Source organism: Heloderma suspectum, chromosome 3, assembly GCF_057233095.1.
Source record: "Heloderma suspectum isolate Gila_16-S chromosome 3, 16-S_ref, whole genome shotgun sequence".
NCBI lineage: Eukaryota > Metazoa > Chordata > Lepidosauria > Squamata > Helodermatidae > Heloderma > Heloderma suspectum.
Genome location: NC_139460.1, coordinates 282131304 through 282253199, shown reverse-complemented (window position 1 = coordinate 282253199; position 121896 = coordinate 282131304). Strand labels below are relative to the sequence as shown.

Genomic DNA, 121896 nt, shown 5'->3' with positions numbered 1-121896 from the left:
ACACCAGTAGAAACAGTGCTACAAGAAATAATACCCCATTTTCCCCATTCTAAAAAACACAGGAAATTGTTCTAAAAAAACAGATGTGAAACTGGAGGATTATATTGTCATCTAAAGCAGGGGTCCCCAACCCCCGGGCCGCCGACCGGTACTGGTCCATGGCCTGTTAGCAACCGGGCTGCAGGGGTATGCAAAACCCCCTCACCTTGGGTCCGCGGGGGGGCGAGGCGATCCGTCCCTCCCCGCCCCCAGAATCCTCACTGGCCCTGGTGAGCTCCGCTCTGCAGCAAGTCCGCGGAGCTGCCGGCCAGCTCCGGCTGCTGGTGGACTTCCAGCTGCTGGGATGCAACTGGAAGTCCACCAGTTTGTGTCCCAGCGGCCGGAAGTCCGCCAGCAAAAAAAAAACACAACCCGGTCCGTGGAAAAACTGTCCTCCACGAGCCTGGTCCTTGGCGCCAAAAAGATTGGGGATCGCTGATCTAAAGAACCTGTAAACAACCGTAAGGAATCACAAATGCATAATAAATGCCTTGTGTAGAAAAGCTCTGACTTTACAGTAACACTACTCTGGAGTGAGAGGTGTGAATACTGTTAGAAGAATCTTGCTACTACAGTTAAAGGATATGTAGTAGAAGCCCAAAATAGTTGCTCTACTTTCACGTGGGCTGCAAACTTCCTGTGTCATTTAGGTAGATCTTTGATAAGAGCCCAGAATTTATGAATAGTTAAGTCTACTGTCAGCTTGTAACGTTTATTATTCACAAAATGTCCTTTTTTATTATAGTGACAGTCCCATTTGTGTGACCTGTACTTAGCCTCTTGCAGTGAAGAGATTGCCTGGAGCAGCATCCTCATTTCTCAAGCATGCATTCTGGCAGATTGAAAATAAATTAAAAAAAAAAAAAGCCAAAGCTTAGAACGTGTTTCTCTGAAGAAGGAGAACACCCATTGGTGTATGATTCAGTGTGCCAGAACTGGTCACTGAAAAAGTTAATGCTGTTGAATGCAGTGTTTCTCAGACTGTGGGCAGGGGACTACCAGTGGGCCTCAATCCACTTCCAGGTGGGCCTCAGCATTGCAGCCCACCCAGCATTTTCTTGCTCACCCACCCCGCAGCCTTTGGGTTGGACTGATGCCAGCAGCAGCAGCTTCCTGCTTGCACCATGCATACGGCACGTGTGGGAGGGAGGGAGAGCCGGTTAGAGAGCAAAGCTGTAGCATGCAAAATTGGAGGGGAGGAAGGAAAGAAAGGGACATAAACAGAGGAAACGGACAACAGACAGAGTGGCCAAGGGGAGGAAAAGAAAGAAGGGAGGTGAAAAGGACAGGTGGACTGACAGGGCAGTAAACGAGAAGCGCCAAGGGCTGTTGCTGTGCCTTCTGGCTGTCCCCACAACCACCTCCTCTGCCTCAGAAGAAAAAGCTGGCATTGAGCAGTGGCACCAGGACCTGGAGAACCTGTGGGGAGAGGCGGAAAGAAACGTGAAGCGAGTTAAGGGGGCCTATAGATAATGTTCAGTGGCAAGCGGGGAGGAAGGGTCTCTCTCTTCTGAGGGAAAAGGGACAGAGACGCTTTAGGGAAAAAAATTAGGAAGAGAAAAAAGATTCATTCTGTACCGTGACATGGGCATTGATGGCACTATATAAATAAATAATATTTTAACAAGAACAAGTGGGAATCGAGGGGAACGTGATAAGAGAGGAAAGCTTTTATAGACGGAAATGAATGTAAAAGCAGAAGGAGGGAGAGATGAAAGAAACTGGCAGTTTGCAGGGACAGGGTACAAGTTAAGTGTGAAAAGAGAATGGAAGAAGAAATGGCAAGAGATGAGTAAAAAAAAAACCCCTGAGAGGCATGTGTATGAGGGAAAAATATAAAATAAAAACCTTCTGCGCTTAGAGCTTCTGGATCAGCAAATTCTGCCTTTAAATGGGGCGCCTGTGTCCTGACACCTCCAGAGCCAATGTCTGGACTTAACTTGAGGAAAGTTAAACTATGGAACTCCCTGCCAGAGGGAAATCACTGTAGCAAAGAATTTAGCAATTTCCAAAGAAGAATTCAATATCATTAGAAAATGGTATCAACAATTGTCAGCTGATCATGTTAAACTCTGCCTCTCCATCTGCCGCTATTTTCTGACTAGCACTGCCATTTTGTTGCTTGTGGGCCTCAGTAATTTTCAGTTCTCTCAACTGGGCCCTAGTGGTAGAAAATCTGAGAGCCCCAGTTTAATGTAAAGAAAGGGCAGTACCCACCTGATTGTGTAAGGCTGACCCTCACACTCTGGTTCCTTGAAGACCTTGTATTCACAGCCATGTTTGAGGATAGCTCAACCAACTTGGGGCACAATCCTATGCCTATTTAGACAGAAAAAAGTCCTACAACTCCCAGAATCTCCCAGCCAGCCATGCTGGCTGGGGAATTCTGGAAGTTGTAGGACTTTTCTATCTAAACATGCATAGAATTGCACCCTAAGATATTATACTGACAGTGTGAATATTATACTGTCCAGGTGCATTTATGTGAACAAGCACCCCAATTTTTCTTAGCCGTATTCATGACACAGCATTTGTAGGTGATATTTGCCACACTGGAAGTAAAATATTTCTTAGCATAGCTGGAATCAGAAAATAACTCTTTTGTATAATGTGAAACATCCAATAAAGGAAAACATTTCCAGTGTTATTTCCCCAATTTCAGCGACACTTAGGAAATAAATGGTTTGAAGAATAAGAACCAGGATCCAAAGAACACTTAAAGTAGTCTGTAAGCCCAAGTGAGCCACGCAACACAATTCTATGCACGTCTGTTCGGAAGTCCCATTGTGTTCAGCAAGGCTTACTCCCAAGAAAGTGTGTATAGCAGGAGTAGGCAACTTGTGGCCCTCCAGATGCTTTGGCCTAGAACTCCCATCATCCCTCACCACTGGCTATGATGGGGCTGAGAGTTGTAGTTCAAAACATCTGGAGGGCCACAAGTTGCCCACCCCTGATGTATAGGCTTGGAGCCCAAGATTAGACTTTTCTCTAATAGCAGCCACCTTCAAAAGCAGTTGGTGATAATGGCATTGAGTATGGAAGGTCTGTTCAGGAAAAATAAAAATCTCAAGTACTTTCTATCAGTGCAAGTAAGTCTTTGGCCAAGTAAGCCTGGCCAAGGTGTTCAGTTCACCTAGATTTCCTTTTATATTTAGCTGCCACACAGCTGCCTCCATGCACATGCTAATTTATTTCTGCATCTACAAATGTATAGTTGCTGATTGACATGCACTACTGCTAATCTTAACAACAAAAAGGCTTATCTGGGAAGAAGGGAGAACTTATATGGGAAGGAAATGCTTTGCTTTGTTTAAAAGTGCCCTTACTAAACTCTTGCTGGGTGACTGGAGACTAATTTTTGTCCGGGTCATGTATACCCATCCAAGACAGGTCCCACAAAGGGTTTGTCTCCTAACATCTCCCATTAATTGGCACAGTGATACACTACAATGATATCCAGAGAGGTGGCCATGATAGTCTGTTGAAGCAAGAACAAAGAGTCTTGCAGCACCTTCAAGACTAACACATTTATTATGACATAAGCACTCATGGACTACAGTCCACTGTGGATGTAGGACTGAAATGGGTGCATATTCCTGCATAAACAGAATTTGGTGCCAAGGGCTCTTTTATATATTTTTGGTCTCTTTTATCCATTGTTTTATACTATGCTAGTTTTGAAATTAATTTTGGTAAAACTGCCTTAAACACTTTAACAGAAAAGCAGGGTATACATAATCTCAAATAAATAAAATTAACTTTCCTAGGAATCCTGGTTGGAGAAAATTTGTTTTCAATGTGGTTACACAACCTGGCTGAACTGTAACAGATAAGGCCTTGGCCTTGTGAGTCTTGAGTTCAGATACCTGTTGAAGCATGAAGCACTCTGAATGGCCCTTTGATTACTCTCTACGTTGTAGCTTTACCTACCTCTCAGGATTGTTTTGAGGATAACATTCAAGGAACAGGGGGACACAGATGTGATGAATAATAACTGGCACAGAAGATTGACACTCATACTGCAATTTTAGCCGAGACTCCCTAGCACACTTACCATTGTTTTCATATATGCATATGTCTAAGATAGATTTAGGGGCCGCGGTGGCTTAGTGGTTAAGACGCTGAACTGCAGACCAGAAGGTCAGCAGCAGTTTGAGACCCGAGTGCCGCGTGATGGAGTGCGCTCCCGTCTTCAGTCCCAGCTCCTGCCAACCTAGCAGTTCGAAAGCAAGAAATTGCAAGTAGATAAATAGGCACCGCTTTGGCGGGAAAGGTAACAGTGTTCCGTGCACCTCGGTGTTCAGTCATGCCGGCCACATGACCACGGAAGCGTCTTCGGACAGCGCTGGCTCTCGGCTTAGAAACGGGGATGAGCACCGCACCCTGGAGTCGGACACGACTGGTTGGGGACACCTTTACCTTTTTAAGACAGATTTGGGAGTTTTTGTTCTCTCTAATGTGGCCTAATTCAACTCATATGACCAGTTCATCCTAATTTCAGTCTACACTGAAAATCATCAAGTTCACCACGGGCATAACCAAGGTGTGAACTGGCTCTCATTATCTAAGGATAGCACAGCAGCGCACCCATGTGTGCTGCGCAACGCCTGACTGTCTGAGGGGGAGGCAACCTGGTGCCCTCCAGGTATTTTGCGCTTCATCTCCCATAAGCCCCAGCCAACACAGCCAATCCTCAGGGATTAGGTGAGTCGGTTGTCACACTGGAGGACGCCAAGACGCCCCCGGGAACCAAGGTCGCCCCTGGTCAATACGTCCATGAAGGCAGCTGCTGCGCCGTGACTCAGTTTCCCGTCCGGTGTGCCATTTTTATTCCCGCCCAGCTGATTTGATATCAACCGACACAAACAACGAGCAACGCTACGCGCGAATCAGCCCCGCCTCCTCTTTCTGCCCTTCTACCACGTGACAACGCAATCCTCCTCCCCCGCGCCGTCGTCCACCAATCACCCGCCCCGTTCGCTCATTGCCGACCCCCCCACCCCGCTTCCGCCTAGAGTCAGACGGGAAGAAAGAAAACCATCCCTCCCTCTTGGCCGCCCCTTCTATTATCGCGGGAGCCGTTTGGAAATCTCGCGAGAATTGCCGGACACCCCCCTCCCGTTCCGCTCCGCTCCCCCCTCCTCCCCGCCGGCTGCGCTCCTCCCCTTTCCTCCTCCCTCCCCCTCTCTTGCGCCGCCGCCCCCGCCGGATCTGTCTGTGTCTCTGGGTGAGGGGAGGGGGGCCTGCTCGGCCCTGCGCACTGAGTGATGTTTGGCCGCCATCGCGGCGGAGGAAGAGGAGGCGCAGGAGGCTGAGGGAGCCGCCGCCGAGACTAGACAGCCGCCTGGGCCTGCCTCGGCTCGGCTCTTCGCCCGCCCGCCCTCGGGAGTGAAGGTCGCCGCCGCCGCCGGCCGCTTGAGGGGGATTCTCCCCGACCCCTTTCCCTCTCCCCCCCCGCCCCTCAGGAACGGGGCTCCGCTCCCGCCGGGCACGAAGATGTCGAACCTGAGCAAGGGGACAGGCAGTCGGAAGGACACCAAGATGCGGATCCGAGCCTTCCCGGTGAGTGAGTGGGGAGTAGTCGCGGCGCCGGGCCGGGCCTGGCTTGGCCTGGCCTGGCGGCGAGACGAGACGAGACGCCGGCCTCGGCCTGGCCTGGAAGCCCTGCCTCACTCACTCTCTCTCGGCTCCGACGCGTCCTGTCACAGGAGCTCGGAGGCAGCGGGCGAAGGGGACGTGGGCGCTGAGGGGCGGCCCGCTCGGGAACCCCTCAAGGGAGGCTGTCACCGCTGGGAAGGGGGTGGGGAGCGCGAGTTCCCGGCCCAGGAAGCGGAGAGGGAGGTTGGAGGGCCCGCCATCTGCCCCCGGCGAAGGAGATCCAGCTTCTCCCAGGCCGCTCGCAATGGCCTGGCTGCTACTGCTGCTGTTGATTTTTAAAAACAACAGCAGGGACAATTCTGTGAACATCTTCCTTAAAAACAACAACAACAACAACACGCAAAAGGCCTAGCGTCGTGCTTGTTCCACTTCGGTCAACCACTCGACCCAACTGGGAATGTTTCAACGTCCACCTTTGCAAACTTGTTTTTGCTTTCCCCAGTATCATTACATTAAACTGCATATTGTAGGGCTTTTGAGGGCAAAACATCCGATATTGAAGTCAGAGCAGACATTTTTTCCCAGCCTCAATTGTAAGGTTTCTCTGTGGGGATATTTGTCATTTGGGAGGCATTTTTGTGGTGATTTATACCTTAAATTGTCTCACATATTTCCTGACTGCCTGACAGTTGTTTCAGCTGGTGGTTGAAAACAAATAGACACACGCTCTTCACCCTGGGATTTTTGTAATATGTAAAGGTTTGTGGGGTGGTTTCCCCCACACCTTTTTAAAAGATATTTTAATTATCCTGCCAAATGCCGGAATATTTATGTATACATGTATGTATACACTTAAAGGAGATGCTTGGTTGCACTTGATTTTTTTTCAAGGTCTGACCAGAAGTTTTTGTTATGTTTGATTTAGGAAACTAGTGGCAAATAATTGTAGCCTTCACAAAGAAACTGGCTATACCTGTTTATGTGATGAACTAACAACTATCACTGTCAGCATTTGATCAACCTGCAGTCACATCCTTAAAATTAACTGGAGTGGGGGACGGGGGTTCAAAAGGTAAAGGTCTTGCTGCTGAATCCTGTTTACTCAAAAGCCCAATTGAAACCAATAGTACTTACTTTCTAGTAAGCATCATTAAGGTTAGGCAATTCAATGCAGTTTAAAAAACAAACAAAACCTAATTATTATATTTATACTCTCCTTTTCAGCCAACATTTGTTTTCAGAATTGCATTTTAAAGCACGCTACACTCATAAGAGATCTGTGTTTTTAAATAAAATGATGAGTTCTTGGGAGCCTTCGAAGTTGTTTAGAATTTTAAATGTGCCATTTCAGTTAATTTTGAAATGTTTTTAAGTTAAAGTGTTGGCTGCCTAAACAATGGAATGCTATCATGAAAATCAGCAATAACAAAAATACTTACAGTATATTAACAATACAGTACCTTAACAATATTTCATAAGGAAAATGTTCTACAAGAATTTCTAGTGGTCTTTTAAATTTTGTTAATGAGATCCATGCATCAAACACTTAATTGTATGCAAGGGTTAAACTAAATGAGAGACAAAACTTTGTAGTCAGGATACATATTTTTCGTTATGCTTTCTTTCTTGCAGATGAGCCTATAAAATGTTTGTGGGTGAAGAATGTTCATGCAGCCTTCTCACACAAAACAGAGCATTATTGTTTCCCCCATGAAACTGGTTCTTGTTAGCAATGCCATAATAATTTTTTCCCTTTTTACATTGCTTAAAATAACTAGATTAGAATTTTTCTCAGACATACTTTGTGGGGAGGTTACATAGACAGCATAACCTGGGAATCACTATGATAGCTATTGACTTTGTATGCTAAGTTACCAGTTGTTTTTTGTATTGAAGCTGACAGTCCTTACTATCTTGAAGAATTGGGGTTTTAATTCTGCATGCATTTATATATGTCCATGGAGTCATTTCATATTTATGTCATAGACATAACTGACAAGCCACATCTGAACCTGCCATGATTCATTACAGCCAGTGCCGAGGGAGCAGTATTTGGGAGCCACTGATCTGGCAAGCACCCCTGTGCAACCCTTTCTTTCCTTTTGTGCTTGAGGACAAAAGTACCATCAGCCTGAATGGGAGAGGGGTCTTCCTAGCCCAGGTGCTTAGAATTTCATGGGGAGGGGTTGTTTCTAAGTGACATGACTGATGAAGTCTAGGCACTAGGCTGAAGAAGTTACCTAATCATTCGGCTACATATTCAAGTAAATTTCTGTATGTATGTGATCAAATGAACCATGGGCACTATATATGGTGCCCCCAGATGTTTTGGATCACAACTCCCAGAATTTCTGGCCATTAGCCATGTTGTTTGGGGCTGATGAGAGTTGAAGTTAAAAACAACTATCAGGCACCAGGTTGGGGAAGGCCTTTCTAGATACTCATTATTCAACAATCAGCTATGAATATAATTAACCAGTAATTAACATGGACTGTGACATAAAGTACGTACAAGTCAGTACTGATCATAGCAAACCTTATTAATTCCACATATTGAACCTGCGTTGTATTGATAAAAGTTTTGGTTTTGTGCTAGTGGGTTGTAGAATATGAGACACACAATGAAGTTGGAAGACTAAAACTTACTGGCTTCTAAAATGCTTTCTAACTGACATCATCATTAGTAGGGGTCAGGGCTTGTTGGTAGAAAGCATATTAACAATTGATATCTTGAGCTAAGGGATCTGCTGACCCAGGTTCAGTAAGGTAAAGGAGATGGACAATCTTAAAACAGGTTTTCCCATATTATTTATGGAGATTTTTGAAGTGTTTCTTGGGTAATTGTCCTTGTATAATGCTGTAACTTTGCACAATTTGAGTATAAGAACAGTGTTTTGCTATGTGCCAAACTGACACAGCCTTATCTTATGCAAAGTTAGGTGCTTCTAAGGCTTAGAATCTACATCCACTTATTTCAGTGGGCTTATAAAGACCCAACTGTGCATAGAATTGGGTTGTAAGTCATTCTGTTAATCACTTACATGTATGTAGCTGGTATTAGCCCAATATATTAGCTCATTGCATGATCTTAATGCCTCCCAAATGTTGAAAGAAGCCCTTAACATGATGTTTTGGAGAAATGAACTTTGTGCTGCTCTGGTAGAAACTTGGGCAGATGCTGAAAGACTCTCCCTTCTTCATACCTAAGCCACTACAGCCTCAGAAAGGTTAGCAATGGTTGGGGCAGAATCAAGATCCAACTTTGTTCCTACCAAGAGTGATTCTGAATGTCTGCAGGTGCCCCAGCCACTGGTTAAAAATAGCCATATTTGTTTCTCTGTCCTTGCCTGCCTCTGTGTTGGGCCAAGTGCAAACAGAAGAGGAGCCTATACCTGGCTGTGTTGTGCAATGTCCTGGTTGGACTGTGAGTTTTCCTCTACCTCCCTTCCCTGTCCATTCCACAGTGAAAGACTTCAGTGGCAAGGGTTGCCTTTCTCTGTGGGGAATGCCCAAGCCAGGCAACCATGAAAGGATGCACTACGACTTCTCCACCATATTGAAAACATTCTGGCTCCAGTGGACATGTGTAGTATAATTTTATTGTGAGCAAGTGTGGAAATACCACACTGCCTTTATATGTGATTGGAAAATAGATAAGCTCTTTGAGCATATGCTCTCACATACCCTGGGTTGTATCCAGTGTTAGTCTTACTTAGAGGAGACCCAGTGAAATTATTTGGACTTAAGTTAGACTAACATTGGAAACAACCCATTGTGATAAGTTCTCAGCTTTTTTTTTTTAATCTTAAGCCAATATGGAAAATTCTGTATGTATGTATGTATTTATTTTATTAATTGCCCATCTGGCTGGTCACGCAGCCACTCTGGGCGATGTACAACAATAAAAACAGTTCAAAACAATAAAATTCAACATTAAAAACATCACATTTCTAAAATTACCCTAACCCACCCCAAATGCCTGCCTGTAGCTTGGCTTTCCTTAGAGTTATAACTTCTGATTTAATATTATGTTAGAACATGGAATCAGACTACAATTGGCCATGTAGTTTCTGTAGATCAAAAGGTCAAAATGTTCAGGCTAGTTCATATGTTTGAACAACCTACCTGCACCCCCCAAAACCCCTCATAGAAATGTGACGGAGTGAGATAGAGGGCAGATGATGGGTGAGAATCACTTTCTAGGTATAATACAATAGATATTCACAGTGATCTTGCAATCTAGATTGTTAATGTTATCACAAAAAAGTTAGTCTCTTTTTACTGGTTGACTTTTCCAGTTCTTGTCATCAGAACTATTCCAGATATTTTGTTTATGATCACCAGTGCAGCATTCTATCACTGTTTAAGTCTGAGGTTGCCTGTGTCTTATTTAAATATTTTATAAACAAGAAAACCACAGTCTTGTAGGCTGGCATAAAATATGTTATACAGGGGCCCTACTGATAGGTGACATTTTTGTTTTTGTCTGTGACATATCAGTTCAGTGCCAAATACCCTTCAGCCTCTTTCTTTTGTGTCGTCTCTAGCATCCAACTGCAGGAGTTGGTCTTTTTGGCATGTTCAGTTTGACTAACTGCATTCCGTATAATGTAGTGTTAGTCAAACTGAACATGCCAAAAAGAGCAAGTATATTGGAGAACTCCTCCAGTTGGATGCTGGAGGCCACACAAAATAAGAGGCTAATGCTAGTCTAGTTAATGCCTAAATAAAATTATAACATATTGAGTTTCCCAGCTGATAAAAAGTCAAGCTGTCTAGTCCTATGCCTGCTTACTAGATAAGTATGCATAGCTTTGCAGTTCTAGTCACAGATTAATCACAATTCTTGTCTGTCAATTGGATGATATCGTAGGCAGGGGTAGGACTTCAGTATGTTTCAGGAAGTCAGTATGTTGCAGGAAAGTAGACTGCAATCTGAAGCATATTGTAACCACAACTTACAGTGTTATACTAAAACTAGAGTTTTGTTCATTTCGTTTCATTTGATGGTTTAAAATTTCTGGTCTAATATATCCTTAAAAACTGTATTTGTTTCAAACAAACCAGCCAGAATGTAACAGCCAGTCAAAATGTAACTTCCTGATCTTCACATTTATACTAAGGAAATTATATATAAATTTCCTATGTGGGTAAATTATCCTTTATCCCTTACCAAAATGAATCTGAAGTACTTGTAAAATTGTTTTCATTATCCCCTTTCTCTCTTCCTCTCACCCTTCTCTCTGTTTCTCTTCCCTCCCTGTAGTCTCAGTTTTAGATTGTAAGATCTTTGAAGTGACAACCTGTGTTTCACTTATGAAGTTATGCAAAGTGTGAGGTATATTGATAATGCTATATAAATAATACACCAGTAATGAAGCTACTTAAAAAAAACCACTGTATTAAAATAAAAACCAGTCATTATTTTGTTTCAGATTTGTCCATTTCTCAAGATTCAAAACTATTTTTGGTTTTTTAACACTGAGATTGCAAAGTACATTTATTAGTAGCTTACTATACATGGTGAAGCAGCCGTTTGCTCACATGTTGCAGAAAGCAGTGGTTGAGGAGGTCTTTTTCACACCAAAAGGGACATGTGGGTGATAAGAGTCTCACTCCTGAGTGTCATCCTCATGCATTCTGCTGCATTTTGTCCCCAACCTGGATCACTTCTGGTATTGGCTGCAGGCTTAGAGAAAGGAATCTGAAGTAATGAAGTGTGGAGAGGTAATGTATAGGAGAAAGAAGGGTTCAGCTCCCCTCACCACACACACCTTTTTGCTTTAATGTTGATGCTTACCACCACTGGGAAAGATGTGAAGAAAAAACTTGGCTGTCTTGCCATGTCTAAGCCCCAGCCTGCCTCTTGAGTTTGGAGTTGGGGAAGTAAGTTGGCGATTGTCCTCACATTTTGCATAGTGGTTCAGAGGGCCTCAAGTATACCACAATATGGAGATGATCCCTATAGCCTTCCCAAGCTCAAGAGAAAGGATTGGGCTTGTGTGTGTTGCCTTGTACGTCCAAGATTCACAGAGCACCTAAGAAGCACAGCACAACTGTGGGGATAATATCCTGCTTGCTCCCTAGCTACAAGGTCTGAATAATGGCTGGACCTTGCCACAAGAGTAGGTGGGTTGGACATTCACCATGGCAAGTAGAATTGTGGACCCTCAGCCTTTAGCAAGCCCCTTGTAGGCCCCTTCCAACCCTACCATTCTATGAAATATAAATATAGTTGTCATCACCATTATTTATTCCATTATCCATAATCCTAAAACATTTGGCAAAGATTAGTAAAATTTGAATTGTGCTTTTTGGAGTGAAAGTGGTCTGTTACTAACCTTACGATATGTAACACACATAGTATGTACATCCAAAGATCTGTACTAAAACTAATTTTTCCTGACTCCTGCTATGGAAGTACATAAGCTTTTTTATTATTACTCTATTCCTAATATTTGGTTTATGTGTTTAAAGGTCTCTTGTGGGAAGCAAAAAAAAAGCTTTACACGTGTTTCTTATAATCAGAAAAGCCAATAGTAGTTTACCCGCAAATCCAGAATGCTGATTTGCTGACTTGAAGTATTTCTTGTTGCTCTGGATTGATCACTTCGGAGGTTCCATTTGGGAGTACAAAACTAGGTTCAGTCTAATGTCATCAAAGTCTTCACAAACTTGTTTTAAGGATTATAGAGAAGACCTGAATAACTTGTCAGTTTTGTGTTTGCTATCTCTGCTTTTAGCCATCTTAGGGATTTTGTTTTCTTGAGTGTGAGTGTATGTGTAAATGGGGAGACATGTGTCAGAGAAAATCTGAGTCCAGATTAGTGAAGAATAGCAGAAGGTAGAAGAATGCAAAAGGTAGAAGGACATCTTGAAAAACTCGTAATTCTAATAATCTGGCATTCTAGTGGTGAAGGCAGATGTAACATTTTAAGTATGTTGGCAGTAGTTGGAATATACATGAATCGTCCTGAAAAGAAACATGTTTTTAGGGAACAAAATGTAATATTTCAATCATGTTGGAAATAGTTTGAACACACATCTGTCTTCACCTTAAGAAAAGAGAATAGTGCAATACAATGTTAAAGTTTAGGATAATGTATTAATGTATTAAAAGTTATTAAGCACTTGGAAAGAAGGGTTGTTTTCTTTTTAAAAGTCACGCTGGAAATACAATTGCAAACCATGCCCATGTACAAGAATGGGAAGTAACACAGTCCAAATGGCTAAAAATGATAAATTAATCCAGGAATGAAATAGAATGTGGATTACCAAAGAGACGTATATTGATTTTACCAGAAGTATATTGACACAGGAGAATAAGAATGTGTGTTCTACATGTTATCTTTATCAACTGAGACAGGTTTTTTGTCCCCACGCTGCAACATGTAGCATTATTATTTTTTCACATTTAAATAAGAGTTTCTATGGTAGTCCCACCTGTTTCTGACAATAGTAGTTGGTGGCGGCACTGTAGAAATTCTTCATACCAGATGGAAGAACGATGTAATCAGTAATGCTACACATTACAGCCTCAGCATGGAAAACCTATCCCATGGAGGTCATTTCCAGCTACCCTCTGCATGAAAAACTTAGGTGGACTGGCCCAGGATGTAATGCATAAGTAATGAAAAGCCACAGTAAGATTTTTCAAGTAAATTAGAAGAAACTGAAAACATTTATTTTGTAATTCACCTCAACAGAAACAATACAGAGTTTAAGAAGTCTGAGGCACTTGTTGTTTTTTTTTACAGAGAATGCAGGCTTACTTGGATATAGAACACTGATTGAAGGAAGGCGAAAGGAGCATGTCTAAGAATACTTGGGCAATTTAAAAACATTCAAGTTAGTGCAGTCTGATCACAGTAAGAGTTAACTAGTTAATCAATAGCGTATTTGAGAATTCATGGAATGTTAGGGAATCTTAGGAGACTGAAGAGCAAATGTAAAACGGAAGGCTTGGGTACCTTAGTTTCGCTAAGTGTGAAAATGTATTGGAGCAGATAAATCAGTTCCCACAGGGAAATTGAACTATTACTAGCAGTCAGTATGGCTTCATTTATGAAAAATTATCATAACCTGATTTCCAGCTGTAATGAAGGTTTAATAGACTACAGCAGCCTTTCCCAACCCAGTGCCCTCTAGTTCTGTTGGACTAGAACTCCCATCACCTCAGCCACCGTGGCCCTTAGTTGAGGTGATGGGAGTTGAGTCCAACATATTTGGAAGGCACTAGATGGAGAAGGTTGAACTAGAGGAATCCACTTGATGTGCTGAGATTATAGCACGGTTTAGGATGTGGTCTTGTGACACTCCTCAATGTTTCTCAAATTATCTTAAAGCAAGTACACAATGTATCAAAAATACACTCTAAGAGTACTAGTTTAATGGATCGACATCAGATTGGAAATGGCAGGTGTTGGTTCTTCTTAGTCCTCTGCAGTTCAGCATTTTCTTAATTTCAGAATTATCTAAACTTGGAGATGAGACTGAGCTTTAAGCAACAGAATGGAATTTATTAAGGGCAGATGTATCAAGCAGTATTCATAGGAATGAAAAATCAAGTACATAAGATGGAATAATCAGATGAGCATTACTACCTAAATAATTAATTCTTCGTATTAGTAAGAGTTCATGTAGAGCAGCCTTTCCCAACCTGATGTTCTCTAAGTGTTTGGACTTCAACTCCCATCAGCCCCAGTTAGCATGGCTAATGGTCAGGAGTGCTAAGAGTTGTAGCCCAAAACATCTGGAGGACACCAGGCTGGGAAGGGCTGATTTAGACTAATGTTTCATTTGTAAGGCCAAACCAATGTTATCAAACCAAAATGATAGAACAGCAAGGATGGTATAAAGTATTTATTTTAAATTGTATAGAGAAAAGCTGAAGTTTGGTTTATCTGTTGAAAGGATTTGGAAAGGAGAATATTCCTAGTTTTTAGTAAAATAAATTTAAGACCCCAAGGGGGGTAGTTCATACTGACCACTGTGGATAGTAGAAGAAAGAATGGATTTAAGCTATATAGGGGAAAATAGATTAGGAAAGATATTGTAACCATAAGAGGAGTTCATCAGTTTTTTTCTAAAGTTTTTCTATTTCTGCAAGCCTTGGGGTTCCCCCAAATTTCTTGTGCTTAGATAGGGCAATTTTGGCTTCACGAGCATAGGCATTCAGAGAATGCATTCAGAGCATAGGCATTCAGAGAGCCAGTGTGGTGTAGTGGCAAGAGTGTTGGACTAGGAGCTGGGAGATCCGGGTTCTAGTCCCCACTCAGCCATGGAAGCTCACTGGGTGACTTTGGGCCAGCCACAGACTCTCAGCCCAACCCACCTCACAGGGTTGTTGTTGTGAGGATAAAATGGAGAGGAGGAGGATAATGTAAGCCGCCTTGGGTTCCTTGCAAGAGGAAAAAAGGCGGAGTATAAATGCAATAAATATATAAATAAATAAATAAATTTGCTATTCATATAGATGAATAATGATGGGCAGGAATCTCCTGGGAATGTTGTGAATTATATATTCAAATGTTTGAACAAATTTCCTTAGAGCAGTTCTGGAAGGAAAGACTGTCACTTGTGTAATGACAGTTGGCACGTGTGCCTAAACTATAGTCTGAAATTGATAAACTCATGACAACTTGTATCAGTTGGGTACAGTGAAGAATCTCATCCTGTGGTTTAACAGGTGCCATCAGCTGTTTGATTCTATTTGCATGTCTGGGAGTTTAGTCCCAAGTGATTTTGTGCAGCAAAAATACAACTGAGTCGATAAGAACATATAGCTTTACTGGTTCAGGCCTGTGGACCATCTGCTCCAGTTGCTCTGTCACCAGTAGCAACTAGCCAAATGTCCCTGAGAAGCCAATTTGCAAGACATGATTAATTTAAACTTTCCTTGTTTGTCCCAAATATTTGGTACTCAGGAATATATTGTTTCTTAATACAATGGCTCTGTTTTTAGCTACCAGAGCTAATGTCTGTTGATAGCTGTATCCTCTGTGAGTCCATCTAGCTAGCGGTCATCACCACATTTTGTGGTAATGACTTCTGTTACTGGACAATATTTTAACAGGTAGGACCTGCAACAAAATGCTGTGGTGTGGCCTGCTTGTGCCCTCTTCTGGGATTTCATTCTATTCCATTTCATTCTCTTCATCCTCCCACCTGGTTTTTCGTCCCCCTTCCCCACAACAATTAGCCAGCATTCTGTGCAACTGAGCATGCTCAGCCCTAATTGGCCTGAGGTGGGGATTATTCCCTTTAACTGAGGTTTTTTTCCTGAAGTGTATTGTACTTCTGCAAATGTTAGGGGTTCCCCTATCTGCCAATACCGCCCCATTGTGCATGGGTGGTGTTATTTTGGCTACATAAAGACTGGTAATAGATTAATTGAGTTTGCTATTAATATATATATGATAAAGTATTATTACTGGCAATGATTAGCTTTGGCAATAAATGGGAAAACAGGGTTGTATCCAGTGGTGTCCTTCCGCCAGCAGAATGGACACCACTGTCAGATCAGATTCCCCCCCAGCAAACCCCCTCCATGCCCCCCAATCTGCTCTGGAGGATTGGGAGGCTCTCCAGACCAGATGAGGGGGCACAGCAGGGGGAGGAGGGGAAAGGAAACTCCAGTTGCGCAAGTGGAAGTCTGCTTGTGTAATATTGGTTTAGCTCTTAGTCTTTGCTTTTGATCAGAAACACGGCCTGCTAGTTGTTGAATCGGTAGAAGGCAAAATTTCTTGACCAAGTTTGAATTTGTAGAAATGTATATGCTGCTTCCGAGACATCACCTTGCTGACAAAGGTTCGTATAATCAAAGCTATGGTTTTCCCAGTAGTAACGTATGGCTGTGAGAGCTGGACTATAAGGAAGGCTGAGCGCCAAAGAATTGATGCTTTCGAACTGTGGTGCTGGAGGAGACTCTTACGAGTCCCCTGGACTGCAAGGAGGTCAAATCAGTCAATCCTAAAGGACATCAACCCTGAGTGCTCATTGGAAGGACAGATAGTGAAGCTGAAGCTCCAATATTTTGGCCACCTAATGCGAAGAGAAAACTCTCTGGAAAAGACCCTGATGCTGGGAAAGACTGAAGGCAAAAGGAGAAGGGGACGGCAGAGGATGAGATGGCTAGATAGCATCACTGATGCAATGAATATGAACTTGAGCACACTCCGGGAGAGAGCGCAGGACAGGAAGGCCTGGTGTGCTATGGTCCATGGGGTCACGAAGACTCAGACATGACTTAACGACTGAACAACAATATGCTGCTTCCAATGGAAGTCATGGTAGTCTTTATCTTTAACGCAGCCTTGCAGATGATAAGTATAAAAAAAGTAACACAAAGTAACAGGTTAGCATAAATACTGAGTTGTCCAAAAAAATTTCCCACAAGGATTTTTTTCTTGTCCTTGCCAAGTGGCCAACTGCAAGATGACTGTGGAGTGCTTTAACTGTTGCACTAGTAACAGTGTCACAAGCTTTCAACTCGAACAGGAAAATTGAGTATTACATTGCATGGAGCGTAGCAGGCTGTGATGTGACTACTTTGTATTTGAGTCAGCCTCAGAGCAGTAAAACATATGGTGAAGTTCATTCTTACATGTTTGGGGCTACTTGCAAGTGAGAGACTTTTCTTCAGATATTTCAGTTCAAATAATTTTGGTATGTTGGGACAAAACAATTAACGGGTTATTTTTTAGGCTTTGTTTACTAAATACAAGTAGTAAAATTAACATGCTAAATTACAAGACTCTCGAGGACATCAGACAGTTTTCAATGGAAGCTGAGAATTTTCCACTAAAAATTATCCTGTGCAAATTTGCTTATGAAAATTTGCCAAAAAAACCTGACATCTCCAAGTGTCATGCAAATAAATGCATATGAATGATGTTTGAAAGTGAACAGTTCTTGACTTTTGTCCCCAAAAGTACATATTCCAAAGTATTTTCTATAAAACATAGTTTTATGTAATATTCCCAAGTTATTACTTAAAGTCAGTTGCCTAAGGATCGAGACAATTCCGAACAACAGCTGGATTTTAAAAAAGGGTGATCACCCACTGCTTGTTTCATCATCCAAGCACAATAAAAGACATATAGAGATAGTTCAAACTAGTTTTGAGTTAGAGTTTTAGATAAAATAAAACAACTATAAAACCAAAAACAGAATCTTATGCACCTTAAAGACAAACGGGCATATTGATGAGGTTCTCATGATCACCACATCCCACCATGGCTTATTTAAGCTACACTGTGTTGTGGTGTGTGCCAGCAGCCATTTTGAATATTCAAGCTGCAGCAAGCAGTTGCCATCGATTATTGTGTCATGCGAACCCAGAGAGGGTGCATTATGTGAGGGTTAAACAAACCTCTCATAACCCATGAGCTGTTTTAGGGTTGAGAAAGCATTGTTTAATCCTCCCCAGGTTTGCCTGTCATGATAAGTCATGACAACCACCCACCATGGCTTGAATATCCAAAAGGGCAGGTGGCATGCGCCACAACCCACTGTGATTTAAATAAGCCACAGTGGGCTCCAGTAATCATGCAAAGCATCCTGTTGTGGCATAAACTTTCATGGATGTATCCAATAGTGGGCTCTAGTCCACAAAAACATATACAACGATAAATGCGTTTGTCTTTAAGGTGGGATAAAAATGTTCTGTTATGTGTTGCTGGAAAAGACCAATGTTGCTACCCCCTGGAATAAAAGACAAAATTATTTTTTATGTTCAGCTCACAGCTGGAGTTGCTTGGCCCTAAATGAAGTAAGTATGTGTGTGTATGCAGACTAAGGCTGGGAAGCAAGGCTTTCATGGGAGCCATTGATATCATATGATATAATAAAATTAAAAAGACAGTCATCCAACAACAGAAGGGTATTCTTGGCTTCATTAAATATTTGACAATATTTTACTTCTGTCAGTATAAATTGTGTTCCAACCCTAGACTGGCCTATTTTGGTCTATTACCTGAATCAACCCTCAAGACATTTGTGGTATCTCTCCCCCAAAGAAGCAAGCAGATCTTTGTCTCTCTTGCATTCCGATTAGGGAGTTCTTAAATCAACATCACTGAATTTAGATGTGAACTTGCCTGCTCTGGCATGTTGTGATATGGCAGCATGGCCAAAGCTAGCATTGGGTTGGCATGCTGTAGCCTTTGCATAGGACTTCCTAACTACTCCTTCCCTTTAATCAGTTCAGTTTCCTTTGAAATCAGCAGTAGTGTTTTTATAAAACACACAAAATATATTATGATAGCTTTCTGTCTTGCTGGGTAAAATTAATTTTTCATCCAGTGAACTTATTTTTTCCTTCTCAGAATTGTATACAATATGTAAGCTATGACATAGCTTTTATATCCTTTGTGAAAGTTTATACAGCCTTCACACCATCAATGGGCACCAGGGACTGACTGTGTTCCTCTTTTCTATTATTCGAGAATTAAACTTTCTAGCTGCACTCCCACTGTTAAAACCAGTTCATTATCCTGTTTGAATGTATTATACCTGATAGCTTAGCCAAGCAATTCCATCAAGCAAGGGCTGCTGCTCCCAGGCCTTGGAACTCCCTGCCAAGAGGGGCTATGATGTCCTTCTGCTGGCAGGCAAAGGTGTTTTTTATTCAAGCAGGCCTTTGACATGCAAGCTAGTCTATTGGGTTGGGTGCTGTTTTTATTATTGTTGTGTTTTTAAATTGTGATTCTATTTGTTCTATGTTTGTTTTAATAATGTTTTTGTTTGAAATGCTGTCTTTTATTGTGCTTAGCCACACTGAGTGCCATTTCCCTGTAGAAAGGAAGGTTATAAATCTAATAAATATATAAATATCACCAACAGAGTCTAACAGTAAAAATTTAGCCCAAATTATATTGTCAAACAAAACCACCAATTATGCCAAAAACCTCCTCTTGGATCATTTAACCTCCTAAATCTTAATGTAAGCATTATTCAAACAGAGTTTGAATAACTCCATAATCTTTCATAATATTAATTGATGGTGACATATGTTTTAACATCTTGATTTTTTAAAATTTTACACAGGCTCACCACAATTTCACTTGTTACTCTTGCCATGGTGAATGTGCCACCGCCGTCTGGTGCATGAGATGAGTGACCAGCCTTTTTCCCAATCTGGGGTCTTAAGAGGTGGACAAGAATCATCCTGGCAGTTGCAAAGTGATCCCCACCCCTTCCCCAGTTTGAAAGGAGGACTGGGGTTCATTGGTTGCTTTGTTACGAAGATTCCAAGATCTTAGGCTATGGATTGACCAAACCAACAAGAGCCCTGCGCCTTTCCTGTAGTGAAGACTAGCTGGGTACCAAATACTGATAACCACAAGTTTTGGTTTGGCTAGCCAGTCAAGCCAGCCAAAAATTGTGAACCCTTGTTCTTACCTCAGGACAGACATCCTGTTCCCTACTTGAGTCATATTAGTAGTAGTGCAAGTGAATTGGAGAGAAGAGATAAATGATTTGTATGGATATGGTGGTGATTAGGATATGGTTAGTTGATACATTGCATTTCTTATTTGAAATCCATGTTAGAGTAATACCTTTATTAGGCCAACTCAGGGTCACAAAAATGTGCAAACCTTCAAGCTCCCCAGATCTCCTCATCAGGCAAGATGTTCTCAAAATGTCGGGGGGGGGGGGGATGCTCATGTGACGTTAAATTCATTGAGGCCTGCATGGCCAGAGGCTTGAGATGAAATGTGGGAGGAGGCTGCAGACATTCAAATTAGGCTGTACCAGGTGATGAGATGGTTTCAGGGGGACTGCCTCTAGGTCTGCTTGGATGAAGAAACAAGCAGTGGGTGATCACCCATTTTTTTAAATCCAGCTGTTGTTCTGAATTGTCTCGATCCTTAGGCAACTGACTTTAAGTAATAACTTGGGAATATTACATAAAACTATGTTTTATAGAAAATACTTTGGAATATGTTGGCTTGACCCTTCCAGGAAATGTGTTCTTCAGACTTTTAACGATTAAAAAGAATGTTGAGTAACAATTACAAAATCAATCTATCAGATAAGATTGATAAGAACAATCAATATTAACTGACTATGAGGATAGTGATTGAGATCCCTGGTCCTGCTGACCCCCAGCCTAATACGTTCACATGAAGCTGCCTTATGTTGGACTGTTTATCAGTCTAGCCCAGTATTACCTGTTCTGATTGATACTGGCTCTTCAGGATCCCAGGCAAAGTTCTCTTTCATCACCTGGTACCTGGTACTTCTAACTGGGGACACCAGGGATTGAACCTGGTACCTTTGTATGCAAAGCATGTGCTATACTACTGAGCTGTGGTCTTCCCTGAGTTTACCTTCTTGGAATTGAAATTCCTTATTTTCTTACATGCCACAAAAGGCCCTCACATACAAGATTAGCTAAAAAGATGAGCAAAACATTTGAATAATGGCAATGCTTTTCTAGTTTGATTGTTGAAAAAGTAGTGTATCCTCGCTTCAAGATTTATTAAACGCTTGCTCAAATACAACAGTTGAAATCTCCGTATGTTTAAGATAGCTGCCCCAATGTAAGTGGGTTTTGGAGTAGAGTCTTCTATGTGCTTCCCTCCTTTTTCTGATTTGCCTGTTGTTGAAGTGTATCATTCGCAGACTGATTTTTAAAATATCAGAATGGTCTTTTGGTGGTATCGAGTTTTTTTGTGTACTAGCGTACACTTCTATTAACTACCAGTAGTGATTATTAAGTATTGCTAACTATTGATTCAGAGTAATAGTTTATCATAGGATAAGTTAAAAAAGTATACAAGGGATTGAGATTAAATGTTGCTTAAAAGTGGTAAAAGGAATATTTAGGCTTCAATCCTATACCTACTTAACCTGGGAGTAAACCAGGCCCCTTCCAACCCTACTATTCTATGATTCTATGAACTTAATTAGACTTATTTCTGAGTAGACATGTATAAGAATGGAGTGTTAAAGCAACTTGGATAATGTTGAAAGGGGTAAAATGAGTTGGATACAAGGATGCTTAATTCTGATTGAAATAAACATTTAATTTGTACTCTTCCATTTTATGATAGGAAACTGAATTTATCCCAGATAAAAATGATATAACACACTTGCATTTCTAATGTAAATTTAAGCCTCCTTTAAACACATATAAAAGTGATTGTAGATAATAAGATGAATCAAGCTCCTTCCCAAAATCTTAAGTACCCAGTTCTACATTAGCTGACAAGGCTGCATCTGATTTCCAGTTGAGACCACACCCAGCTCTATATGTATAACTCTCCCTTGCATACTTCTGTTTGTGCTGTATAGGGAAAACTTTCCTACCTGTTCTGCAGCAACTTCACATAACTGGGGCAGGTTGCACACTCAGCTTATAAAACAGAATGTGTTGGAGTTTAACCAGTTTTAAAATCCAGTTCATCGGTCTGGCTTGGCAAGCTAATGTTCACAGTTTGAATCGTCGGGATTAAATGAGGAAACTGAAAATGCTCATAAGTATAGCTATGGACACTAGGTGTATCGGTCATAGTAAAACTGTAAATACTCCATAAACTATACAGATTATATCACATTCTAAGAAGTCATGATACTGTAACTAGTAGCATCTGGAATCTAGTTGCCCTCCTCTTCATGTGAAGTCCTTCTTTTTATCACAGTGGCATAGCTGGACAAAAAAACAGACTGGAGATATATATAGTTCTGGATCCCTGTAATGCATAGAGCAAAGATGGCATTTTTGCATAATCATCTATTTAACTGCCACTTCATACACTTTATTTTCTACTCTGAGCATAATAAGATTTGTAAGTGCTGTGTGTCAAACTTGGCTCTGGCTCTGTGGACACTATGAAGGGAAGGACATTATGCTGGACATTTTTATTCCTTATCTTGCCTTTGTTATTGGCTCCCTGATTCATATGGTATCAGGTTCTCAAAAATGACATTACATTTTCTAATAGAAATGTTTCATCAAAGCTTTGCAACAATTGACAAAGTTCAAAAAATTGCTTTGAAGTCTGATTCCCCCCGCCCAAATACAGGACAACTAATTGTTAACTTGTTCAAAACTAAACTCATTAGAAAGTATATATCCTGATTGAGTCCACGTTCAGGTATCTACTTGGTGTTCTTCTATGATTTGCATGGGCTCTTTTAAAGCAAGATACAAAAGTGGAAATAAGGATACATTTTAGTCAATTTTTGTAATACAGTCAAATGCTGTCCTGTTGATAACCTTCTTGATTTGTGATTGATCTAAGCAAACATGTGTCAGCCTATCAAAAATTGCAAGATTTACTTAACTAAATGTTAGAACAATGGTATAGGGACTAAAATTGACACCAGAACACTGGGCTGTGACAGTCTCTTTGAATTCTCTATATTTAAGACTTTAACTTAATTTTTTTTAAGTGTATTGTTAGTCTCAAGATTTTAACAAAAACAATAAATATTGTGCCTGTCACATAATAGGCCTTCTAACGTCAGCTGTTGCCAGTCGTAACCAAGGCATTCCAGTTACTTTAGACTCTCAGAGGCCAAGGAAGCCCTCCAGCAACTTTCTCTGCAGGAAAGGGTGACAGGGTGCTTGCCAGTTCAACTGCTGTTGAGACTGAGGTGCTCTAGGCATCCCAGCAATGAAGCAGCAAGCAACCTCCAGTTTTCCTCCCAACCTTGCAGCTGGGTAGCGGACAGGGATTGCTGCATAACCACCAGGACAATCTCCGTTCACCTTTGCAGCTTCAGGGTTGGGAGGGAAGGATGGCCATTTGCCCGCACACTCACTGTGGCTAGTGAAAATACGAAAGCTTTTCATTGCAAGTGATTGCAAGCATGTCACACTGAAATCAGTAAGAATTGCTTCCCTGTAAACAAGGTTAGGATCAGGATGTAAGGATTATAAGTGTGCTTCTATCTATGGAAAATATTATACTTATTTTGCAGTTTAAAATTTGGTAATGCAGATGTTAGCTGGAAGATAAGAATCACATCCTGATGATTGATGTGATAACTCTATGAAATGTAAAGAACAGCCTTTGACATGACACTTGTATGATATAAGTTGTTTCTTTTCTGTTAGAAAAATCTGTTTGTGTTCAGATCCCAGCACAATTTCTCCATCAGTAACATTAAAATTTATATTTCTATTGTGCAAATTAAAGGTATTAATTTTGGCAAAGTAGTTAGCAAACATTACAGGTAAAGTAGAAGAATAAATATGAATTTCCTAATTACATTTTTCAAGACCCATCTAAAGTTTTAAAAAACATGAAAAAATGTGTTATCTTTTTGATTACCAAAACAATGTCACATAAGTAGCAACCTTTTATTGAGACATTATTGGCCCCGTCTTAAGCATTGCTGCCTATTTTGATTGGCATTGTCTGCTGAACAACTCAACTGCATTTTTTCCTTGCCTTTCTGCTTGAGATCTTTAACTTGAAATGCCAGGAATTGAACCAGGGACATCCTCAGATGTGCAAAGCAAACATTCTACCACTAAGCTATAGGCCCCTTTACATATAATGGCAGTGATAGTGACATATTCTTTTTACATTTTTGTCTTTAGAAGTTTGCATTCACTTTATATTAGCTATTGAGTGGCTAAGTCTTATATACAAGCACCTTCTAGTATTACATGTCATCTGGTGTCAAAATCATTCCCTAGCTAGTAAGAATAGAGATTTTATTGCTTCTGTTAATAATTTATATAGAACTTTACAGAAGCACTGAACAGCAGTTACTTTTTCAAGGCTGCTTGGTGTGCTTTGTGGCTGAGTTGCATACCAGGATATTCCACATCTAATACTAAACACATTATCGTCCATATTATTCTGAAATGTTGGAGGTTTAACAAAGCGACATGGTTGAATCTGGTTGTGACAAACAGCCATGTATAATCTTTGAATTTCTTTAAGAGGTGCTGCAACATTCTAATGACATCACAGACTATTCTTGTGCCCCTTGGTAACCATATTAGAACTTTGAGCTTGTATATGGGTGGTGAATACATGTTTAATGAAGGCAGTTTTTGTAAAACTATCTAAAATACTTGAAAATAATCCTTTCAAAGGATTCATAGAAAAGCTTTGTAAAGAAAACACTTCAGATGTAACGGTTTATTGCAAATCTTTGACTTGAGAAAGAAGTCTGTAAACAATAGGAGGTATTTCATATTGTGTACAAAGCTAAACAAAAGTTCAGAGAAGTCTCCCTTGACCTGTTCACTGGAATGATGTGTACTCATTTTACTGCTGGGCCTTAAGCTTCCTGTTGCTCACATCATTTCATAAGCTTGCTAAGGTGGAGTTCCAACTGATTCAGAGGCCTTTGAACTTTGTTTTTGTGGTGGTATTGTTTTCCCCAAGTCCCCTTCATCTCATTCAACACTGCTGGTAGGACCTTCTCTATGTAACTGCTGGGCTGCTGAAGGTAATGGGCAGAATTTGACTTAAAGCTCATGTGTGCCGGGGCTTGATAAACCTGCTGTTTGGCTACATATATGCTGGGCCATGGTGTTAGTAAGGTTTCATCAGAGTAATGACATACCTTTGACATACATTGCTTCTGCTACTACTAGGCATCAGTAGTAAGACTGTGGCTTATTCTTTTATACATTTCTGTGAAATAAGTACCTACCATAGGGACCTTTGACAGTTTTGAACAACCTGGGTACATAAACCTATGTTTTGGACACCTGTCTCCTAATTTATTGAGATAATTCAAGTTGCATACTTTAAGTTATTATTTAATCCCAGATTTAGTAGTAAACACCCGTTTTGTTCACAAATTAGGTGCGTAGCTCATGTGAATGGGGTTAAACTATCTAAAAGGAGACAACATTACTGTGAGAAACCGTAGACTTACTTCATATAATGTTACCCATTCTCTTCACTTTGCTCAGTGAGTGCAAGTCCTAATTTTATGGCAGCAAATAATCTGGGCAACACTTGTTCCCTAGCATATACACAGCTTGATTCATACCAATCTTTGGTTAAATAGCCTGTTTGTTTAGTCTATTTTATGTAGTAATTTCAGACATTTGCCATAATCCATCTTCTTACAAACTATGTGCTGATAACAGTAAAGATGCTTGAGTCTGATGATTCAAATATCCATTGGCTTCATTCAGTTAGTACACTAAACAATAGTTCAGCACCACATGCAGGAGCCTGCTCTTCTCTTCCTCCTGCCCCCCTGCCCCTGCCCCACTTCCTCTTTTGATATGACCATAAAGAGGAGGTCAGAAGCATTTGCTTCCATTTTCGCATGGTTTGTCATTGCATCCGAACAGGGAACTATAGTTAGTTTTGGCTATAGTTATGCCAGCCTTCCCAACCGTATGCTCTCCAGGTGTTTTGGACTTCATTTCCCATGGGCCCCAGCCAGCATAACCAGTGGTCAGGAATTCTGGGAATTGTACTCCAAAACATTTAGAAGGCAGCAGGTTAGGGAAGACTGCTTTATGTGAACAGGTCTGGATTGTAAACCATGGTTTGCAGTTTTTTGTTTGGACAAACCATAGATAAAACTAATGACAGTTTGTCTCAGTTTGAATGTAATGCCATACTGCGGTTAGTTGAAAATGAGGGGAAATGCTTCCAGTCTCCTCATGGCAGCACCAGAGGAGGAGAAGCGCTGGGAGCATGCAAGCCCAAGATTTGCCCTGGCTTATACCCATAACACTGAACTGTGGTTTAACATTGTGTCAGAGCTCAGCCATTGTGTGTGTATATTTTTCTTTTAAAATGAGTGGTGTTCTCCCATTGTTTAGTAACACCAAGAGCATTTGATTCCTTGATTTTGACAAATGGCAAATATATGTAGCAGTAGCATCACAGGTGTGCTTGTGCATTAATGAAATGAATCATGGGATTTCCTTTTTCACATAAAACCAAAAAATATAAAAATAAACATAAGCAAAATATAGCAAGTGTAGGTTTAGTCATGGTATAAGTGTGTGGATGTCAAACTGATTTCTAGGTCCATTTGTTAGTGGGCTAAGCCTCTGCATTTCTTTCCTCATCCCTAATTCATCCACCATAATATTGGTAGCCAGGGAATTCTTCCCCGGAAGTTCTAGCATACCTGCTGAAATCCTCTTTGTGGACAGATATCTACATCTTTAGTCTTCAGAGCATTTGTTTTGTAAAGGGAATGATGGTTCCTGGAAGAAATAGTTTCATGTCACTTAAGCTTTTCCTATCTTAAGATTTTAAAGGTAGGTAGCTTATTGCCATGAGGTTTCAGTCCCAGTTAGCACAAGCACTTCTCCCTTGGTCTACTGTATCATATTGTCTTATTCAAAATAGAGATCTACAAATGAATATTGACGGTAACTTAAGCATTTGATCAATCAAAATGGTCTTTCAGTTGGCTAGTTGGAACAAAGCTCCTTACCTTCAAATTTCTGAAAGGCATGCATGCTGCTGAATTCTGAAATACCTGAAATTTGTGATCAAGGACTGGAAAATTAGGGCTCAAATGCAGTCCAGAGAAATTTGAGAAGTAAAATGCCCAGTCCTAGATCTACTACGTGACTTCTTGCCTTCATGAGGTGGAATTCCCATCAAATTGGGGTTTCATCATTCTGCTCTAGGTCTTTTGGCAGAAGAGGCAACAAAGTGTAGTTGCAGTCAACAAGACAAGCAAAGTAAGGTAATGAGAACCTTGAACCCAAGGGGAATTTAGTAGGGTAATGTCTACCCAACTTCCTGAGCCGGAACCCAGGTGTAAGCATAAAGTAGATCTCCAGATATGTTGGACTTCAACTCCCAGCATTCCTGATCATTGGCCATGCTGGCAGGAGCTTCTGGGAGTTGAAATCCCAAACATCTGGAGATCTACCTTCTGCTCACCCTGGCCCTAAGGAATTCCTTCTGACTGAGTGCTTTCTGGCCTGTTGAGATCAGCCAGGGTGATCCTGCTGGATTCCATATTCTCCAGAGTTAAATCCAGCTATGTTAAATCTGTGTATAGTACAGAACAAGGCCTCTTCTATCATGGCATTATAGCCAACTTGCTCCCTACAGAGACTCATCATGTATACTTTTAGGAAGTCAGGGAAAATATTTTTTTTTATTCCAACAGCATTTGTAAACTCGTATGATGGGTTGCTTTGGGGGGTTTTGGCATGCATTTCACTATAGGATTTTGATTTTGTCTGTATAATTTTATCTTGGATGGCAAATTTCCTTTAATAGGAGGGTATTTAGAGAATACATTAATTCATGCAAATGAATAAGTAATTCTGTGGCCAGCCTGGATGCAGGTCCTTCACTCCTGCCTTTGTGGCACTCCTGAATGCAGGGCAGAAGTCTCTAACTGCAGTGAAGAAGTCTCTTAACTACAGTTTGCCATTTTGTCCTAATTGGGAACCAGTGGTTACTAACTTCAAACTGCGGTTTAGGATCCTGCATTTTTTCAAAACTGGTAACTATAGTTTCCTGGTTCAGATGAAACAGGAAACTCTGGTTAATTAGATTTCCTCTTTTAATCACAGTTTCTTCAAAGTGAGAGGTGAAGAGGCTCTCTGTGTGGGCAAAAGGCTTAGTCATATCTTGGCTTAATAAGCCAAGATATGATTGAACACAGCTTATATCTAGATAAGATTGCTTGAAAGATTATAATTATAGCCTATGTGGTGCATGTTTGTGGAAAAACTGCTAACCTCTTTGCAGTTCTAATACTTAACTGTAAGAGCCTTTCTGAGGTTAACAGTAATATTGCAAAATTATCAGGGATGTGGAAAAGGCTCATATTGGAGATTACTCTAACAAGCAACTTCTTTGTATAGAGATGCAGCAACCATTTGGATATTGTTTTGGAGAGTCATGTTATGAGCAAATGATCTATTAATATTCTTCATAACGCAAAGTAATACGCTTTAGTGAAATTAACTAGAAATATGCTTTAAAACAGCAATGAAGGAAGTAGATCTCTCAAAACGCATTGTAGGTATGAGTGGTTATGTTGACCAGTAATGTATTTATGTATTACAAGAGCATGAAGGATGGCTGTATTAACTGGGATAGTTGTGGATTGCCAACTCAATCTTAGGGTTATAGTTACATGGAGAAATTGATTGCATGGATAGGATAAATAAACATTTCCTCTGTTGAATTCACTTACTAAAGTATCCATACAGGGTTAGATTATTTATTTCCCCAGGGTTGCACCTTTCTGTGCAAACATCTGGTTTACTGTTAGTTTTGCATGGTGCAAGTTATCTAACATGTCGTGCTTTTCTTACTTGTTGGGTTTGCTTGTTTTAGTTCATTTTTATTCTGCTTTTCAGCCAAGGTTGGCTCCAGGTGAACAGGGTTGTTGATAATGTGAAATTATAAGAGTTTTTAGTATCACTTTAAGTGTATTTGAGACATTTCTATGGCCATAGGCATATTTCAGTCAGCTAAAAACAAATGATTCACTCATGACTCAGATCAGCACTTTTTGTTATACATTGGCCTAGTACAGCAATCAGTTAGCTGAGCACTTGATAATACCATGAGACTTATGTTGCTATTGCTATGTATGATAGTGTGGGGAAAGGAAAATTAGAGTGGTACATCAACATTTTGGTGACTTCAACAAAAATCTAAGAACTGAGATTATATGTAGTGAAACTGAGCTGGCTTATGAAAGTGTGTCACTTGCTTTTGCATCTGCGGTGTAATACCTGTGACAACCCATTTATATGTGCAAATCACCACTTGAAGCTGCAGTCATCAAGTGGTAACTACGTGCATGTGAATCAGTATTATATTTTGAAAAGAAGAAATCCCTGGCACGTTACGGATATTTCTTTGCAATAAGAAGAGCTGTTAGTACAAACTTCTTGATAATTAGTCATGTAACTGATATCATGCGTGCTTTACCTGTCAGTCTAGAACTTCTGATAATTAGGTAAATTTGGGTTATGAGTGATACAGCAGTTTTGAAGGAAAAATTATGAAAGCTTCCTCAAACCAATGATGTCTGAATTCATTTTTTTTCTCCTTTGTGTTTACAGATGACCATGGATGAAAAATATGTAAACAGCATTTGGGATCTTCTGAAAAATGCAATCCAAGAGATTCAGCGTAAAAACAACAGTGGTCTCAGCTTTGAGGAACTGTATAGGAATGCATATACTATGGTATTACATAAACATGGAGAGAAACTATACACTGGACTACGAGAAGTGGTTACTGAGCATCTCATAAACAAGGTATCTGAGTGCAGTCAACATCATATGCAAGTTGAAAGCATATATAGAAGAAATTGGTATCTACTTAAAGCATATGGATGCTGTTAGGGAAACATATGCAAAGTCCTGGTTAATGTGAATTATGATTGCTTTCCATCATGTTTGCAAACAGAAAAATTAAAAACAAAACAGAATTCAGCACTGCTCTCTAGGACCTTTCTCTTCATACATGGTGAAACTGTTAGTAGTACAGACTATTTAAAAAGCACCTCTAATTTGCAGAGTGTTTTACAGTCTTTGTAGTGTTTACATTTGGAATTTTGTTACCTATGTAACTAATGTTCCACTTTAACAGGTGAAACGGAGGCTGAGATATTAGTAGCTGCATTCAGGTGGAACACCAAATCATAGTTTGGCATTACAAGCACAAGCAGATCTAACCTCAGACTCACTTGCTTCTCCCTCTGTGTGCAGGAGTGATTAGACAATGATAGTTTGCAATTCATACACACACACACCCCTCCATGGTTTGTGGGCAAATGGTTTGCCAAGTTTGTATAAAATGGCGAATGGTGGTTTGCCAGAAACCAAAAATGACTGCTTCCAATTTTCTCTTGCATATGGAGAAATGGGGAAGGGAAGGAGGGAGCGCATGAGCCTGAGTCAACTTTTGTTCATAAGACTAAACCATGGAATGGTAAAATGTTCAAATGCAGCCATTTCCCTGGTTCAGGTGCCACAGCAAACCACGATTTGTCATCATGAGGATAGGCCAGTACAGTCCTTTGGCCCTCACCTTCCTTTGTCATTTGCATGTGAAAGCTTCCAGTCACTGTTTTGAACAAACCAGAGCTTCCCATTATGTTCAGATATGAGAAACTGTTTAGTTGACTGATAATGTGAATGGGTATGAGAGGACAGAGCCAGGTGTCATCCTCCCAATGAGAAGAGAGAGGTCAAATATGGCACCTCCCTCTGTGTGTGCATATGTATGGAGAATAGGCTTGTGGAAAGGGTTGTACTGAAGCGGGTGCAAGGGGATTGGAGGTGAGCAGGAATGGTTTTGATGGGAGTCTCAGGGAGACAAATGTTGGGAGTAAAAGATTTCAGGAAAGGGCTGAGCTTTCACCTAACCTTAAATCTGTCCGAAGGTTACATACTTCTTTTGTTAGAAGGTGGAGAGGAGGAGTGAGCCACAGTGAATAGGAATCAAAAGGCTATGAAAGTTTCTGGAATCCTCAGCGGGGTGCCCATGTGCCTGCAGAACCTCCATTGGCACTTGCCAGGTTCTCTGCCCCTCATTGTTTTTATTTGTTTAGATATTTTTAATTTTTTAAAAAAGTTATAACTAGGAGGCAAAGTTCCAGCTCCAGGGCCATCTTTATTTCCAAGAATGCCTGTGAGGCCCAGACGCATACTCAGAAAATAAAGAATGCCCAGAACTTCATTTTGAAGTGTTCCCAGCTATCCCCCCCCCAAAAAAAAGGTACACTGGGGGTTGTGATGCTAAGTGGTGTCATGGGAGGCTAGAAGGGTTGGAGGAGAGTGATGGGACATGTTCTGCCTGTGCTGTGTGTGGTTTGCCTTTTGTGTGTGTGCGTGTGACTTTGTTTTAGTGTAACGTGCCTGTGTGTATGTGCGCACACGCACGTGTGGTATGTTTTGTCTAGGCTTGGAGGTAGGGTTGGTGTGGTGTGGGTTTTGTGTGTGTGCGTGAGTGCGTGTGCTTTTCTGTGATGTGGCTATGTGGTATGGTATGTCTTACCTTTGCGTGAGAGCTTACATCCCACTTCTGCCGTGTACTTAAGTTCATGGGCAAGTTAATTTTAGCCTCACCAATTTGTCCTGTGGGAAATGGGTGCTTTGTGACTGGCCATGTCCACCATGGCAGCCATTTTGTGAATGGGTAGGCCTCCCCCATACCTATGGCTGCTATTTTGTGAGAGTTTCCATGACATACTCAGAATTCAAAGGTGCCCAATGTCCCAAAATTTTTGAGGGGCCCTAATGGAACTAATGTGTCAGTGTGTGTGCGTGGACTCAGTTAGGACATGGGCAGGGGCATGGTACACCTCATGGTTGGTGATGAAATGACAAACTGACTCTATGTGACTACTGACCTCACATGTATCATTAAAAACTGGCTGGATGGTGCAGCTGGGACAGTGACTACATTGCTCAGGTGATGTTCTGCAGCATTAGCCAATGGTGGGTGTTGACTGGTGGTTAACTGTGAAGACACTTTCATAGTAGAAGGTATCAATGCATAATTATCTGATGTGGATTTTTTGTGCCTTGAATAGACTGTTGATTCTGTTACCGTGTTAAGTTGGGAGGTTCTGTTGAGGTATACAGGCTTACTGGGACTTCAGAATACATGAGTCAGACTGGTCTGAGCTAACTAGGGGCTTGATGATTTTGAAATAGCTAGCAGGATACACTTGGAGTCCCCCCCCCACACACACTTTTTTTGGCATTTTCCTGAAGTTTGATTATTGAGAGCTTGGAAATTATTTTGTTGTCACCTGGTTCGCAAAACATGACAGGCCACTGTGGTTTAATTTACCTGTGGGGGCTGTTGTGTCATGCCAGGTGCCTGCAAGCACCATTTTTGCATGGTGCCCATGGGTGCCCAACTTGCCCATGCTTGTTGTCTCATATGAACCCAGGCAGTAGGGGTTGTTTGACGGTTTAACAACCCTAAAATAACCCGTTGTTTGTTTTAGGGTTATTTGAGGGTTATCTAACCTTCAAGCACTCCCTACCGCCTGTGTTCATATGACATGGCAAGCTGGGCACCCACAGGTGTTGTGCAAAAAATGGCACCCATGGGCGCCCAGCATGATGTGACAGTTCCCGCAGGGAAATTAAGCCATGGTGGGCTGTCGTGGTGTGTGAACCAGGTTGCAGACTGTTTGCACGAATATTCTCCTTATGATAATGGGTCAATTAGGTTGGTTCTTCTGCTAGAGATACTCACATTGACCGTGCAACTTTCATTATTGTTGACCTTGTTAAGTAGTTGTTACATAGGTTGATTAGAGCCATCAAAACATTGGCTTCCATTGCTTTGTCATCTTAGCCTGTCTCAGTTTACAGAAAGTTTAAGTTGGGTAAACCTTTAGGAGAGACTGTTTTAGAGTCCAGGTGGCGGTTGATTTGCATAGAAACCAGATGACTTTAGCACAGATAATTTTAAAAGACTATGCCACAGAAGTGACAGTGGTGAAGAAGTGTATTCTTTTGCCATTGGGTCTGCAAAGTATCCCCTACAAAGCTAATTTGAGTGTTCAGTGGCCTGGTGAATCTGAGCTGCCTTTGCCTACTGTGATGAGTTTGGTATCCGTTAATATTGATTCACCATTGGGGCCACTGCTGATAGTGTGAACGTAGCATTCTGGGAGCATCCAGGGCACATAGCTATGGGAACCTCCAGGGCTACTGCTGGAATAGCATGGTTGACCCTGCTGCATGGCTGGATTTCATGCCACTATATCAGAGGTGGCAGGAAGCAATCACAAGGAATTGAGCTGACACAAGGACTTTCTATGCTAACGTTGCTGCCATTGGAAAACGATAAGCATACTGTGCTGGGAATATTTGGATGTCAGCCTTGGGTTGCTTAGGTTGGTTTCAGTCAGTTTCCAGCAGAAAACAGCATTTGCTTGAGGATATAAAGGCATATTTTGTAGTTTGATACAGATGGTTGTATGTAAAATGCGCACACCTATATCAGGTGAAAACAATTCACATGTATTTAGATTGCTGCTCTTGTCAGCAGAAATACACAGGAATGGCAACCCAGAAGCAAAAGCCTATCCATCTTTCAGAAGAATAAAACTAGTCTTGTTTAGGCTAACATTCAGAGGTCAGAACTAAGGTAGCAGAGAATTTGGTTGTTGTTTTAAAATTGTGTTTGAATTTTGTTTTGTTCCATTAATCACATTAGGATGAGTCAATCTATAAAAAAAAAAAAACTTCATGCATCTTTGTCATCAATACCAACCATTGCTAGAATAGAAGTATTGCATCTGTGCCACATAATTTGCTGGGAGGAACAGTAGTACATTGGGGGTTGAGGAGGGGACACCTTGTACAATGTCTCATGCACCACAAAACTAGCTACATTAATGCAACCATATGCACTTAATATTTCTTACTTAACTCTTTTTATTGGGATGGATATGTTTTAACACAGGGTAACCCTTTAGCTATGGGGCCGTGATGGCTTAGTGGTTAAGACGCTGAACTGCAGACTGGAAGGTCGGCAGGATAGCAGTTCGAGACCCGAGTGCTGCATGACGGAGTGAGCTCCCGTCTTCAGTCCCAGCTTCTGCCAACCTAGCAGTTCGAAAGCAAGAAATTGCAAGTAGATAAATAGGTACCGCTTTGGTGGGAAAGGTAACAGTGTTCCGTGCACCTCGGTGTTCAGTCATGCCAGCCACATGACCACGGAAGCGTCTTCGGACAGCGCTGGCTCTTCGGCTTAGAAATGGAGATGAGCACCACACCCTAGAGTCGGACACAACTGGTTGGGGACACCTTTATCTTTACCTTTAACCCTTTAGCTAGTTGTTGTAGCCATTCATACATATATCACTCACAGGGAATCATAACTATATTTGTACAAAGACACGATTCCTAAAGGTTTTCAAGTGTTCCAAATGTACTGGCAAAATACTGTAAGGCAAAAGTTCAATTAAGGGTCAGTTAAGGATAATAGTCTGGGAAGATTAGTAAACTGCTACACACTAATCTCTATATACAGTTTTAAATGGCAGCATTCATGTTTGGATTTAAAGTTGTTACTGCTTTACAGTGTTTTTTTTACACTTTGGCACAGATAGGAAGTATTGTTTTTCAATTATCCTTATTTAATTGTGGAATGATGTTTTCTCTCAGGAACCAGTCCTTTAAACAAAAATTATGCAACATAGTGAAAAAGCAAGCACGCTTGCCAAAAAGTTTTCCTTTTGCAAGCTGGTTAGCTGCTGTTAAAACCCATTCATCATTGTATCTGCCAGTTGTCACTGAAACTTGTCAGTGCCCTCGAAATTTAAATGAGCAAATAAGAGCATGCATGTTTTGGAGAAGTAGAAAGTACTAAAACACATTTTATAGTTCTTGAGTAGTTCAATTATATGTAGATAGAAGAGCTTCTAACTTATGAAGAGCAGCTTCTAACTTATGAATGGTATTGTGTCAATAAGGGTAATTTTTCTGTTTTAATACTTTGCCCTGCAATCTGTACGGTGTTGTGTTTTTGGTTTTCATGAAGCTTTTTTGCTTTGGAAGTTGAGGAGTGATGTATACGAAGTGGGTTAGTGAGCAGGGTGACCATTACATGTTCTCTAATTGTTCCTTCTCACATAGAGCATATTGCCAGCACAAGGACCTATACAGATCAGTTGCACAGTCATCAATAGAGATACATCAGGTCTCTGTGCTATGAGTGAAAACCTAGACTCTAGAGATGTAAGGGGGGGAAAGCATAAGGTCCCTCTGTTCACCACAGGGACTTTGACTATTTCCATAGTAGGTAACAGAGCCAAGAAGTAGTCTGGGATAATGGCACGTGACTTCACTACATTGTGAACCTCTTGGGGGAAAAGCAGTGTTGGATACTCGTGTTCTTAAAACATGTATAAATAGTACAGAGTTATCTCCTTTTATTTGCATGTGAATACTACCTGAGAATTTTCAACTTAAAAGGCTATAGGAATTTCATATATCTTTTATCTTCCATTGTTAATTTGTCTTTACATCATGTAAATCAACCTTGAGCCTGAGGCCTTATGAAATGTATATGTAGTGGCTAAGACTTTGAGCTATGAGTTAGCAAGGTTGAATTTTTTTATTGGGGGAAGGACTGAAAGGGCAACGTGCATTAAAATTCCATACCTTTTGGTCCATGGCTAGCAATGTTTTACTGTGTTACAAATGTAGAATAGACCAGAAAAGGTGAAGATTCAGAAGACGGTGTATTGAGCTAGGCTCCACAGTTGTCCAAAATTGAAAGCTTCCCCCACAAATAGGAAAGTAAATAGTTACATTTGTAACCTTTTATCTTACAAAACAATACTTCTCATTCCTCAAAGATCCTTTAAGTTAAAAGATTGTGGCTTCAAACCACTTCTCATGGCTGCTCCTAAACACAAAACCAAACCAGAATTAGTGTACCTTGAAACTCTCAGATCCTCTGTCATAGAAATCTAAGAAGTAGCAAGGTTTTAGCACAAAAAGCAATCCGCAGTAAGGATTTTAAAAATCTGAAAGTGACCAACTTTCAAAGATCTTGAGCCCCCAATATTGATTAGGAATAGGGCATGTTTTTGACACAGTTACTCCTGGAGTGTCCTGTGCATTGGTGAATCATTGTTGAAAACATGCCCCTGAGGAAGGATTTCCAAAATGTGTTGGGCCTACAAATAAATATTTTGTTATCTGGAGTTCCTCCCATGTTTTTCCTGTTTGTGGTGCCATCCCACTTTGTTGTTGTTGTTCATCCCCCAATAATGATTAGCCTCAGATTGAGGAGTCCTTCTCTGGGAATGACCTTACTTGCTTCTTGTCACTGGGACTTTGCTCAACACTAATGAAGAAGATAATGTTTTAAAGCATGTGCATAGTGCCATGCTTTTCCATTCAGTCCCTTGCACAACTGGCTATATCTTTTAAAGCTGCCAGTAACCTATTTTCACCCCATCTTAACTCAGGAAATTCTAGTCTCTCACCTATCTACCACCCAAAGAATCAGTGATTTTAGCTAACCCCCAAAATTGTATTAGTAAATTGAGTTAGGGCTCACTAGGGCTTAGCACCTGAACCTATTTTGAATGCTGTGCCTCAGTCACTTCTGAATATGAGCAAACTGCCTGGCTCTTACCATCAGAGTACCATAAACAAACCCCATAATTTGGTGATCAGGGAAAACAATGGGAGTGGGGCAGAGAGAGCAGAAACTGTGAGGCAATACAAATAAATTCATCCAATTATAATTTAAACACCACTAAGTACAAGCTCAACTGGGGAAGCCAGTACATAGGGATATAGGAAGCTGCCTTATATCAAGCCAGAGCATTGGTCCACCTAGCTCAGTATTGTTTATACTGGTTGGAAGCAGCTCTCTAGGTTTTTAGATGGGAGTCTTTCCCAGTCCTACCTGGAACCTTCTGTATGCAAAAAAAAAATGTGCTCTACCAGTGAGCTACGAACCTTCTCTTAAATACCAACAGAGGTAGGCACCCTCCAACACAAGCAGAAGACAAGGTCAGCAATGGGAACAGAAAAATGTAGGTGTTCCAGAAAGAGGAGAGAGAATTCAGGGCAGGGAGGCATCAAAAAACAAAGAGGAGGGCTTCAAGAGCCAGCCAACAAGTATGCTACTCAAGGAATTAATTCTTTATATGTCAAGGTAGCAAATAACTGTTGGCTTGGTCAATTACCTCTTGATAACTAAGCATGATTACTCAAGCTTTTGAACTCTAAAATATAACGTGCACACATTAAGAGGAAAGTCCAAGCAGCTCAGCCATGCAGATAATTGGCCAAGGCTGCTTCCTATCACCTGTTGGTGGCTGGGATGAACACAACTTGCTGTGAGGATCACAAAGGCAATTTGGTGAAGCTTTTAGGAGCCTTGGTGCTGAAAGTGAAATCATCCTGTAAAATTGCCTGTGAACATCTTGTAACATGATTCTCTCTGCAAACTCACCTCAGTCCTCCTTGCTCAAGTCGGAGTGAGGGACAATAGCAGGAAAAACAAAATGATAGATAGTTAATCTAGTGACTGTCACAGTCCTCTTGAATTGAATTGGTTTGTCAGGGGGAGCAGAGTCCTTCAGATCATGACAGAGGAGCTGCCCCACATCAGATAGCAAGATGAGTGAGGGCGATATAAGCCCAAGCCTCGCTGAAGCTCATCCTGATAATGCTAAACCATGGTTTAGCATTACCATGGTTTAGCATTATGTGCTAATCGTGGAAATAAAAGTTCTTCAGCACCTGTGTCGTACTGTGTGTAAAATCTATCTGTACCAATTACATTTGGACCAGCCTCAAATATTTGCATATTTAGAATCTTAAAAGTTGGTTCCAATCTAACTTAGGTTTTAAGGCAGCACTAGCTGAAAAATCAAATGAATGAACATTTCAGTGCTTTATTCACCAAGAACTGGGAGAAACTGGTCACAACCACATTGCATATGCAATTTGAACATATATCTATAGAGAGAGAGAGTGAGAAGCAGCACACATTGAGGTACCGGGTATACCAGTTCTGCATGTCAGCTTTATACTAGAATAGGGCTTGAAACCAGATCTGTTGACCCCCAAGTGCAATCAATATAACTTCTTTCTACAAGCCACTAGTCCAGGGGTGGGCAACTTTCAAGGCTTCATTGACCCCCACTTAAATCCTGTAGGGGGGCACAGTCCTCCCTTCCTGGAAGTCTCTGTCACTGGCAAAATTCCAGTGATTCAGCTGAGATATAAGGTGTGTGGGGAGGTGTTTGGTATGCTGTCAGGAGCCCTATTGTGCAAAGAAACAGGGTGCAGTGTTTCTGCTGGGAAATAGGCTGTGTGGGGTGCATACATCCTGTTTCTCTGCAGAGTCACACTTCTGACAGCCCATGAGACAGGTGTTTGGTGACCTGTTGTGAGCCCCATTCTGCTGGAAAACAAGGCAAGTGGTCCCTGCCTTGTTCCCCATCAGAATTACGGGGATTTTGAAGGTGGCAGTGGGGACTGGAGGACCTACACAAATTACCACGGCAGGCTGTATGAACCCCTCGGGCTGAGTGTTTCTCACCCATGCACTATGTTAAATAGCCCATATGGAGACTAGGGCTTGCCATTTGATCAATCAAAATCTAACTTGGGCAACTGAATTACAAAATATTGTCACAGTTACATATTTAAAGCATTTGTCTACATAATTGTAACAGGGTTTTATGTTAATTATACAAGAACAAGTTAGTTAATGGTTATAAAATAATGAAATTAATTCTTTGTTATTATTTGCCACCACTGAGGGGATTTGTGGCACAGCAGTTCTAAACCCAAAGAGATAAGCCAGTGGCTGTGTCTTCTCATCATTTAAGCCATGAATTATAACATAATCAGAACCTGAACAAGCAGCATGCTGGCACCCAGCCCATTCACTTCCTCTTTTCTCTTCTCTTTGTGTGAGTGGATAAACAAGCCAAGAAAAGGAGAGCTTTCCGTGATGCCCAAACCCAGGATTATGGTTTATTATCCCCCAGACAAGTCAGCATCATAAGCCAGCTTTGAACTAGGGTTTGTTTTACAAATCCTGGCATGTTTGGGTGTAATAAATCATAATCCTGTGTTCAGATATCATGCAAAGCTCTCCCCTTCCTAGTTTACCCACTCATGCAAAGGAAGAGAAGAAACAGGAGTATGCTGTTCATTTACATTCTGGTTTATTAATCATAATTCATGGCTTAGTGATGTGAATGCAACCACTGCCTCTTTAAGTTTAAAAAGTGGCTTTTTACATTCATAACACATTTTGGAACCTGTTTTCAATTATTTTCTGGAAAAAAATCAATATTTTAAACATGCCTGAAAAAATGAAAAGTTAACAAAAGTTTGCTATTTCATTTATATGCTCATGATTTAGACTTCATCTCCTTGATAACGCTGGCCAGTCTGTTTTTGCTTTTTAAATGTAATGAGCTCCTGAGCCTTTTGTAAATTTGAACTGTTAGTGTTTGTTCAGCAAGTGTGGTAATAGTCTTCTAAGATATTGTTGTAACAGTAGCATAGCGGTATGTATGTAGTAGAAACTTAAAAGGAGGTTGAACTTTCAGTAATCTGTATTAAAGAAGTGAGCTTGGTGATGTATTGAAACATTCTGTTCTGTTGCAGGTGCGAGAAGATGTGCTAAACTCATTAAATAACAACTTCCTCCAAACATTAAACCAAGCATGGAATGATCATCAGACAGCTATGGTGATGATTAGAGACATTCTGATGTATATGGTAGGTAACATTTGTTGTTCTTATTACTACATAGCTTGAAATAATCAGTCTTAAGAAAAACTGTATTTTTATAGTGATAGAAAAACTGAATATGATGTGTTGAAAGCGCTAATTTATATGAATGTGGAACGAACGCACGCAATACCGATATAGATTGATAAAGATAAATGTCTATCTGGCATCTAGTTTTCCTCCTGAACAGTTTCACTGGGAAAGGTTCCACTGGAAACTGAGATTGGAAGAAGCAGTATAGTGCATAATGGATATGAACAATGGATTCTTCGCTTCCTCAAAAGGAGTATTTTTTAATATATCAGGGAGCAATACTATGAGGATAGGCGGCCGCCTCTGAACTCAGAGGCAACCGCCTATCCAATGCAGGGCAGGAGAAGCATGGAGGGGATTGTTCCCTCCACGCTTCTCCTGCCCTGCATTTGTGGCTAGACAGCTGATTTCAGCTGTCTAGCCGCGGAGCGGGGGAGGAGCTGCCGGACGACACATAGGATGTGTTGTACCGGCATTTCCGCCTTCCCCACCCTGGAATGCCCCGTTTTGGCTGCTCTGCACTCCTTCTGAGCGGGGAATGCAGGACCATTCTGCGCTGCCTCACAGGCAGCACGGAAGGGGGGGAAGTCAGTTCTCCAGGAACTAACCTCGGAGCATGGGCTCCAAGGTTGGTATCTGGAAAACCACATATCCTATGGCCGTCTAGTTGCTGACTAGCGGCCATAGGATTGCTGCCTCAGTGTGTGTGTGTGTGTGTGTGTGTATGGCATCAGGTGGCACACTTATAAATAAGCAGTGTTGAATAAAGAATGATCAGACTGTAAAAGACAGTGACTCGGTTCGCACAGTCACTGTGGGTGAATTTCCTCGTGGGGCTTTTTGTTTCAGTGGTGGCCACAAATTTGAACACTTGAAGCGTGGCGTAGTTTGTCATAACGTGAACCTGGCAAGGGTGGCTTGTTGGGGTGGTTGACAAGACACTCAGAACCCATGGGCTATTTTAAGTTTGCAAGTGGCTTGATAATTACCCCAACTACCCACCCTCACCGGGTTTACACGTAACAACAAATTAGGTTGCGCCCCCGCCACTGCTCAAAGATTCAAAATGGCTGCCACTGCTGTGACGAGAAGCTCAATGGGGAAATTCACCCACAGTGGCTTCTTGTTACCTGTGAACCAGGCCTGAGTTTATGGGAGTAGGCCCCTCCATCTTTCTGTCCCAAGTTGCATGCTTCTTGTTAGCATGTGGCTGAGTTTGCACAACACAACAACCCACCCTATGAACTAACCTATGCCGTGTAGGTTTTTGTCGGAACAACCCACAGTGGGCCCGACAGATGATCAGGCTTACCATATCTTGTTCTTTCCCTCTGTCTTCAAGCTGGCTCCAGCACATATCCCAGGGGCCTTTGTGGCTGAACCCGTTGTGTCTGCCACCAAGTCATGTCCCCGGACATGTTTGGAGCTTTTATTTTTTACTTTTTTTGTGCCCTGATATTTGCACATAATGGGGCCAAAAAAATCATATTTTTTCGGCACTAGGAATGTGTGCAAAGGTCTGTGTAATCTTTTTGGGTGGGGGGATCAGTTTTTTGCAATTGTGAATGTGTCAAATAATATAGCCTTGCCTTGTCTATCGCCTTGTATGTTTCAGCTGCCAAAGGGAACAAAGTGTACTAGGAAACATGCAAGGTAATTGACAAGACAGGGCTGCATATATGCTAGTTTGACAGCTTTTGACAGCTGACCGGCCAGGGGGAGGGGACCAGATTGGTCCCTTACCAAATTGTCCTTAAGTTTTAAAGTGTAGGATTTACCCTTGGGGATCCCCCCTTCCATCCCCCCCCCTCAAGTCATTTTAAGGGTGATCTAGGGTCTACCCCATTTTTGTAGTTCCCCTTTTACTGCAAATGTGAACCAAGTCAATATGTTTTAAACTAAAAATGTTTGAGGAACCTCAAGTCCTTAATCAAGGACACATCTCAGGATGAGATGCAGATTCCATTAGTTGGTCCTGGTATTCCTTGGACCATATTTCATGAAAAGCAGGCAGTACAGATGTGTCCTAAATCACTGGCTGATGTGCCTCACATTATGAGGTATGTAGTGAGGGCCATTGTTGGGTAGAATGGTGGGGTACAAATCAAATAAATAAATAACAAATAAATGCAGTGGGTATAACTGGCACTAAATTCTACTGTAGTAGAAACTAGGGATGTCAGAGAATTCTGCCACGGATCTCGCTGAGGCCGAATGCCAGTGCATTCGCCCCCCGAACTCCGTGGCGGAACGGCCTGCCACCCCCCCGCCATCCCCACGGATCCCCCCCGGGATGAGACTCACCTGGGGTGGATCTTCCGGGCGGCTCCTGCGGTGGCGCCATTTCCAGGCTTGTGTAAAAAAAAAGATGTGATAGGCTACGTAAATCTTTACGTAGCCTATCATGGCTGGGTGGGTTTAAAAAACAAACAAACCCGCGTACGCAAATGGCGGCGGCTATGGCCGTCTTCATTTGCATTCCTTCTTTTTAATCTACGTAAATATTTACGTAGACTATGACGGCGAAAATAAAGGGGAACGCAAATAGCGTAGCGGGCACTATTTGCGTCCCCTTTTGATTCGCCGTTTTAGCCTACGTAAAGATTTATGTAGGCTAAAACGGTGAATCAAAAAGGGACGCAAATACCACCCGCTACGCTATTTGTGTTCCCTTTTATTTTCGCAGTCATAGTCTACGTAAATATTTACGTAGATTAAGACGGCCAAAAAGAAGGAACGCAAATGGCGGCGGCCATAGCCGCCGCCATTTGCATACACGGTTGTTGTTGTTGTTGTTTTTTACCCAGAGTCCTCCGCAGCCGGAAATCCGGCTGCGGATGGCTCTGGCCTGGCCGGGCCTGGCCGGCTGCTCCACAGAGCTGCTGCGGAGCACATCCGGCCGTTCGAGGATTCCGGGGGGAAGAACGGAGCGCCTCCCCCCCCCCGGCCAGGATTCTGGGGGGAGGGACGGAACGCCCTCCCCCCCACCATCAACATAATCCGCGAAAGATAAGTCACTTTCGTACATCCCTAATAGAAACACTTTTACCAAAGAAAAAATGCTGCTGTGGAAGTGCAGACAGTGAAATGGTAGGAGCACAAACACTGCCAATTGTACCATAGTAGCAGAGTTGTAATGTGAGTATACTTCTCTATGATTTACTGGACTACACTATAGTTGCATCATGGCAGCCTTGACTTTCTTTTTGGTAGATTGAGCATTACATCCTGAATCACTTGGGCTGTGGTATTGTGTTGTCTCTTGCTCCGTGTTGTCCATTGATATATACCAGGGCTGGGCAACCTGCAGCCCTCTGCCTAATTTGACAAGCCCTCTGCGTGCAATCAGTTCAGAGCTCTGGCAAGAGCCAGCTGTCCCTTCCCTGGCAGCCCACTGGGCAGGAAGGAAAAGGGAGAGACAGAAAAGGGCAGAAAGAAAAAGACAAAAGGGGGGATCCACCCACTTTGGGCTCTGGCCCTGCCTCCCAGTGGCATGCAGCCCCTGACAGATTACCCACAAGGGAATCTGGCCCTAGATAGAAAAAAGGCTGCCCACTCCTGTTATATACTTACATGTTTGCTATCCATAAATGTTTAAAAAGGTGTGAGTTTGCGTAATCTAGTGATTTGGGAATTAAGGAACATTTAACTATAATCCCAGCTGTGCCATTGATAAATTATATAAGTAGCATAATACTAGCACTTGTATTTACTATAATTCTACATAAATACCATTTGTGTCACTTTACCCCTGTGATTAATGAGCAAACATGTACCACCCACTTTAATTATTCATGTCTTTGAAGGTATAAAGTACTAGGTTATGCAAAGTATTGTTTACATTATTTATCTTCTAATAAATGGGATTGTTAAATGTGAATATAATTAGCATTACTTAATGGAAATGTTTCTTACATAGTTCCTTTTTCTCAGTGCAGGAAGTACCCAATATTCATGTATATATTGCATATTTACACCAACCCTTCTCTAAAGATCTTGTAATTGCATAGGTAGGGTTCCAAAATAGTTTTGTCATACCTATACTCACATAGGTAGTAACTACGGTCATTCCTGCTTAGCATCATACCATTTTCTAGTGCTTTTCCACTCAGTCCTAACTCAGGAGACAACTGGAATCTGAACTCCACTATGCTTACCAGTTTTAGTATCTTTCAAACAACAAGTTTATGGTAGATGTACCTAGATAGATGTAGAGGCATTCAAGGAGCTTGAATGATGGTGCATTATGAGTTTAGTACTTCAATTTTTTTTGCCTTGATAATGGTAAGACAGTTGTTACGTACAATGTAAATGATATCCATTAATGTAGTTATCAAGGTTAAATTTTGGTATTACTAATTTGGGCATTGGATGGTCTTCTGGGGGGGTGGGGATGGCTTTATCAAAAGCAGCTTTTGGGTGGGTGTTCATGCCCCTCTAAGCAGTCCCTCTAGATAAACTCTTGTACTGTATAGATGTATTGAATATAGACCTTGAATTTATTTTGAATTTATTTTTTAGGACCGTGTATATGTACAACAAAATAATGTGGAAAATGTCTACAATTTGGGATTAATCATCTTTCGAGATCAAGTTGTACGTTATGGGTGCATTAGGGATCATCTACGACAGACATTGTTGGACATGATTGCAAGGGAACGGAAAGGAGAAGTTGTAGACAGGTATGACTGCAAAAAAGAGCCACCTTTGAGATTGTTCTTGTGAAATCTGTATGCTTTTTGTTCCTGAATTCATTTTGCTGCTATTGTGCTCTGTGTGTGTGTGTGTGTGTGTGTGTGTGTGTGTTCAGTCTCATACTCCAGTATCCATTTCTGTTCTCCTCTGCTATTTCAATGGCTATTTGTCAATTTCTTTGTTCTTGACCATTTTCATGCCAAACTTAAACTTGAATGAATTTTGGCTACAGGTTGTCCTTAGTTGTTTATGAGTTATAAGACTGTGTGCCCCACCTACACATGTTCTCCTTTCTTGGAGCACTAGGTAGCTTTATCCTCAGCAGTTCTTTGCTTGTAAACAATTTGCCCTTATTGACACATAGCAGGGTGTAGCTATGTTTGAGTGCTATTAATGTTTTGTTACTAATTCTGAACTCAAAACAGTTTTTTAACTTACACAATTCCACATTGCTATATAAACTCAAAGGGCATGAGTGTAACTTATTTTATGTTTTATTTATGTTATACAAATACACATACATAGATATATACAAGCTGACACACACCCTTGATATCCACAGGTTTGTACAGGTAAGCTTTCTGTCGCGGATAAATTGTGAAATTAGTGGAGTGTGTGTGCGTGCACACAGACACTTGAGGACACGGAGCAAGATCAGTTATTTAAAGAAGTGTCCTGAACTTTCCAGGAGAAAAAGCCAGTAGTTATTGGACAGATCAGTGTTTCCCTTAGACAGAAAATAAATGTCTGTGCTGTTTGCCTGGTTAGGCAGTTGTTTGAAAAAATATTCATAATTGGAATTGAGCACAGTGTGAACCACAGGTAATTAGAGGGCATAAAATAGGATGCTGTTTTTGTGGTCAGTTATGGATTCATTTTTAAGAGATTCATAAATGTAGACATTGTGTTTTTAGTAAATTTGAATTTCATGTTAAATGAGGTTATTTTCTTAGAAAAAGACATACAGCTTTTAAAATCTGATCTAAAACTTTGGTTTTTAAACATTCATCTTACTCATACCAAAATTTGTTATTTTCACCCCACCTTTCTAACAAAAAAGGGCATTCAAGGTGCCCTACAGGCACAATTAAAGTTGAATAAAGCAATACATTAAAATACAATAAAAACATAACAGTTACAAATGGGGGGGGGATTAAAAAGAGCACCTAACCCAACAGACCCATTTATAGGCCAAAAGCTTTGAATAAAGCGGTCTTATCCTGGCAGAAGAACAACAGAGAGGGAGTGAACTAATCCCTTAAGAGGGAGTTCACAGCCTGGGAGCAGCTGCCAAAAAGGCCCTCTCTTGGGTCACCACCGAACACGCCTCTGAAGGCAGCGGTCTCAAAAGAAAAACCTCTCCAGAAGGAAGGCCTCTTTGTATTGCACTTTCTTGATTGTTCATAACACTTTGCATATACTCTCAGCATTCCTCTTAAACTCTGTAAGATAGGCCATTTTTTTTATCCCTGTGTTGCAAATGGAACTGAGGCTCAGAGACAGTGCTACCTCTAAAGCCATCTAGTGAGTTTGTGGCATCTGGAACAATTGAGCTGAGGACTTCCTGATTCAGAGTTCAGTCTCTTCAGTTACTGCATTGTACTAGCTCCATACATGGTGGCAGCTAGAAATTACAGCAGTCATCAGATCCAGCTCTAGTAGCCAGCATCATGTCAACCCTGTGCTCTATTAATCCTAATTAAAGATTTGCTTTATTACAGTCTCCAAAAGGCCCACCCAAAGAGGCATGCCTTAAATTGCCCCTTGAAGATTAGCAGTGATATATATTTCTCTCTACCAGCTTGGAGTATATTTTATAGATTCAGGGTAATAGTGAAGAATTCCGTTCTCTGTGCTGTTCCAGTTCTTGCTTCGTTTATTGGGGGGCTGCCATCAATGGTGGCACTCCTGTTGATGTTGAATACAGGGATGGAAATCCTGTAGGGATCGCTTCCTGAACAGTTTTGCAAATTCTGCTTCTGCTAAAGTCTAATCTGATCTGTAAATCTATATTAATATTTTGACAGAGGAGCAATAAGAAATGCCTGTCAGATGTTAATGATTCTAGGCCTTGAAGGAAGATCAGTCTATGAAGAAGACTTTGAAGCTCCATTTTTAGAGATGTCGGCCGAATTCTTTCAGGTATAATATAGCTTGGAAATGTATCTGGGATGTTACTACACTGGTGTTTGCTGTATCATCTGGTTAATGTATTTGTTTTTGAGAGCACTTGAAACTGTATATTTTGTAAAAACAAAAAACCACCTCTATGTAATCCTTTATTTTTCCTAAATATTGAACTTTATGTCACTTAAAGATTCATTATTCCAAAGGCCAGGCAAAAATTAAAGAAATTGTTTTTTCTGAAAATATGAGAACTCAATGAAAGCAGTGTTCTGCTCACACATGGTGTTTTCACTTCCCAGCCCTTACGGCAGCCTCCCCCTCTATCCCCCGCCTCCCCCGCAACATGCAATTTCAGGTAGACCTCTGGAGCAGAATTTCATAAAGAGCAAGGGGCTGTCATTGGAAGGAAATATCAGTGCACCCTGCCCCCTCAAATACACAGATGGTGGTTTGTTTGAATCCCAGACAATATATAAAATGCCATGATATTGGGTGCTAAATTAGCAAGGATCACTCAGGAAAGCTACAGGTGGTTGTTGAGAGCTGGTGTAGCATATTGGCTAAGAGCCTGAGCTACTAATTGGAAAGACCCGAGTTCATATCTTGCCTGTGCCATGAACATGAGGAAAACTACACTCTCGCAACCTCAGCCACGTCATTAATAAATGGATATTAATACAGGGTTGTTTTAAGGGTTAGAACAAGGCAATGGCTATGGTGATGGATTAGATTAAGAATTACTAGTAGGGCTGTGCACGGACCCCTTGCTTTGCTTTGAATGCCGCTTTGGACCCTCCAAATCAATCCCACTTCAACTCGGACCGATTTGGTCCGATTTGGACTCCCTCTGCTTCGACTCATTTCTGGATCCGAAGTGAGATTCGGATATCCAGATCACTCAGTTTGGGTGTTTTCCCATTGACTTGCATGGGAAAACACAAATGGCCATAACTTTTTCTGTTTTTATGATAAATACATGAAACTTGGGGGCCTCTCTGTAGACAGGGAGGGGATCCCACCTGCCAAATGTCAGGCATTTGCCCCAGTACTTTTTGTAGTGGGTGCAGCTGAAATTTGATTTTTTCCATAAAAACTCTCAAAGCAAAGAGCTATACCTCTCAGCCCTGTGCTACTGCCGCCTCCTGCCTGCTAAGCTGTCTATGGCTGTGTTTCCACAACAGCGGAAGGAGATGCTAATGAAGGAGTACTGGATTTTTTTTTTAAGGAATCAACTTTCCTGCAATATGGTCCATGCAGGGGTCCATGAGCAGGTTCTCCAGAGCAGTAAAAATCACTTCACAGAACATGCTTCCTGGTGGTGGGTAGGGGTTGGAGTGAACATCATCTGACTGGGAGGGGCTGCTGAACCAATAAGAGGCTTCCCTCCTTTCTCCTTTCCCCTGCAAGTCCAGATGTACCTGCTTGCGAGGAGGAGACAGCTAGCTAGCGGCGGGGCATGTGCCACACCTCCTCCGGCCTGGGCGATTCACAGTGCTTTTTGCATATAAGTCTATGTGCATGCATATACTCAAGAATCACCCATATACTCAAGATTCACAGCACTTTTTGCATTTAAGTCTGTGTGCACATAGACTTTCCAATTGCTATGTTTTTTTAAAAAAAACATGGCTATCACGGCAGAGGCAGAGGGACTGGTGAGCTGAGCAGGGGCTGGGGGGGCATCCAGAGAACCTGGATGGGGGTGGGTCTAGAATGATCTCTATCTCTGAAATGCAGCTGTTTTTCTCCAGTTATTCAATCTTCCTCCACCACTGTCACTGATTGGAGATTGCTGGGTTACATTCATCCCTGATTTGGCAACTAGAGTTTCCATTTGCCAAAGCTTACTCCCTCCCCCTCCTCAACCCCTCACTGAACTTAGTCAAATGTTGATACTTCTGGTGCCAGGCTGCCTAGGTTGCTCAGAACGAATCACCAAATAGGACAAGACACTTCATATACAAGCTGCTTCACTTTGGGGCTTCTCATTGCTATTCTGCTCCACCTCGTATCACGTGGAGGCACCTCCGAAGCAGCCTGCTTCAACTCGTTATTCGGGCTTCGGACTGAGGCGGTGCACAGCCGTATTTACTAGTGATGGGGAGAGAGTCTGCACTGTATTTTACTGTAGTGTCACATGTTTCTGTAGTATCACATGGTATGCCTCTTCTTCGTTCCATTACAGATGGAAAGCCAGAAATTTTTAGCAGAAAATAGTGCTTCAGTTTATATAAAGAAAGTAGAAGCTAGAATTAATGAAGAAATAGAACGTGTGATGCACTGCCTTGATAAATCAACCGAAGAGCCAATTGTAAAAGTTGTTGAGAGGGAGCTTATTTCCAAGCATATGAAGACTATAGTGGAAATGGAGAACTCTGGTCTAGTTCATATGCTGAAAAATGGAAAAACAGAAGGTAAGTCTGGATAATGGCAGCTGCAGTGCTATTGATGTTTCATATGAACACTGAAGGAGACTTTACTGTGGAGCATCGGTTGTGTTTAGAGTCTATAAGCATGATGCACTTGTTATTCCTGTTTACTCAGCAGCTTCATTCTGTCCAATGCCATAGAAAGAGTAATTATTGGTGATTAATTGAGCTATAGATATCTCCTGCACGACATCCAGAGCTTTCCTAATAAATGTCAGTTTATTTTAGAAAATTACAATATCTTCCCCTGATTAATATTTTCTAATGTAAACTTGTTATTTTAGAGGTTTCCATCAGCAAGTTGGGGTTTGTGTGTGTTATGTGTAGGGATGTGCAAATCAGCGAACATAAGCTCGCTGAAGTTCTCTGGATTCTATCTCGAAGCTCATTCTGACTCAATTCCATATCAGATTGCGAGCATTGTTTTTTTTCTTTTTGCATGAAATCTATGTGTATTTTCTTGCATATTTTTTCAAATATACACATCAGTTGTGTGCATCTTTGAAATGTACACATTCTTCTCCCATTCATTAGAATGTATTTGTGCACGTTTTTCAAAAATACACATTTTTATGCACATGTTTTAGATGTTGTCAAACACATTTTTTTGGTCTGCAAAAGTCATTGCAAGCACAGAAATGTACACATTTCAACTGCAGATTGTGTCCGAGTCCATGTTCAATCCAGAAGGTGTGAACTGGGTAAACTCTGATCAAAAATGAAAAACTACTTTCTCATACATCCCTAGTTCTGTGTGAATGTATCGCTTAAAGAATTGTGACGTTTGCTCCACAAGCTGTAGAAACCATCTTCCAATGTATTGTGTAGCTGCTGTTTCTATGAGATGACAAGAATTTGTATTCCCTTCATGAAAGACATGGTTCCTTAGATTCATTCTGTGAGTCGTTCAGCTTCACAGATGATGATGCAAACAATTCATGCATGAATGGAATTCTATACAAGACTGCTTTATGGGGCTACAGCCCACCTTTACAAGCTAATGTATGTTTGTGAGGGACTTTGAGTTCAAAGCTAAGTATTATTCTTTAGGACTTAATCTGCATGATAGCTTAGTTAAACTGAATTTCAACTTGGTTCATTGCCTGCAGCAACAACAAAAGGTATGGATCTTCCAAATCTATACAATAGAACAGAGGCCCCCAACCTTTTTGGCACCAGGGACTGGTTTCATGGAAGACAATTTTTCCACGGACCGGGAGGGAGGGGGAAGGTTTTGCTGGCGGACTTCTGGCCGCTGGGACGCAAATGGCATCCGCATAGTGGACGCCATTCGCGTCCCTGTTCTTTGCAGTAGTAGGCTACATAAAGATTTACGTAGCCTATTACTTGAAGAACAGGGACGCCATTTGCGTCCCAGCCGCTGGAAGTCCAGAGGCGGCCGGCAACTCCACAGACTCGCCGCAGAGCGGAGCTGGCTGGGGCCAGCAAGGATTCCAGGGGGGAGGGATGGATCGCCTCCCCCCCGCGGATCCCCACAGACCAAAGGTAAGGGGGTTTCGCACACCCCTACGGCCTGGTTCCTAACAGGCCATGGACCGGGACCGGTCCGCGGCCGGGGGTTGGGGACCCCTGCAGTAGAATATGCAATACTCAAACTCACTTTAGTCAACCAAATTCCAGCTAAACCAATTTCTCTTCCAATTTCAGATTGGCATAGCAGATATTTCATACTAAGAAACTACATTCTACTATAGAAAAATACCAGATCTTTTTTTTCTTTTTTTTTTTAAGGAAAAACTGACAAGGGTAATACTGTGTACATTTCATGTCTGCTGCCCCAAAACAGAAGGATGGAAAGCCTCACATTGATACTTCTCATTGAGATAGGGGAGAAAGATTTGACAAAAAACCTGAGCTTTTATTCTGCTTATCCGTTGTCTTATGACCAAAATAACATGTTGGTAGTAGTGGTGAGATACATACATATTTTTCTCCATTGTAGACCTTGCTTGCATGTACAAGTTGTTTAGCCGGGTGCCGAATGGTCTAAAGACAATGTGTGAGTGTATGAGCTCCTACCTGCGGGAGCAAGGTAAAGCTCTTGTATCTGAAGAAGGAGAAGGAAAGAACCCAGTTGACTATATTCAGGTAGCTAAAACCTTAAATCTACTCATTTTCCCCATGTCAACCCCACAGAAATTTCATTTTGAGAGCGGTTAAAATGCTGTTGTAAAAAATGTTCTGTACCAAAGGTGAACAAAGAGAAAGTGTTGAGAATTTTTTGTTCCAGAAATGTTTAAAAACTTCCTTCAAATTTACCAGTATGCCATTTAATGACTCATTTAAGCAAACTGAATTTCTCTTCTCCAGTGGAAGACAACTAGAATGGGGGGAAGGCTTCTTCTTTGGGTCTGGGAAAGCAAGTTCCTAATTATCAGTTTCTTTGTTAGCTTAACCTTTTGTCAAATAAAGTATTCTAAATTACAACAAACAAAATAACAAACAGTTAAGAGATCCTGGCTTACACAGCAAAAGATGGCCAGTCCTAGAACCTCAAGAAATAATGGATGTGATATTCATCTAGGTTATAGTAGAAATCTGAAAAAATGCTTTGTTTTTCTAAGGGTTTACTGGATTTGAAGAGTAGGTTTGACCGCTTCCTTCAAGAATCTTTTAATAATGACAGGCTCTTCAAACAAACTATTGCGGGTGACTTCGAGTACTTCCTCAACCTCAACTCTAGGTCTCCAGAGTATCTCTCATTATTTATTGATGACAAGCTAAAAAAAGGAGTCAAAGGAGTAAGTATACTTTCAGTTACAACTATGCTAATTTGTAGCAAAACAGCAAGTTAAACCTGTATTTCTTTGTGCTGTCTAACTTGTAAAATGCAATAAACAGTGCAGTTGAGTGAATAAATTCTATATTGTCAGAAAATTACTTTGCAACCTTATAAACAGTATGGTATAAATTAAAAAAGATTGAAAGAAGTCTGACAATGAGGACTTATTGCCTTTTATGGGAAGTAAAAGTCTTTCTTATATTTTAAACTTCAAGAAACAACAAATATGTAGACCTTATTGATTGGACTAGTTTTAGATGGTGAATATAAGTCTCCAAGCATGGAGGTTTTGGTCAGAATTTGGCTGTATAGAGGGGTGGGGAGCTAATAAAAGTTAATAGGGCCCAAACAGGTATAGGTACTAAACCAGGTCTGGGTAATATTTCCTAAGAATGGCTGTTGGCCCACAAGAAAAGTCAAGTGGTGGGGGGGATGCAGCCAATGGTGAGTGGAGCCAGAGCCAAAAGTGGGCCAAGTTTGCAGGATTGCATAGCTTACTCACTCTTCCTCTATGCCATACCATCTCTCCCCCCTCCCCCCGTGATCCCACATGAAACTAGGCTGAGGACTGCATGCAGCCCATGGGCCACAAGTACTAGAAGGGAATTAATAGGTTTGTCATGAAGATCTGTTTGTACCATATCTTTGTTGGTATCTTCTTTGAATATAGGTTGAGGTTATTTGAGGGAGTTATTAATGTTTGGGTTTTATGACTATATAATATTTGCCTATCTAAGATTAAAGTATAGAAACCAAAGGTATTTTCTGAATTGTTATGATGCAAAAGTTGCCCTCAGTCATTTACAGAATTTTTTTTTTGTAAAGTATGTTCAAAATGAAAATGCAGATGTTACCAGTAGTGGGTGATTTTGTTTTGTTTTTGCAAACCGCTATATAAAAATAATAGCACGATATTTGATGTGGACATTGAATGGTGCAAATCTTTGGCTTTGGCTAATAAATAAATTGCCCCAGAATTGATTTATTGTGCTGGCACAGCAGGTCAGCAAGAATGATATGGCTTCCTTCCCTTTGATCATCTGTCACCTACCCTCAGTGCAATATATGGCAAACTGAAGTAAGCTTATTTGAGAGGATGGTTAGCACCCTGACTGCAACATCAGTTATTTTTGTGGTGTTGTCATTGACAACTCAAGTCAAAACTCTTACCCGTTGATCCCTAGTATGCTTATTTCAAACTGGGTGGCATAGAATAATTTCATGGAAATAAGATATTCACTAGACATTTGAGCAGAACTGAATCATTATTGGTTGACTCAGTCCTGATTTTAATTTTTATTTTAGAATGAGATGCTGAGCATTCGTGACAATTTAAAATGTCCTAAGTGTTACTGGTGGCAGTGTTGAAAGTTGATCTGTTTATATTCTAATAATCTTCTGCAGTATGTCTTCATAATACAGTACAACAACTTGAAGTTCTTTGTAGAGTAGAATTCTGGTCCTGTAAGTTCAGACCAAAAATAAATAACCAAACCAAAAAAGTCACATTCAGTTTGTGATTTTTCTACCAACAAATTTTAACTATTGCATCAGAAACTTGATGTCTGGTGTGAGATGCCACAGAATGTTTACAAAAAATGCTTTCCAGGTGTCTAAAATTACATTAACTTATGGTCCTATACTCGCTGATGCAGTGATTTTAGTTGGAGATCTAAAAGTGTTAAGCATTTCCTGCTCTTGTATATGGCAGCTCTTCGCCTGTTCACTCCAGCTTTCTGCCCTTCATATGAAAGTGGTTCTCTGGTATTACTCAAAGCTAATCACACAGCTGAGCTACAAAGGTGGACAAATACTTTAGTTGCGTCAACCTTTTCTGCTCTTTGTTAATGACCCTAAATATTTTGCAAGGAAGAGAACCAGTTTTCTCATCTGCACTGGGTACCCAAAGATTGTATAGGCTACAGTATCATAAAAGAAACAGGTGATATGAAGCATTTAACTACAATTAGATATTTAGGGTGCAGTCCTCCTGGATTGTCACCTGCTAGACAGAAGCCTCCAATCTTGGAGGCTTCCAAGAATCCTTTGCCCTGCTGGGCTGTTGCCAGCAGAGCTGGGGGAGTGATGAAAGCAATCTTTGCCTCTCTGTCTTCAAAAAAGCAATTTTCTTCTAGATTGGCCTCTGAACCTGTCTAGCTGGGTCACACTGCCAGGGATGGGGACTGGGCTGAGAGGCCTTTGGAACTGGCCGATCCATGGCCTCTCCCCTCTCTGCCCACCAGCGTATCTCCTTTCCCCCTGTCCTTGTCTGAGGTTGCAACAACTACAGAGCTTTCCTCAGCAGCTGGGGATGGGAGCTGAGTGGGGATTCCTCCCCAAAGGTGATAGATCTGTCAACCACCTTGGAGGCAGCGTAAATCTGCCATATCCTATGGCTCCCCATGGGATTGCTCTCAAAGCCATGGTACTCCTGTCTAAGATTTAGACTCGGGTATTGCAAATGAGCCATTTAGTACCTCTGATTTGCTTCTCATTTGTCATCACACAGTCTTGACTTGTTAAGAACCAGTTTTTACACACCAGTTGTGTTTGAAGGTCCGTTGTCCATAATAACATGGAAAATACGGAACAGAGACTCCTTCAAACACTTGGAGACACATGGGATATATGAAATAAGGAGCTGTGATTGGCTGTGACCCCCTGCCATGTAACCATTGTATATTTGAGATATGCCTCCTTTTCACACTTAGTGTTTATTGCAGTAAATCCCTGTATAGTCACAAAAAATGTGATTACTGCATGAAGTGTGAAGCTGCCCTAAGTGGACTATGGCTGCACTTGTATGTGTACTACCTGGGAGTAAGCCCCATTGACCACAGTGGGATTCTGAGGAAACATTCACAGGATTGAGTTGTCAGTGTTGTTTCTTAATCATGAGATTTTGCAGGCAGAGTTTCTACCAATAGAGATTGGTAGCATTTACATGAAAAATAATGTTGTTTTTTGTCTTTAACAGCTAACTGAGCAAGAAGTAGAGACTATATTGGACAAAGCAATGGTTCTGTTTAGGTTTATGCAAGAGAAAGATGTATTTGAACGATACTATAAACAGCATTTGGCAAGGAGGCTTCTGACAAACAAAAGTGTTTCAGATGACTCTGAGAAAAATATGATATCTAAATTAAAGGTAAGGTCAGTCCACAGAAGTCATCTCATTGTTAGTGACAGTTACCCTTTGTTTCTGGTCTCAGACCAACATTCCATCAGTAAAATTACATCTACAGTGGTATAATTGCAATTTAATCTACTACTTGCCAGTGTGTTTCAATAATTCGTAAATTCTGAAAAATGCTAACCAGCTGTATTTCTAAATATCAATATTAGGGCATTAAATTTTTGTTCGTTGTCAACCAAGAATTAGTTTGGTAGTGAATCCGTACCATTTTTAAAACCTGGAACTGCAATACTTGGAACAATAGTTGGTTTCCAGCCAGCCTTATGACCCTGAAATTGTGCTGGAAAGCTTGGGAAAGAGATGTTAGTAATGCAGGCGATGTCATTCCACCATGCTTAGAGATTCCCAGGAACTCCTGGTGGATGGGGAAAGGTACATCCCTCTCCTCCAAGTTGTATTTTTCTCTCATCCTTATAGCATAAATAATTCTTTCTGTTCATTATTGAGAAAGATTGTGGATTGTAAGAAGTGGATGGATGTGTGTGGCTCAGTAGCCCAAAGGTTCCCCAGAAGATACCTTGTGGAGGGTAAAGCTCCCCATCCCATCTTTCCAAGCTTTAAGCTCTTCCTCCTCACCCACCTCTTCATAGTATGTACTTGTTTCGATAGTACATCTGGACCTGAAATACTGTGTTCTATGTGCTAATAAAGCTAGCTAAGAGAACATTATTTATTTTGTCTTGGAAGAGGCTTAACAAGAATATTGCCATTGACTTGATTCACATGTTTTTCAATTCCTGGGTTGTTTGATTCCCTCCCTCACCCATTCCCTCCCTATATTCCAAATGCAGCGCTGTATTACCAGCATGTAGAGCAGCTGGGGTGGGGTTGGGATTTACCACTCTTGCCCGATGCCTCTGTAGCCTGGCAAAACAACCCATGTTCTGGGTTCTCATGTAATGACAACACAGAGTTAAAACAACCCAGAGTTCACAACCCAACAACAAACCATGGCCTCTTTTCCTTGGTTGTTCAAGGTTAACAACCCAGAGTTAACCCAGAGTTCTGTGTTTGCACATAATGACAACCCAGAATTCAACAACCCGTACTCAGTGCATACTCAGGATTGTCATTATGTGCGAACCAGGTCATTCTCTACTTCCATGTGGTATTTTAAAATATTGGGATGGCAGATACTCCTCACTTCCAATACAAGATTTGATATTTTCCATGCGTCATTGATCAGATCTAGGAAAGTCATGGCCTACATTAGTATTATTAGCTTGGCATTTGGGGTGGTTGTTGCTGTTGTACTGATGTTTGGAATTGTGCAGAACATAATACCCTTTTCCATAACTTGGGATTATTTGTGGGAAACCACAAAAATATTCCCTCTGTTTTGTAATGTTCTGATTTTAAATATCTGGCCTGAAAATGTTGTGTATAATTTTAAAGTCATATGTCATAAATGATATTTCTTTTTGCAGACTGAATGTGGATGTCAATTTACATCAAAACTGGAAGGAATGTTCAGGGACATGAGCATCTCAAACACAACAATGGATGAATTTAGGCAACATCTACAGGCAACAGGGGTAAGAAGCAAACTTCTGGTTTGCCCTTTCACTGGTATCTGAACATTGATTTCTTGCAGGTTTTTTATTATATCTTTACTACGTTAATTTGAAAAAGTTTTTTAAGGTAAAGCTTAGGCATCTGAATAAAGGATTGCTATTTCTGTTAAGCAATTTAGGGCACAATCCTATCTAGATAGGTGGCCACCTCTGAACTCAGAGGCAACCAGCCTATCCAAAGCAGGGCAGGAGAGGCATGGAGAGGAGCATTCCCTCCGTTCTTCCCCTGCCCTGCTTTTTCTGCTAGACAGCTGATTGCAGCTGTCAAGCTGCAGGAGCATGGAGCGGGGAAGGAGGCTTCTGTACAACACATTGGATGTGTCATACAGGTAGCTACTGTCTCCCCACCCCAGAACGCCCCCAGCCATGCCCCTTTCCGGCCCCTCCACGCTTCTCTTGCGAGCACAGAGGATGGGGCTGTTATGCGCTGGCTCCGAGGCAGCACGGATGTTGGGGGAGGTCGGTTTTGAGGTCAGTTCCAGGAAAACAGCATATCCTATGGCCATCTAGCCAGTGTCTAGCAGCCATAGGATTGCTCCCTTAAGGCAGCTTAACGATAAAAAATATAAAACAATGAAACACAGTGTGCAACATTATAAAATACAAAGCAGCAGGATAAAAAAAAAACCTGACCAGCGTACTGAATAAAACACAGGGAGCAGTAATTAAATAACTGAGTAATTCATCCACCAGAAAATCAACTTCACAACCTCCCAAAATATCATAAGTAACCTCCAAAAGCCCAGAGAAATAAGACAGACTTTATCTGGTTCCTAAAAGATAATAATTTGGCTACTGGGCAGTATAGAAATGAAATAAATAACAGTTCCAGGCTGGTCTCTTTGGGGAGGGAGTTCCAAAATTGGGCTTCTGTTCTCCCTGGTGGACAGAAGTAAGTCTGTCTTATTTCTCTGGGCTTTTGGAGGTTACTTATGATATTTTGGGAGGTTGTGAAGTTGACCAGAAGAAAGTCCTCCCTGGTGGACAGCTGCCCAACGTCCATGGATGAGGACACCCACAGAAGGGCCTGTGATGGAGATCTCAGCTTCTGGCAAGGTTCAGAGGGCGGCATGTCACCCGTTGAGATACCTTCCAACCCTTCCAATTTGAATTGTGCCTGGGAACAGATGGAATTCCCTAGGAACTGATATAATATACTAACAATGTTCTGAAACAGTTGAAATTTCCAAAGACTTCTCAAAGGCAATCCCACATATAACACAGTATTCAATATAGTACTATTTTAAGATAGTAGATACAGTTATAATCTAGACAATAACTCAAAAATTGTATAATATGTCCAAGTTACCAGTCAGGATTCTCTCTACTGCCACTTCCCCAGGCAGGGAATTAATGCCTAGTGCCCATGCACATGCAGCACATAGGCGTGGGGGGAAATCTCACCTGCTAATGTACTTATAAAACTAATTACAAAATCAGTTGTATTACTACCAAGAAACCAAGTAAACCAGTTCATGAAAGTAATTTCATTGTTCTGTCTGAAACAGATTCAGTGTCAGTTTGTAAATTAATTCTTACTCTATTCAAATTATTGTTAAAGGTACTTTATTCTAGTACAGGCCCTCAAAAGAATCCAGTATTATTATGTCATCATTACCTCCTTGATTTGGTAGTCAATAATGTAGGGCACGTGCTGCTAGGATGGTAGCCATTTCTCAGGTTCTCTGTGTGGAATCAGAGACTCTTCAGGGGTCATCACAGTAGGCACAGAAAGTACCATTGAAAACTGGATGCCAGTTTAAAATAATACATTTATTTTTTGAGGCCCTGTAATTGGAGTACAGTGTAAACCCTTTAACAAAGAGTCAGATAGAATGATTTAGTACATTTGATAATTTTCCTGTGTAAGTACTCAACAACTGTTAAAATCTGGTATACTTTTGCATTTACAAACTGATACTGGATCAATTTCCAACAGCGCAATGAAATTATATGAACTGATTTTATCTTAATTTTTCCATTATCAACACTTAATTTTGTTAGCTTATTGGAACTAATTGCATGTATGTATGAGTTTGGACTGACCTTTTGTTTATTACATTCCATTTGGTTTATGCAACTACAGCCACTCTTCTCCCCTCCCCCCCTTCCTATGTAATCTTTGGGGTCATTGGTTTTTTTTCCTTCCAAATTATTTTCCACCAATTAAAAGTAACTTATTTCCATATTGACACTTGCTACCTAAGGGAAGTAGCAGTCAAGAGAGCTGTGATAGCCAGTACCATAACAGGCTACATATATAGCACTCTTCTCCTTTTGCATTAAGAACATGTATTTGTGTATTCGGGCTTTAAAAGTTTCATGTTCTGTGCCCAGGCAATTTAAATTCTGAAGCCTTCATAAATTATGTTGAGCAAATTTATGTAATTGGTCTTTGCGTCATTTATTTTGCAGTTTTTACCATTTTGCATTTTGAAAGGGGGGAGGAGAGGTATGGAGCTATATGAGGAACTGTTGCCCCTGAAAATCTCACTCTGTCCTCATTCTGTTCTAATGTTATAGCAAAGCAAAGATGAACAAAGATGTTCAAACATCTTTGCAGCCATAAGGGCTAGATATTTTGGCTTTAAAAATGATAATTATTTGAACATAAATGTCCATGACACGGTGTAACAAAGGCAAGTCTCTGCCCTAAACAGCTTACAATCTAAACTCAGTGGAGGAACAGGCAACACAGAGAGATGCTGGTGAGGGAGGGAGGGAGGGAGAGAGAGAGAGAGAGAAATAGAACAAGGATATGCAGTCAGTTTATTTATGCCAAGTTTCAGTAGGGATGAGGACTGAGACATGGAACTAAGGAGTGCATGGAAAATTAGGTTTTAAGAAGGGATTTGAAGGACAAGAAAGGTAACATCACAAAGGGCTTCTTGGAGGAAGTTCCAGCCAAAAGGGATAGCAAGAGAGAGCAAGAGATTGTTGGACAGCTGACAGTGGTGGAACTGGAGAAATGAAAATTGGAGAAGGAATATATCTGAATAGGAGAGAGGAAAGAAAAGGGGTGGATATAGAAAAGCCACTGAAGACTTCGAAGGTAAGGATAAGGGGTTTGTCATTATCCAGGATCAGAAAGGTAGCCAGTATAGGGATTTGGAGGGGCACTGTATGTGGTTTATACAACAAGAGCGATGCACGATTTGTTGAAAAGAGCTTTAGATTGAAATGAGAGGGCTGAGTGGGCTGAGTTGTGACAACAGAAGGCCAGTGAGAAGGCTTGTCATCGTCTATCTTGACTCCTGCTAAGTCTAAGCCAGAATTTTCACCAAGAGGGAAGAGAGGAAGATTTGTGTTGGAAAAAGAAGATCCATGTCTTGGTGACACATTGCTTATGCGGAACAAATGAGAGGAGAGAATCAAAGATAAACCAAGGCTTTGTGACTGATCTACAAGGTGGATGGTGATGTTGTCAACTGATATGGGGACAAGAGAACTTGGCAGGAAAAATAAGAAATTCAATCCTGGACATACTGAGCCTGAGATGGCAACTCCTATGAAGAGAGAAGGCCGAGGAAGGAAAGAGCAGAAGTGACAGAAGAGAAGTCACAGTATCGGTTGACTGCATGTCACAGGAAGGAACAAGAGGTAGAACATAGGGAAGGTGTATGAAGTGTATGAAATCATTGAAAAAAATGTTCCTAGTGAGGAAGTCCTACAAATCAGTGCTTGGTGATAGTAAAATCAAGGTAATGAGTGGGGGAAGTCAATCCAAATTTAAGATCAGAACAGAAGATTAGGTGGAAAGCAGCTGTCAGAGTGAAAGGAGGTGAGCCAAGCATGATCTGGAAAGTTGAGAGGGGAATCAGGCGCAGTATATGACAGCAACACAGATATGCAGAGAGGAATAGAATTGAACCGAATGAGCTTCAGACACTGAGGTGAGGGTGGGCAGGGGCTGCAACTGTAAGCATTTTAAATGGAAAAGTCCACCATCCCTACTGCAGCCTTCAGAGTAAAGGGTGTGGCAAAAGTTGAGAGCTGCAAAAGTAGCAGAATCAGACACAGGGGTGGCAGGTTTTGCGAAGGCAAGTAGCTGGAAGAATTTGGGGAGAAAAAGATCATAGAGGACGATTGCTTTCTGCGTACTGGAACAGCAGTTCTAGAGAGAGCAGAAGAAGGGAGGTAAGAGGCAGCAAATTTGGATATGATGGGGTGGGGGAATGTGGTTGGTGCCATGATGCTAGAGTCAATCACCAGAAGACTGAGGATAATTCTATACTGAAATATGAGGTTCTCGGGAAGCTGAATTCTGCGGCTCATACCATATTTTGGTTCCGACTGAATCATGGTACATCCACAGCTCTAAGACTTGCTAGATTTTTAATGCAAAATGAAAAGTAACACACACAGGACACAGGGCTTTGTCTCCCATCCCTGCTGGGGCCTGATAACCTTGGAACCTCAGCACGTTGAAAGGAAGGAGACACACAAACCCAGCAAGAGAAGCCATCTTCAAGCACTGCCCTGTGTTTTCACTGCCCAGTGCAAATGGTAGTTGCTGCTCTCAAAAGGTAACTTGTTCCTTCTGGGCTCCGCAAAACAAGTAAATACTTGTAGCATTGCACTATGTACACTGTAGTTCTGAGAGATTTGGTGGGGTGGAGGGGAGAAGGAGGGAGGTGTCCAGCATACTACTGGGGAAGAGCAGAGGGAATTTCCAAGTAGCGCCAGAAAGAGTGAAGCGGCTGGGCCAAAGCTGAAAGGACACTCAGCTGTGGATGTGTCTGGTGGTGAAAAGAAAGTCCGATGCTGTAAAGAACAATATTGTTTAGGAACCTGGAATGTAAAGTCAATGAATAAAGGTAAGCTGGAGGTGGTCAAACATGAGATGGCAAGATTGAACATCGACATCTTGGGAATCAGTGAACTAAAATGGACAAGCATGGGCAAATTTAATTCAGGTGACCATCATATCTACTACTGTGGGCAAGAATCCTTTAGAAGAAATGGAGTAGGACTCATAGTCAACAAAAGGGTGGGAAAAGCAGTACTGGGGTACAATCTCAAAAACGATAGAATGATCTCAGTACGAATCCAAGGCAAACCATTCAACATCACAGTAATTCAAGTCTATGCCCCAATCACTGAGGCCAAAGAAGCTGAGGTTGATCGGTTCTATGAAGACCTCCAACACCTTCTAGAACTAACACCAAAAAAAGATGTCCTCTTCATCATAGGGGATTGGAATGCTAAAGTAGGAAGTCAAGAAATCACCGGGATAACAGGCAAGCATGGCCTTGGTGTACAGAATGAAGCAGGACAAAGGCTAATAGAGTTTTGCCAAGAGAACACGCTGATCATAGCAAACACTCTTTTCCAACAGCACAAGAGGCGACTCTACACATGGACATCACCAGATGGTCAATATCGAAATCAGATTGATTATGTACTTTGCAGCCAAAGATGGAGAAGTCAGTAAAAACAAGACCTGGAGCTGACTGTGGCTCGGATCATGAGCTTCTTATTGCAAAATTTCGGCTTAAATTGAAGAACGTAGGGAAAACTACTAAACCATTCAGGTATGACCTCAATCATATCCCTTATGAATATACAGTGGAGGTGAGGAATAGATTTAAGGGATTAGACCTGATAGACAGAGTGAGGAACTATGGACGGAGGTCCGTAACATTGTTCAGGAGGCAGCAACGAAATCCATTCCAAAGAAAAAGAAATGCAAGAAAGCCAAGTGGCTGTCTGATGAGGCTTTACAAGTAGCTGAGGAAAGAAGGGAAGCGAAAAGCAAGGGAGAAAGGGGAAGATATATCCAACTGAATGCAGAGTTCCAGAGAATAGCAAGGAGAGACAAGAAGGCCTTCTTAAATGAACAATGCAAAGAAATTGAGGAAAACAATAGAATGGGAAAGACGAGAGATCTCTTCAAGATCACTTCCTGGCATATAGAAGGGCAAGAAATGGAAGCAGTGACAGATTTTATTTTCTTGGCTCCAAGATCACTGCAGACGGTGACTGTAGCCATGAAATTAAAAGACGCTTGCTCCTTGGGAGGAAAGCTATGGCAAACCTAGACAGCATAGTAAGCAGCAGAGGCATCACCTTGCCGACAAAGGTTTGTATAATCAAAGCTATGGTTTTCCCAGTAGCAACGTATGGCTGTGAGAGCTGGACTATAAGAAAGGCTGAGCGCCAAAGAATCGATGCTTTCGAACCGTGGTGCTGGAGAAGACTCTTACGAGTCCCCTGGACTGCAAGGAGGTCAAATCAGTCAATCCTAAAGGACATCAATCCTGAGTGCTCATTGGAAGGACAGATACTGAAGCTGAAGCTTAAATGTTTTGGCCAGGAGATGCGAGGAGAACACTACCTGGAAAAGACCCTGAAGCTGGGAAAGATTGAAGGCAAAAGGAGAAGGGGACGGCAGAGGATGAGGTGGCTAGATAGCATCACTGATGCAATGAATATGAACTTGAGCACACTCCGGGAGAGAGCGGAGGACAGGAAGGCCCGGCGTGCTATGGTCCATGGGGTCACAAAGGGTCGGACACAACTTAACGACTGAACAACAACAACAAGGGGAGAAGGAACTCAGACAAAGCAAGGGGTGGGTGGATACCCCTGGATATATTCAAAACTACATTAAGTCGTATAATATTTGAGGCAGAAAACTGGTGGCCAGTTAGGTCCTATCCTCATAGTATGTGTTACACTTAGTTTGAATAAGATTTAAAATTCTTCAGAATTGTAGCCCTATTAAGGTCCTATTACAGTTCAAATAATGAGCCCAGAGTGGAGTCGTGGTGAGTAGTTCTGCCCCCAATATTGCATACAAAAACTTTGGGGGGGGGGCGCTCTATGTGTACAGCTGTACAAGCAGAGGCCTATTCTCTGAAGACGTTTGTGTTGTACATGTAGACGTCAAAGGGAGGGGCTATTCTGTGTGATGTGTGTGTTTACTTTTAGCTATAAGTCAAATTCCTGAGTAGGGCTTAAATCTCCTAACTGAACCGCTTAACCAGCAGATGGCACACACCAACTTTCGTATGATAGGAAATAATTAAGCATCTGACAATATTTAAGAGAGTACTGTACTCCATTTAAAGCTTATCTGTGGCGCATACACAAAGACTGTAGGTCATCAGAGTTGCACTTTAGGATTCTTAACACCTTAGGTTATTCAGTCAAACTGACTTTTAGGCATCTGATACTTTACTTTAGGACCCATAGATAACAATAATTTGAGAGCTACCTAACTGAAGACCAAGGAACATGAGACCTATATAATGGGACAAATAGCAGAGGGGGGGGGGATGTTTACATTTAGGAGAAATGGTACAGGGGGAAGGAGCTGAACCTTCCTCCCCAAGCACCTTGGTCATGATGCAGTTCTCTACAAGTCTGGTTTTTAAAGAAATTTAAAGATAGGAAATGCAGTCAGACATCTCCATTTCATCTGCTTTGGCCCTGTTTCTTTTTCATATTGTTGCATGTTTCATAGCAAAACTTTAAAAATGTGATGCAATTTTTCTCTTCTTTGGTAACCCCATTAGTGAAAATTCTACATGGTATTGTTAATGGCAAATCAGTTACGTGTAGAACTAGAATTATGACAGAATGTTTACTGTAAAAGTTAAGCTGTTCACATTAACAAAAGTAAATAACATAAGAATGTAAAAAGTCCTGCTGGATCAAACCAAGGGCTCAACTGGTCTACCACCAAGGGCTCTGTTTCCAAAGAGGCACACAAGCAGGACATGAAGGTACTGGGTCTCCTTCGTTGTTTGTCCCCAATATCCAGAACTCAAAAGCATATAGTGCCTCTGAACCCGGAGGTTCAATTTAGCTATCATGGCTTATAGCTCTATCAAAAGCTATCCTTAGCACTATGAACTGAGCTGAGGTTTAGCCCATGGTGCTGTTGTCAGTATCGGTGGTCAATTCTGGAACTACATACATACAAAGCCAAGGTAAGAAAAGAGCAAGTAAATGCAAAATTGAAAAATTACCTTTTCAATGACTAACACAGTAGCATTACATATTTTATGATATGTGGTGTTATATGCAGAACTCTACAAAATTATGGAGTTCTTTCAAAATCAAATGGTGGCTTAAGAAAAGCCCTATGGAAAATAGGGGAAGGAGAACATAAAATGCACTGCCGTTTTTGAAAGAAAAACTTAATTGTTTTTAAATTGTTAAAATTGCTGCTGCATAATGCAAAGAAGTCCAGCAAAATAAAATAGCATGATATACCTGCCTGCCATCCCATGTTTAAGCTGTACACTGGTAGAAAAAAGTATACAATTCACAGAATATTTATAATCTCTCTCACCTTCATCAGTTTTTTTTCTATCCATTGCTAACGGTAGTAGAGCCACCACCGGAATTTTCCAAAGAGTTCGGAAGGTTATCATGGATTTTAGCTTGATTAAAGCTGGTGCCTTCATTTTATTCCATGTCATCTAATTATGTAGTTTGGGGGTGGATTCACATGACCTGATGTTTCCATCCAATTATCTTTTTCACCTGTACCACTTCATATGTTACGTTTTGGTTTAATGAAAATAAGGCAGCCATGTCTATCTTGAATAGTAAGCTATATATTTCCTGCTATATGGAAGACAGAAAAATGAAAAAGTCAGTAAGAGTTCATAATGTATTTTGTCTGTCTCTGCAGGTCTCATTAGGCGGTGTTGATCTGACAGTGCGGGTTCTGACAACAGGCTACTGGCCCACTCAGTCGGCCACACCAAAGTGCAACATTCCCCCAGCCCCCAGACATGCTTTTGAAATATTTAGGAGGTAAGGAATAGTTAAGATTTTTTTTCCTGAATAGTTAGTAGAATTTTTTTTTTAAGTCAATGGCCAGATTATTATGTGTTCAATGCTTCCACATGCACTCCCGAACATCTGTAACTTCCTCTTCCAACAGTAGCTAGTGATGATATATTGGATGCTACTTGGATCTTCTAAATTCTTGACAATGTTTTTTCTAGTGGTGCAGGGGACTGAGGTAGGACAGGAGGCCTCAGGAGCTGTGGTGCATGTGCAGAAGCCCCTGGCCAGCCCTTTGGATTCAGTCCACTTGTTTATGATGTATTGGAGCCCGTACTGGTACTAAACATTTAATGCTCAGATTGGTACTAAGCATTTATAGTGTTTGGGATAAACTGCTGAAATACGGTTTTGAAGGAAACTTTTTACCCCTAAAAAGTCTTTGATCCATAACATGACCTTGTTTATGATGAACGCTAACTTTATGTCTGCTTCTTAGAACTACTGATGCTTGCTTGCTTGCTTGCTGTGCTATCAGTCAAAAATAATAAACTTTTATATGGACACATAAAAGGTTTTTGTTTAAAACCTGGGTGGTCAAATGGCCATTCAACTTCTTGATTTTTGTAGATTTTATTTAGCCAAACATAGTGGACGACAACTGACACTCCAGCATCACATGGGCTCTGCAGATCTCAATGCCACTTTCTATGGTCCTGTTAAAAAAGTAAGTGCTGTGCCTATAAAGTGGGATGGGGGATAAATTTGTTTAGTTAACACTTTAGTGCAGACTTACCTAATTTCCTCTTCCCAAACCAATGCACGAACTGAAACACAGTTATCCTTTCGTATTCACACATCTCCAAATATTGTGACATAGTTCTCCAATAGAAATTGTACATGTTAGGGTAAAGTGCTCTCAAAAATGCATATATTAGGCAAAATTGTGTACAAAAATACGTACATTAGGAAAAATAATCAGGCTTGTGCAGCGATCTTTAAAAGAATCCACAAAGTGGTGCGTAAAGGGGACAAAGGATAGCTACCTTTAAAAAGATGAGGAACTGAGAGAAACATAACTTCTTCCATCCATATCTATACACATACTATGCCTTTGAATTGCATCTTCACTTATTGTTACCTTAAAAACAGAATTCATTTGTAAATACATTTCCATCTTTCATGTAACAAGCTGGTTTTAACAATACTTACCCCTGTTAATCTAAATTTAACAATTCAGAGAGTGGTATTCTGGGACATTTATTATGTTAAATACTATTGTAAATGTGTGTATGATGCACAATGATGTAATTACAGGGATCTCAAGCTATTTTGCTAAGTATTCCCCTCTTCCTAAGTTTCAGGGTCCATGTATATTTGTCATTTCCCTCTCCTAACTTCTCATTACCAGTAAGGATTGAAATTTTACCCTTTATTGTGTAATCCTTGATCTCTTCAGGACCTTTGATTTCTGTATCTGTGCTGCCTCAATTTGTCACACTTACACCATCAGCCAAAATTTGAAAGCCTGTTGAATAGATATGATGGTGATACATACTTCAGATAGCTAATTAAAAAGCAAATGGAGGCTTTATAAGCTGTTTTGCTTTTAAATGCAAAACTATTTAAACTCTGGGGAAAGAGAATGGAGATAAATATCTAAAAATGAACAACATTGTTTTGAATTTGTAAGTAGATGAATCAGACAACAACTTATACTTTATAGTAAGTTACATAGAACACTTAAGAAGCAAAACATAATGTTCCCAGAATGATTTTTGACTTTTTAAAATTTAAAACAGGAAGATGGCTCAGAAGTTGGTGTAGGAGGTGCCCAAGTAACTGGCTCTAACACACGGAAGCACATATTGCAAGTCTCCACTTTCCAGATGACGATACTAATGCTCTTTAACAACAGAGAAAAATACACTTTTGAGGTATGAGCTGTGGCTTTCTGTAAAATTGCAACTATCTTCTGAATATGCGCTTATCTTCCCGCACAGTATGAGGAAGGGGAATTATTCATCACTTTGAGCATTTGTACAGGAAGTTCCTGAACTTGGTATATAAGGCGAGTAATGCTTGCACTATCCATGGCTCCTATCAGCCCTAATTCAGAAATATTCTTCAATTGCTACTGAAAGTCAGAGTATTCGGCATTCATTGTATACTTGAATCTATCTTGGGTTCAGCTCTTAAGAATTTTTTATTGCTTCCAAATCCTTTTGATTCAAGGGCAATCTTAAAATCCCATTAAAACTATCTTAGGCAAAATTGAAGTGTGGCAAGCCCAAACAGATATTTTTATTTACAGTACTTACTGCTAGTGGCAACAGAACTCACTTTTACTTGCCATGTAATGATGCAGCAAATGTATACTTAGCTGTCTTCCTGACATGTGTGTGACACAGTAATAAAGTATAGGATATTGCCTTGAATGTCACTACAGAGGGTGAAATGGCATTGTAATTCAATGTGAAATTTTAAAAAACCAATCAAGCAGCTTGAAGAGGTAGCCTAGTTGATGTTTCCCCTAAAGGAAGTATATTTAAATCCGAGGAGTTCCAAGCAATTACAGTACTTTCCTACTTCAATATTTAATATATTTTGTGGAAAAATCTTGTTTTTATACACACCAGGAATTGGACACCTCTGACCCACAGAGGCTTTGGCTCTCTCTGTGGGTCTTCCCCAAGCCCCACCCTCTGGAGTCTTGCAGAGGGAAATTCTCATGTTATCTCCAATCAGTCATGAGGACAAGCAGTGCGCAGGGGCATCCCCACTGTTATCTGTGATTATTGATCAGAGATATCAGGGATTCCCCATATTCTTTGCTCACCCTCCCAATTGGGAGGACAATGGGTATGGGTGGGGGAGGGGGAGAGGAGTTCTTGCACCCTTTTTTCTGGGCTGATCTTTTCTAGTTCAGGATTTTTTGAGTTCTCTATACTTCTGTCTCTCACCTGGAGACTGATGCAGTATAGGTCAGAAAAGACTTCAACACTGCTGTGTTAAATGTATAGGTCATCTGATGCCTGTACAGATTTGTGAACAACATGCCCTGTGCTACAGTGTACCTTGTTATGTTAAGTAGTAAGATCAAGTGCTAATACACACTACTATCAACTTGTACAGTCAAGATCTGCTTTCATTTTTTGTAAATATGAATTGATAGTCTTGGACTAATTTGAGTAAAGGGGGAAGACCTCTTCAAACCTGTTCACAAGTTTGTTTTCTTGAGAACCTTCTTTGCCACATAAACATCCATTGTTCAATTTAATATAGGAAATACAACAGGAGACAGATATCCCCGAAAGAGAGCTTGTACGAGCGCTACAGTCCCTTGCATGTGGAAAGCCAACACAACGGGTTCTCACAAAAGAACCAAAATCAAAAGAAATAGAAAATGGACATATATTTACAGTGAATGATCAGTTCACATCCAAACTGCACAGAGTCAAGATTCAAACAGGTATGTTCAGTTTCATTCTCAGCTATCATTTATGGGCCCCATCCCCTCTTGACTCCTAGTTGCCATCTCCCCCGCAGTATTCCTTCCCATCCACCACATAATCAAATTCTGCCTTTCTGGCTCCTTCTCTACTGCTTTTAAATATGCAACTTCCAAACTCCTGGAGTATGCTGCTTACTCAACTGTTTCTCTTCTCAACTTTGCTTTTGAGCCCCTATCTGGTTTCTGTTCCCAGTAATCCACTGGAACAGCCCTCATAAAAATTACTGATGAACACCTCACTAAAGGTCTCTATTCAGTCCTTATCCTTGTTGATCTTTTTGCTGCCTTTGATGCAGTCCTGCTTGACTCTCTTTATACCCTGAGTCTCTGTGATTTGGTCCTCAGATATTTATCTTCCAGTCTAATGTTCTTTCAGTGTCTCCACAGGGTAAAGCTCTTCTTCTTTCCCTCTTTCTATTGGTGTCCCTGAAGGCTCTGTTCTTGGCCTTCTTCCCTTCTCTCTACATACTGTACTTGGATGACCCCATCAAATTTTGTGGCTTTCAGTAACACCTATACCCTGAGGACATCCAATTTTACCTTTCTATCTCAGGATGTTCTCCCTCCATCCAGTCAAACATCTCTAACTGCCCTTCTGATATTTCCACTTGAGGCTTCATTGTCATCTTAAGGGCAACATGTCCATGACCAAATTTCTCATCTCCCCCTGTTCCCAGCCCTCTTCTTTTTGTATGTTCTCCTTATTGATTGACAGTGTCAATAATCTGTCCTGCTGAACAGGCATGCAGCCTTGGCTATATCCATGACTCTTCTCTCTCTTTTGTTCCCCATATTCAGTTTGTTTCCAAGTTATGATACTTTACCCTTTACAACATAGCAAACTATGGCCTTTTCTTCTCTGTCTCCTTGGCTAGATCTCTCATCCATGCCCTGACTATCTGTTGCCTAGTCTACTGTAGTCCTCTTCTCTCTGGACTTACACTGTCTCATCATGTTCCTCCCTCCTATCCAGCACTTTGTTGCCAAAATCATTCACTTCGGTAAGCACTCTAATTGCATCGTGCCCTTTCTTAGATCCCTGCACTGGGTTCCTGTCTGCCCCCAGATCTAGCACAAACTTCTTGTTCTTAACTTCAAAGACTTCTAGGGCCTTGCCCTCCCCTATCTTTCTACTCTTATATCCCAATACATCCCTGCCCGTGATCTTCATTTTTCTAGCTCCACCATCCTCCGCTATTGCAAGGTCTCCTACTCACTCAGAAGATCCCGTTCTTTCTCTCATTTCCCCATATGCCTGGAACTGCATCCCAGTACGCTACTTGATGCCACCCCTTACTTCAAATCCTTTCTCAAAACTCATCTTTTCCAAAAAAAAAGAGAGAGAGAGAGAGAGAGAGAGACCTTTGGCACAACCCCCTTGTTTCCTTGCCCTACTGCAACTAAACCTAGGTACATGTAATTGTGCATTCTTCCTATTTTAATCCTGTACATTCTTCCTGAATTAATTCCTGCCTTCATGTCCCTCCCCTTCTTCCCCTTTCCGCTGTGTCGTATTTTAGATTGTGAACCCCTTGAGGCAGGGTTCTGTCCTTTATACTCTGTAAAGCTCCATGCGCACTGATGGTGCATGCTTGCATGATGATAGGTTACAATACTGGAATCATACTGACTAGTACAACAACCATCTTATTGACCTATTCATAGGGGTACCTGCAAAAAACTAACGTTTCCTTTCACCAGTACTGGCTTCGGTGTAGCTAGCTGGACTCCTATGGTTTTAATTTCCTTTTGTAATATGTACTGTGGACAATAAGAATATTCAAAAATGTATGCCATTATTACTGAAGCCTTGATTCACTTCAGCTTTGATAAGTAAATGGTTGAATTTGTTACCAGTGATGTACAAGATCTTTGTACAAAATAAAAAGGGAGGTGGATCAGATGACCTTACCTTGACTGGAAGGGGAAAAGGAAGGTAGGGAAAAGATCCACAAACAGCAGTTACAGACATAGAGACACGCATGTACGATAAACAGTTTATGACAGAAAATACTTTTCTTTTCAGTCTGTGTTTAGTAGCTGTGTAAGTTTGTTTGGGGGATTATAGAAAATAAGATCAACTATGTACACTGTTTCAGTAGGAGCCAGACTAGCCCCAAAAGTCGCATTATGACACTTCCCTTTATTTTCATCAGTCTGTGGCATGTCTGACTGTATATCAGCAGCCCTGGGTTATCCAGAACTGCGCTCTTACAAATGTGATCCTTTCCACCAAAGCAACATTAATCTATTTGACTGTACTCTAAATAGCAAGCCTTACAGCACAGGTGGGCAAGCGGCCCACAGAACTTGCGCGCTTCCTCTGCTGCTCAGCCATCAGCAGTGTGGTAGTGGATGGATGGCTGTTCTGGTGCTGCTGACAGCAGTGGAGAAACAGCTATCTTGATCAAGATTGCTGGGGATGGGGAGACTTTAACCTACACATGCGCGCGCGAACACACACACACACACACACACACACACTAGATGGTTGCGGGTGGAGGCTGTGTGTCAGTGTTTGTGCGTGGGGGGGGGGAGGGTGAATGGGTCTGTGTGTCCTGGCCCCACCCACCTATGTGTCCCCCAAAGACTTCCACAGCCACTTTTACCCCAAAATAGTTGCCAGCTCCTGTCTTACAAGAAGCATTAGTCTTGCTTTAAATGAATGAATGTGAAACATGTCTCTTTCTTATACTTTTTGGTGGGTTGCAGTTTTGCACGTTATTCGATTACAAATATGTATTGAAATCGCAGAAGAAAAATCTTTTGGCAGTATGTCCAAACAGCCAAAAAAGTTAACGTCTTTAGGATTTGATATTTAAAGTATTTCTATCTTTTGAAGTATTGCTCCTATTCTTTCAGTTGCTGCCAAACAAGGAGAATCGGACCCAGAAAGAAAAGAAACAAGACAGAAAGTAGATGATGACAGAAAACATGAGATAGAGGCTGCTATAGTGCGGATAATGAAATCTAGGAAGAAGATGCAACATAATGTGCTAGTAGCAGAGGTAATCTCACTCTGTTGATTGAATGGAGTTAGGGGAATAAATTATAGCACTGTGCCGAACCCTGCCCCCTACTTTCATGAAATCCTTCCCTCCCTGTGAACAAGGCATTTCTTTCTGCTTCTTTCACAGGGAGGGGGAGAATTTCAATGAAATTTCTCATTGGGAAGGGGTTCCATTTACCTTTTGATTGTAGGAGGTGGCAGACAGGACTTCTTTCTGGTTTTTGTCTTACTTCAAAAAAGCCCAGCCAACTATCGCAGCACCGCAGGACTCCTAGTAGAGAGGCTTTTAGCCAACAGTGCTTCCTGGAATGCCTAGGTCACCATGTGACGTTGTACAGTCTCCTGAGCATTCAGGAGCTGCTGTCTGGCTGAAAGCCTCTAGGCAAAGAGCCCCATGCTGCTATGAGCAAGAACGGAACTTTTATTAGAGCTTTAGCTATTTTTTGTTGCCCACTGCTAAAATGCAGATGCTAAAAGGTTTCAATTGAGGAAATGCAGACCTCAACCAAGAAAATATTACCCATCCCTGCTTCAACAGAATCCTTAGAACTCTCACTTGAATACAATTCCTAGGATTTTTTGGGAATAGCCATGACAGATAAGCTGATATAAAATTAATATACATTTTGGAGTATAGATATGCCCTAAGATCCTCAGAATATTCTTAATGTTAGATTGCAAATCCTGTCTTAGAGAGACCTTATATAGTGAAGGAGAAAACTGATAAAGCCCTACTGTGTTTCCTAAAATGTGTAATTCCTCTGTTGAAGGAATTAAATATTTGCTCATGAACTGAATGCTAAGTATTGTATGACTCGCAGTTTGCAATGAATACCAAAAACCATCTGTTCTCCTTTTGCATGTTGAGCTTTCAAATCTAGGTAGAACCCAGAAATATTACTCAACTCCCAAGACAAGCGCCCTTTGGTCCTTTGGCAGCTGCTTGACCCTTTTGTGTATCTTGGTCAATATGACTGATTTTTTTTAATTTTCTGTGAGAACTTCTCAGAATGTGTTACAGTTCTTCATGGAAACATCTTGCAGGACAGATTAGGCTAAGAAATGTTGCCCTGTCAATTGGATTCTTAGCTCAGTGGGTTTTATTAAAATTATTATTCTAGGTGTTTTACATATAAACTTGACATTCCCACTAGACCACATCTTGCCAGAATGTGAAAATCCTAGTATTAATATAAAAAAATTGTTACTGTTGCTAAGAACTTTGAGTATGAGATGGCATCCAACGTGGTGATGGCAATGCCCATCTCTGAACAAGACATCCTGTTAAGAGCCTTTTCACAACATAACCACTTGAATTTCAAAGAACCAGAGAAAAAACTTGATGAATCACAATGATTTTAGAACAATCTCAATTGTATAATGAAAATAAATTGCTGCTAAATTGTGAGGATGTTAGCTGTACCAGTTGGTATTGATGGTTGGTTGCTTTTTAGGATTTTCATTTAACTTCAGTGGCCTTTGTGAAAACATGGATCATTGAGGAGACACGTTACATTCTTTCTGGTTGCTTTAAAGCCAGAGTTCGCTTTAATATGTGCATTCTTGCTATGCTAGTATCACTACCGATGGTAAAATAATTTCCAGAGGGGATATTAGTCCGTTGCAGCAAAAACAACAGTGTTGTGACACATTAAAAACTAACACATTTATTATGGCATAAGCTTTCATGGACTACAGCCACTTTATCAGATGTGTGAAACATTACCTTGAATTCTGTGTGTGTGTGTGTGTGTGTGTGTGTGTGTGTACAAAATATACATGCACACACACAGGGTGGGTGGAATTGTAAACAGTGAGGCCAGTGGGAATTGAAATGCAGAAAGTACAAATAATGTTTCTTACGTTCCAGGTAACTCAGCAACTGAAGGCACGATTCCTACCAAGTCCAGTTGTTATTAAAAAGCGTATTGAAGGACTTATTGAGCGAGAATATTTGGCACGAACACCTGAGGACCGCAAAGTATACACTTACGTAGCATAAAATGTGTTCCGCAAATATGATTTATTCTTGGACTATACTCTTCGCATGAACTGGGAAGTTCTTTTAAATCATTAAATATTAAGACGACCATCTCTTCTATTAAATTACAATACATGTTCTAGACCATTCAGATCAAGCCTTTACTCCTTCGGAGAGTTTTTCAACATCAAAATGATTGAGCTTCAAGCTTCTCAGCGTTTATCCCTGTAGAGATCATCCTTACAGTTCCTCGGGAAAATGTGAATGTGCCGCGTTTTTGTTTTCAATACTGTATGAAAACAGGAAAAAAATAAAAACAAATTTAGAAAATACAGCTCATTAAAAAATAAAATTGTTGGAATTTCATTTCCCTGAATCTTCAGTGTTGATGTAAATGTGTTTTCTGTAGTGTTGCTTAGCACTTTGCGCATTGTATACGTTGGGTTACAAAAAAAAAACCACACAGATGGTAAGACCGAATTTCCAAAAATACTGCTCTGCTTTGGACATTTCTTTAAAGAGCCATGTTTAATTTAATATTTGATAAATTTCTAAAAACCTGAGAACACAATTTTAGCATGCTTTACTTCTCCACCTGCATTCATTCATATTCCAGCTGCTAATATCATCAGGAATCTTGTTTTGGGCACAGTTAAGGGCTGTAATATTTGGCCTTCCCTTTTGTAATTTGAGTTCTTCCAAATTAAGTTACATACTGATTAGGTTTGCTCTGGTTCCTTTATAGGAGAAATGGGAAAACATTAGTGTGTATAAACTGTATGATACTTTTTGCTGTTGTACTCACTGCTCGTAGTGGATTGTACAGAGCGATGTTTTTATTTCACTCAGTGTAGACAAACAAATTTAAAATAAATGGATTTAGTATACACGGAGCACTAATTCAAATGTATTAGAGCACAGGGATGGCAATTTATTAAACTAAACACTGCCCCTCGGAGAAGCACATTAGCCTACGCTCTATTCATGAGATAGAGGGGGGGTTATGGCTTTTTGATTTCCCATTTTTCAGAAGGTTCAAGTGAAGCCATTGTGCACTATTAATTTACTGTTTTAAAATGCAATCTAAAAATGCAATAAATATTGTTACTTTGATCTTAATGAAATCTCCAGTTCTTACAGCAAATATTTTCTCCCTCTCCTCAGGGTGGGTCAGCATGAAGTTTGGTTGCTTCAATACTTTCAAGACCAGAGTATTTCTATAGTGGATATGCATTGTGCTAGTCCTATAGTGTGTAATCTGACCCAAAATGTTTTATGTGTTTCTGCACTATATAACCTATCCATTTTTACTCCAGAGAATTCACCTTAGGTTTCTGTCACCATCAAAGATCCAACAGCACTATTTGTGATTTTGCTGTGGATTATGTAAGCAAACCCTGAAGTGCCACTGGTGAATTAAATTTAGCTTAAGTTCATAGATCGCAAAGGATAACTTTACACGTTTGGTTTATATAACAACGTCTAACTGTTTTCTCTGTGGCATTGTGAACTTAAAAAAAACTGACAGCATGAAGAAGAATTTGAGTGGCGCGGGGGCGCAGGGTATAAACCACCTTGTGCCCAGTGTTAGCCCATTGTAAGGGGTCTGGTTTTGAGCATGCTTTGTTCAACTAGAAATCCATGCTGCTCCCTGTCTGAATGATCTGTGCAGCTAGTGCAAGTGAGAAGGGAAATAACAGTTCATGAACTGAGTGAGTATATCACATATTGTTGCTGAAGTCTATTTTGTATGCTTCCATGAGTATGCCACAATACTTTCTTTCGGTAAGATATCTACTACTAATCATGTTTATAGTGCATTTGAAGTGCTTCACAGTGCTTCACATATGTTCTTAGTAATTCTTACAATGCTGTAAGGCAAGTTAGCATCATCTTTTGCCTGTTTTGCTTTTTTCTCCTTTTAAAAAAGCGCAAGATGGAAATGAGAATGGGGTGGGGAGAGAAGATGAAAGATGAACACGTCTGATGAAAAGTTGAAAGTGGGTCCTATGGTACAAGTTGGATTTAATGTTGAGGCCTGAGATTGAAAAGATAAAACTACTGCTTGAAGCAAATACAGATATTGATTAGATTTGAGCAGGGGAAAAACAGGACGTGTTTATACCATCACAAAATTGCCTATTTGGTTTTTTAAAACCTAAATATTTCAATCTATGCACTCTTACTTGGGAGTAATTCCCATTGAGCACAATAGGACTTTGGATATTGTTTGTTCCGTATGTAGGCATGAATAGAACTTGTTTTATTTTTCATAAGATTACCCTTGCCTTCAAAGGTTTCACATCTGATCATTTTCAAGGACAGATACCAGTCTTGCTTGGTTAAATTCTCTGAGGTAATTTTAACTAGGGTCTAGTTCTTGCAAACTGCAGATGAAGTGTACCACTTCAGATTGGAGTTTGCTGGTAAAATCTCACATGATGAAATGCTTTCCCATGGAAAAAAGTAGATGGAAAACAAACATGTCAGGTAGAAATCTAAGCTACGTTGCTTCTCCTTGACATATAGCTGTCTGGAGGGATTTTTAAATTATTTTTGTGGAGGAGTATTCAGTCACGTTGAGTCCCGATCTGTAATCTAAAGTGATACAGCCCAGACACAGCCAATGGGTAGGCCAAAGTTTGGGGCTGCTGCTCTTCATGTTCATTGCATGAATTAACTTAGGCGCTATTCTTTTTTGTTGTGTTGTTAGCATGCCATGTGCTTACCTTCAGTTATTTGTATTTCATTTTCTTAAGCTTACTTTGAGATGAATGGCTTATGTGTGGTAGAGATTTTAATACAAAGTGATGGCAAAGGGGCACAATATTTTAACTGTAAATGTTTGAATTTTGTCTGGAAGACTTCTCTTCATGACTGAAATATAGCTGCTGCGGGGTAAACATTACTTTGCTCTGTGGAAGCCAAAGCCACATCCTGTCTGCCCTATCTTTCAATTACCACTTGCTGCTAGGAAGCAGTGTTGCATTATTGCAATGGTATTCCAGGCTCTAGAGCTGATAAACAGTCAAGTAGAATGTCACTTAAGGGACTGTAACCACTATGCCTCATTGAAGATCTTTGCAAAAGCTCAGCTGTGCCATGCAGGTGAGGAAGGCTAGCAGAGCTATAGCACTATGATTGGAATAGGACCATTTGTTGTTGTTCAGTCGTTCAGTGATGTCCGACTCTTCGTGACCCCATGGACCATAGCACGCCAGGCCTTCCTGTCCTGCGCTCTCCCAGAGAGTGCTCAAGTTCATATTCATTGCATCGGTGATGCTATCTAGCCATCTCATCCTCTGTCGTCCCCTTCTCCTTTTGCCTTCAGTCTTTCCCAGCATCAGAGTCTTTTCCAGAGAGTTTTCTCTTCGCATTAGGTGGCCAAAATATTGGAGCTTCAGCTTCAATATCTGTCCTTCCAATGAGCACTCAAGGTTGATTTCCTTTAGGATGGACTGATTTGACCTCCTTGCAGTCCAGGGGACTTGTAAGAGTCTTCTCCAGCACCACAGTTCGAAAGCATCAATTCTTCGGCGCTCAGCCTTCCTTATAGTCCAGCTCTCACAGCCATACATTACTACTGGGAAAACCATAGCTTTGATTAGATGGACCTTTGTTGGCAAGGTGATGTCTCTACTTCTTACTATGCTGTCTAGGTTTGCCATAGCTTTCCTCCCAAGGAGCAAGCGTCCTTTAATTTCATGGCTACAGTCACCGTCTGCGGTGATCTTGGAGCCCAAGAAAGTAAAATCTGTCACTGCTTCCATTTCTTCCCCTTCTATATGCCAGGAAGTGATGGGGCCAGATGCCATGATCTTAGTTTTTTTAATGTTGAGTTTCAAACCAGCTTTTGCACTCTCCTCTTTCACCCTCAACAAGAGGCTCTTGAGATCCTCTTCGCTTTCTGCCATTAGGGTGGTATCGTCTGCATATCGGAGGTTGTTGATAATTTTCCCGGCAATCTTAATTCCAACCTGTGATTCATCCAACCCAGTGTTTCTCATGATGTCACCCTGCTTATTTAACTTATATGCAGAGTACAATATGCAGCCTTGTCGTACTCCTTTCCCAATTTTGAACCACTCGGTTGTTCCATGTCTGGTTCTTACTGTTGCTTCTTGACCCTGGTACAGGTTTCTCAGGAGACAGGTAAGGTGGTCTGGTACTCCCATCACTTTCAGAATTTGCCACATTTTGTTGTGATCCACACAATCAAAGGCTTTAGCGTAGTCAATGAAGCAGAAATAGACATTTTTCTGGAATTCTCTTGCTTTCTCCATGATCCAGCGAACATTGGCGATTTGATCTCTAGTTCCTCTGCCTCTTCGAAACCCAGCTTGTACTTCCGGTAGTTCTCGGTTCGCATACTGCTGAAGCCTAGCTTGTAGGATTTTGAGCATCACCTTGCTGGCATGTGAAATGAGCGCAATTGTGCGGTAATTTGAACACACTTTGGCGTTGCCCTTCTTTGGAATTGGAATGTAAACTGACCTTTTCCAGTCTTGCAGCCATTGTTGAATGTTCCAAATTTGTTGGCTTATTGAATGCAGCACTTTAACAGCATCATCTTTTAGGATTTTAAATAGCTCAACTGGAATACTGTCATCTCCGCTAGCTTTGTTGTTACTAATGCTTCCTAAGGCCCACTTGACTTCACTCTCTAGGATGTCAGGCTCAAGTTCAGTGACCGCACTATCATGGCTATCAGGGACATTAAGATCTTTTCTGTATAGTTCTGTGTATTCTTTCCACCTCTTCTTAATCTCATCTGCTTCTGTTAGGTCCCTGCCTTCTTTGTCCTTTATCATGCCCGTCTTTGCACAAAACGTTCCCTTGAGATCTCCAATTTTCTTGAAGAGATCTCTAGTCTTTCCCATTCTGTTGTTTTCCTCGATTTCTTTGCATTGTTCATTTAAGAAGGCCTTCTTGTCTCTCCTTGCTATTCTCTGGAACTCTGCATTCAGTTGGATATATCTTCCCCTTTCTCCCTTGCTTTTCACTTCCCTTCTTTCCTCAGCTACTTGTAAAGCCTCATCAGACAGCCACTTGGCTTTCTTGCATTTCTTTTTCTTTGGGATGGATTGAGTTGCTGCCTCCTGAACAATGTTACGGACCTCCGTCCATAGTTCCTCAGGCACTCTGTCTATCAGGTCTAATCCCTGAAATCTATTCCTCACCTCCACTGTATATTCATCAGGGATATGATTTAGGTCATACCTGAACGGTTTAGTGGTTTTCCCGACGTTCTTCAATTTAAGCTGAAATTTTGCAACAAGAAGCTCATGATCTGAGCCACAGTCAGCTCCAGGTCTTGTTTACTGACTGTATAGAGCTTCTCCATCTTTGGCTGCAAAGGACATAATCAATCTGATTTTGATATTGACCATCTGGTGATGTCCATGTGTAGAGTCGCCTCTTGTGCTGTTGGAAAAGAGTATTTGCTATGATCAGCGTGTTCTCTTGGCAAAACTCTATTAGCTTTTGTCCTGATTCATTTTGTACACCAAGGCCATGCCTGCCTGTTATCCCGGTGATTTCTTGACTTCCTACTTTAGCATTGGACATCTTTTTTTGGTGTTAGTTCTAGAAGGTGTTGTAGGTCTTCATAGAACCGATCAACCTCAGCTTCTTCGGCATCAGTGGTTGGGGCATAGACTTGAATTACTGTGATGTTGAATGGTTTGCCTTGGATTCGTACTGAGATCATTCTATCGTTTTTAAGATTGTACCCCAGTACTGCTTTTCCCATCCTTTTGTTGACTATGAGTGCTACTCCATTTCTTCTAAAGGATTCTTGCCCACACTAGTAGATATGATGGTCACCTGAATTAAATTCGCTCATGCCTGTCCATTTTAGTTTGCTGATTCCCAAGATGTTAATGTTCAATCTTGCCATCTCATGTTTGACCACCTCTAGCTTACCTTGATTGATTGATCTGACATTCCAGGTTCCTAAAGAATATTGTTCTTTACAGCATCAGATTTTCTTTTCCCTACCAGACACATCCACAGCTGAGTGTCCTTTCGGCTTTGGCCCAGCCGCTTCACTCTTTCTGGCGCTACTTGGAAATACCCTCTGCTCTTCCCCAGTAGTATATTGGACACCTTCCGACCTGAGGGGCTCATCTTCCGGCGTCATCTCTTTTAGCCTTGTGATACGTTCCATGGGGTTTTCTTGGCAAGAATACTGGAGTGGGTTGCCATTTCCTTCTCCAGTGGACCACATTTTGTCAGAACTCTCTGCCATGACCTGTCCGTCTTGGGTGGCCCTGCACGGCATAGCTTATGGCTTCACTGAGTTATGCAAGCCCCTTCGCCACAACAAGGCAGCGATCCATGAAGGGGAAACAATTTTAATTACAAAGTGATGGCAAAGGGGCACAATATTTTAACTGTAAATGTTTGAATTTACTGGTACAAAATGACAGGTTTCCCTTTGCAAGAGCTGGGAAGTAGTCACTTGGTTCTGCAAGCTACCTGTTGAACGCAGTGAATTATAATCATAGGCTGTAAGTTCATGTATTTAAAAAAGCTAACATTTCCTTTAAAATGCTGTGGGAAAGTATTGCTTTGGGGTTGCAGCGCTGAGGGGAAGGGCTTTCAGTTCTTTCTTAGTGTCATTTCTCTAATTTGAATGTTATTTCCCTCCCACAGCTATTTGCTCTTTTAGGGAAACCATATAGGCTTAATTCCCCCACCACCACCAAAAGAAATCTGGTTATTAAAAAAAAGGGGGGGAATGCAAGATTAGATGATGGGTCTCCTACATCTCACCTGGTTTGGTCTTTAAATTATTGCTAATTTACAATCGGGCTGAATAATGTTTTGTAATACTTTGGTGAGATAGTGGTGAAGATTTTGCACAGGCTTCCCTTGCTCAACCGATTTGCTTTGATGCCTCACTAAGGCCTTGGGGGAAACTGCTGCACTTCCTACTTGGTTCCATTTTGCCCCTTCCTCTGTGCCAGAGCTAGGGTGGGAAGCATTGCTGTCACTCTTGATTGGGCTTCAAGATTATGCCATCTACCATTTCTCCTCTGATGTGGCTATCATAGCAGCACAGTTGCACCAGGACCACTAATGCTAAAGTTCTTACCGATAATCACCACTGTGGACTTTATAGCCTATGTATAGGGTGGTGAAATTGGGTTATGCTCTCTAGCTTAGCCTAAGTGAATCCTTGCCAAATTGGAACATGTTAGTGCCCACCCCTGACCACTATTCAAGATGTAATGCTTGTGTTGTATCATTAGATGCTGCTACAGTGCTGTTTGCTTGCACAGAGCCAGCAAAGGGCCTGCTTCTGAAGCAGATCATTAGCTCTCAAAAGACATAGATGGCCATTGTGGACACAACTGTACAAAACAGCCTCTCACATTAGTGAGACAAAGGTCTTCATTTCTATCATGCCAGCATACACTTCCTAAAAACAAACTAATGACTTGACTATATGAAAGAAACTTCAGTGAAAAAGAACCCCTTCATTGTGTAGTAGGAACATAGTTGGAATCACATTAGTTCCAATACAACAGAATAAATATTCATGTAAGCGACATAATATAAACAAGCCTGTGTGGAGTTGCAACTGTGTTAATGTCCGACTTAAATGAATACAGCTTTCCTGTTTTCTGCATTTTGTATTTGTGCATTTTTATTACACTTAGAAGCTGCTAATCCTTATTCTGCTTTGTGTCTGAATACCAGTGAGATTTTCCTTAATATAAATGTGCGGTGGCAATTTAAGGCAGAGATTGATATGTTCTGTAACAACATAGCTTTCCCCAGAATTCCAATTTCTATAAGATGACTTGACATGACACTTCAGGCAGTGTAAATGACAGAACAGAGTTCTCCCATCCTAGTATTGTGACAAGAACCCACTATCATTTAGTGATGAAGACTGATTCCTTGGAGAAATAATCTACAGAGAAAACTAAAATTGCGTTGTAGAGCTGTTGGCTGCGAACGTATTGCAATTATACAGCCGACTTCCCCCTTTGTCACAGAGCTGATTTGCAGAACTGCATGATGGGATGCCTTCAGAGCTGGGGTAGGAACCTCTGGCCCTCCAGATGTTGTTGGGCTCCACCTCCCATCAGCCCCAGCCAGCATATCCAGTGGTTGGGGATTATGGGAGTTGTAGTCCAATAACATCTGGAAGGCCACAGTTTTCCCACCCCTGCTTTAGAGCAGCCTTCCCAAACCTGATTTAAGATGTATTGGATGAAAGTTATGGATTAGTTGAATGAGATGTGTGGAGCAGGGAAGACAGCAAAGACACAGAGCAGCCTGTTGGTTTGGAAGTTGGGTTATTACCTGATAAAGTCAAGCTTGATTGTTGATTATATGAGATTAACCAAATAATGTGATTAAATCTGAATGCATTTTCATAAGAGTAAAAATTGTTCTGACGGGAAAAGTACACTGGGTTTAGGTGATGCATGTTATGTGTGACACAAGCACCATCTGTTGCACTCAGGTCCTGCTTGTGCGTTTCCCATGGGCACCTGGTTGGCCACTGTGTGAACAGAATGCTGGGCTAGATGGACCCTTGGTCTGATCCAGCATGGCTGCTTATATGTTCTTATTTCAGAAGATGCATACTCTGTTCTGCAAGGGGGTGGGGGGATGACATGTAAAATGCCTCTTCGGATTTTTTTGTAAGTATAAAGAAACTAATTTTTTAAATACAAACAATTAGATTAATTGGGAAAACCTCTTTAATTGACTGGCCAAACAGTGCACCCCTACTCTGAGCTAAGCCCTATTGCATTCAGTGGAGCGTATTTCCCCCAAAAGTGTGCATAGGATTTGTAGCCTTAGTCTCTACATCAGGGATGTGCAGAAAATAGGTCTCCAGACTTTTTGGACTTCAACTCCCAGCATTCCTAACTATTGGCCATGCTACCAGCGGCATCTGGGAGCTGAAGTCCCAAACATCTGGAGATCTACCTTCTGCCCACCACTGCTCTGCATCAGCTTCCTTCAACCTGGTACCCCAAGATGTGTTGGACTACAATGCCCAGTATCCTCCAGCCATGCTAGCTGTGGGATGCTGGGAGTTGTAGTCCAACACATCTGGGGGCACCAGAATGGGGCATACTACATGTTCACCCAACCCAGACTTAAAAGTACTCACATCGTGCCAGCAAACCTTCCTGTCTGGCCCCATGCATTACAAGGAAACTTGGCCAGTGGCTCTGGTAAAGCTGCTTCCCAATTTCTTGTGACTCCATTTTATTTCTAACATGTATAAACTTTTTAAAATTAAATCTGCTTTCAAAGCAGCTCACAACATTATAAAACAATCAAATTCGCAATCATTGTGGATGTAAGGGACAAAACTATACATTAGGTGTAGTTGTGTGATTCATTTTCCTCTATTGGTTTTTAAAGGAAAAGCTCCCAACAAGAGGCTGGAATTTTGATGGGAGGATTGCAGGGTTAAAAGAATGCTTTAACCTTTTCCCTTTGTGCTGTTTTTCCATTCAGTTGACTTGGAGTAAAATATTATTTTAAAACATGCATACCCTTGCCTTTCCATTACAACAGCCCGAATTTAATCCTGTGGGTTGGATCCAGACCTGCCTCTGCAAATGGATGGACTCCTTCCATTTGCAGAAGGAACCAGGATCTGGTGGAAGCTGCCTACTGGAAGAAGGGGGCAGGGAGGGGATTTTTTGCTGATCCTTCTCCCCCGTGCTATCTCCTACACTGTTCGGGAGGGTCCCCAATCTTCTGGAGCAGCTGGGGCAGGGTATAGGGGCCTGCAGGGGAAAGGAGGAATCAGCAAAAATTGCCTCCTTGCCCCCTTCTTCCAGAACAAGTGGAACTCTGCTGAGCACAAGCTGATCATTCATCAAAAGCCCAAGAACATACACCCATTTTTAATTGGCAGCTAAAGCTATAAGAGGAGCCCTGCTGAAAAGGTGAAAATTATATACGAACTGAAGATAAACCAAAATTTCTGCTGGGGCTTTTCTTATGGACCAAAGTCATTCTGTTTAGTCCAGCATCCTATTTCCCTCAATGGCCAGCAGCTTCCAAGAAGTCCACAACTGGTATAAAGGTAATAGCCTTCGCTCAGTGTTGCTCCCCAGGAACTAGTATTTAGAAGCATTCCACCTTTGACCAGGGAAGTTCTGTTATAGTCATCAGCATCCCAAACCCCAATTCATCTGCCAAAATTTGCTAAGTTGCAGCATATTGTGTATTTTGAGATGTGCATATACCCTCATTTCAGTATTTCTTGCTATGTGCCTGTGGATTGGGAATTAAGCATGCAAGTGCTCAAGAATTCCGCAATTGATGGTAGACATATAACTATACCCCAAAGATGATAACCTTAGTCATTCAAACAGATCAGTAAGTCATTCATAATGTATGCTTACAACTTGCGCTATATAAAGCTCAATATTGAGCGGTCAGAATACAGTTTTGCATTACACAGTAATTTGTCATGCATATTATAGATTTTTTTTACAGTGTGCACTTAGCACTGTCCTGTAAATGTTTCGTGAACGGCTTGTTGAACATGTTTTACTGTGCTACTGTTGGTTAAATCTAGTTTTACTACTGAATGTGAGCTAAATACTTTCAGTAGAGATTGCGTTAGGTCATATTACGAAACTTTTGCTTTCAACAGTGCCCATGTGTGTAGAGAATAAAATGGCTAAAAGCTGGTGAATGCATAATATGTGGATAAGGTGACACATTGCATGGTCATCACTTAGTGGCTTTGGAATCAGCTGATGGCTGGCATGTCTGAAGCAACCAGTACAGAATGACAGCGCTTTAGTAAAAACACCTCTTCAAAAACACACTTGGGTGGAAACAATTCACCTGTTCAACTGCAAGTAATTCGATGGAGAGAGCGTTGTTGGATGATATGGTTTATTCATCCATATATGTATAAGTGAACAATCAGATGTGAGCATGAAAAAGCATGAATTCTGCAAATGATCCCAGGAGCCATATGTCCAGACAAACCTGTAATATATGTGCGCAGCATGCTGAGTCTCTGTCTTTGTAGAACAGATTTAGCAACGTTTGCAGAATATGCTAGCTGTATATACCCTGGGGAAAGCAGAGCTCAATTAAGTACTCCCACGATTTGAAATAGAATCATCTACTTTCAGGACAACTATCTTTACTTCCAAGTAGTTTTAGCACTTCTGGTGAAACCTCAGTTCTTCACCTGAGCAATCTTTTGGATACATGTGCAAATTATGAGTTTTATAAAGGGATGAAGTTGCTTTTGTTAATTATGGCATACTGATGGCCTGACATAGAATATCACTCCTTCAGTTTATAGAGGCAAATGACAGTCTTTGTCCAAGCCTGTGAACTGGTGGGCTAGCTGCATTTACCTGGCACGGCTCCAGACATGCTCAGTACATGCATCTTTGCAGCTTTTCATTGTAGTGGCTTTTGAGTCATCCATGCTACTTCATGCAGCCATCCCCAATATGGTGCCCTCCAGATGGGTTGGATTACAACTCCCAGCATTCCTGATCATTGGCCATGCTGGCTGGGGCTGATGGGAGTTGTAGTTCAAAACATCTGGAGGGCACCAGGTTGGAGAAGGTTGACTGACAGTGCTATCCTATGCACATCTACTGGGAAGTAAGCCATATGGCGTTTAATATACAGCCCCAGGGAACTGTGAACAGGGTTGCTATCTTAATCAAATCAAAAGGTTGTTTGCACATGCGATTCAGTGTAGCTGCTTTTAAAAAAGTGGTTTTCTAGCCTGCTTTATTGTAATATGTAGGGGGAAACTGCTATCATTTCTTCAAAGCACTCAACAGTCCTGGAGTGTAGGCCATAATTATGACACATTTCTTACAGATGAGAAGGCTGAGCTTGAAAGGGCTTTGTCCTAAGGCTACACTGACTGGTCAGAGCCCCACTGAGTTTTGAAGCAGTGATTTCCACCCCCTGCTCTTAACTTTAATGAGCTTCAGCCGTGCATTAAAAACGTGGTTGTTCAGGCAGGCATTTGGGGTGGGTTAGGGTACTTTAGAAAATGTTTTTATTGTAGAAGTTTATTATTTTAAACTGTTTTATTATATGCTTTGTACATCACCCAGAGTGGCTGGCTGACCAGCCAGATGGGCAATTATTTATTTATTTATTAAATTTATTAATTTAATAAATAAACTAGTACACCCTGTTCCCCGTCCCTCTGCTTTCTGAACTGAGGGAGATAATGACAGGATGTTTGTTGTGGTACCCCATCTCTAAAATTTTCTCCCCAGGGAACCTTGCCTGATGCATCTTTATTTTCATTTTGGTGCCAGGTGGAAACGATTCCCACCGTCCCAAGACATTTTAGATGTTTCAGGGCAGAATCCTGCTGGGGAATCCTGGGAGTTGTAGGACTTTTTTTTTCTATCTAAACAGGCATAGGCTTGCACTCTTAAGTGTACAGATGTGGTTTTATGCTGGCATTTTATCTTATGCTGCCCTGCTGTGTCTTTTAGGTCGCAATCCTATGCATGTTTAGACAAAAAAAGGTCCTACAACTCCCAGCCACACTAGCATGACTTTAGTGTTTTCTTATTCTGTTCACTGCTCTGACAGCTTCAGCCAAAGAGCAGCTAATAAGCACCTGAAATAAAACAAATGTTATGCTCCAAACAGCATCCAAATGAAAGTCAGACTTAAAGAAAAGTTGTTTATCAAAAGCTAATTTCACCCAACCGGGTGCCGTCCAGATGTTTTGGACTTCAATTCCTATCAGCCCATTAGCATGGCTAATGGTCAGGAATGTTGGGAGTTGTAGTCCGAAACATCTGGAGGGCACCAGGCATGGGGAGAGAGGGGGAAAGTTTGGAGTATAGGAACATAGGAAGCTACTTTATACCATGGCAGGCCACTGGTCTATCTAGCTTACTATTGCCTACCCCAGCTTTCTCCTCCAGATGTTTTGGACCACTACATCTCCAGGTTGGGGAAGGCTTGCCTGCACTCGAAGGGTGGGCATCTGACCTAATTTACAGAGGACAGTGCTCTAAGCTGATGAGCTAGCAGAGTATGGTTCTGTATGGTGCCCACGAATGGCTCCCCAACATGGTGCCCATGGGCATTTGACAAAATGTGTTTATAATTTTTTCCCATTTTTAAAAATATACATACATGGATTTGTATGAAATGCATACAACTTTCTAGCAATTATACATGAGTTTCAACAAAACTGGACCAAATATTCAAATAAGTATCCATTTGTAGATGGCATCTATATGCCACCATTCCAAATATTGAAAGCGTTGTAAGGTCCTCAATCCATTGCATTATAGGAGGTGAGTGTTTATCCTTCCGATGTTGTAATATCAGCCTTTGATCTGTCAAGAGGGTGCAGAGAATCCATTTTCCCTGACCATTTGTTAATTTCCATGAAGCAGGTAAATAATTTAAAAAGAGTGTGCTTAGTGAATATTCAAGTTTAATTTAGTGAATATTAAAGCCTGTTCCAGTACAAAATGTATCTGTGTAATCTCCTCCCCCAAAGAAGCAGCTCCTGGGCATTGCCAACACATAAGTTCAAAAAATGCATTAGCTGCATCGCACTGCCAGCAATTAGCCAAAGTAGACAATCCCTTATCAAAGAGATGTTGCAGTGTCCAATAGACAGGAAACATTTTTTTACTGAATAAGTCACAGCCTAAGATCCACAGCCAGGACAGGTAGACGCCACAGTGGCAATCCACCGATTAGGCCTGTTGTGGTGATGCCCACAGCATGGCCTCAAATTCCCAAATACACCCCTGGGGCCAAAAAGGGTGAGGACCCCTGCTCTACTGGAAGAGGTGTCCAGTCCAAGCCTGGTTCAATGTCAAAGAATCCCAAGAGGGAGAGTGGAAGGGGCCTGGAAGCTGCCCATCCACAGGTCACGCCTGGACAGCAGACGGAGCCGGCGCGCGGCCCACCTACTCGCTGTCTTCCGCGCCGTGGCGAGGTGTGTCGTACTTCTATTTAAATTAAAGCTGCTACTTGAACATGGGCACCTCGGCCGCCACAGCTGCAGCTGCAACGCGGTGCCCTCTTTGGTCCTCCGTTCTGGGGACGCGTTTCCTCTTTTTCGGGGTGATGCCCAGAGCGGCCACCCCGCTGCACTGAAGCGGGGCCTTCCGCGCGCAACGCGCGTGCTCCTCCGCTGAGCGACCAGCCTTTCCCCCCGCGCGGGCGGGCGGGCGTGCGGCCGGGGCGGGGCTCTCGCGCGCTGTCCCTTGGAGGCTCCCGAAGGCAGCCGGGGAAGCCCGGCGCGGAATGGGCGGCGGCGAAGACAGCCCGCCTCCGCGTGACGCGCGGCCCTTGGAGCGCCGGCTCGGGCAGGCCGCGGAAGGGCGCCTCAGTGGTGGCCGCATGGGCCGGGCTCGCGGCCGCCGCCGGGCTCGCGGCGGAGGGACGCTCCTCCGGCGCGCCTTCTCGGCAGAGGCGTCGTGGCGCCGAAGGCTGGCTAAGCCAGGTAGGCGCGGGCTTGCTGGGGAAGGTGGGAAGCCGGTTGCTAATGCGTTTGTTGTCTGGTATCTAAGGGGCGGCAGCAGCTCAGCTGCTTTTCAGGCTCTCGGAATCCCACGCTTTTCTGCTGTATCTTTTCCTTCCGAGTTTTTCCAACGAAGCTGCGTCGGTGGGGGGCTTGTAACAGAATACAGGGGAAAGGAACGAGAGGCGCCGGGCTGTTTTCTCTCTGGCCAGGGGCTGCTTCTTTGTGGCCCCAACAGCTGTTCTTCAAACTTTTTGCCCAGGCTGCACAAACTAAAATTGAAGTCGCTCTCTCGCTCTTTCCCCCTTCCGAGTCACTCTGTGGAATGAAACAATTTCCAGAGGGGGAACTCTGTTAGCCTGTTGCAACAAAACCAGCAAAGAGTCTTTTGGCACCTTGAAGGCCAACACGTTTATGGTGGCATATGACAATACATTCGGCGTGCAGTAATGGCATAAGATGCCCGAATACGTTAGCGTTTAAGGTGCCACGGGGCTCTTCCTTGCAAATTGCCATATGAAATGTATTGGTCTGTTTAAATCTCAAACGTTGGAAGCTGCAGTAATGCAGGTTCAAATATGTAGACCGGTGAAAGAGGCTGCAAGTAATCGGAGGGGATGAAAACGGGTAAGAATGTAACAATAGCCCTGCTGGATCAGACCAAAGGCCTATCTAGTCCAGTGTTCTGTTCCCACAGTGGACAGCCGGATGCCTGTGGGAATCCTGCAAGCAGGTCAGAAGAACAGTAGCCCTCTCCTGCTGTTGTTGTTCCCCAGCAACTGGTATTCAGAGGAATACTTTGTCTGATACAGGACATAATATATGGCCATCTTGACTAGGAGCCATTGATAGCTCGATCCTCCATGAATTTGTCTTGAAGACTCTTTTGTTTTGCAGATCAAGTTTGAGCTGGAATCATGAACCCTTTCCAGCTGCAGCCTTTTAACACTAAGGAGAAAAGAGATGTGTGGTGCAATCCTGTGCATGTTTATTCAGAAGTAAGTCCCCTTGAGTTCAAAGAGACATACTTCCAGTGCTTCCTGCAGTCCTATACACACTTACCTTGCAGTAAGTTCCAGTGGGTAGGTATGCATAGGATTGTGCTGTTAAACTACTAGCAACACAGCATAGCAGACTTATTATTGGTTCTATCCCCAAACTTTTTTGAATGTGTGCAGGACCTGCAGTAAGGGTCATGTCTTTTTTGTTCTCCCACTGCCCACTAAACACACATGTGTGTATGCACACGCACGCACACACCCTGACACCTCTGGGGAAACAGTTTATATCTGTTTATTTGTTGCCCATTTATACACACCTCCTTCTCTCCCAAAATCTGGATGTCTTTATATACCTGTTGCAAAGAGCAAACTAGGCCTTTCACAGCCTGTTTAGGTTTTGGTTTACATTTTGGTGCAAAGTGGGTTTGGCTTAATGTTCCATGAAGAGCATATAAAGGCTCTTGGGAAGGACCCTTTGCAATCTCTAGCCACTTTGCAAAAACATTTATGAAGAGGTTACTGTGGTAGCTTGTACTTATTCCTCTCGTCGCCTGGGTTATTTGAGAAATGTGACCTTTTGATTTGTTTTTAACTTTGGCCTGCTGCTTCCCTGCCTATAGCTCACTGGGAAAGGCTATGTGAACAGTTTTGTAGCATCCAAGAAAACGAGGTTGCGGGTGGGGTGAAGAGAGAAGGGAACTGAAAGGGATCTTAATAGATTGTTTTGGTACTGTGATGGCACTGTTTGGCTCTGTGATGGCACTGTTTGGGGAGGGGGAATAGAATGGCACTTTAGCAGGTAAGGTAAGCTGCAACAACAACAGTTCCTGCCCCAAGCTGTCTTCAATCTCTAAACTTAGGTCACAGAGTTGGAGAGGTCAGGATAACAGGGATGAATGCAAACAAATGGAAGTTACCCTGACTTCAGTTGCAGTCATATGCACATTTGCCTTACTGAATGGTGCATTCTTCTGAGTAGACATGTATAGGATTGCACTGTCAGGCTTTGCTTCAGTTGGAGATGTGGACCCAGGGGCTAAGACAACAGCTTCATAGAAGAGATACATTTTGCGTCGGGGTCTGAAGGAAGAGAGTGAAGTAGAAATGTTGCTTATGATGGTTAGAGCTGGTGTAGCGGCCAAGAGACTGAGCTAAGAATCAGGAAGTTCCCAATTTGAATGTCACCTCTGCCATGAACTCACTGGGTGGCCTTAGGCAAGCCACTCTCTCTCAGCCTCAGTCTCTTCTTCTGTAGAATGGGGGATAATATTTATTGCACAGTGTTGTTATAAGGATTACGACTATATAATTCATGGAAAGCATTATACAGATGTTAAATATCATCATAATCAAACACGGTTCTCTTTTAAGCAAGGCAAACCAGCTAAGAAAGCTTCTGCCAGCCCTTAATCTCACTTTGTATAAATCAGGAGTGGACAAACCACAGTCTTGTGTTGACTACTTATTTTGTTTCCTAGAATCCCTGTGGTCCACCAACATATTTATAAGCTTATAAAGCAAAAGCGCTTACTTAGGATCTCTTAACATCTGAGGCATAACTAATCTAAGTAATTTGCACTTGCTTAATAGTGTAAATCTTGCTAAATCTGACGTAGTCCAGCATACCTTGCAAAAATCCCAGCAAACTAGTCGGAATCCAAAATTGGCAGTGGTGCACTGCTAAAAATTGATTTGTCGTGACCTGCCTAGAACTCTTTGGAGAATGGGCAGGATATAAATGTTTTAAAATAGAAGTAAAACACATTCTGTCCATCTCTGATATAAATAACCAGCTTTGGTGCTGCAGCTACTCAAGAATATGAGAAGGGGTGGGGAGAGAACCCACCCTGCTATTACAAAACTAGAGGGATGAGCAGTATGGTCTGTGCTGTACTCTACTGTGTTGGCAAGGCATTTTAAAAACAGGATGACTGAAACAGCTGTAAAGGAGGATGCATGGCTTTGTGATCTTTTGTTGATCTTGAAGCTTGGAACTTTGGCAGACGGAAGGCCAGGGATTCGTCATTAGGGGACGGACAGCTTCTAAGAATGCATCTCCTGCACATTCTGCAGTAGAGAGATGCTTTTCTAAGATGAGGGCCCTGCCCAAGGATTTTTTAGAGGGATGGGATATGTGGAGGCAATAGGGTCTTGGAAATATTGGCTGAATTTGATTAGCCATAGATAGAGATCTTTAAAAATACCTTTATTTAAAGCCGTCAGGAGTTCTTCAGCTTGCCTAGTGGGCCTGGGATTTAGCTTCACTGTAAGGCTTGGGAACTTGTGGCCTTCTGGGTGTTGCTGGACTCCAACTCCTATCAGCCCCAGCCAGCATGGCTGGTGGTCAGGGATGATGGGAATGGTAGTCCAGCATCGGAAGAGCCACAGGTTCTCAACCCTCTACCCTCATGTGGCTAGAAGCTGCTCCATTATAGTGTTCAGATTCTGCCCTCGGGACCATAGAAGCTTCAGACTGAAATGTGTAATGGCTGGGGTAGGGAACCTTTTTTCTATCAGGGGCCACGTTCCCTTGGGTTAATCTATCAGGGGCCAAGTGTAAGTGGGGCCAAAGCCAGCAGTAGGTGGGATCAGAGACAAAATTGTGTGGGCCACCCCCTTTTTTCTCTCTCTCTCTTTCTGCCTCCATCTTCCTCCCCACCTAACAGGCTTCCTGGGGAAGGACAGATCACACTTGCCAGAAGGCTAGACTGATGGCTTGCAGAGGGCTCTTGAAATTAACCTGAGGGTTGCAGGATGCTCATCCCTGCATTATGGCTTCCCTAAAGCAGTTCTAACATCAGTTGACAAACTTAGCAAAGGAAGAGGGCCATTTAAAAGCACCCTTAAACCCTAAACTAAAGAAAATGGCTTGGCTGAAATAGATTGTTCAAAATACCATGTGCAACTAATAATGTTTGTTTTTCAGGTTACATTGCTGTGGATGAGTAGTGTATGCGCCAAGTAAGTCACCATTTCCTTATAATATATCTGCTTTTATTTAAGTGAGATACTAGAGATAAGGAGTCCTTAGCATTTGGGAAAACTAGTCCTGAAATTAATTGGTTGGGTTCCTTACATTCTTCTTGTAGACTGGACAGTCAGTAGCTGTGTATTGATACAGCTGTAATTGTAGCAGTTGCCTGAATACCAATGATTTCTCTGTTTGATGGGAATTGGTGATGTGCGTGCATCCTCCTTGAGTGCAATTCTTATTGGAAATGCGGCGAGCTTTACGTGACTCATAAGCAAGAGTTAGCATTACATCCTTGGCAGATGTATGTCTGTGATTCTTTACATTGCAGCAGTTGCTCAAGAAGATAGCAAAGACTGTGCTTGAGGAATCAGCTAAACGTTGCCAAATACCAAACAGGTGCTCATTCAGTTGTCTTTTGTAAAACACTAGAGGTCCGTTCATTAATGCTTTGCCGTATTTCTTTGTTTTCTAAAAGATACAGCCAATTCCACTTTTACAACACAAGTTTTCAAAACAACCAGTAACAACATATTTGATTCCAGCAATATGAGGTGTTGCTTTTAGCTGGGCAAACTAAATGCAGGTTATTATAAATAAGATGTATTATATACCTTTATCGAGAGCATGTGGTTGATGTTCAGAGCACCAAACTATGCAAACTCTTCGTTTCTTGACATTGGTAAATTCACAAGGCCTTGTTCTTGCCCATGATTTCAACTATTAGGTGATAGCCTGGCTATTGAAAATGTTTGTTGACTTCCTCCATAGTAGCATTCTCATATCTATATGTATTTCATCTATCTATTTATCTATACACACATATATATATATATATATATATATACACACACACACACACACACACACACACACTTTGGAGTAAGTGAGCGGTCATCTTCTGAGGAGTCCTGATGATTATGCAATATTCTGAAATGGCTAGTAGTTGTATTTCAACATAACATCTATTAACTGCAAATACACTGCTCTCTTCCCTCAGGTGTGAAATGTGTTCATTTCAAATATATTTGTGATGCTTCCTACCATATAGTAATATCTTTCTTGGCTTTAGAGAAATAACCCAGAAATTCCAACTGGCCACGGGACAATATTGTCCCAAGGCCTGTACACACAAAAAGACATGGTCATACTTCCATCTTCAGGAATCCTACTCCCAGCTATTATGTGCAATGTCCCAAGGAAATTTACATGTTTTGTTTTGTTGCTGGGGTTAGTATTTGAAATGGGGCCAACTTTTAGGGCTTGGTAAACTACTCAAGCAGAGCTTGGAGAGGCAGAAGACTTAACACAATGCCAGCTGCAATATAAATTACCAATTAGAAAAGCTGTCAAAGGCCGTTTTCGTGAGGACAAAACATGGGCTAGTTATAGTTAAAAGGCTAGATTAAGGCTTGGGGGTGCCTGCCGCTGATACAAATGTAAGCTTTATCTTTGTATTCTAAAGTGGAGAATAGTTCAAAACTTTTTTTTAAGTTAACTTTTATTTTTATTTTCAAATACGAAGAAACCAACGAATACTGTAACCCAGCATCAACTGACATAGAAAAAGATAACATAAAGGTAACATCTAATAACATTACTGCTTTAACTACATAAAATATAAACACAAACCAAATTTGGGGGAAAACAAAACCCTGTAAATTGAACTCAGATGGCATTGCTAAAATGAACTCCCTTCAGTTAATAATTTAATATGATTTTTAAAAACAACAGTTCTATGTGTATTTATATGTGGCTTCTGTTTGACATGCATCTCCTAAAAGTATTGTCATACCTATTGCCTTAATATATTGCCCTGCATTATCTCTAAGCAAAACAATGGTCTAAGCAAAAAGCTGTGAGAAAAACAAACATACAGTAAAAGTAATATCTATCTTCCTCTCCAACCACTTCTGTTGAGAAGTGGTCAGTGACTGTGCTGGCTGGAATATTATTGGACTGGGCTTTGCCCAGAAATATTACTTTGGACTGGGGGATTTTTTAAACTTCAAGAGCAATATGGCAATTAAAAATATGCAGCAAGTTAAAATAAAGTGAGCTCCATGGTGACCAAAGACCAGCAGCTCATTAGCCCAGTTTTCTTAAACTGGAGAGGCACGGGTACTTCCAAGTCCTGCTACCAGCCATCTTTTTAATTGGAGATGTTTGGAATCGAATCTGATGTATGCAAAGTCATATGCTTTACTCATTGGGCAATAGCCATTCCTACCTCAGAAAACCATCTTTTAAAATGTGCATTCCCCTTCTTTCCAAGTCAGTGTGGTTTTCACAAAATCTTCACACAAACAGCAAAGCAAAAACGATTGTGTGTGTGTGGCGGGAGGGCGGGAGGCGGGGATCATGTGGCAGCGGGAGAACAGGAGAATAAAGCTGTATGCACTAATATTGTTGGAGAAACCCATCTGACTAACAGCTGGGAAAACAGCACAAATTGTGTGCGCTATGTTCACACTTAGGAAAATTAGGGTTTTCAGTAAGATAGAATACTCCCACGCAGGATGGTTGCACAGGAAAGTGGGAAGCAGATGGCAATTACTAATAATAGGATAATTGCTGTTTTATCTGATCCCCCCCTTGTTTTAGGAGCTCCCCAGAGTGATGGCTTTTAAGCATATGTCCAATCAAAATTGTGAGAGGCGCAATCTTTTTTGTTTGCTCTTTGCAGTGGCTTGAGATTGCGATTTGCTAGAATATGCTTTCCTTGCATCTAGGAAACTCCAAAATTGCAAGTTCTGATCATGTTGCTTTTTTGCCTCCTTTAACAAAATACAGTTTGCACATTAGAAATGCAATATTATAAATGGGTTTTTTTTTTGCAATAACAAACCTGTTGCTGCTAACCCCATTTTACAGACAAGGAATAGAATCATTGGAGAGAGCAGCCACACTGAGACCACAGCAGGAATAGGACTCGACCCCAGAGTTCCCAGGTTGAGGTCGGATTTCCTGTCCATCAAGCATACCTTGGAACAGGAACATAGCCCTTCAAAAACATTGTGGTAAAGGGGGAGAACCTTCTTGTTCTGTCTTGATAGTTGAGCTTTGGAGAACAATAGGGCCCTGGGTCATTGGCACGTGTTAATGGATTTAAATCTATGCTAGTTTATAATAGCTGTAATACCTAGACTGATTTTCTTTTTAAAGGAGATCTGGCCAGTTCAAAACAAGCCAGGTCTGCTGTCCAAACTGTCCTATTGATCTTCATTCTCAGTGATAAATCCTGCAATGCAGTGCAAGCATTCAACCAACCAAGAGCAGAATACACAGCAAACATATGACTGTTCTGTGCTCTGCTGAAACTGACTTGGAATGATGCCTTGGAAGAACCACAAAATGGGACAAATAAAGGAATGGCAAAGGAGCCTGGAACTGAGTGTGCTACCCAGCTCTAAACCATGGGTACTGTTATGGAGGCTGATTTTGATCATTGCTACCTGCAGAGACCCTTTAAAGTCCAGACTTCCCCAAGCTGGTGCCCTCTGGATGTGTTGGACTGCAACTCCCATCTTCCCCAGCCAGCATGGCTATTGGCCATGCTGGCTGGGGATGATGAGAGTTGTAGTCCAAACACATCTGAAGGGCATCAGGTTAGGAACATAGGAAGCTGCCTTATACTGACCCTTGGTCCATTTATTCCAGTATTGTCAACACCGATTGGCAGCAGCTCTCCAGGGTTTCAGGCAGGATTCTTTCCTAGCCCTACCTGGGGAAGCCACGAATTGAATCTGAGACCTTCTACATGCAAAGCATGTGCTCTATCACACTGAGCTATGGCCCCTTCAGGTTGGGGAGGGCTACAGTATTACTCTACAGCAGAAGTGCGGACCTTTAGGGGGTCAAATCCAGCCTGGTTGGGGCCCCTTCTGGCCCTCTGGGGTTCCCCAGATGGCCATGCCACCTTCCCTTGGCCCCACTCCCTCCCAGTCACTTATTGTTTGGTGGCTCCCCTGGCTTTCGTGCAGATTTCCACTCCACCTCCTAAAAGGTTGGAACGCCTCTCTTAAGGCTTTGTCACTGTCAGTAAGGTTTAAGCCCAAATAGGCTGGTCTTGTCGGTGTTTTGGCCCTGCCCTTTTTGCCTAGCCCACCACTGGAATGCAGCCCCTGGGAACTTCTCTGAAATGGAATTTGGCCCTCAGGCTGAAAGGGGTTCGACACCCCTGCTCTGCTGCTAGAATGAAACTGTGTGGGAACTGCTTTTCCGTGAGTGGTTCCCATATGGCTAGGGTGCCCATATGGTTAGGCAATCACATGGATGTTTCCCGTAGAACCAGAACCTCCCTGCAGCTGCCCATTCTGTGGTCAGGACTCACTCAATTAGCCCTGCCCACATGACGAGGTCATTTAAATGTTAACTTGGCGGCTGTGCAGAAGCAGCCCCCATATGGCCCTAAATGATCGCGTGTTGAAGTCCTAGATTGGACTAAAGTGCTTGGCACTTCCAGGATCAATCCCAAATCCATGAAATGGGGAAAGGAAAGGAAAGGTTCCTCCTGTGCAAGCACCGAGTCATTGCTGACTCCTAGAGGGACGCCGCTTTCGCTGGTGTTTTCATGGCAGACTATAGCGGGGTGGTTTGCCATTGCCTTCCCCAGTCGTGACTACCTTGGGTAACTAGGCAGCAAACAAAGAACAAACATTTCTAGAACACACACACACCCTGCCTCTGAGGTTACTTTGAGGAAATGAGGCCTCTGGAATCATTGGAGCAGAGCCAGGCGGCACTGTATAGAATCTCGGTGAGTAAAGCTGGTATTCGGAAGCTGTTTCCCTGAAGCTTTGTCTTTCCTGAAATTGCTTCTTTGAGATAAACATCTGTTATCTGTGGTGTTCACATTGACTTCTCTTCAGTTGTCCTGTTTCCTTTCTGCCTTTTAAAAGAATGGTTTATCAGCACAGCCCAGAAGGGTGTTGTCTCTGGGAGGATTGCAACCTTTGTTAAGCAAAACAAAAAAAACAACACATGCACGTTTGGCACAAAGATTAAAAAAAGAGAAAAAAAGAAACAATGTGTAGCCTTTAAAACACATGAGCATCACCTTGCATTTGCACAGAGAAGGCAGCAGGGTCCAGCAAGTAAAGTGGTTCCCAGGGATTGACTAGACATCAGTTGACAATTTTATATAGTATTGGAAAAAAATATTTTTACATGATTAAATGCCTGGGAAAGAGAGATTTTTACATAATTAAAATTCAGGACAATTTATCATGACTGTTTCCAGGTTTTGTAATATCTCGCAGTGAAAGAAAATGTGGAGTAGATGCGGGGGGCTTAAGAAAGTGAGATAGTGTTGAGTATAGTAAGTAAAGCTCATGCTGGGAACTTAGGAGATGGGAGATCTCCTGTCTCCCCCCACTCATGTACATCTTTGAATCCAATGTGCAGGTAATAAAAACAAGATGAATCTCTGTGTTAGTGTCGTATTGCAGTTTGTAAAGTATATAGTATTGCTTAATTGGGAATTAGCTGGGAAGTGTACTTTTAAAAAAAAATATTAGTGTTTATGTGAGTGATCCAGGCACTGAAACAGCAACTGTATTACATCTTGTGTTTCAAGGTCACCGTATAATGGATGGGAGGGCAGACTCCTTGGTGATGACTGTGCACCTCCTTGCCAAATCTGGCCATGCATTACTCTTGCAACAAACCCTCGACCAGCTTCAGGAATGGATCTGCCTGGACCTGCGTCTCTTCCTTGTATCGGAACGCACCTCTCCAATGAAATATTATGAGACCTACCACCAAAAGAGCTCCAGGTTCCCTGGGACGTCTGTTCTGCTTTTTTTGCACGAGGACTTTGGGGAAGAACGGATTTTCCAAGTCCATGGTTTTTTCCAGCACCCACCATGGCAGCGTGTCCACATTGAAAGTGCCAAGAAAGGGCAACTCTCTCCCCAAGCCCTTGACCATCAGGCCTTCTATGGGCTGGATGAGCATATGCCTGTGTGGGGACTGAGACAGGTTCATTACGGTACAGAAATTTTGCGCGTCACGCTCTACTGTAGCTTCGACAACTATGACGATGCAGTCCGGCTCTATGAGATGATCCTGCAGAGAGAAGCGGCTGTGCAGAAAAGCAGCTTCTGTGCCTTCGTACTGTACGCGACCCAAAGCATTGCGGTTCAGCTCTGCTTGAAGCAGCTGCCTCTGGGAGTGTGTGTCGATTCAAAGGAGTCTTCGGTGTTGCAGTTCAAGGTGCATGAAATCGGGCAGCTGGTTCCACTTCTGCCTAATCCCTGTGTTCCTATAAGCAGCACTAGGTGGCAAACGGAGGACTACGAGGGAAACAAGATCTTGCTTCAGGTATCATTTTCTTTATAAATGGTGGGCACCATCAGCAAGGCACTATTCCTGTGCAGCTTCTGTTTATTGCAGAAGAAATGGAAAGCAGTACTGTGCAGTAGATGAAAAGAAAAAAAAAAAGATTATCTTTGCAATACACACACTGTGGGCCAAAACTGACTTTACTTGAAATGTGTTTCTAGCAGTTCTGTCTTTTTTTCATTTTTACTCTAGTGTTGGTACAGGGATTGGGACCCCATTCTGGGGGGGTAGGGAGGCGTTAAAGATCTGGATTGGGCCCACTGTGCCTACTCTAGAGTAAAAATGAAAACCAGCATAGCTGCTAGACACACACTTAAAGTAATGTCTGTTTTGGCCCTGTATTAGACTGGTTGGTGTTGCTAGTTTCACAAATACTCATCTATGTTCTCCAAACTTCTTTGAACCACTTCTTTGTATTTATTTAAGAGTTGGGAACGTTTAGGTGCCTGTACTTGGTTAAAATAGAAAACGTATTTGTGTGAGGTTTTTACCTTGCCTGCATCCTGATTTACAACCGTAAAAGATTAATTTGACTCGTACAAAGCTGGCAAAATATTTGTTGAAGTCAGATAAGAATTAAAATCCCTCATACTTCCATAGTCTTTAGCAATTAAAAATGCAAACAAAATGTTAAAATGCTTCTGGAAAATGCGTGGACTTTGAGCAGCCTCGTGGGTGGCCCAGGTAAAAATAGTCCCCAAACAAGAATGCATACAAAGCATTTTAAAAATTTAGGCCAAAATGACCATCATAGATGTATGTGAACAAGCAGCCTTGTAAACAAAAAATGAGGAATCACGAAATAGGCCTGTTCATCTCCAGTGGGTGAAGGGGGTTTTACAGTTTTGGGTAGCAGCCAAAGCATCTGTCTTTTATATGCCCTCCTTTGCTTGGACTTGGTGTATGGATGGTATATCTTTTCAGTGATTGTTAAAAGATGGCAGTACATAATATAATCTACATTCATAACACCATAACCTACAACCGTATCCAGTATCGTAATGCGCCGGCCCACAACTGTTTGTCATGGCTTGCCTCATCATGCCCAGAGTTTGTCCCATTCTGTGGGTCAACAAAGACATCTTAAAGTATGAAATATATTTCAGTTTTGTTAAAGGCAACTCAGGTGCCCTTGAGAAGTTGGCAAAGACTAGACTAGACTAAAATGACTAGAATACCTATCAATCGAAGCCTAGAAATGATCATGCAGAGAGGTCAGCGAGATGAGAGGCTGTTTTTCAAGCCTAGCAGTTTTTCTGTGCTTTTTAGTAGAAACCTTTAATTATTGATTTGCAGGTGATGGCTTCACATGATCAGGTGGAAACCTGATCGCATTACTAATGCCAGGATATAATTAACTTCCCTTTTCTTTCTTAGGTTCAAGGCAGCTCAAAGCCCAGTGGAAACCAAGGTTCATCTTCCAGTTGGCACAACAATGCACCTGAAAACAGTTTCCCTCTCTCCCACTCCAGTCCAACCCCATTGGTCACCACAAGAACTGCTGTGCAGCAGAAAACTAGGACACTTCGAGCCATGAAGAATAAAAAGAAATTCACACGGGGGGTGGTACATACTCTGGGAAGCCTTTGCAGTCCGTCACAAAGCAGTGTTTGCTCTTCATCCCAGTCCTGTAGCCCAACAAGTTCTTCTCTGCAGGACCTAGGCCCTTCCCAAGTAAACTTGGGCACTAAATGGAGACATTCCAGCCACGAACTCTGGTTGTGCCGAGAGATGGAGGAGGAGGAGACGAACGTTGACACAGGCAACAGAGTGGCATCTTCTGAATGCAGTGACTCTCCACTAAATAGGTTTTCAAAGGACTTGCAAAATGGACTTCTTCAATCCCAGGCATCATGCTGTTCATTTATGGGAGCTGGTTCGAGAATCAGCTTGCACCAAAAGGACAGAAACACTCCGTCATTGCATATTGCCAAAAGAAATACAGGATCAGGACAGAGACAGTCAGGATTTCACTTGGGCATATCAGGAGCAAGCCATGGAGAGGAGGAGGAAGAATTCTTTATATGACTTTAAATACAAATTATTTGCTAGGTTGATTTCTCAGTGCCTTACTTCTGAAATAACAGAGTGAACAATCCGTATGCTGCACAGTGGCTCTGTCCCTGTGTAGATACCCCAGCTGTCTATACTACCTTTTAATATTAGTGTTAAAAAGAAAGCTTAAAAGTAGTTTGCAAGAGAGCAAAAGTGTTTATGGACTTAATAACTAATGTGAGGACTTTAAAAAGAGGAGGAGGAAGTGGGGTGTGAGAAATTTCACGTACCGGAGGATTATTGTGCAATAGACTGAAGTCAATCATTTTACTGCTCCACAAGCTTACGACATTTCATTAGAAACCTGGGAGAGAAACCTATTCCCCTTATAAAATATCTTTTAACATCTGCATGCTGCGGCCAGTTGGTGGCACAATAATTTCACATTCTAGAGAGGCGTCATGCACTTTGCTGTGCAGTGGAGCTATGTGTGGCCAGAGCTCTGGATTTAGACGAGCATTAAATTGAAGGGACTATCCGGAGCCAGTGGTTTGTAGTTAGTCCCTCCATTTGAGGGGGCACATCGTGTAATGTGACTATGAGCCTGCAGTAATAGTGATGCCATGGTTTTCTAAGGTGTGGAGTTTGGGAATTTGGTAGTTTGAGAAGTATATATAAACTTCATGTCACAGTATGCGAGCTGGATGCTTTGGGTTAACCATTAGGATTGCTGGCTTAACTGTGGGTTAAGTGGTTTATCTGGTGAATCCCCCTTTCGTAGTGTTTTCTTTGTCCATGTTAAAATCTGGGGGGGGGTTCATTCTTTCGGAGGTTATGTGTTAGCATCCTAGAGCTGGTTCTTGCTTCACGTGGCGTCTAGTTATAGAATAGGAAGTGCTAAGATCATCAAACTGTGTTTGAGGCTGTTCTTATTGGTACAGCTATCCTCCCCCTGCCCTCCTTTGCTCCCTGCTTATACCAGTTGGATGAAACTGCTGCACGTGAATACTAGAAGCACAATGCAGCTGCATAAGCCAGGAACCTTCAGATCTACATTTCCCTGTGCCAGTGCTCTGGCTGCAGAATGGATGCTGCCTGAGCCATAGGGTTATTTCTACCTGTCCTGGCCTAGCTGATGTCACTTGACAGCCAGGCCTAGAGCACAGTGAAATGTACACCCAGCCTCTTGCGAGCGGCATGCCCCTGTCACTTTCCCAGCATGTGTGCCGGAGGAGGACCGGAATGGATATGTTCTGGGAAGGTAGAGCTACACTCAGGAACATTAGGTATGCAGGTATATGAGTGCATTGCAACTGCTGGTGCATGTGGCTGTGTTTATCTGTTTGAATGGGTTAGGTGAGGCTGGGATTGGGATTTGTACACCCACCCTGTTGGGTCAGTAGCAATGTTGGCTGTTTATAATTAGAAACAGCTTAGTGTTTCATATCTGCTTGAAAGATCTCAGTAGCAGAATGTCTGCCTGACATTTTCAAGACCTGCCTGTCAAAGCAGGTAGTACTGGGCTAGATGTACAGCCTGTATTGGACTTCCCAATCTTGTGCCCTCTAGATGTTTTGGACTGCAGGTCCTAGAATTCCTTATCATTGGCATGCTGGCTGGAGCGGATGGGAGTTGAAGTTCAAAACATCTGGAGGGCACCAGGCTGGGGTAGGCTGCCCTATGTGTACTGGGCATGCAGATGTGTGTTTGTTTTTATGTTATGCTTTAATTAAGATTTCGTTCTTAATCTGGATGTTATTGTTAGCCACCTTGAGCCATTTTCTGGTGGAACAGCAGGAAATTAAGTAAATGAATAAATAGATGAAACAATGGCTTGGCCTTGGTATAAGTCTGCTTGCTTACAGTGGCGACCTGAGCAAACTGAGAGCATGGATTTCATCTGCCCAATTACACAGTATTCCTGGCATTTGTTTTTGTATTATCCTTCCCTAGCTGTGCCATACAGAAAATGTGTGGCTGGCATATATTGTCTCCCCAAATGAAATATATGGCTCAGCATGCCGTGGTGTTATTGGTGAGAGAAGAGCCGTTTCCAAGAATAAACCGTCACTTATATTTACAACATATTTTCAAGTGTTTCATCTTCTGTTCTTTAACTTCTATCCCCCACACCCCCGCCCAGAACATTACTCATTCCAGAGTATTATAAGTATCTCCTGTGCGGAGGGAGTGGAACTAATGAGCTATGTACTTACAGGTCTCCAACTTGGCAATATTCCTTGTGAGCTCAGTACAGGCTTTGCCCTGTATGGTTGACAAAACTGGCAAGCTAGCTGAAGGAGACCAAAAGTTAGGGGACAGGTGAAGAGGAAATGAGGTGGAGTTGGGGAAGACTGAAATGACCCTCACCTCAGCCCAGCAATGGTGGGGCAGAGAGAAGGGAAGCGTCCAGCAGAGAGCGGTCTCTGAGCTTACAGCTTGAGCACAGCAGTAAAAGAAACCCTACCTACATGGGCGCCAGAGAGGGAGGAAGGACTTCCTGGCCACCTCAATCCTGCCGCCCATAATAATAATAATCACATGTGATTATTCCTCAGGAGCACCTGCATCTCCATAGTTATTCGAAGCCTCCCCACACCTGCGTTCCAGATGTGTTGGACTGCAATTCCCATCACCCCCAGTGATGGGAATTGCAGCTCCGCACAGCTGGAGGGTGCCATTTGGGGGGAGGCTGTTCTGAAGTATTAAAAAATAACTACAGGAAACATGCAAACAAAAACAGTGTGACTTTTATCTGGAACACTTTCACAGGGAGGCCTTCAAACTTTGCTGTGAGGCTTGCCCTGTTCTCTTGAGACCAGAAGTGGAGGGCCTGCCTCTGGCAACTTGAAACATCAGTCTGGCTGTTGTGGGGGAGGGAATGGGAACTCCGAGGTGGGGGGGGTGCTTTATCCCTTCACATCCTTTTTATCTTCACAGCATGACCCTTCTCTTGGTTGTTTTATTTACCCTCCTCCCCCCAACCCAAGTCTCCATAATTTGCCCCTTTGAGCCCCTATTCCATTTTGCACCAGATGGCAACACACTCTTGGAGGCCGGTAATGATCCCAGTTACAAAACAAGGAGTAAAGCCAGTTTTAAACTGTAGAGGCCTAGAACGGGTGCAGGACCTCAGGCCTAGGAGCTGAATTCAGCCTGCCAGCGTTCCCCGGAAGGTCCCTGCCCACTGCCCCTGCCCCGTTCCCCTGCCTTTCCCCCGACTGCCAATCATTTGGTGGTATTCTGACTGTTGTGCAGTTTTTCCCTATTCTAAAAAGATGAAATGCCTCCCCTAAGGCTTAATTCCTGGCAGTCAGAGCTATAAGCTAAAATATGCTGGGTTTGGGGGTCTGAATTTATACATGGAGGTGGGAAGCTGATTTGGTTCAAATGAGCTAGCTGGAACTGGACATGCAGCTTCGGTGAAGTGGGCAAGTTGCTCTCTGGAGATACAGTTTTCAGGGGCTGGTTGCTTCCAGCAGGCTCTGCCTGTATATGTGTAAGTAAAACTATTATGAGGACCCTGGGTCTCCAGTGCTTTTGCATCCAAAGGAAAGGAAATGCTGTAGCATTGCCCCCTGGAACAACTCACAGCTCAAGGAAATAGGGATGAGCAAGTAACCCCACGTGTAATCCTAGCCAGGTTTGGATGCTTGAGGACGTGTCTAAAAGAGGGCATGCTTTTTTGTTCACAATTACATGTCTGGAACTTTTCAGGGCTCATTCACACTGGGTGGAGCGGCCTACTCAAGCTTCTCACCCATGTGGCGAGTTTGTGCATGTCTGACCGTCATGTTGGGGCATAGCAATCCTTTTGACAGACAAACCTGAGTCATAAGCAGTGGAGGCTGGTGGTTCCAATGTCAGTGGGGCGGTGTATCTGTGCCAGGTTTCAGACAGAACTAGTCAGAATCTAAAGGAGCTGTCCAAGGTGTGAAGCCTCCGCTGGTCATAAGGAATGGAGATGAGGAGAGAAGCTCAGATTCCAGGCAAGGAAGCAAGGAAAAAAGGAAGCCTTGGCCTGGAAGGAAGGTTTAAGGAGCAGCCTTTCCCTTTCTGCAGCATTCTGCAGATTGTAAGACTGTACTTCTACAAGCTGATATCTGAAAGCTCTCTCTTAATGAAACAAAACCAACACCACCTCACTGCCTTTTCAAACTAGTGTCCCTGGGTGATCTATGCTCGTTTGGAGAGGACACAGAGCAAAGCAACTGAGAGAGGAGCCTTTCTAGCCCCCATCTCTGTGATCCAGGAGGGCCAGAAATGGAGTACAGGTGTCCAAACAAATGTGCAACTCAGTGAGGTTGGTGGCAAGCCAGCATGAACTGATATCTTCATAATGGAAGGTGATTAATGCACATTCAACCAGCTGTTTATTTTTAGAGCAATCCCTCCTGTATAGGAGTAGTTGAAGTATCACAGCAGCTGTGCTACAGACTATGTTGTGCACAGCCCAGTTGATACTGCAGTTCCTTCGTAGGCAGGAGGAAGTGTGTGGAGAAGCTAAGCATCTGTTTTGCCTGTGTGGAATGGCCCTGATCAAAGCTGCCCCCTCCTGCATACCAACACTCCACCCCAATTCCTTCTGAGCAGCTCTATCCATGCTTCAACTAAGGGTGAAACTATGCAGGATTTTTTCCCTATGCTTAGTCCTAAAGAAGAGGCACAGAGAAGGGGTTCATACATGCATGCTCATCATTGAGTAACCACAACACCTAGTGATGCCCTGCATGTGTGAACGATGCATAATATAATGTAATAAATAAAATAAATAAATAAAGCACCATTGACCCAGAATTATTATCGCCTTGTATTATTTGAACCCATAACATTTAAAAAACTGAGGCCATTCCAATGTTCAGCAGAGAGCCATCAAACGATATTATTATATTAATATAATATTCATATATTAATATTAGGGTATTAGGTGATGTTGAAGGGCCATAGCTCAGTGTGATAGAGCACATGCTTTGCATGCAGAAGGTTCTAGGTTCAATCCCCGGCTTCTCCAGGTAGGGCGAGGGAAGAATTCTGCCAGAAATCCTGGAGAGCTGCTGCCAGTCAGTGTCGACAATACTGGGCTAGATCGACCAATGATCTGACTCCGTATAAGGCAGCTTCCTATGTCCTAGGTCCCTATATACTGACTCCGTTCTCCACTTCCTAAAAAAGAAGAAAGGGAAATATGGCATTGAGGAATCATGTTCCAATATTGCTCTTAATGTAACTTTGTGCTCTGTGTGCAATGAGTTTGTATTTGTTGCCTCCATCTACTCTCAGGACATAAAGTCTCCCAATAATACATGCAAACTTGTATGCTAATACATTTAAAAGGAAGATAGGAAGCTGCCTTAAACGGAGACATGCAATCAGTCCAACTAGCTCAGTATTGTCTACTACAGGGGCAGGCAGACTTCAGGCTTGTGGGATCTACTTTTCTTTCTTTTTTTACTAGAATCCCAAGATCCACCAAACAGCCTAGTGCTAAAGATGTACACTTATTTATTTTTATTTATTTAAAATATTTCTTGGCTGCCTTTCTGGGCAGAAGCCCTCCCAAGGCAGCTTACAAAAATAAAATACATAAAAACAGTTAAATATTAAAAGCAATAAAAACAATAAAAACAATAAAAGCCAACAATTAAAACCAACAATAAAACCAGCAATGATGTTAACAGCAGCAACAGCACCAGTAGCAGTCATATCATGAGAAGGCCAAAGTAAAATAATGTTTTCAAGGCTTCTTAAAAGTCTGCAATGACAGAGCATGGCGGACATCCAATGGCAGCTTGTTCCAAAGATGTGGGGCCACTGCAGAGAGGGCCCTCTCATGTGTGTTCACCCACCTGACTGCTCTCACAGGTGGGCAAATGAGAAGGGCCTCTCTTCCTGATCTTAAAGGGCGGGCAGGCTGATATAGGTGTAGGTGGTCCTTCAAGTAACTTGGTACCAAACTGTTTAAGGCTTTAAAGGTCAAAACCAGTACTTGGGCTTGGAAACGCACCGATAACCAGTGCAGCTGGCGCAGTGTAGGCATTATATGATTGAATCGCCTTGCCCCCACCAATACTAGGGAGGCTGCATTCTTCACAAGCTGGAGTTTCTGAACCGTCTTCAAAGGCAGCCCCACATAGAGCGCATTACAGTAGTCCAGCCTGGATGTGACTAGTGCACGGATAACTGAGGCAAGATCCATCCTCTCCAGATAGGGCCGCAGCTGCATACCAGCCTAAGTTGGAAAAAAGCACTCCTGGACTCCGCAGCCACCTGGGCTTCCCATTAGCTCAGAGTCCAGGAGAACTCCCAAACTGCACACTTGGTCTTTCAGGGGGAGTGCAACCCCATCTAAGACCAGTTGTAAACCTCCATCCGAAATAGTTGGTTTCCCAACCCACAGTACCTCCGTCTGTCTGGATTAAGTTTCAGCTTGTTCACCCTCATCCATCCCAAAACAGCCTCCAGACACTGGTTCAAGAGTTCCACAGCCTCCCTGGAATGTGCAGATGGAAACGAGAGGTAGAGCTGAGTATCATCGACATACTGATGACATTTCAGCTCAAACCTCCTGATAACTTCCCCCAGCGGTTTCATGTAGATGTTAAAAAGCATGGGGGACAAGAGAGAACCTTGCAGCACCCCACAGGCTAATGGCCGTGGGGGGAAGTCCCCCAGCACCACCTTCTGAGACCGCTCTTCCAGAAAGGACCAGAACCACTTTAAAACTGTACCTCCCAATCCCAATCCAGATAAACTATCCAGAAGGATACCCTGGTCAATGGTATCAAAAGCTGCTGAGAGGTCCAGAAGAACCAACAGGATAGCACTCCCCCCATCCATTCCCCAATGTAAGTCATCAACCAGAGCGACCAAGGCTGTTGCTATCCCATAACCAGGCCTGAAACCTGATTGGAATGGATCTAAATAATCAGTTTCATCCAAAACTGCTTGGAGTTGTGAGGCTACCACACGCTCCAGCACCTTGCCCAAGAATGGCAAATTTGACACAGGGCAGTAATTATCTGAAACCATGGGATCTGAGTTTGGTTTCTTCAGCAAGGGCCTCACCATAGCTTCTTTCAAAGCTGCGGGGACATTGCCGTCCCTTAAGGAGGTATTTACCACCTCCGAGGCCCAGATATCCAGCCCAGTTCTGGCAGATTTCACAAACCAGGATGGGCAAGGATCTAAAGAACAAGTAGTAGGCCTCAGTCCTCCAAGCAGTTTGTCCACATCCTCAGATTGCACAAGCCAAAAGGTATCCATAACATGACTAGATGGTGCACCAGCCCCATCCATATCAGACTCTGTCAAAACAATGTCATCCAAGTCAGCACTGATACGAGCGATTTTATCTGCAAAGTGTCTGGCAAATTGTTCACAGCGGGCCTTTGTGGGTTCAAGTTCTTGCATTCCAAGGCCTACCCAAGAGGCCTTTGACCACACGAAAGAGCTCCACTGGACGACACTGAGGAGATGCAATGGTGGCGGAGAAGTAGGATTTCTTTGCCGCCATCACCTCCACAGAATAAGATCGCAAGTGGATTCTTACCTGTGTTTGATCGTATTCGTTCTGAGTCTTCTGCCATTTGCACTTTAATCATCAACACAGTTGTTTCATTGCCCTCAGCTCGTCAGAATACCAAGGAGCTGACACAGTTCTACGACTAGGCCAAGGAAGTTTGGGAGCGATCATATCAATAGCCTGGGTCATCTCATTCCAAGCAGTGACCAGGACCTTGGCAGGACCGCCCGCTAAGCCTGCAGGAAAATCCCCAAGAGACCTAAAAAATCCATCCAGATTCATCCGTCTCTGGGGGTGGACCATCAGATTTGGTCCTCCACTCTTGCGGAGGTTACAGGTGGCCTGAAGGTCAAAACTGATCAGATAATGATCTGTCCATGCCAAAGGAGTCACCACTGGCTCCCCCACCTGCAGATCATTTTCTCCCAATCCAGCACAGAAAACCAAGGTCCAAAGTGTGTCCTGCCACTTAGAATTCCAGAATGCTGAACCCATGAATTTGTTTTGAGTGCTAGAATTGAATGGAGCTCCCAGTCCTTCCACACAAAACTCCTGATTACCCCAAGCTTTCTTTATTTGAGCAGTGCAATTTAAGGCAGGAGGAAGCAGAGTCATTTTGTTGCTGCTATTGCTAAACAATTTGGAGCTGAAAATCCTTGCTAATCTACTGCAAATCACCCAAAGATCTACCAGTAGATCCAGATCTACCTTCTGCCTGTCTCTGGTCTACTGACCACCAACAGTTCTCCAGGGATTCAGACAGAAGTCTTTCACTCTATCTGGAGATGCCAGAGACTGAACCTTGGGACTTTGATATGCAAAGAATGCTATGGCCATTCCCCAAGGAGGAGGCTGATGGCAGAGGAGAAGATAGGCATGAAAAGCTTTTAAGCCTAACTCAGCCTTCTCCAGCCTGATGTCCTCCAGATGTTTTGGGCTGCAACTCCCATCATTCCCAGCCCACATGGCCAGCCCTAATTCGGGGGAGGCTGCCCTAAACTTTTACCTATGGTTGATAGCAGGGGTGCACAACCTTTTCAGAGCCGCAGGCCGCATGTGATGTTGGCTTGGGGTTTGCATGTGTGTGAACACATAACAGACACAAAGCAACCCTGATACAGATGGCTCTTTCCTCACCACTAGCAGCGGAGGAGAAAGAATGATGTGGATGAGGATTGCTGGGGGAGGGAGTGGAGAGCCCTCTCTCTGCCCGCTACTCCAGCGATTCTGAAGAAGAAGGGCTCTCCACTCCCTCCCACAGATATCCTCATACAGATCAACTTTTCTCTTTAGAAGGAGTGATCTGTGTCACTGGTAGCAATGGTACCATAACTGGTGGAAAATCAGTGCAGGTGGGATGCAGCACTGGGAGTCAGGGCTCTCAGGAGGCCCAGTTAACACCTTGGGGGCCTGCATTTGGCCTGTGGGCCACATGTTGCACATCCCTGATGTATGGTTTCTCTGCTCATCAGAATTAAGCATCACTAGCCAGGAGGAGAATTCTTTCAGCCAGCTAAGTTGCTGTGTTAATAATTAAAATGTACATTCTAAAACCCACTTTGAGCCAACAACATGTCTAGCTGTGAGGTCTGAGTGCTAAGTTTATGGATGTACCCTTGCACAGGGGGTTTGTCTATGAGAAATTTTTATGACTCCCATCTCAGGGAAAATAGGGGGATGTGACAGGAAATGTTCAGGGTAATTTCCAAAATGAATCTCTGCAGTATGCGCTTCTTCTCTCCGCTGTAGCCAATTAGTATGCAGAACATCTCCCTCCTCTCCACTACCTATTGAGAAAATGATTCAGAGAACATCTTGGAGCAGTGTTCTAATTTTTATTTGTGATTGTAATTTTCAACATTGAGGGTTGTTTCTTTTTCTCTCTCTCTCCCTGAGCCTCTCTGGCTCCAAGGAACACTGCAAAGGAAGAATGCTGAAATTTGTCAGCCATCATCAATGCAAAAATGCTGCAGCGACTGAAATGGACAGGAGCCTGCTCGTTGAGCGACATGGATGCCATTCAGTTGGGCCAGAAGGACAGGGAGGCGGAAGGCACATTGGGGAGATGATGCACTGAAGTCATCCCCAAGTTGCAGGCCCTGCCAAGTGTTACATTAGGTCTTGGGCCACAAGAACATCTTTTGTCTCTAGCCTGAAAGTCGCAGCGTTGTACTTCCCCATCCCCCAAGCTTCAGACAACTTGTTGCCAAGGAGCAGGAGTAGCATTCCAGAGCATCTTGGAGACGAAGTAGAAAGAACATTGGGATTTCTGCCTAGTGTGGTTGGGCCTCAAGCCTAACAAATGAGGCTTTGGACTATGGAAATCTCTGCGGAGTAGGGTGGCCACTCATGCGTCACCAGAAGAGAGGACACAGATTTGAAGACAATGTGGATTTGCTAAGTTACACCTATCGAAGCAAATTTAGAAAGAATTACTATAATGTAAATAGAAATACAATATATTTCACCAGTGGGTGAAGGCTCTGATCAGGTGACCTGTATTTTATTTATTTATTACATTTCTAATCAACCCAATAAATAATGTTCTCTGGTTGGATTACAACTGATAGGCAATGTCAGGGCCCCTGCTCTCCCTTCTTATGGTTCTATTTCTTTAAACTGGACTTGGTCCAGAGGACACCTTCAAGTAGAGGACTGTCAGGTGCTGGGCTTCTTGAAATCAAGCCTTTGCTTGTTCACCTTTGCTTAACTCACCTGTGTTTCGCACTATCCCTGTACAGCATCTCCACCTTGTGGTCAGAAATGGCAAGTTTTCCTGAGCATCTCCATTGATTTCTTGGAGCGTCTTTTGTGCCGCTCTTAGGATTATTTCACACAATTCGGTTACTGCTGCTCAATGTTCTTTTAACATCAACTGTGTCCTGAGTGCAGTACAAAAAGGCCCCTGTTCAGATGGCTTACAACATATAGGTACAAAATATTATGGACATAGGGTTATATGCAATATGAACATAAGAAGAGCCATGCTGGAGCAGACCAAGGGTCCATCTAGTCCAGCACTCTGTTCACACAGTGGCCAACCAGCTGTCGATGGGAGACCCACCAGCAAGATATGAGTGCAGTACTATAGCACCCTCCTGCCCATGTTCCCCCGCAACTGGTGTATATAGGCATACTGCCTCTGATACTGGAAGTAGCACAGAGCCATCAGGACTAGTAGCCATCGCTAGCCTTATCTTCCATGAATTTGTCTAATTCCCTTTTCAAGCCATCGCTATCACCAGTTACAACAAGACATAACTACCACTACCACCAGTTATGTCTTGTGGTAACTTTGCCTCAGGAGAAAGCCAGTAGAGGCTGGTGGCTCTGATATCAGTCAATAGCTTCTTTAGAGTTCTGACTGAAACCCGGAGCAGGTTCACTGCCCTACTGACATCGCAGCCATCAGCCTCCACTGGACAAAGCACTTCCATTTGTCCACTTAAGACCCCCCAATCCCCTCTGACACATTGCTCCTGAGTGTTGGGAGACCCTCCAGAACAGAATGGGAGATGGCGTGGAGGGCTGCAGTCAGTAGAGGGGATCAGCGAAAATTGCATGCCCCGACTTGGAAGAGTAGTTCTTGTACTGTAAAGATTTTTTAAGCAAAATATTCCTAAAATGCTTTTTAAACTATTACTTAGTTGTCAAAGATCTCTTCAAGAACTATTACACTGATGAAAAATGCCCCGTTAGTTCCAATATGAAATATTAGAAGTCCAAAGATGAAAATGCCCCATTATTTTACTGATTCCAAAGAATTACCTATCACAGCAATTTTAAAAATTGCCTTCAGAGAGTATTACACCTAAACCTTTAGAAATATAGAATCTAAATATTTACACTAATTCCAGAAATACTGTAGTCATGCTCAGCTGTGCACAAAATAAAAAAATTGCAATTAAATACAATGCGAGCAGTGTTTTTTAAAATGGTTATATTTAGCATATTCTTTTTTCATTGTTAACATTCCTCAGCAGTTTATCTTGAGCTAGCTGCAGACCCAGTAGTAGAAAGTGCATTTAATAACAATAGTTCTTGTATTATTATTATTATTATTATTATTATTATTATTTCTGCCCTTCCCGCTGTAGTGGATAACTACAAATTGCTCAGAGTTGTGATATATACCGAGTTCTCTCCTTTCGGCTCCCACAGGAATCAATGCTTCAGCTTCTGTCTGGACTGAAGAGCTGCTGAGCCCACGGCATAAAAGAGGGTGGCAGCAGGAGCTGTAATAAACCCTGTAGCTGAGTCCTAGCGTAACATCCAGCAAAGGTCAGTCCATCATTGGAAAACTCAAGGGCTGCTTCTGTGGGCAACTGCCAATTTATTTGGCAGCCTTGGGCAAGCTGTTGTCTTTCAGCATAGACTTTCCTCCCCCTGCAATAGCAGGCTAATATAATACTGCTCTAACTAACAGGATTGTTGTAAATGCTGTTGAGAATGTAAAGTGATCTGAAGCAGTTCTAAGTTTCACTAGAACAAGAGAGGAAAGATAAAAATGTCTTCCTCAGTTCTGAGAGTATATATAGGAAAGGGAGGTGTGTGTGCGTGTGAGCGTGCGCATATATATATATATATATATATACTCCCACAATTGACCTGGTGGGGCAGAGATTTGGGTTGGGTTCAAAACAAACCCTCTGTGAATCGCCCAAAGTAAATTCCTTCTAATGTTATTGGGTTGCCACCTTCCACCCTGGCAGTCAGTATTAGGACTGAGGCAAGGTCAATCCCTTTGTAATTTCATATCTTTGTAGCTGTATTCCAGTGTTATTTCCAACTCTTCAGTTCAAATGAAGCCATGTCCGGCTGGGTCCAGGAGGTTGTAAATTCCTCCTTGAGAGAGGGAGTGGTGCCGGCCTCTTTAAAAGAGGCGGTAATCAGGCCACTCCTGAAAAAGCCTAACCTGGACCCAGAGGATATTAACAACTATAGGCCAGTGGCCAACATCCCCTTCCTGGGCAAGGTGTTTGAGTAGGTGGTTGCAGGACAACTCCAGGCACTCTTGAATGAAAGTGATTATCTAGATCCATTTCAGTCGGGCTTTAGGCCTGGTTTTGGAATGGAAACTGCCTTGGTCACCCTGTGGGTTGACCTTTGCCAGGAGAGGGACAGGGGGAGTGCGACCCTGTTGATTCTCCTGGACCTCTCAGCGGCTTTCAATACCATCGACCATGGTATCCTTCTAGATAGGTTGTCTGGGTTGGGAGTTGGAGGCACTGCACTGCAGTGGTTCCACTCCTTCTTGAATGGCCAATTCCAGAAGGTGGTGCTGGGGGATTATTGCTCTGCTCCATGGCAATTATGCCATGGGGTTCCACAGGGCTCTATTTTATCCCCCAAGCTGTTTAACATCTACATGAAACTGCTGGGGGAGGGTATCCGGAGGTGTGGGCTGAGGTGCCATCAATATGCAGATGACACTGAGCTCTATCTCTCTTTCTCATCAAAACCAGGTGAGGCAGTGGCTGTTCTGAATCCGTGCCTGGGCACGGTAACGGACTGGATGAGGGCCAATAAACTGAAACTCAGTCCAGACATGACGGAGGTACTGTTAGTGGGTGGTTCATCTGCCCAGCTAGGTGATATTCAACCTGTTCTGGAGGGGATTGCACTCCCCCTAAAGGATCACGTTTGTAGTTTGGGGGTGCTCTTGGATCCAGAACTGTTACTTGAGGCACAGGTGAACTCGGTGGCATAGAGCACCTTTTATCAGCTTAGGCTGGTATACCAACTGTGCCCTTATCTGGACAGAGATAGCTTAGCTGCAGTTATCTGATAACCTCTCGTTTGGATTACTGCAATGCGTTATACGTGGGGCTACCTTTGAAAACGGTCTGGAAACTTCAGCTGGTCCAAAATAGGGTAGCAACATTGTTAACAGGGAGATCACAACAAGATCACCAGTACTTTTCCAGCTGCACTGGCTGCCAGTCCATTTCTGGGCCTGATTCAAAGTGCTGGTGTTAACATTCAAAGCCCTAACCAGCTTGGGGCCAGGTTATCTGAACGATCGCCTCCTCCCATATGTGCCTGCCTGGACCCTAAGATCATCCTCAGGGGCCCTTCTCCGGGAGCCCCCACCAAAGGAAGTGAGGTGGGTGGCTACCAGGGGGAGGGCCTTTTCTGCTGTGGCCCCCCAGCTGTGGAATGAGCTCTGTAGAGCGGTTCGCCTGGTGCCTACGTTGTTCTCCTTTTGGCTCCAAGTGAAGACCTTTTTATTCTCCCAGTATTTTAGTATTTTAGCTTCCTAATCTTTTAGCTCCAGTGTTTTAAGTCTCTGTTTTGAATCTCTGCATTGCTGCTAGGTTTTACTCTGGTTGTATTGTTATATTGTGGTTTTAATTTTTCATATTTTATATTGTTTTATGTTGCAGTCTGTGGTTTTAATTTTTGTGAACCACTCAGAGAGCTTCTATTGGGCGATATAGAAATGAAATAAATAAATAGCAACTGCCTCCAATATTCAGAAGCGCAGGCGACCAGCACCACAACTTTCCATCACTTCAATAAGCCACAGTGGGCTGTGTCAATCCTGCGAACTGCTCCAATATTTGGAGGGACACAACAGCAAAATTCTATTAGAACAGTCCTTTTGTATATGTTGTATACAAGTCATGCCCTCAGATTAGAAGACTTGTGACATTATTTATTATAATGTTTTTTATCCTGTGAACCAAGGGAGAAATTGATTTTTAACTTGATAAGGGATATGTCCAATGGCAATGATCAAGCTAAACTCACATTTCTCCTGTAAAACCAAGATAAATATATGGTAGAATGAGCAGCTGATTTGCAGTGGAGGCCTAAAGCTTCAGCGGGGAAATAGTTGTGATTAACCTTGTGAACTCTAAAGATGGTGTATGATACACAACTCACTTTTAAATAGTTTATCCTGACCAATTCTACTTCTTGGAATTGTATAGATGATTTTCATAACACCTTTAATTATTGTTGGCAATTTGTTGTTCTTGTTTCATATATGATTGTTGTAATGATAGAACAATAAGTATGACACCGAACAGTTCTGAACACTATGAAGTGCTATGTAAATGCAACCTGGGATTAAAAACAGCAAAGAGTTGTGGTACCTTAAAGACTAATATATTTATACCGGCTTAAGCTTTCGTGGACTATAGCCCACTTCATCAGATGTGTGGAGCTTTATGGAGAGTTTCAGTTTTATATACAATACATATGTGGTGATGTGTGTGTGGGTGTGTAGTGGGCGAGAATTGTAAACAATGCAGTCAGAATGCAATTAAATGCATAAAGTACTGACAGTGAAAAGCACATTGTTCGCAGTGGTCATTCACAGTACACTTGCTGCTGATAATGCGAATGTTGGCACCAGGTAAACCACTTAACCTATGTAGTGTGATAAAAATCCTTTATCCCAGTTCAAACCTCTTATGACAGAATTGAACCAACTGATGAAGTCTAACTCAGCAGTCTCCCTCTCTAATCTCCTTTTGAAGTTTCTTTGCCTCACCATGGCCTCCTTAAGGTTAGCAAGAGAGCATCCTGAGTGGGGGGACAGTGAAGCGTTTCCCCACTGTTTTCTGAATATTGTTATTCCTAATGTCAGATTTGTTTGCATTTGTTCTTTTCTATAGAGACTGGCCTGGTTGCCCTATGTAGAATGGAGAAGGCCATTGCTGACAGAAGAATGACACGGATCACGATGGAAGTTAAGCAAGTGAACGATAAGCTAGTGTTGTGGATAACGTTATTAGGTCCTGTAACAGTGTTTCCGGTATGGGGGTACCAAGTCATCTTGTCTGCCTCCTGAGGAATCTGTATAACAACCAAGTAGCAACAGTAAGAACAGACCACAGAACAACGGACTGGTTTAAGATCGGGAAAGGAGTATGGCAGGGTTGTATTCTCTCACCCTACCTATTCAACCTGTATGCAGAACACATCATGCAACATTCTGGGCTTGATGAAGCCAAGGCTGGAGTTAAATTTGCTGGAAGAAACATTAACAATTTCAGATATGCAGATGACACCACTTGGATGGCTGAAAGCGAGGAGGAGCTGAGGAACCTTATGACGAAGGTGAAAGAAGAAAGTGCAAAAGCTGGCTTGCAGTTAAACCTCAAAAAAACCAAGATTATGGCAACCAGCTTGATTGATAACTGGCAAATAGGGGGAGAAAACATGGAGACAGTGACAGACTTTGTATTTCTAGGTGCAAAGATTACTGCAGACGCTGACAGCAGCCAGGAAATCAGAAGACGTTTACTTCTTGGGAGGAGAGCAATGACAAATCTTGATAAAATAGTGAAGAGCAGAGACATCACACTGACAACAAAGGTCCACATAGTTAAAGCAGTGGTATTCCCCATAGTAACCTATGGCTGCGAGAGCTGGACCATAAGGAAGGCTGAGCGAAGGAAGATAGATGCTTTTGAACTGTGGTGCTGGAGGAAAATTCTGAGAGTGCCTTGGACTGCAAGAAGATCAAACCAGTCCATACTCCAGGAAATAAAGCCAGACTGCTCACTTGAGGGAATGATATTAAAGGCAAAACTGAAGTACTTTGGCCACATAATGAGAAGACAGGATACCCTGGAGAAGATGCTGATGCTAGGGAAAGTGGAAGGCAAAAGGAAGAGGGGCCGACCAAGGGCAAGATGGATGGATGATATTCTGGAGGTGACGGACTCGACCTTGGGGGAGCTGGGGGTGGCGACTGCCAACAGGAAGCTCTGGCGTGGGCTGGTCCATGAAGTCACGGAGAATCGGAAGGGACTGACCAAATAACAACAGTGTTTCCAGAGTAGATATGGGGACATTTCTGTCAGCCAATTTTCTCTACCACCACAAGAGCATGGATTTCACCAGCAGAGGGTGCTGTGCCCTTAACTTCCATCTCCCAGTGGACAAAAAAACATTCTTCCTATCAGATGCATAAAATACCCACTTTCTCAGTGTGTCATTTAGTGTGTGTGCACTCAACATGGGACCTAACAACTTTGTCCTCTGTTGCCTCTTTTGTGGTTGGTGTTGGCATACTGTCACATCAGTTTGCATGAGGAAAAGGAGCAGGCCCCAAGCTACTCTTGGTTGAGTCCAGAACAAACTCATGACACAGGCCCCATTCCATTCCACAGAGACATGGACTTAATGATGACATAAATACTGGTGCTTCATTTCTGAAAATGAAACATTCCAGAATAATAATTCAGAGTAAAATAATTTCATCCAGCGGGATGAATCACACAGAAACACCGAGAAGAATGATTTCAGTGACCCCATCCATGCATTGCTCAGTCATTAAGTCGTGTCCGACTCTTCGTGACCCCATGGACCATAGCACGCCAGGCCTTCCTGTCCTGCGCTCTCTCCTGGAGTGTGCTCAAGTTCATATTCATTGCATCGGTGATGCTATCTAGCCATCTCATCCTCTGCCATCCCCTTCTCCTTTTGCCTTCAGTCTTTCCCAGCATCAGGGTCTTTTCCAGGGAGTTTTCTCTTCGCATTAGGTGGCCAAAATATTGGAGCTTCAGCTTCATTATCTGTCCTTCCAATGAGCAGTTAGGGTTGATTTCCTTTAGGACTGACTGATTTGACTTCCTTGCAGTCCAGGAGACTAGTAAGAGTCTTCTCCAGCACCACAGTTCGAAAACATCAATTCTTTGGCGCTCAGCCTTCCTTATAGTCCAGCTCTCACAGCCATACATTGCTACTGGGAAAACCATAGCTTTGATTAGACGGACCTTTGTCGGCAAGGTGATGTCTCTGCTTCTTACTATGCTGTCTAGGTTGGCCATAGCTTTCCTCCCAAGGAGCAAGCGTCTTTTAATTTCATAGCTACAGTCACCGTCTGCGGTGGTCTTGGAGCCCAAGAAAATAAAATCTGTCACTGCTTCCATTTCTTCCCCTTCTATATGCCAGGAAGTGATGGGGCCAGATGCCATGATCTTAGTTTTTTCAATGTTGAGTTTCAAACCAGCTTTTGCACTCTCCTCTTTCACCCTCAACAAGAGGCTCTTGAGATCCTCTTCGCTTTCTGCCATTAGGGTGGTATCGTCTGCCTATCTGAGGCTGTTGATAATTCTCCCGGCAATCTTAATTCCGACCTGTGATTCATCCAACCTGGCATTTCTCATGATGTACTCCGCATATAAATTAAATAAGCAGGGCGACAATATGCAGCCTTGTCATATTCCTTTCCCAATTTTGAACCAATCGGTTGTTCCATGTCCGGTTCTTTCTGTTGCCTCTTGACCCTTGTACAGGTTTCTCAGGAGAGAGGTAAGGTGATGTGATACTCCCATCTCTTTAAGAATTTGCCAGAGTTTGTTGTGATCCACACAAGCAAAGGCTTTAGCATAGTCAATGAAGCAGAAATATATGTTTTTCTGGAATTCTCTTGCTTTCTCCATGATCCAGCGAATGTTGGCGATTTGATCTCTAGTTCCTCTGCCTCTTCGAAACCCAGCTTGTACCTCTGGTAGTTCTCGGTTCACATACTGCTGACACCTAGCTTGTAGGATTTTGAGCATAACCTTGCTGGCATGTGAAATGAGCGCAATTGTACGGTAGTTTGAACACTCTTTGGCATTGCCCTTCTTTGGAATTGGAATGCAAACTGACCTTTTCCAGTCTTGTGGCCACTGTTGAGTGTTATAAATTTGTTGGCATATTGAGTGCAGCACTTTAACAGCTGCATCTTTTAGGATTTTAAATAGCTCAGCTGGAATACTGTCATCTCCACTAGCTTTGTTGTTACTAATGCTTCCTAAGGCCCACTTGACTTCACTCTCTAGGATGTCAGGCTCAAGTTCAGTGACCGCACTATCATGGCTATCAGGGACATTAAGATCTTTCCTGTATAGTTCTTCTGTGTATTCTTTCCACCTCTTCTTCATCTCATCTGCTTCTGTTAGGTCCCTGCCTTCTTTGTCCTTTATCATGCCCGTCTTTGCACAAAACGTTCCCTTGAGATCTCTGATTTTCTTGAAGAGATCTCTAGTCTTTCCCACTCTGTTGTTTTCCTTCATTTCTTTGCATTGTTCTTTTAAGAAGGCCTTCTTGTCTCTCCTTGCTATTCTCTGGAAATCTGCATTCAGTTGGATATATCTTCCCCTTTCTCCCTTGCTTTTCGCTTCCCTTCTTTCCTCAGCTACTTGTAAAGCCTCATCAGACAGCCACTTGGCTTTCTTGCATTTCTTTTTCTTTGGGATGGATTGAGTTGCTGCCTCCTGAACAATGTTATGGACCTCTGTCCATAGTTCCTCAGGAACTCTGTCTATCAGGTCTAATCCCTTAAATCTATTCGTCACCTCTACTGTATATTCATAAGGGATATGATTGAGGTCATACCTGAATGGTTTAGTGGTTTTCCCGACGTTCTTCAATTTAAGCTGAAATTTTGCAAGAAGCAGCTCATGATGAGCCACAGTCAGCTCCAGGTCTTGTTTTTGCTGACTGTATAGAGCTTCTCCATCTTTGGCTGCAAAGGACAAAATCAATCTGATTTCGATATTGACCATCTGGTGACGTCCATGTGTAGAGTCGCCTCTTGTGCTGTTGGAAAAGAGTGTTTGCTATGATCAGCGTGTTCTCTTGGCAAAACTCTATTAGCCTTTGTCCTGCTTCATTTTGTACACCAAGGCCATGCTTGCCTGTTATCCCAGTGATTTCTTGACTTCCTACTTTAGCATTCCAATTCCCTATGATGAAGATGACATCTTTTTTTGGTGTTAGTTCTAGAAGGTGTTGTAGGTCTTCACAGAACCGATCAACCTCAGCTTCTTCTGCCTCAGTGGTTGGGGCATAGACTTGAATTACTGTGATGTTGAATGGTTTGCCTTGGATTCGTACTGAGATCATTTTATCGTTTTTGAGATTGTACCCCAGTACTGCTTTTCCCACCCTTTTATTGACTATGAGTGCTACTCCATTTCTTCTAAGGGATTCTTGCCCACAGTAGTAGATATAATGGTCACCTGAATTAAATTCGCCCATGCTTGTCCATTTTAGTTCGCTGATTCCAGCAAATTATGGGTTAAGAACTAGTGGTTGTATAGCCCACAATTAACCCATAGTGTGCAGGTTTGCATGTCACAGAATAACCTCCAGTCAGGTCACTCAGCAGTTGCACAATTCAAAATGGCAGCTGCAGCAGCAACCGTGGCAAATCATGGGTTAATTAATTAACCCACGATTTGCTGCTGTTACATGTGAACCAGGTCAATGAGAGGAAGAAGCTGCACGGTGGGTGTGTTTCTGTTTCCAGGGACCTTCTAAGGCAGGGGGGTAGGGAACATGCAGCCCTGCCGATGTGGTTGGACTACAACTTCCATCTGCTCCAGCCAGCATAGCTTGTGGTGAGGGATGATGGGAGTTCCAGTCCAGCAGCACTGGAGGGCTCCTCGTTCCCCATTCCTGTTTCATTTGAAGATAAAGAATCCTAAGGGAGAGCAGGGGCCTTGGAGTTGCCCATCAACCATTAGTGTCTGGACAGCAGACTTACCTGTACTGTATTTCTACTTAAGTAATAATTATTTCTAAATTTGTATCTATACATATAAATTAGCACATGCTAATCTTATATGCAAATCTGTGCCTTCGTTAGTCCTCTTTTGTTGGTGCTGCATAAGGACCTGCTATTAGAATCTTAGTGCACTGCAAAGTGGGTCTGAGTAGCTCCTTGGTAACCCCAGGACAGGACGACAACCAGCTTTCCCCAGATATCACTGTCCCTTTTGTAAACCCCCTGGAGCTGGGGTTGCTTCTTTTCACTGCTTATTACAAACAGCCTCCCCACTGCCCCCCCCCCCATGCTTCCTCTGGCTTTGTCTTGAGGTCTGTTTCCAAAGCCGTCTGCAGTTGCCTTCACACTTTTGCCTCGCTGGGCCAATCCAGGCAGGAAAGGGCAAAGTTTGCCTGCTGCGGTTACACGCAGCTCTGAATCAGCATCTTGCATCATATCATTTCACAATGTGAAACTATGCTGAGATGTCTTGCCACAGTCATGGTCCAATCCAGCACAGTCGACCGGCACCATTGTCCTCTGAAGTGCACCACAATGAAGCAGACGGGGTGGCTTGCTGCCTAGTGGGAGCGGTGGGAACATTTTATCATCTTTACAATGTGTCAAAGAAATGAAAACAACTTGTTTCCTGTTCCAACCTTCATTCCCTTCCCTCTCAACTCCTTGGCATTCTTTTGCCTCCTCTCCATTTCCAAGAACTCTGTTTTGGTGGGATAGGATTTCTGTTTTTCATTCTGTACATGGAAGGAAGCAGATTAAAATGTTTAATTTTTTTTTAATGCAGATAGCAGTCTACATTTTTTTTGCCAGTATAACATTTCATTAAAAATTCTATTGCTTCAGTGTATAACGTCAGCCCTCCCACCCCCGCCAGTTTTAGTTCAGAAAGTGTAAGATGACCACATTGCCCAATTCTCAGAGCAGCAAATATCTCATGCCAATACATTCCCCAACCTGGTGCCCTCCAGATGTTGTAGAGTTCAACTCTCATCAGCCCCAGCCAACATGGCCAATGGCCAGGAATCCTGAAAGTTGTAGTCCAAAATATCTGAAGGGCACTGGATTGAGAAAGTGTGCCTTACACTCTTCATAATGCATTTGTGGAAATTGTTGTT

General features: G+C 42.3%; 2 protein-coding genes across 5 annotated transcripts; both read left to right on the top strand.

Moving 5' to 3' along the window:
- Window positions 1-5268: 5268 nt before the first annotated feature.
- CUL3 (cullin 3) lies at window positions 5269-74414 on the top strand. The gene is made up of 16 exons (XM_084847128.1): window positions 5269-5601; window positions 29639-29836; window positions 39707-39820; window positions 44387-44547; window positions 46588-46702; window positions 48873-49101; window positions 51080-51225; window positions 51702-51878; window positions 54897-55067; window positions 56543-56650; window positions 65337-65461; window positions 66065-66161; window positions 67237-67371; window positions 68720-68906; window positions 71811-71956; window positions 73829-74414. Exons 1-16 carry the CDS (start codon window positions 5536-5538, stop codon window positions 73958-73960), a joined length of 2307 nt encoding a protein of 768 aa, XP_084703254.1. The 5' UTR covers window positions 5269-5535; the 3' UTR covers window positions 73961-74414.
- A 13928-nt stretch (window positions 74415-88342) lies between these two features.
- On the top strand, window positions 88343-103362 carry FAM124B (family with sequence similarity 124 member B). Of its 4 annotated transcripts, XM_084847127.1 has the most exons (5): window positions 88343-88412; window positions 89328-89428; window positions 92358-92387; window positions 97980-98726; window positions 100125-103362. In XM_084847127.1, the coding sequence occupies exons 2-5, from the start codon at window positions 89348-89350 to the stop codon at window positions 100773-100775; spliced, it is 1509 nt and encodes a 502-aa protein (XP_084703253.1). In that variant the 5' UTR covers window positions 88343-88412; window positions 89328-89347; the 3' UTR covers window positions 100776-103362. The 4 variants fall into 4 exon arrangements, with proteins under 4 accessions (XP_084703253.1, XP_084703252.1, XP_084703251.1 ...); XM_084847126.1 differs by lacking the exon at window positions 89328-89428 and having other exon boundaries at window positions 88359-88412; window positions 92358-92392; window positions 97981-98726; XM_084847125.1 differs by lacking the exons at window positions 88343-88412; window positions 89328-89428; window positions 92358-92387 and adding an exon at window positions 92424-93983 and having other exon boundaries at window positions 97981-98726.
- The last annotated feature ends 18534 nt before the right edge of the window (window positions 103363-121896 follow it).

Excerpts from the sequence above, each read along its gene's own strand:
- CUL3 (XM_084847128.1), top strand. The coding sequence starts at position 5,536 with ATGTCGAACCTGAGCAAGGGGACAGGCAGTCGGAAGGACACCAAGATG. Across the intron at positions 46,703-48,872 it reads TGTCGGCCGAATTCTTTCAG|ATGGAAAGCCAGAAATTTTT; the intron begins GTATAATATAGC and ends GTTCCATTACAG. Across the intron at positions 51,879-54,896 it reads TAAAAAAAGGAGTCAAAGGA|CTAACTGAGCAAGAAGTAGA; the intron begins GTAAGTATACTT and ends TGTCTTTAACAG.
- FAM124B (XM_084847127.1), top strand. The coding sequence starts at position 89,348 with ATGAACCCTTTCCAGCTGCAGCCTTTTAACACTAAGGAGAAAAGAGAT. Across the intron at positions 89,429-92,357 it reads CTGTGCATGTTTATTCAGAA|GTTACATTGCTGTGGATGAG; the intron begins GTAAGTCCCCTT and ends TTTGTTTTTCAG. Across the intron at positions 98,727-100,124 it reads GAAACAAGATCTTGCTTCAG|GTTCAAGGCAGCTCAAAGCC; the intron begins GTATCATTTTCT and ends TTTCTTTCTTAG.